Here is a 144,179-nt window from a genome sequence, read left to right as displayed (position 1 = left end):
CAGTTATTAAGAGCTCGAGAAAAAATTCATTTTGTGCCTGAAAAAGCTGAAGTTAGAAGCTATACGTTGCATATATGGAAAAAAATATTTAAAAAAATTTAAGATCATGACCACAAAAAATGTAAAAAAGTGGTGTGAAAATCGTAATTTTTAATGAATCTATCGCCAAAGCTGTCACAGTCACACGGTGTCTCTGGGAGAAAATTTTATTTTTCGAAAATTAGCATCGCTAATTTTTGCACCATTTGAAAGCTGGGACTTTCCCCTTTCATTTGAGCCCAAATTTGAAATAATCCACCGGGGGGTCTAGAACATTTTATTTTTATGAAGATTTTTTAACCTTTTTAATGGTTTTTCAAAAGCCAAAATCATATTTGTCACTGTGAAAACGCTCGTCTTACTTTTAGCGTAAATCCAAAATTATATGTCAATAACATGGTTCAATAGGAAATTTCCCTGGCTACAATTTTGTAGAAGACATCAAAGTGATACAAATTGAGAGAAAAGGGTTGTAAAGTTACAAACATAGTGATTATTATTTCATTTGAAAAATCTAATAAAACTTCTCACCATTGATTGTACTAAGACCAGAAAAGTATTCTACGAGCTTAGTTATTGGTTGTAGAGTATATAAATGTTCAAAATGGTTTATTTTCATTAGAAAATTAATCTTTTACATTAAATTGATCAGGATTATCTGAATTGATAAGCATTTGCAGGGTTTTATTCCGCCTTTCTTGAAAATTTAGTTATTTATATTTTGAGCTAAGTTAGATTGAATACTTTATGAACAAACATTTGGGACTAGGAAACAAATTAGATTTACTTCTTGCATTTAAGCTCAAAATTCAAATAATTCACCTGGATTTTAAAATCAAACATTTTTGTTGAAAATCTTTCACCCTTGTTGATGATTTCTGAAGGTTTTCAAACTTTTCACTTTTGATAGATTGTGAAACCTTAGACACGGGTATCATAAGCATGATAAAGTGTCATATATAAAATTAAATAAAAATTTCAACCTATTGTTTATCTTTGATTGCATGGATTAGTGTTTTTGAAGGCACTCGTGTATGTAAAAATGTGGTCGAATTTAAGTTTTCAAGTGAAAATTTCAGATTGTTCATTTTTCTCAAAAGTACACGAACTGAACCTAATGTCTTTCAATAATTCTTTTTTTGATAAAAAGGAAAAAGAAGATGAAAAAAAAAATACAATATCAACTTTGTTTTCAACAATGTTAAGAGGTTGAATTGATGTAATACTGTTATCTGAAAATATTCTCTCAATTCACTTTAAGTTGTCAGATCTGAAGTCATCAGATTTTTGGCGAATTTTCTATTTTGTTTTCTGAAATTTTTGTATTTGTTCAAATTGATGATTTTTTTTTTCAAATTTCCTAGATAAAATAAAAAAAAACATGTGTTTTTATCTGAAAGTACACTGCAAGCAATTGTCTGTGGATTTCTGCATTTTTGGCTTTCCCCTGGAATATTATTTTCTTACTTCTATGAAATTAAAATATTACATCGTGTCATGAACAGTATTTAAAGCACTGGCTTGAAATGCTTAAAATAATTTATCTACATAAATATATTTGCAAGATTAGGCACTTATTCAAAATGTAACATTGCTCATGGTATGACATGAGTAACAAAATGTTCAAGTCAAGCCGGAGCCATCTTTTTTTTATATGGCCGGAACAAATTTGAAATCTGTCTTTTGTCATTTGGAGTTGAAACATCACGAGAAGGGGGGGAAGGGGGGGGTTCAAAATAAAAATTAGTTTAAATTTTCAATACATTGGTAAAAAAATTCAACCAAAGCTGGCTTGCAACAAACTTGTATACAATCTACATTGCACAAAATCAAACAATCGAAAAAAATAAGATCAAACATTTGAAAAAAAATTCTAAACGACAGTTGATATTATTCCCATCTTCTACAGTTTGCCTTTCGCTCATTCAACTGTTAGAATTTTCGAAGAATGAATCAAATTTTCGTTTCAAATACCTTAAACTATATTTATTCCCTACTTTGGGGTTTTTGGAAAAATCGGAGTGACAAAAAAAAGAATTTGATATTTGTTCCGGAATAATAAAACCTCAAAAATGCTCATAACTTCAGATAATCCTGATCAACTTAATGTAAAAGATTGATTTTTAAATGTAAATAAACCGTTTTGAACATTTATATACTCTACAACCAATAACTAAGCTCGTAGAATACTTTTTCTGGTCTTAGTACAATCAATGGTGAGAAGTTTTATTAGATTTTTCAAATGAAATAATAATCACTCTGTTTGTGACATTCCAACTCATTTCTCTCAATTTGTATCACTTTGATGTCTTCTACAAAATTGTAGCCAGGGAAATTTTCTGTTGAATCATGTTATTGACATATAATGTTGAATTTACGCTAAAGGTAAGACGAGCGTTTTCACAGTGATTAGTATGATTTTGTCTTTGGAAAAACCGTTATTAAGGTTAAAAAATCTTCAAAAAAATAAAATGTTCTAGACCCCCCGGTGGATTATTTCAAATTTGGGCTCAAATGAAAGGGGAAAGTCCCAGCTTTCAAATGGTGCAAAAATTAGCGATGCTAATTTTCGATAAATAAAATCGTTCCATCAGAGACACCGTGAGTCACAGTAGAAATTTTTTGAAAAGTGAATTGGAAAGTTGACGTAATTTGTGACATTTTATCATCTTTAGATTTATAAAACACGAAACACCGAAATTTTGACGGCCATCCAAATGTAGCTGTTTTTAGACATTTTTAACAATTTGCATTTTCTAAGGATAAGTAATTAGAGTAATTATACTGGCAATACGTTGCATAACAAAAATATGATAAATCAGATAGTGAAAAAGTTTCAGAATTTTGAAAAGTCAGCACCAATTCTTGCTTGGAAGGTGGGCGCAGTGGGTGGTAATATTTCAAAGCTATTTTGCACACAAAGACGGGTGAAAGGAAACGAAAAAACAATTTACGTTTAGAAAAATATTTATCACAATTTTGTCACGCATTGCACCGCCAATATGATCACATCTCTAGAACCGGTATGAAATTTCTTTTCTAGTGCATATAGTTTTATTGCTTAAATCTTTTGTTGACATACTTAAAATCCAGTGCAAAGCCGAACTTAAGTGTAAGAATAGCCTCAGAAAAACTAAATTGATAAAAAGTCTAAAAACAGCCACATTTGAATAACTGTCAAAAATTCTATGTTTCGTGTTTTATAAATCTTAAGAAGCCAAAATGTCACAAATTACGTCAATTTTCCAATTCGCTTTTCAAAAAATTTCTACGGTGGCTGGGACAGCTTTGGCGATTGATTCATTAAAAAGTACGATTTTTACACCACTTTTTTACATTTTTTGTGGTCATGATCTTAATTTTTTTTTAATATTTTTTTCCATATATGCAACGTATAGTTTTTAACTTCAACCTTTTCAGGCACCAAGTGATTTTTTTCTCGAGCTCTTAATAACTGACCTACAGCCATTTTCCCGAAGCATGTTTTTTAGGATTTTTTTTCTTAGACTACGAATATTTTTAAAATCCATGATTGTAGCTGAATATTGTCTGGAAATTATATTTGAGTCACGTTACAAGCTTTCCAAAACTATAAAATTTGTAAAAATTGGTTGAGATACAAGAGAGTTTTAGCGAAAAAGGTGTTAGGGGTCATTTGACCCCCGGCGGTATAAATAGGTATATACAGAGTTCCGGTATGTTTAGTGTTAAGTCGTTTAAATCTTTCAAAAAAAGTTATTTTTACATGAAATTTCGGAATTTTAATGATGAAAAACTTTGATTATTAAGTCGATATTTGATTCGTATATAAATTTAAAAAAACAGTATTTTATATACATTTAGTGTTGGGTTCAGATAAAAGTTTTAGTTGAAAAATCCATCCGCTGTTTTGCACTAACAGAAGGTGTTGGTTGTTGATATCTGGAAATAATCTAATATATAAAGATGAGTTGGGCTATATATGTTTGTATATATATATGCACCTTATACAAATCCACACCGCTTAACCGATCAGCTTGAAACTTGGTACAGTGATGTAAACGGACATAAGAAAGGTCGAGGTAATAGTTTTGGACCCCTCCCGCTTAAGAAAAGGGACCCTCCCATACAACTTATGTTTTTATTCCCACGAATCAAAAGTCATGGCACCCATTTGTCAACCAATTTTCGTTTCCTTTGGCGGGATTTTTTTCACCATCACCATGGGCCAGGCATTAGAAACGACAATCCAAAGTTCACATGTACTGGAAAGCACATCAAAGCTGGCTGAGTATTAAAAATTTTAAAGGAGAAATTTTGGCGGGTGTTTTTTCCTTCTGCTGTTCAAAGCACGTGGTACCGGTGCGAGGCATTTGATTGCAATAATGAGCCTTCTTTTTTGGCAAATTTTGGCAGCTGCAACATTTTAAGCAAAACGATCAACCAAGCACGACAGCGCTTTAATCGCCCATAGAGAGGGGGAGCGGTGATTGGTTTGGGGTGATGGGCTGGGTGATGGTTTTGAATGAGTGCGAGTGGGATGCAGTTAAACAAACTTTTGACATATCTTATGGTTGCTTCGTAAGGAGATAAAGAAAAGTTTTTCCCTTACATCGCCTTTGAAATCATTGTAGGCCACGGGTAAATTTCAGAATACGAATTCACATCATTCCGTCAGTCTGAATTATAGTAAAACTGCTACCTCATTTAAACAGTGTATTTCATTGAAATATAGTGACGAAATCTCTTTTGAGCAGGTTGTACATCTTATTCCTAAAGGATCCTGCAATAGATTCAGTCACCACAGTGAGTATCACAGGAAGACAAAATTTTGAGAAACTGCTTTAAAGATCTCGGCATTGGTTTATATGAATATATTTTTATGATTTCCAGGGTTCTTCGTTCCATAAATTTGGTGCTCTTACTGTACTAGAACCACTTAAAAAAGTTTCATTTTAATCCACAACTTCCAAAAGGTAAGTCAAAAGATTTATCCCAGAAGCTGCAGTATAGACCTCGGATATACAATATTGTGAAATGATCGCATGGGTTTTTGTGAATTATTTTTTCATCATTTTCAGTTATCATCCTTTCGACACTTTTCGTGCAATACGAAAGAATTTAAATTCCTTATTCAAAGCGACAATGAACAAGGTAAATTATAACTACCTTAGTGAGGCAGCATTGCATAAAATGTTAGAATGAAAATAATGCATTTAAATTTGTATCTTTTTCAGTACCCATTTGTTCATGAAATCGTTGCTTCCACATCTACATGAGCTATCATCATTGAAACAAGTGGTGGATTTTTTATTCCATTTGAAGCATTGAAAAGGTATGTTTAAATTTCAACTCAGTTTATGTAGGATTCAATTCTGCACAATATTTCGATTGGTTTTTTAAATAATAAAGCTTTTCTGTTTTTTAATGTTTTCCTTTCCATGCAATTTAGTCAACCTTTTTTGAGCTTCTTAAGGTAAATGGTTACAATTCAAAAACAATATTTGCATTCCCAGCTATTTGGAGTTTCTCTAAAGTAAATTTTAATTATTTCAATTGGTGGTGTCATATCGAAAAAGGTGTGTATATTTCATTAATATGTTAAAAACTCTATTTAGTTGCACAAAATAAAACAATAACAAAGATAAGTTTTTAAAAGGATTTCACTTTTTTCATCAGGAGATTCATACCTCCCAAGAAAAACACTTTACTTGGGCGATTGTCCTAAAGCGCTCATAAGAGTGCAAAATCAAGAGTAAATGAAACGTCTGAAGAAAGAAAAATCAGATTGGTCAGTTTGAGAGACAGGGCAGCTATCAAGACAGCTAATGAATCGAGCGCAGACAGAGAAAGAAGATTAGTAAAACTGAGGTCTCGAACAGCTGCTATCAATAGTCGTGAATCAACTGCAGATACAGAATGTAGACTGGCAAATATGAGGACAAGAGCAGCTACCAGTAGACTAAATGAATCTACTGAAGATAGAGAGAGAAGACTGGAAAATATCAGATCAAGAACAGCTACCAGAAGGCTTCTTGAATCTACAGAAGATAGAGAAAGAAGACTGAGAAATATGAGGACAAGAATAGCTACCAATATCACCAACAAAACATCACCAGAAAGGGAAAGCAGATTGACAAATTTGAGGGCAAGAAATGCTAACAATAGGGCTTTCGAATCTTCTGCAGAGAGGGAAAACAGACTGACAGCCAAAAGGGCAAGATATGCATCACTCAGGGCAAGCGGAGCGGATCAAAATTTAAAAAATGCTGCTTTTTCTTACAATTCTAATACAAACTACCAGGAACATCATAAAGTACAACTTGGAAAAATGGACGTTGTTTGTTTGTATTGTGGTGCACTGAAATGGAAGGATGAACCTCCAGGATTATGTTGTTCCAATGGCAAGGTTAAGCTTCCTCAGCTAGAATCACCACCAGAACCTCTTCAATCTCTGATGTCAGGTACAACACCAACTTCAAAACATTTTTTGAACAACATTCGTAAGTACAACTCCTGCTTTCAACTTACTTCGTTTGGTGCTACCAGAGAGATTAATGATGAAGGCTTCATGTCAACATTTAAGGTCCAGGGACAGATATATCACCGCATCGGCTCATTACTACCGCTTGAAGGAGAGGTTCCTCAGTTTTTGCAAATATATTTCTTAGGAAATTCAGAGATAGAGGCCGAGCAAAGGTGTTCGGTTATTCCTAACACAAGGCTGGGTATTGTGAAGGACCTACAGCAATTTTTCCACTTTGTCAATTCTTACGTCAAACTTTTTAAGACTGCTCTTGAACGCATGCCAAGTGATGATTACAAAGTTGTAATCAGGGCAGACAAAACCCCATCTGGAGAGCATCAGAGGCGTTTCAATGCTCCAACATTTGATGAGGTGGCTATCGTGATAGTGGGTAACGATTTTCATAGTCGTGACATCGTGCTTCAAAAAAGAAACAACACATTACAACGAGTAGCAGAAACTCACAGATCGTATGATACACTAAAGTATCCCATCATCTTTTGGCAGGGCCAGGATGGCTATCATTTTGGAATTCCTCAAGTTGACGCTACATCCGGAAACCCTTTAGCCAAAAAAGTGTCAGCAATGAACTTCTATGCCTACTCTATTATGGTCCGAACTGGTGAAGAAAATCACATTCTTAAGTGCAAACAGCTATTTCATCAGTTTTTAGTTGACATGTATGCGAAGATTGAGAGCGAACGTCTTCTTTTCATCCGACTGAATCAAAAAAATTATGAACTGAGCAATACATTCACCTCAAAGATGCTGTGGCCACTGATGGAAATCCAAATGATCTGGGTAAAATGGTTATCCTCCCATCTACAGTGACTGGAAGTCCCAGGCAGATGCATGAGTACAGCAAAGATGGCATGACCTATGTACGGAAGTATGGAAGACCTGACCTTTTAATTACATTCACGTGTAATCCTGCTTGGGATGAAATTAAGGCTCACCTTTTGCTTGGTCAGACACCTGTGGACCGCCATGACATCATTGCCAGAGTGTTCAAAAGGAAACTCGCAAAAATGATGGACATAATAACAAAAGCTCAGATTTTCGGTGAAACTCAATGTTTCATGTACTCCGTTGAGTGGCAAAAACGAGGTCTTCCTCACGCCCACATCTTGCTCTGGTTGAAAGAAAAAATAAGACCCACTGAAATTGATAGTTTAATCAGCGCTGAATTACCAGACCCTCAACTGGACAAAAAACTACATGAAATTATCACAAAGAACATGATCCATGGCCCCTGTGGAAACTTCAACAAGAGGTCTCCATGCATGGCGGAAGGCAGATGTACCAAAAAATATCCACGAAATTTTATCCAGCAAACTCAAACAGGAGAAGATGGCTACCCAGTCTACCGAAGAAGAAAGCCAGGTGATGGTGGATTCTCATATAAGCTAAAAGTACCCAACGGATCTGTACTCCAAGAAATCGAAATCAACAACCAGTGGGTTGTTCCTTACAACCCTCTTCTCTCAAAGATGTTCCAGGCTCACATCAATGTTGAGTACTGCCAATCCGTCAAGTCTATCAAATATATCTGTAAGTACATCAACAAAGGGAGTGACCAGGCCATCTTTGAGGTTCAGAAGAAAACGCCCATTCTCGATGAAGTTGAAGCATTTCAGCTTGGTAGATATATAAGCAGTAATGAGGCAGTTTGGAGGATTTTTGGATTCAGCATCCATGAGCGCTACCCAACGGTTATGCATCTAAGTGTTCACTTAGAGAATGGCCAGAGAGTGTATTTCCATCCTGGTAACCTTCACCATCAGCTCTTAACACCACCCAGAACCACTTTGTTGGCATTTTTTGAATTATGCCAGCAAGATCCATTTGCAAAGACAATTCTCTATTGTGATGTTCCCAAATATTATACTTGGAATGCATCTAGGAAAACACTCGAAAGGCGGAAACAAGGGTTGGATATAGAAGGATACCCAGGTGTGAAAGCTACCGACGCTCTTGGGCGAGTCTACACTGTTCATCCTTCGAATTCTGAGTGTTTTTATTTACGAATGCTGCTACATATTGTGAGAGGTCCGACATCTTTTAGAGACCTAAAAACATTTGAAGGCTATGTCTGTGAAACTTTCAGAGAAGCATGTGAAAAACATGGTCTGCTTGAAAGTGATTCGCACTGGAATTTGACACTTAGCGAAGCAGCAGCCACTCAAAGTCCACAGCGATTAAGACACCTTTTTGCAATTCTTTTGACCACCTGTTGTGTTTCAAATCCTCTTCAAATTTGGCAAAATTACAAAAATGATCTCAGTGAGGACATTCTGATGAAAGTGCAAAGAGAAAACCCCCAGCAAACCATTGACTTCTCTGAAGAAATTTTCAATGAATCACTCATTCTCCTTGAAAACATGTGCATCTCCATGTCTGGAAAATACTTGAAGCAACTTGGGATGCCTGCTCCAAACAGAAGTGAAGAAGGCAACAGAATGTGCAGAGAGATTCTGAGAGAAACAAATTATAACATTCCGGAGCTTACAGAATTTGTCTCTCAGAAGGAACCACAACTGATACCAGATCAAAGAGCAGCCTACAACAACATTTTGAGTTTGATTGATTCGCAAGAAGGTGGAATTGTTTTTCTTGATGCTTCAGGGGGAACAGGAAAGACCTTCGTCATCAATTTGTTACTATCAAAAATTCGAGAACAGAAGAAAATCGTGCTTGCGGTGGCTTCCTCAGGCATTGCAGCTACACTTCTTCATGGTGGCAGGACAGCACATGCAACATTCAAGCTCCCAATCAATTTGGCCAATACTGACAGTCCTGTATGCAATGTTGCTAAAGGAACAGGCCAAGCCAAGCTGCTGCAAGCATGCTGTGCGATCATCTGGGATGAATGTACTATGTCCCACAAAAGAGCGTTGGAAGCTGTAGATAGACTATTACAAGATTTGCGAAACAACAATATGATCATGGGTGGAGTTGTCGTTGTTTTGGCAGGTGATTTTAGACAAACTCTGCCTGTTGTTCCGAGGGCAACTCCAGCTGATGAACTTAATGCGTGCCTGAAAGCATCCAGCCTTTGGAGCCAAGTGAAAAAAATGTCACTCAATACTAACATGAGGGCTCATCTAACAGGTATTTTTTAAAATTTATTTGATCCTAAACATTTTAACATATCATTTATTCATCTATCTTACAGGTGACCCTTCGTCTGAACAGTTTTCAAATCAGCTGTTAAAACTAGGAGACGGCAAAGAACCAATGGAACCAACAACTGGGGAGATAAAACTATCTAGCAACTTTTGCAATATTGTGAAATCTGTCGAAGAGCTAAAGACTAAAGTCTTTCCAAAAATAACGATAAATTTTAAAAATTCAGATTGGTTGTGCGAAAGGGCAATTCTTGCACCTAAAAATAGTTGTGTCAACACGATTAATTTCCAAATTCAAAGTCTCCTCCCTGGTGAGCCAAAAGTTTACAAATCAGTGGATACTGTTTCAGATCCGAATCAGGCAGTTTTCTATCCAGTAGAGTTTCTAAATTCCTTGGAACCACCAGGGCTTCCAGCACACGTCGTGACACTCAAAGTAGGAGCACCAATCATGTTGCTCAGAAATTTAGACCCTCCCAAGTTGAGCAATGGGACACGCCTTTTGGTCAAGAATCTGTTACCTAACATAATTGAAGCAACCATTTTAACTGGATGCGCAAAAGGCGAAGATGTTTTTATCCCTAGGATTCCGCTAATTCCATCAGACATGCCCTTTGAGTTCAGGAGACTCCAGTTCCCTGTTCGCCTGGCCTTCACTATGTCCATCAACAAAGCACAGGGACAATCGTTAAAAGTGGCTGGACTTCATCTTGAAACTAAATGTTTTTCCCACGGGCAACTATATGTGGCATGTTCTCGAGTTGGTATGCCACAGAATTTATACATTCTAGCACCTGAAGGAAAAACTAAGAATGTCGTTTATAAGAAGGCTCTTACTTAATCAAATGTGTATGTTTTGTAAAAAGCTAAATAAATGTTTTGTTTTAAAAATGTTATTGTGTTGGCTTTCCATTTTTACTTCATAATCCCGGGCAACGTCGGGTTCTCCAGCTAGTCATAAATAAAAATAAGTCCTTCTATTGATAAGAAGGCTATCTACAAAAAAAAAATTAAAGTAAAGTAAAAAGTTCGTAAAATTGTAAAAAAGCATAGTTACAGCCATTCATCAGAAAAGATTTCATGTGCTCTCTTGAAAAGATATTGTTTACGTAGTCTATTTAAATGTATTCGTTGTTGTTAATCATAAAAAATATTACAGTCATATTTAAACCACAACAGCTCAAAAATTCTGACCTTTGTTATTAACGCTGCAAAAACTATGCTACACTTTGCCTCAAATCTATCCAACATCACCTGCCACCAGTCATTAAACTAACAAACCGTTTAACAACTTTCTACTTCATTAAGCTCCAAACCCCGCAATCCGGGTCGAAGTGTTTGGTGCCTTTTTTTGGTCTCAATTCTGCCTCTCTTTTTTGTAGCTTTTGCGACCCGTTACATTTCAAAGCATCAAACCGAACCAAACCAAAACCATATTCCACCACGTCAGCACTTACTTGTTCGCGTCTTCTCTGTCGGTGAAAATGCAAACGTGCGGTATGTAAATTAATTACACCAATTTTGTCGCTCCTACAGATATTCAACGATGGCGATGCCGAGGACCGACAGCGGGTAAAAAAAATCCGATGACGTTTTTACTAATAGCTTCAAGAGTCGGGATGAATTGAATTGATTTTTAGCCTTACAAGTATTAGGTACTTTGAAACTTACCTTGAATAATGAGATTATTTTTAAATTTTAATTTTGAATTTCAATGAGAAGATGTGAAATTTATAGCATTTAAACAAAAATGGTTACGATGAGATCGCAAAGTTCCACTTGCGATTGGCAAAGAAGCACACGGAATTGTTTGATATCTTTCCCGAACACACTCGAGTAGCACTCCCACCAACTTTCGTAGTCAAGTCAAGTACAGAGCTAATTATTCTCACATTTCTTAGCTTGGACCCTCGCGAGCGCTTGTTTTCGTCAGCTTGGCGAATCGCAGCTGATGCAGGCAAAAATGCAAAAACGATTTTTGTTCGTGCTCGACACCCGAATAGAAAAAACTGCAATCGGTGTGATTCGAATGCATTTATGTAGCAGTAGGTATAATACATTGAACTTGAAGCCGATTGACCGGTCTTTCCGTTTCAGGCATTCAAAAAATTAACTAGAGCAAAAATATAAGTCTAAAAGGTTTTGTAAGCAAATCGTGAAGATGTATACGATATTTGAAAAATAATCATCAACAATAAGTGTACAAAACTACCTCTAGAAAACTGCCAGACTCTATGAAATTTCCCTCAAGATAACTACAAAACCTCTAAAAAATTCTGATAAAAACTCTTTGTTGAATTGATTTGGAGATTCCATATAAGATTTCACTAGCACTGTTCTCATGTGACTGAAATACTCTTTTGCATCCAAGCTCTTTATCCAGATTGAAATACTATAATCAAAAGTGAGATGTTTGCTTTCAAGGATTCAAGGATTATTCAAACACAGTATCCCAAACTCAAACGCAAACAATTTCTTTCTACTATAGAGTTTCCCTCTGCTCGGGTTCCCTCGCGTTTCCAAGTGAATTACGAGCAGCAAAATGAATCAAAGCATGAATATTAATTAAGTTTAAAATTAGTTTTCTCATGGCGATTCTCTTTCTCTCTCCCTCACGTGTGGCTACAAGCGCTCGCTTCCAACTGTGCGAATTCGAAATGAAATTCCCGGCTTCGGAGATGCGACCGTGTACCGAAAAGCGACAAAAAGAGGAAGGGAACAGATCCACAAACATCCCAAACCAAGAAGCGTCAGAGAAGTGGGGTAGAAAAAAACTTTCATCCCGGGACCGGTTGAATTCTCGAACCCACTACTGTGTGGCTGCAATTTGTTTAATGGGAAATTATAAAGTTTTCTTGGAATGGCGCCAAAAGTTAAGTGAGGTAGTAAAGGTGGGGTAGTAAATTGGGGTAGTAAATTGGAGTAGTAGCACGGGAGGGACGAATAACAGTCCTTTTCGAAAGGGTCGGACAGAGATCCATTTTTGCGTTCATTGTGATAAGTGATAGCTTTTGGGAAAGATTTTTTGGAATCTGATTTTGGCTCTTTGGAACTGGTTCGCAGTTTTATCGTTTTTGACTACACAGTACACACGTCCAGCAATCCAAATTTTTGCTGGAAACTAGCAAACATCCTCGTTTTGCTGATTTTTCCAGCATTCGACTTTTAGACTGGAAAACCAGCAACAAATCTGTAAAACCTGTAATTTGAATCTGTTAATTTTCCAGCAGATTTTGCAGATCCTTTCCAGAAATTTATATTGCTGAAAATTTCGCTGAAAAACCAGCGGGACAAAAACCAGCTAAATTTTGATGATTTTCAGCAATTTTAAAATGACTGTGTAAATAATTTATACCATACAGAATCAACCAGAAACCATAAAGATTAAAAAAATAAACAGACACTTTAATTGACAATGACGAATGTCTTACACAAACATTATTATTTATCAGCTTAGGGTTTAATATGTCAATAAATTATCTTAAAATCAAATTATAATGAAAGACTTTTATTTCCGCTTGCACGAAGTTTAACGTAATAAGGTACAAAAGTAGGAATATTCAAGAGTATGTAAAACCCGAACAATTTTCTAATCTTCTTTCACTCGGAGTTAAAACCTAACGAGAAAGAGAAAAAAAAATTATAAGGAGGAATTTTCCATCAGAATGTTTCCTGAAATCCGGATGCATTCGCGCAGCTACTGACAAATACGTCTTTTTATCACCGATTACTATGATCCCTCCTTAGGGGCCATCCACATACCACGTGGACAACTTAGGGGGGGGAGGGGGGTATGGAAATGTCCACGCTCGTCCACGGAGAGGGGGGTAGGGGTTTGGGTCATGTCCACGTGGACATACTTACTTTCAAAATATTTTCTAAAGGTGATGTTTAAATCAGAATCTTAAAATGGCATACCTTTCCAGTTTAAGTTTAAACAATAAGTAACTACTTGAAAGCAAGTGATAAATATAATAAGGCTGGAACAAATATCAATTCCTTCTTTTGTCACTCCCCCCTTCGAAATTTCCAAAATCCCGAAGGGGGGAATTAATAAAGTTTGAAGTATTTTAAGTTAATTTCAAATAAAAATTCAAATATTCGAAAGACTAAAAGACCATAAACCAAATTTTGGAAGATAGAAGTTAACTCACATTTTGTATTCTTGATTTAATTGAATTTTTCGATAAAAAAAAAAACTTGATTTATAGGTTTTATGCCATGATCTAGTATGCAATAAGGTTGCATACAAGCTTTCATGTAATTTATTCCAATTTATTTGTTTTTCGTATTACTTTTTATTGTCCCCCCCTCGCGATGTTCCAACTCCGAGTGACAAAAGAACAATTTGAAATTTGTTCCGGCTTAAATGAGAAAGTTAAAATTTTGATCAGGAATTTTTATTCGGTTTTACAAAATCAGCCATTTCTAGAACAAAAAGGCAAAAAGTGGTGTTTTCTAACTGTCAAATTAAGGGTAATTATAATAAAAACTTTTTCAAATGTGTCCACGTGGACATCCGGGGAGGGGGATAGGGGTTTGCCAAATGTCCACGCTTGTCCACGGAGGGGGAGGAGGGGGTCAAAAATCTAATTTTTCTGTCCACGTGGTATCTGAACGGCCCCTTAGAGCAAGTTTACTCGTGTTGTGAATAAGTGGTAGAAGTTTTGACACTTGTAGCCATTTTGAAATCTTTAACGTATAAAAATATTTCAAGATTTGCGGTTTTTAAGTTTTTTTTACAACACATGATGTGATGCAAATCTAGCTCGATTTATATTACATGTGGCTAAAATACCCAATAAACATTTTGGCTGCTTAAGAACAGCAATTCGCTGAACAAAAGCTGAGCTCAAGCGTAATTGCTGCTTCAGCTTAATGGTTGAATAAAGACAAACTATAACCATGTTTCAGCGTTTAAAAAAGTCTCAGTGCAGCCAATGAAAGGAGTTGAAGAGTTGCTTTCATAACACTATTTCAGCCTTTGTTCAACCATTCGCTACCATTGGAATTTGACAGACTGTGAACTGTGGTAAAATTGCCCTGCATGATGGCGGCTTGATTGGAATGAGAGGGGAATTTTTGTTTTCTTTATGCAATGAGATATTTTTTTATGATTTCTCATTTAGCTTAATTTTGAAATAAAGAATAAATTTTCTCACAAATTTTATTGTTGGTGCCCAAAACTGAAAAAAAAAGATAATTTCTCTCACACTTATTTAAAAAAAAAATTCGGTTGAGAGGCATGTTGGTCGCTTAAGATCGACATATTTTCAAAGCGCCGCAGACTTCATGATTGGTTCTGCGTAGAGGAGAGGCGGGCTATATGCGCATATTAAGGAAAGCACTCATTTTCTCCCATATTCCAATAGATAGAAGTCTGAAAACTATATACACATGAGCGGACATCTGTTTCATATACGTTAGAGCAATTTTTCTGTTAAAATCTCTTACAGTTTTTGTGAAAATAATTTTTATAATAAAAGAAGTCAAAATAGCCGATTTCCGAAACTGGCGGGTTAAATGCGCATATTTATATTTTAAGCTATATTTCATTAACACTTGCAATATTTTGATATTATTTAATTGAAAATGGTAGAAACGGATGTTGAGCATACGTCAAGGTTGAAATTTTGGTGATACTTTTTACATCACTAGTTTTTTTGCATGAAACATAGTTTGGTATGCCATATGGCCATATTTCATGGTAATATTTTATTCATACCGTATTTTTATCGGATCAGTATGAAGTTCTTCTTTTTTCGCTGTAAGATCGTGATTTGAGCGTAGATTTAATGTTTCAATGATAAAAAGTAAAAAATTTATAAGACTAATCTATTTTTCTTGATATAGGCATTTAACCTGCCTTGATATGGGCATTCAGAACCTGTCTCTTATTCCAATATCTTATCATTTACAACCTTGCCAAAAGCTTTAATTTGTTGAATTTCCAATTTCCAGATGAATAAGAAAGAAAAACCGTTAAAATTTTTGTTCACTGAATCTGTAGGCACGATAATTAAAGTTCAATATATTTCAACAAAACTGATAAAAATCTTGTTTGAATTTTTTATTTTTTTTGGCTTTATATAACAATCAAATTTCTTCATGCCATGTTTCAATAGCATATTACCCTCAAACTGCACTGATTAGATACGTTGAATCTCCAGCCATATCGCCAATCGGCTGTATGCGCATATTACCCAACATGCGCATTTAGGAACACTTCCCCCTACTGCGGCATGCGACCAACAAGCCGGAGATTTAAAAGTCGGGGCAGTTGCAACGAAAAAAAAAAAAGAGGGGAAAAAGTGGGTGCGAAACATCTGACAGACAGACATTTGATTTTTTTTTATTTTTTATTTTTTTGGATGATCCGTCAATTGACGTTTAATGACGTTTGCTGAATAACTTCTCCAGATCAAGATGATTAAAGGCTGAAGACCAGGGGGATGGCAAGTGGGTTCTTCTTGCGAACAAGAATCTTTTTCTTTTTTTCTATCTATCGGGAGAAACGTTTATGGTGTTTTCCTATCAAAGCAGTACGGAGTTGAAAAAGTCAAAATTTCAACCAATAAGGAATCAAAACGATTGTTGTGTTAGTGTGCAATCATTCATAATTCTCTCGGATTTGACATTTAGTCCGGGTCCTTGGCAGCAAAACGTCAGGTTTGTAATGGGCCCAGAAAATCGTGGGCCCGTAATTTTGATGGTTGTCAAATTCAATGACAAAGGATAGGCTTGCCACCCCCTTGCTGAAGACACGCGAATTAGTGAATTTTTGAGACCTTCTTTCAGCCAGATTGCTGATTAAAAATTGAACCACGATATTTTTTCAGCGTTTATTCAGCAAAAAGTGTTTGTTGGAAAATCAGTCTCATAGCAGCTTTACACGCGTGAATCTAAAATGTTTTCCGTAGATTTATAAAAGCTTAAGAGAATCTTATTTTCTGGCAATTAATCCATTTAGGATCGGAATAGTGTAAGTGCCCAAATGGTAATTTCGAGTAAACGCGCTTGAATAGCTGGACTATTTTAATTTTTTTCTCAAAAAAAATTGAATGAGATGCATATAAGTTTAAAAATTATTCTCAGGGGCGTTGAGCTAAAAAATTTAGCGAAAGGGGCGGTGAGTTGAAAAAGATTTAAAACCACTGATTTAATGTAATTCGAAGAATTTTTCAATTGTTCAACAATCGATGCTACAAGAAGAACTGTGATTCTGTGTATGTTATCATTGTGGTTACTTTACACATAAATTCTCATAATAATGAAAGGATTTAAAATGAAATTAGGATATGAAAAAACATGTGTACGTATATATAGTGTTGTTAATCATCAAACATAAATCTTGCATAAGATTTGTGCCACTTGCTGTGCTTTTGCCAATTTCCTCACTTCCAACTCTTCAGTTGTTAGATGTGATGGAGAGTCTCCCTAACCAGGTAATTTAGATTTGTTTTTCTTTCCCATCTTTCTTTCAAACAGCAGAGGTGGTATCAGCAGCATCAATAGAATAAGCACACTCTGCAAATACATGGAAGTCTATGTGTATACATAATCACCACTGCAGTGGTTCTTGAACATCTTTCAACTAACCAATCTTCCCCACTCTCTTCAACAACTTTTGCCCCAGTGATGTTGGCATCAATGTTTGGGGGAAGACCCAACCCGTTTGTTTTGCAGTAGCAAGCAAGACGAGCAAACGTTCAAGTAGCCTGAACAAGAGTGCAAATATGAACGGCAAAAGTGCAATGCTGCTACACGTCAATTAACAACAGTCTCCGTGTGTTTTGGTATGTCAGTACGTGGACTGGCACTAACTGCATGGTCTATCATTCTAGAGCGCTTCCGCTTCTTCTGTCCAGGGTTGTTTTTTTTAGAGAAAGGATGTTTAGAGAGAGGGTGTTGACGGATCTTGAAGAGGGACACACTATTAATAGCGTTCTTTTGTAAAATTTCTCAATAGACAATCAAATTAGTTTTTAAAATTTAATGAACAAACGTATTTACAAGTAAAAGAATGAAAATCATAAAACGGCCATTTTGGGATGAATAAACCTACCTGGTTTAAAATCCCTGAGAAAAAAGAAACAAAAAAAATAAAACGGCCATCGGCTAGTATTTAAATGAAGTCTTAGGGAGCATAATCAAAATCAAAACATGTAAAGTTCAGTCAGTCACCGAACTTAAAAGCTTCAAAGTTCAAAGGTTTAAATCCCACATGAACTCTACCCAGAACTGCACCATACCGCGAAAAAGGCTATCTCTGGTGCTTCAGCGTTGCATCTCGGTGCTTTTCTGGCAAAAGTGCACGTTATTTTGATTTTTAACGCCATAGCAGTGAAGCAGATTTGAGCTCTAGTAATCCGAAGCTGTTCATCCACTTAGCACATGGCTACATGTAATATGATTTATGGCATGAACGTACGCTTGTAATAACTAATCTGATGTCTGTATGAACCCTATATGGGATGCGAAGAGAAGAGTTAAGAGCTGGCCATTAGCAAACTATGCACACTGGTACAGAACATAAATCTAGACGAACTAAATTAATAGCGCTCAGGGATGGAAAGACAGACTTTTAGTTTCTTCGGGAACATTGTTCAGTTTTGTTTGAAATGAAGAACAAATGATATTTTTATACACTAAGGTTTTTTCACACGGTATGAATTACGCCGTTAACGTATAGGACTTGGAATATTTTCGCTCAAAAAACGTGTTGATTTGCGAAAGCCGTGTAGAAGAATCATATCTATGGCAAAAAAACGCGTAAAAAGAAGCCGTATTAGTAAAACTGAGCAAAATCAAACCGCGTAAAAAAAGACCTTAGTGAACAAAAACTGCATTTTATTGAAATCGCTACAAGTCCCACGGAGTTGCACGCAAATTTTAATTTGAAATGATTCCTAGAAATATCAAAATTAAATTCACATATGCTTGTGTTGCAATAATGATCGCATTGTGATGAAAATTTAGTCAAAAAGTCGTTAAAAAAATACCTGTTTACAGCGCTTCAGCTATTTCAAAACAAATCATAACGTACGATTTTAGATCTTGGCTTGTTTTAACTTTCCTACCAAGACTGCTAATCGTTTTATCGTACCAACAACGTTCCAAATTCTAAATACTGATTTTTCAAGGTATTTTTTTTAAAATTTCATCATATCTCCTTAGGATGACATAGTAGAACTTTGACGTGTCCAGCAAAATTGTGTATTTTGGTAAGATAAACAACTTTGAAGATGAAATTAAAGCCCTAATTGCTCAACAAAAATGTAAGCATTTTTTCTTTCCTATCTCTATATTTCCATCCCTGAGCGCTATTTATTTAGTTACGCTAGATTGATGTTCTGTACCACTGTGCAATAGGTTTAACTAACGAGCCTATAGTAAACAAAGAGACAAAATGTCACGATTGGAATTTTCGATTTTTTGTCAGTGTTATTCTAATCGAGCGAGTGACTTGTTAAACTAAAAATTTTGGAATTGCTAAAGTAAAGTATTGTTGTCATTTGTAGGAAAATTTTTGGGCCATTCATTTTTTTTATGTTGCAAAGTAGATTAGCAAATCATTGCTTAATTATTTCTTATCAATTTCTAACAAACTAAATGAAGCGCAGTAATGAAGCAATAGAATTTTGATCAACTTTGTCCATTTATTCTGAAACAACAGTCAAAAGAAGTTTTATTAATTGCAATTTTGGGGCAACACTTCATCATGATTGCTGATTGTATTACTTTGAAAGGGATCAGATGGCGCCTCTTTGTTTACTATAGTCTCTTTAGTACTAATGACATCTAAGATCAAAGTATCGAAACATGCTGTCCTGCCAAGGATAAAATGCCGAAAATCGTATGTTAACTGAACCGCATCGATTAAAAATCTATGCTCAATTCCATCCCATGCATAGACTATAAGATATCAAACAATCGCACAGGGAAAGAGCATATTTGGTGCCTATTATTTTTCAGATTTTTACTGTAACCTAAATTTTTGATAGTATGCCTACCATTATTGAAGTCATTCGGTGGAACCAAATTGACTTGCTACTAGTTTTGAAGATCAAATGACTAGGGGAGAGTGGGGTATCATGGGCCACTTTTTTTCTTTGTTTCATAACTCCTTTATTACAGAAGATAAAAAGAAAAAAAATAATTGTAAAGGTTTTCTACATTTTTAAGGTATCATGGAAATATTCAATCACTAGCCTGAATGTTAACGATTTTTCATCAACCTACCTTTGATTTGGAAGCATCGGCGATGCGAACGTAACCATGTGCTCGCTTGCTGGTCATCATTGGAAATCTCGAAGGAATCAACTTTTAAAAGTTGCTTATGAGCGAACAACTGCACAGGCGGGAAAACGAAAAGCATGGAGAAAATTTATTTTCTCCATGCTTTTCGTGGGCTGAATGCAATCGCACGTGATCGTCAATCAGTAAACGAATATTTTCACACTCAGTGAACGATTTTTTTTTACATTCAGTAAACGATTGCATTTGGATGGTGTTTTTTCCATGGCTAGTTTTGTGAACCTCCCGTTGCCGATGGAAAAATTTCCATTCAAATTAATTTAATTTCTATTTTATTCGTAGTTTGTAATCACTCCTTTGGCCACAAATGTTGACCGATATTGACGATATTCGACTCATTTTTTAAGTATTTTAATGTAGTTACTTAAAATGAAAAAAAAAAATGGTTTAAACGTAAAATAATTAGCCCCTGGTCGGCTACTAATGAAAATGGTTCCATGAAACAACCTCTTTTTAACCTTCCCACGCCATTCAAGCAAACTTTAAACTTTAAACTTTTAAACATTTTTGAAAAAAAAAACGGAAAAATATGAAATTTGAAACACATTATTAAAACTACGAGATACATAATCTGTAGAAAAAGCAAATTTCGGTGACCACCGGAAGTGCCCCAACTGGCATGCCGAAAAAAAACTTACACATTTGCCGTTCGGGTCAATATGGTCCGACAGTTTGCGCGCGTTCCCCTGATGATATATGTTGACCAATTTGCATGATTTTAGATTCTTTAGTTAGGAAATTTATTCTTGTTTTTGAATCTATAAAATATCAACTGATGTAACTTATCCGAACGTCTGGATTCTGCTCCGAACAAAAAAAAACCAGAAAATGATGTCTTCCCGGATTTCTCATATCTTCTAGTCGCTTTGAAATTATCTAGTCGTATTGAAATTATTTTATAAGTTTTGAAATTGTGAAAAATAAATCTGTCCAAACATATATAAAAACTTTAGAGTCGTATGGAAGTTTCGGTCGCAAGCCTGGAATCTCCGAAAAAAAAAGTTTCTTTCTTTAAACTTTTGCAGCGTATCTCATTCTTAATTTAACCGATTTCCAAATTCAAATTTCAGTTTTATTTTGATAACATGATCATCATTTTCGCTGAATACACATAGTATCTCAAATATTACTATTTTTCGTAATATGTGAATGAAAACAAAAAAAATCGTAGTTTTCGTACCCGGTTGTTATGATGCGCGCGAATTTTGGAAATCGGTTAAATTAAAAATGAGATACAACGCTGCAAAAGTTTAAAGAAAGAAGCTTTTATTCGGAGATTCCAGGCTTGCGACTGAGAGTGATGACTTATCATATCTCAGATGTGTGTTGAGATAAAAATCTCAAACCAACTGTCATCGTCGTGACTTTGCGTGAGCATATATTCCTATATGTTGTTGACTGAAATACGCATCATATGCTTCTTTTATTTATCAAGCAAAAAAAAGTTTCAAAAATTTACTTGCATAATTAAAAAAACACCCGCTAATTTCATCGATGGGGAACCTAAAGTGCATAACAAAAATATGCTCATACGCTTATGATCTTAGTTTTTCATGATCTTTCACATCGAAAATGAAATTTTTGATGAAACATCAATAAATCACACAATCGCAACCAATTTGCAAATCATAGCTTGTGGGGAATCGTGGGCCGCACATCTTGAATCACCTATATTTTTATATTTTTATACACATTCAGAACTTAAATACGTTTTTCCTATCTGTAAAGTTTTCTTATGCCAAATGAAGAGTTATGAAAAATATTTTGTCCATCCTATATAAGAAATTTTGCCAAAACGTCCGCGAGCCAGGTTTTGGAATCAATGCGATCATACACAACTCTCTTTTTTAATTCATCATCTGAAATTGCTTTTAAATAACGAAATGAAATAGGAAATCACAGTTTTAGGTCAAATCATAAACTTTGCTTGTTATTTGGTCAATTTGGATTTAATGGCCCACGATTCCCCACCATTTTTCAAAATCCAAAAAATATTGCTTTTTTTTAAACCTTCAGAATTTTGGGAAAATAACTTACTAAAAAATTTTAAAAAATATCTTATTGTACCTTGAAAATGTAGAAAACCATACCATTTTTTATTTTCATTTTATCTTTTATAATAAAGAAGTTATGGAACAACGAAAAAAAGTGGCCCATCATTCCCCACTCTCCCATACTTTATCATAATTTACAAGTTAGCTGAAGACTACGGAAATTTGAAATGCTTGGATTCCACAAAAATATTCTATGTTGAAAATATTTTTAAAGAGTGTCTTTTCAATAAATTCATTAAACTTTAAAGTATGGTTGAGTTTACTGTAGGTCCATAAGGGTTTCAAAAAGCTTTTCCTTAACCTTATTCACATCTTATTCGAAGAAAGTAAGACACCAGTAAACGGTTCTACTAACTTTATATAAAACTTTTCCTAATGAAATTTAATGATTAAAGAAATTTTAAGACTTCCGAACAAGCAAATGCAATTTTTTAATGAGATCGGAAAATTCTCTGGAGGGTTTATTCGTTTTCGTGTGAACTTCAAAGCTAGCAAAGATTGATTTTTTCCAAGTTTAGTGATGTGTAATTGATTAATAAACAATTTTAAAAATCAATCAACTATTCATATGGAATCAATTTATAGGCCTTCATTCAATCAAAGACTCAAACGTTTCAGTTTCGGAGGTAAAATGCTTAAAATAAATCAAAAACGCTCACAAAATTCTTTAAAAAAAACTTTTCTACATTATTAAAGGACGTTTATGGTATTCTTGTTTATACAAATTTTAACTCTCAGATTTGTGAGAAAGAGTTGATCACCTTTCATCATGATACCATAGTAAACTGAGTCGATTTGGGGTCATTTTTGAATTTCTCAACTCCTGGGGCTTAGAGAGCTTTGTTTTGGTTCATATCTCATTCATGATTTTTTTGCAAAATATTCAAGTAACGTTTACACGAGTAAATTTGAACTTTAAGCTTTGTATGGGAAATTGTATATTTTGAACTGAAAAATCAACATCATTTTTGTTTCTTCTGTACATGAAAAGTAGTCATGCAATATCTCGCTAGGCTACCAGAAGTGATTGAATTTATTGCTTTTCAATGCCAAAAGACACGCCTCCATTCAACACCTAATGACTTGTTCAGCGAAAAATTTCCCTAAAAGAATTTATGCATTGGCACAAAAACCATAAGCAGGCTAGTTTACACAGAAAAAAACAAGAATGGTGTTAATTTTCAAAAGTTTTCAAGTTTTCAAGTTGAAATTTACTTATGTAAACGTTACTTGGAAATTCTGCAAATAATCATGGATGAGTTTCAAACCAAAAAGATGCTTTTCAGACCTCAGAGTTTAAGAAATTAAAAAATGACCCCAAATCGATTCAGTCTAATACCACAGTAATACTAATAATTTTTTTTTCTAATTGAACAAAGTTTTGAATGGATTAAACATAAGGCTATGATCATTTAGTATCCGGGCAGTTACAAACGTGTGTATTTTAAAATTTATTCATTTGATCGAAAAACTTTCTATGGAGGAAATGAAGGTGTTAATATGACATTTAAACTAAAAATATATAAAAAAAAATTATCAATGATTTCAAGAAATACTCTAACTTTTTCATGAAATCTTTTTGCTATCTTTGCACACTTTTTCAGTCATATTTTGATTTTTTTTTTTTTACCACAAAACCAAAACCTTTGCAAAATCATGATATTTTACACAAACTCACCTGGAAAAAGCAATTGGAATGTGGTTGGAACCTTTTCATGAGTTGGTATCTCGAAGAAATTGATCTCTTAAATCCGGTTTTAACATAAATTTTTTTGTCCATCAGAACACATCTGTCATATTGCGTAAAAACCAGATGCACAGATTGCGATCTTTGGATCTGATCATTATTAGTTATTTACTTGGTGTCTACTTGTCAGGCAACACTTTTTGCCTCTGCCGGAAATGGATTTTTTGCATTATTTAGAGAGTCTTCATTCAGTTATCCCAAATAACCAGAAACTTTTTACCATATTTAAGATCAAGAGTTGCACTCCGATGGTTGATTTGAACTTCGTGTGGATCCTAGAGTGGCTCCTTATACTTAATAACTATTTGGTACGAAATAAAATCAGAAAAAATCTACAGTTCATAAGCTTTCGAGTAAACAATGAAGAATTTTCGAGGCACAAAATGCGCAAAAGGAGCAAATTTGTGCAAAATTATTTTTATCATGTATTTTTGCATAGTAAATATCTCATACACACGTAAACTTAAAAATATATCAAAAATAGGCAAGATAGTCCTTTTCATAACCAACACAACGCTACTAAAGTTTTGCATCTATTAACGCAGCTATCACTAAAATAAAGTGCCCGGATACTAAATGATCATAGCCTTATTTTCAAAAGTTAAAAATGTTTAAGATTGAAAATAGCCCAAGAAATGATTTTGCCGATATGCCTTGAAAGTAAAATTTGGTACCATTTTTTCCGGATAAAGGTGGTGCAATGCCTTTATTTGGGTATCAATTTTGGGTATCAATGGATTAATTGTGCCTAGTTCAGTTATCGATGGTATACGCCGAAATCTGCCAAAATCAATAAATCATAAAATGTTGTTCCTGTGCAATGAATCATTGCCAATGATACCTTAACGGTTCCTTATTTTGCCATGTTTGTAAAACCAACTAAAAAAGTGCGTGCACTTAACTGGTAACGACTAAATCCGTTCTTTTGTTTTCAACTCAATTTATAATTAAAGATGATTTTCAAAAAAAAAAAAATTAATGCCAAATTATGCCATCATTAGGATCTCAATTTTTTTCTTTATGAAAATAAATGAACCGTAACCATAACCATGGTAAGTTTGCCGACAGACCGTGGCCTAGAAGATAGCGCTAAAGTTTTCTAAGGCAAAGGTCATGAGATCGAGTCTCGGTTACGGCATACATAGTAACCTTTCTGTGGGTTGGTGGTGTTAGCATCAGTAAGATGCTAGCCATTATATCCTTGAAAGATGTACGCTTTAGTCTTAAGTACAATTTAGATCTCTTCAAAGAAACATGAAGTTTCACTGAGATCCTATATGTATGTGTTCGTTTTTAAGTTAGCGTAGAGAATTCGAAACCTTAGGATAGTGCTATCGAAGCTTTATTACAGTGTTGATTTGCCATCATCTTTTAATATATTAATACTTTGATAAAACCTAGTTTAGCCATCTTGAGAATTGTGACGCTCAATTATGCTATCATTTTGCTAATGATAGCTTATTTTGGTCACAGTTTGTTTTCGATTTTGGCACCAAAGTCTGCTCGAAAGTGTATATTGGAAATTTGAATTCAGCACCCTTAAGTAAGTCATAATCAGGTGAAATTTTTGGAACCGCTAAAAAATCAGATTGTTTATCGAACAGCAAACCCTGTGTAAGATGAAGTAAATGCCAAACATTTTTCATAAAATAACTTCACTGATATGGTCCATCTTCAGTGAAAGTTTTCTCTCAACTGAAAATATTGGCGTATGTATTAATGTTTGTTTTTGAGGAAAGAGTATATGCTCACATGATCGAACTAAAATGTTAAACGTTAAATATCTGAAGATTTGAATTTGAAAGCTTATCCATCCAATACCTTATTCCTGGATAGCTGATATATAATTTATCAAAGAACGTTCAGGATAAGCGTGCCAGATTGTCCGTTTTACCCAGACTTTCCCGGATATTAGAAACAAAATTTTTTAAGAGTCCGATTCATTCAGGTTGCCCGGATTTCGTTGGATCAGCCGGAATTATGCCCGGATTTAGTAACTTGATTTGCCAAATCAGAAAAAAAAAATCAAATTTTACTCTTATTTTTTTTTATTTTGGCGTCAAAACCCGGACTTTTTCGGGCAATTTTTGCAAAATAATCAACAACGAGTTTCTGGAACAAAAAAAATTAAAAAAAAAACAGATTTTTCCAAATAATTATCAGGTATCAGATAATGGTTAGGTTTCATAGTGGTCAATAATCAGCTTTACTATCCGAATAACCAGCTTTACTATCCAATGAGCCGAATATTCAGCAAACTGCAATTTTGTGATATTTCTCTTGAAGATTCAGTACAGCTTTATTCGTAACTTTTAAAAGATTGAAAAAGTATTATTTGAAATCTTCAAGGTTAATTAGGACCTGTAAGTTAAAACAAAGAACGCAAATTCGATAGCATCAATCAAAGAGGTAGTTCAAGACCACCAATGAAATTATTTTTAAATTTGAAAAGATACCGATTTTTTGCCATGCCTAGGCACGATTTGTAAATTTTCTTTAAAATATTATTTAGTATCTCGATGGTATCCTAAGGGGTCACTTTTCACGTTAAGAATAACTTACGTAATTCACCATTCAATGCATGGGGTGAATAAACCCAAGAGGCTTCAAATCTCAAATAAAATAACAACACAGCAAACAACCATTAAATGCTATTCGCAAAACAGCTTATAGTTTGTTGGCGCTCCCTTGGTCGCACATTTTCCGGTGGGAAGATATCTAGGAAAAAAACGTCATCCGACATTGGCTTAGCTTCCCTGTATCTCATTTTTCAATGTACCGGATTCCCAAACTCAAATTTTGGTTTTTTGTCGATTAAAATTTTCACAGAAGAGTCTCTAAAAATCTCAGTTCTCCAGTACATTTAAATGATTTAAATGATGATTGGATGATTCTCTTCTGGTCATATCAACCCGAATAGCTTTGAAAGGTAAACGCGTTTTCTGCGTCGAGTAAACGGGAATTCAGTGAAACAATATTTATAGCTCATGTAATGTTTGCAACTGAAATCTGATGTAAATGAACGCTCACAGCATTTCGAATTAAAGTTCATAAACAGTAGCAGTTCAGCTCCGATAAACCTAGTCTATGAATTTCGAATAACATTCAGAAAAGATTTCAAAAGCTTTTTCAGAATTATGTTCTGAAAGTTCTTTTGAAGCCTTATTGATTAGCAACCATTAAATGGATCGACGCAATACTATCATCTTTAATTTTGAAGAAAAATTGATACAACCGTACTTATCAAATTTTATCTAAAAAACAGTTGTTGAAATTTCAGGTTTTTTCAAACATGGCTGCCTCGTTAATTCCAGAATTCCAACCCGGAAGCAAATTGACTTTTCCAAAATTTTCCTTCCATTTTTTGGGCCAAGCAGATAATTTTCCTCATAACAGGTCCCGACTCGAGCGTTCATGTTTCGAAGTTGCCCTACAACGCGCTCGAAAATCTTACAAGTTTGGGACACACATACACAACGACCACTCACATCGGTCGTGAGGGTCGTAAAAAACCCTCTGTTTGGATAGAACTTTTCCCAGCACACACTTGCACAGAATAATACACATACCTACACGAATAGATTCGGAAGTACAAATTCGCCCATTACGCTTCGGAAACTTCGCTCGCCTCGCCTCAGCTCAGCTCATCATGCATCAACATCAGTCGGTGGAAAGGGGGGAGAGATTCGAAACGATTCCATTCTATTACGTTGGTAGATGTCTTATCCGTCGTCGTCGTCATCGTGGGGTTTTCGGTCGGTGGGAATGAAAAACTTTAAGCACTTGGTCGCTTTCCTCTGGTATCCCTCGTGGGTTCTTTTTTTTGCCGTTTTTGTTGGTGTCTTCCGATATGTGATTTCTGCCTTGACGGTGGAAAAGCCAGTGTTTCCAGAAAAATGGAAGGGAATTAAATTCATTGGACACATAAAAATGGCTTTGAACATGGAGACTTTGGAGAAAATAAACGTAATTTGACAATTGGCCCCCTTCTATTAAAAGTGAGATTCTTGAAACTTTTATACAAACCATCATTGATCCGAAAACTCTTCGGATACTAAATTTCAATTCATTTCGTGATGGTTTTACAAAGAAAAAGCCTCCATTTTTCATACATACAAGACTAACTATAACATGAGTTCAATACAAGCTTTATCTCAATCATTGCTTGAATATAAATATTTGACATTTTCAAATAGTTTCATTTTGGGTGCACGGATTTACTATCGGTTACACAAAAATCCAAATTTAATACAGTGCGGATCAATTAAGAGATATTTCTTTTTATTTTTTTTTATCGACGCTAGTACGCTATAAAGCTTGCTTCAGATAGAATTGGACCAAAAACAATTGCCTGTCTTTCAGTTATTTATCATTGAATTTAAGATCCTTTAATACAAATGTAAATGTATACAAATGTAGAATTCTTCTCACGGTACTATAGGCAGCACCGGATATTCTGGCCAAATCACGTGAATGTTTCCTTATACCGTTACGATGTATACGTCATACGGTATTTATAGCCAGATTCAGCTGTAAGCTAGCCTAGATGCAGACCACAATGGGTTTTCCAAATAACTGTGCATTTTTTTTTCTGTTCTTTCGACTTCCATCTTGACTGTTTACAAAGTACAGTCGATTTGCGGAATTTCAAAAATACATGCGTGAAGCTAGCAAAATTCCCGACACGTGGGCGCCAAGAACTTTCAAATCCGATCATCAGGAGCGCCATAATATGAGCAAACTTACTTACTTAATGATCCCGCGGCGATCCTCCGATGCATAGGGCCGTGGTAAAAGACCTCCACTGTTGACGATCCGGAGCCAGCGTCTTCACCTGGTCCCAGTCAAGATTCTCGTCGACAGTTCGGATTTCAGCGGCTAGGCTTCGCCGCCACGAGTTTCTGGGTCTGCCTCTTCTTCGATGACCTTCTAGATTCCAATCTAGCGCCCCTCTGCAAATCTCGTTTTCATCTCTTCGCAGCGTGTGCCCAATCCATCTCCACTTACGTTCCCGAATCTCGATTTCTAGCGCCCTTTGATGACACCAGCGATGCAGTTCCTCATTCGAGATCCAGTTGCCAGGCCACCAAGCGCGGATGATATTCCGCAGGCAGCGGTTTACAAATACTTGCAGTTTTCGCGTCGTTACCGCGTATGTGCACCAAATTTCGCACCCGTACAGCAATACGGATTTGACGTTTGAGATGAATTATCCGATTTTCGTTCGTAGAGAGATCTGGCGTGACCGCCAGATGTTTCGGAGACTCGCAAACGCAAATCGGGCCTTTCTGATCCGGGTTTCGATGTCTTTTCTGGTACCACCATCAGGCATTATCTGGCTACCAAGATACTGGAAGCACTCCACTTTCTCAACTTGTTACCCAGCTACCATGAAACTGGAGGGATTTTCTGTGTAGACCTCCATCGACTTGGTCTTTCCGACATTGACTTTGAGGCCTGCTGCCTTGGAACTTTCGGTGAGGTCGTCGAGTTTGCTCTGCATGTCCGGTTGTGTTTGGGCGAGCAAAACAATATCGTCAGCCAGGTCAAGGTCGTTCAGTTGCTCCATTGTTGAAGGATTCCACGGCAATACTCGGTTCGGTGCACAGTCAATCGATCCAATCAGAATCTCATCCATTACGATTAGAAAAAGTAGCGGTGATAGAATATATCCTTGTCTCACTCCAGCAGTTACCGGGATTGGTTTGGACAAGACACCGTCGTGCAAGACCTTGCACGAAAATGCCTCGTACTGTGCTTCGATGAGATGGACTAGTTTCTCTGGGACCCCTCGTCGCCTTAGAGCCGCCCAGATGTTTTCATGGTTAAGTCGGTCGAATGCTTTTTCGAAATCAACGAACACCAGCAGAAGAGAGTCCTGGAATTCGTTGATTTGTTCCAGTATGATGAGTTGTGATGTGGTCCATACATGATCGTCCGGATCGGAATCCAGCTTGTTGCCGTCGGAGTGTAGCGTCGATTTTCTCCTGGATCCTGTTCAGGATCACCTTGCAGAGTACTTTGAGGGTTGTACAGATCAACGTCATGCCTCGCCAGTTACCGCACTCTGTCAGATCTCCTTTCTTCGGGACCTTTACGAGGATATCCTGCATCCAGTCGGCCGGGAATGTTGCAGTATCCCAGATGTCAGCGAAAAGACGGTGCAACATTTGTGCTGACAGGGCAGGGTCGGCTTTCAGCATTTCAGCAGGGATACAATCGATCCCAGGTGCTTTGTTGAATTTCATGTTTTTGATTGCCGCTTCTATTTCAGCCAGCGATGGCGCTTCCGAGTTGACGCCATTTATGCGACTCACTGTTGGCGCTTCGAGCTGCGGATTCTGTTGGCCATCGCTATTCGTGACTCGGAAGAGTTGTTCGAAGTGCTCAGTCCATCGTTTGAGCTGATCTGTTCGATCGGTCAATAACTGACCTGCTCGGTCTTCCAGCGGCATTCTTGCATTAGTCCTTGCACCACTGAGGCGGCGAGAAATGTCATAAAGTAATCGGATATCTCCATTGGCGGCGGCTCTTTCTCCCTCTTCGGCTAGGGAGTTTGTCCAGGCTCTCTTGTCTCGTATACAAGCTCGTTTAACTGCCTTTTCCAGCTCCGCATATCGTAAGCGGGCGGCTGCTTTGGCTGACCCGGTACATGCCTGCTCAATTCCGACTTTCGCCTTTCTCCGATCATCGACCATCCTCCAAGTTTTATCCGACATCCATTCACTCCTTCTTCCACAAACTTTACCGAGAGTACCATGGCTCGTCGTGATAAAGGCATTCTTGAATCCTCACCACTGTTCTTCGACTGTTCCGTCTGTCGGCAACTCCGAGGCTCGGGATTCTAGCTGTTCAACGTATGCCTTTTTCACCTCTGGATTCTCCAACCGGCGGACGTCGTGTCGACACCCGACTTTCTCCTCGCGCCGTTGGACACGCGCAACTCTCAGTCGTATCTCGCCAAGGACGAGGTGAAGGTGAGATGCAATGTCTGCGCTTCGTTTGTTGCGGACATCAAGAAGGCTCCTTCTCCATTTTCGACTGATGCAGATGTGGTCAATTTGATTTTCTGTTCGGCCATCTCGGGATACCCAAGTGACCTAATGTGCTGGCAGTGATGGTAAATTTCGCCCGTCACGCTTGACCCGACTAGTTTTGTTTCATCAAACGACTGGCACTGTTCTCAATTGACTTAGCCTCACTACTCGCATGACGGATAAAGCACGACAACAATCAACATTTCTCTATCATCGACTGGTGAAGCTCCTACACATCGGCTGTGTTCCAATTATTGAACACGTGAACATTTGCAGGTGACATTGTAGGGGTATTTCATGTGATAGTATATCTACTTGAAGGAGCAATTCCAATTGAATTTACAAGCAGGAAACAGTTTGTTCTCATGAAAAAGAAATGTTTTACCAATTCAAATCGGATGTTTTCTAATCATTTTCAAGATTTATAAGAATAAAAATGCTTATTATGTCAAAACTTAAAAAAAAACCATCTGAATTATTAAAATTTTCTTCCAATTTCTGGCCGATTGGGACTTCTTCCGGACGCCAAGAATATGAAAAAAGTTGGGGTTTCACTTCGTTTTTTTTTATCCACATTAAAAATTTCTATTTGAATTGTATTGAAGTGTAATATTGCTAATTTGATAAATTTATGACGTTATAAAACTATTTTTGATTCAAAAAGTCTGCTACGGAGCATGCTTTGAAAATAAAGCAATTGCTAGGAGGTTGGCCAAGCAATTGCTTCAGATTTTGGCTTTATTCATACCAAACTAGCTTGATCTAAAAGTCAAAGCTTCAGACAGAGAATGTTCTAGATCATGGGTGGCCAACATTTTCAACGGTCGTGCCAAATTTTAGTAATGAGATGAGCTGGCGGGCCAAAAAAAAACCAAATTTTCTAGAGTATTCAAAGAAAACAAATAATAACAGATTTTTGAAAAGGCTATACAAAACATTTGCCTACATCACATCGAGTAAAAATTCATCTTAATGAATCATTATTCTTACTTACATATTTTTACCAAATTTGCTTCATTTGAAAAATAGTAAAACATATTACGCAATTCGATATGTATTATCCCTCCCAACTTATGCATTTATGTGCGTCAATCTTTTCAAGAGATTAAAAAACTCCTCGGTTTTTTCCATCCCAGAAATTTCAAATCACATTATTACAAAAGACATTAAGTCAATTTAATGGTCATCAAAGACCATCCATTTTCAAAAGTTTTCATGTTCACCGTTCTCCTTAGAAAAATTTGGTAGACAAATTTAAACGCAGATTGAGGCTTTTGAAAAAAAAGTATCTTTCACAAGCTTTTGAATTTTAAATGGAATTTTTTTTCACGAACTTTAGTAATAGGTACAGACCCCGTTCGTTTTTTGCAACATTCCATTTTGTTTTTTTTTTGGAACGACATCACATTCCGCTATAACAGGATCAATATAATTAAGAAAACACCATAAATACATTTTTACGTTCTTGAATGTTGATAAAATATAACAACAATAACAAAAAAAAGTTTCAAAAATTACAAAAACATAAAAATTCTAAAAAACTCAAAAACCAATACAAACAAAGACATAAAAGTGACAAAAAATATCTAAAAAAAAAAGATGCAAAATGAAAATAAATCAAATATGATAAAATAACAATCTTTCTAAATATAACATAAAAGTTCTAAATGTGTCTTAGACGTGATAAAAAATAGCAAAAAATTATCAAAACATGATAAAAAAAAATGAGTTAATAATGAGAATGGTTTATTCTTAAAAATAGATCAGAAAAATGTTGATGAAAAAACCGTTCAATTTTGGCACGGTTCGATTTTAGAAAATTTTTCAAGCGTGTTACCAAAAACGAAAGGAGCCTTCATTTCAAATAATAGGGGAGAGTGGGGATACTTGATCCCCATTTCTTATTTTCACCATATCTTTTTGGAAAAATTTAGCAACTCGCCGTCTTTGACATTTTCTGACACCTTGTAACTTCAAGTTTCTATGCTCCAAAAATTAGAACGATACTTGAACCCGTTGATGAACTAGAAGCATTTTCGTGGGAGTAAAAAAATTGCGATTTTTCTGAAGTTAGGGGAGATTTGATCCCCTATTGAAGGAGACTTTATCTTTTATTCAGGAAGCCCTAATCCTTGTATAAACATCAAACAAAACCCAAAGATAGAATGTTAATTGACTATTTTTGTCATGTTTGTTCTCGTTTCACAATTTATAGCAGACATAAGAAGAAAATTCTATAACTTTGTCTCAACGCTAATAACATTGCATACTTATAGGCGCTATTTTTTATAATTAAGAGAAAATTAATTATTTTTGCTCTTTTCTTCAGACAATTGTTTGATAAATATTAGCTTTTGGATGAATATTAGTAATTTCGTAATCAGCAATCTTAACGATCAATTCAGAAGAAGAATACGCCATTTGGAAGGGGGATCAATTGTACCCAACTCTAGGGGATCAATTGTACCCATAATCAACATTTTAGAAAACTTTTTCTGAAAAAAGTCGAGAGTCTTCCATTGCTTTGAAAATATGGCATTATGAAGTTCATTTTACGCTCGAACGATTGATACATTGGAACAAATATTTTTTTCATAATTTTCCCATGTAAGGAACATTTTAAAGTGATGAAAAAAGATCTTCAAGTTATATTTTGTGAAATTTTTCAAAAAAAGTTCAATTACTCAAACAATAATTTTGTTAAAATTTTTCAAACTACAAGCATTGTTATTTTGCTCATTTTGGCCCATTTTTCTAGAACATTTGATCTTTGTAAGACATTCCAGTTTCGAGATATAGCTAAGGAATCAAGTATCCCCAGGGATCAAGTATCCTCATTCTCCCCTACTGATTTTTCAAAGAACGGATCTCAACCTCAACTCAATCCAACTGTTTTCAATTTCTCTAGTATCTCGATTTGACAAGGGTATATTGGGAAAGCCTTCTATGAACTATATTGTGCTATATTCATTCATTGCACCTTTTTTGAAGTATAAATTTTGTAAAAAAGAATTAGTTTTTCTGAGTGATTTGTCAGTAACGGACCTGTTCTAGTTGAATTCTACTACCTAGCTGTCAATTTAAATGTATTTGGATTTGGTTTTATTTTCGTAAATAAACCCTTTTCTGTTAAAACTAAACAAAGAATAACAAATTGAAAAAAAAAAACAAACTATCGATATTTTACAAAATTTACAAAAGATAATAAATTTTGATGAATGAACGAAGCTGTTGAAATATAATTCAAGTTACAAATTGTTAAAGTTGTTGTAGAAGTAAAATTTAAATTGTCATGTTGTAATGATTTGGTGATTTATTTACGATTTTGAATTCTCTTTATACCAACGATATGTAGATACCAAAACCCATCCGGAAAACATTGAAAATGTGTTATAGAATTTACAAATAATGTGCAAAATACCATACAATTTTGATAATTTGAAAATGTAATTGTAATTGTTTTTTTCTTCAGCGACGGTAGCCTTTTTAGTAAAGTTACGTAAGGCTCTCAGTGCCAAAGGGGTATAAGTGCAGGAATGATCGATTTTGAGTAAATGATGCCAAACGATTCTCCGTGTTTCAAACTTTATTTTGCGATTTTTTCAGTTTTTTATAAATTATATTCACAAAATTTCACTTTCGGAAGAATGTCAAATTCTTAAAACATGGTTTTTCCAAAAAGAGCTTCGCGGGCCACAAAAAGTTGTTCGCGGGCCACATGTGGCCGGCGGGCCATGGTTTGGCCACCCATGTTCTAGATCAAGCAAATTACTCAGTCTTTCATAACGATTGACACGATGAATGGCTAACAATACAAAAAAGACTGCCTCCAAATGCAACCGTTTTCTCTGAAAAGCACTTCAATAGGTGTCACAATGTTTATACTCAAAAACGGTGGTGGAGTGATAAAAGTCAAATAAGATGTTTTTGTGCCGAAGGCTGAATTGGCTAAATTTGTTATAACTTAGCCCAAATCGAAATTTTGAGTTATTTTGAAGATCAAGCTTCAGGAAACAGAAAACGTAGTCAAAAATAACCTTGATTTAAAAAAAGGATGATTAATAGTATACATTATAGATGGCGCACGTGTTGAGCAGAAATTAAAGTCGAAAAATTTCTTCATTGGACGCTATCTCAAAAATCGCTTGACAAAATATCACAAAAATTTCCACATGTAAACACCACATCATCAGGTAAGTTCGCTTAAAATTTCATCAACTTCCCATGCATTCAAAAGGTATTCACAAAACACAGATTTTTTTTCGAATACACTCCTTACATAACTAAAACCGGTGTGAAATTTTCTTTCTTTTGCACATAGTTTTATGACGATAACATTGAGTTAACATACTCAAAATTCAGTGCAAAGTCTAATTAGAAAAGTTTCAGAAAATGCAGTTTGATAAAAATCGTGACAAACAGCTACCTTTTAAAAATCGTCTGTGTTTCGTGAATTTTGGCGGTTAAATTATTGAAAAGAACGGTTTAAATAATCGATTGGGGATACTCCAAATTGGGTAGATGCGACTCAATGTTACAGAATCGCAGGAGGTCGTTGATATCCTGGACGGAAATCTACGGCAAGGCAAGTTTATGTCGTAAAACTCCAGCGATGCAAGAAAACTATTGTCTGTGCCTACACTCACAAATCAGACTCTATTCCACTGATGAACTTGGAGGTAGAATTATCGGTATACGATTCTATGTCGGACCGGCATAAACAAGCTTTCTGATAGCTCTTTACACGCTGATAGGAACAATATAAGTATTTTGTTCAGAAAAGTTTAAAAGTTCAAAAATTGGCATCTTTTAATGGCAGCCATATTTAAAAAAACACAAACGTCTATTGGAAATTTTTGGGACTAAGATAGATACCTAGCAGACTTCCCTGAATTTTAATTCCTTAAGGTAGATTTTCATTCAACAGCCTTACGTCCGCACGCACCCTCAATCGGCAGCACTGCACCCAAACTATCTACGATGTGAGCAAAACCCGGAGCATTCCGTTTCAACTTTCGTTCCACTGCCTGGTTCGGCAAGCAGCTAGCAGTCAAGTTGGTACGGTTTGGTTGATGGTGTTTCGTCATCGTGGCCAAGTTCGGTTTGATGGCATCAAGTGTAAGCGAATTGAATGCAGAAGAAGTTAAAAAAAACCCCTCCATAGCACTACGGAAGATGTGTGTGAGCAGAGGAAAAGGGAGCTTTTATGGAAACATCAAATTATTCTCATTCTCTTTTTTATCGATTTTCTAAATATCGTTTTCCCTCCCTGGGTTTTCGCCTTGGTGCGCCATGGCCGGAGGAAGCGGAAGAGGGAGGAAGGGAGGGCGGTCGTGGTTTTCCGAATCTAAATTGCTTCGAGCGACCGGGCTGGGTTGGCAGCTGCTCGGTTTTGTGTTTGTTTCGGTTTAAATTTGTTGATGTTGTTCATTTATGTTAATCAATCCAATTAAGATTGTTTTTAGAGTAAGACTTAATTTTCAACTGGAAGTGCTTTGAAAAATAATTTCACTTATGAAAAGCGAACCAAAATATCAAAACTGTAAAGATATAAGAACATTTTAAACAAAAATCGTAGAAAATTCAGTGAAAATTACTCTTCCATCTAAAAAGAATAGGATTGGCAACCGGAATTCGGAACCGTGAGAGCATTTCCTATTACGTGGATACGGTTCGAGAGCTAGCCCATGCTCTGACTGGAGAAGATGATGACGACGCATGACTCGAATTGCCCGTGAAAGCTAGCTCATAGATAGGGTAGAGAGGCATATTTTCTTACTATTTTTGGGAGGGTATTTTCTAAAAGGTTTTTTCGGAAGTTTTATGTTTGGAGGTGATTTTTTTTTCATTTGATTTTTGTCTTTCTGTTTTTTTTATTCACTAAAAATCGATGATTTCACTGTAAAATTTTCCATTTTTAGTGGAATATTAAATGCATTTAATTTATGAGTTCTATCACATTTGGAACAATCCAAAACCAATTAAGATGCAGTATGCTAAAATCTTCAAGTCATCCTGAATCATGTGTAATGAATTCCAATTACTCTGATTATTCTGGACTCCAATGACTCTGGTTTTGACTGTTTATATTAAAAATAGCATTGGGTATTAGACTGAGTCGATTTGGGGTCATTTTGAATCTCTCAAACCCTGGGGTCTAAAAAGCTTCATTTTGGTTGAAAACTCATCCATGATTTTTGAAGAATTTTAAAATAACGTTTACATGAGTAAATTTGAATTTTAGGTTTGTATGGGAAAATTGAATATTTTGTACTGAAAAATCAACACAATTTTTCTTCTTCTGTAGAACCAAGGCAGCTTACGGGTTTTGGGCCAATGATTGATGAGATGAGGTTCAAATTCAATAAGAGGTAAAGCTTGGAAAACCATCTAAACAATTATCTATGAAAACTCAAAAAAAGGGGGGGAGGAAGATTTCATCAAAAGAGACGAACCCGAAAAATATTCATCGAATCTCGAATTTACTAGAAGGTGTTCTTTTCGAAAATCAATCTGCATAAAAGACGAAGCAAAGACTAAGTTGAGATTCCGGTCGACCTAGTCCAAATTGGCTAGGCTTTCGTTTGACGCCTGCCATCAGATTTTGTACAGACATCTTTTCCACTTTTTTTGCCGCAGAACGCCAGATTGCTTTGACCTGCTTCTAGCTGCTGACAGTTTTTGGGTCTTCTTAAGGGTCTGCTTAACCATCGCCCAATATTTTTTGATCAGACGAAGTTCCGGTGTTTTGAGAGAGGTTAATATCCTTGGGAACAACCTTATTTTTTATAAGTTGATCGCCCAGGTGGTAAATCCTTTTTACGGATTGCATTCCAAGGCACGGTGAGCGACCGAGTCCCCTCAGTATGCTACTCTGGGTGAATGGGTGCAATTGAACGACTCATTATACTGAGTACCCCTACACCATTAAGACCACCTGGAACCTCTGGTCATAATTCTCATCCAGACCTGCATCGAAGGCTGTACCCGAGATGGGAGACCAAGTCCGCGCTTAAGCGCTCATCGGCTAACTCAATTTCAAGTCAAAACTCCAGCATACATACCCTGCCACTTGTTACGATTCAAGACAAAGGACCTCTCCTCTGACGACTCGAGGTTCGGCCTTTACTCGTAACTCGAGGCTCGCTTGTTTTCCACGACAATCGTGCGCTCCGCCTCTGTTCGAGACCACTTCAAGAGACCAATGACCTCTCCTCTAACGACTCGAGATCTTGGCTCCCCTTGGTTTGGCTCGAGGCCCCCAGCAAACATAACATCGCATTAGAAATGTCAGTTCAACTCGTAAAAAATGTTAATGCGAATCGTAATTCCTACCAAACCAAGTAAATGATCGTAAAAATGGTTGGTTAAAGTCTACCGACTCGGATATGACAAAATTGCGCCATGTTTGCAAATTCGTCTCCCGCGTGCGGGATTCAAGTGAGAAAACAACCTTGTTGTTCTCTCTGCGATTAGCAGTGTAACCAGATTTCTAAAAATCAGAGGGTCCATTTGGTTAAACTGTCTAATGAGAGAAGCAGCAAATATTGTCGCTGGCAACGGTTTGCATGCATTGAGCGCAGAACTTGCGCTCTCTCGCATACTGTCAGGATGTACGGTAAAAGGTGTTGTATATCGTTCAATTTTTACAACACTTATCGCATAAGCCAGAAGTTAAAAATATGTATGTATATTGCCTCCACTTTAGTACGTAAATGCTGTTTTTTCGAGTTATATAAGATGATTTTATAATGTATATGAAACGTATAGCAAAGTTTGTTGAGAAATATACCTACAAAAATGTTTGCTGGGCCCTCTCCTATTTGCCTGTCCGTGTGCCGAATCGAGAGCAGCTTATCCTGGATACGCGCCTGTCACAGCACACGTCCGGGGCTTTACGAAACTACTCGGATGATTCCCGGCGAAGACGTCTTCCTACACCGACTCGAGTGACTCTCCCGCCGACGACGTGAAGTCACCCTACCCGAGAGTATTTCGCAGCTTCCGTCGTAGGGAGCGCATTCCACTCAGATACTTCGCGGCGATGGAGGTATCCTTCACAACGTTCGCGACGTACCTAACAGCTCGGCGTACGCAGAAGGTAGAGTCTTATCTTTGCATGCTCTACTGCCAGGATCGGACGCACACTACTCAGATGCTCCCCGACGAAGGTTTCTCCCTACACCATTCGCGGACTGATGCTTGTTCCAACTCTTCTGCAGGGCCGTCATGATCCGGGTGAACCCATCGCTGACCACGCGCGAAGTATTGGCATTCTCACACATCCTTCGCACGATTTTGCCGGCTGTCGTGTCTGGTCCGCAGGCGGCAAGCATGTTAGCTTGTACCCGTTCGAACCTCGAACAGATGAACACTACGTGCTCTGGTGTCTTTACTGTGTCACCACAGGTTGGGCAGAATGGCGAGGCCTCGTGTCCAAACCGATATGGTCGTACTGCATGAAGCATCTGTGACCAGTCAAGAACTGTGTCATGCAGAAATCCACCTTTCCATGACTCTGGTCCATCCAGGATCCGACGTTAGGGATTAACCGGAATCCACCGGCCACGTTCCGAGCTGTCCCACTGGTGCTGCCAGTTGGACATCGAGGCCTCTCTTGCATGTCTCCGCACATCGGGCATGGGCCTGTGCTCGTAGCAGAAGATATCTTCCTCTAGCAAGACCAAGATAGGCAAAACCTCTGCCACAACATCAGCAGCTACCGAGGTCACCGTCCGGTATGCGCTGATTACTCGTAGGTTCGTCAGCCGCTGCACACTGCAGAGCTTTTGAAGGTTACACTGCCTGCTCAAGCCTGCCTTCCAGGCTGCCGCTCTTTACCGCAAAATGGACGAGGTCACACTCGCCAGAATCCTTCTTCTGCTGCAGCGGATCACCGAGTTATTCGACATGGCTCGTGAGAGGGCTGCTGTCGCCATTGCCGCTCTTTTACAGTCGTAGTCGATGTGGGCCGTAAAGCTCAGCCGGTCGTCGATCATCATCCCCAGGTACTTGATCGCACGCTTGGATTCGATTGCGCACGCTCCAGATGCAATCATCCCTGATTGTGCTGAAATCAGGTTGGTGATCAGCACCATCTCGGTCTTGTGGTGAGCCAGACGCAAGCTCTTGGAATGCATCCAACTTTCCACCTTCTCAATAGCTTCTGTGGTGAGTAGCTGAACCTCTTCGGTTGATGGGCCCGATGCCAGGAGAATCACATCGTCGAGCGAACCGAATGCAGGTTGTCGTCGAGTGAGCCAGGAAATCGTTGTTGGGCGAAACCGGTGGAAGGTCGTCAAGCCTGGTAACCGTTTGGTAGTGCGTCGAGCCCGGAAACTGATTGGAAATTCGTTGAGCCTGAGACCGTCCGGAGGCGTCGAGCCAAAAATCCATTCCGAGGTGATATGCCTAGAATCCGATGGAAGGTGGTCGTGCCTGGAATCCGTTCGGAGGTGATCAAAACTGGAATACTTTATTTCAATACATTCTGTCCTATTTATACTATCTTCGGTACATATCTATGGTTACATTTCCTAATTGTTTATTTCTAATAACACCAGCATGCGTGTGTTGTTATTCATCTCATCGATTGCTTCGATGAGACGAATCTCAACACTCCTCCTCAACACACGCAGTTCACCGCTCAGCAAAGCCCTGTGCCGGACCACGGCCATAGCCTTCAGCTCAACGACCCTCTTCTGTTTTCGCTCGACGACAACCTTCTTGCGGATCACTCGAAGACAAACTTCCGTCTGGCCCGACACCCTTCTTGCTACCGATGCCGTTTCGACGCCCTTCGCAGCGAATCGAAGCTCTCCGCCTCGATGCTCCTCCTGAGGAGCCCATCGACCTCCTCCACTTGGCGTTCCAGTCCGACGCCCTTCCATGGCACCTATTTGACAACCTTCCGTAGTTCCCGGCTCGTAAGTCCACTAGAGGTTCCTGCTCCGAAGACCACCACCTGGCCTACAACTTGACCACCTTCCACGGCACCGGCCCGCCAACCTTCCATGGCTCCCGGCACGTCGAACCGTTAGTGATTTCAGTCCGCTCTCAATGGCTTCGGACCAACGACCCTCCAAAGCACCTGCCCGACGACCTCCTTCCCGTGTCTCCTGGCTTGCCGACCTCCAGCTGGCTTCCCGGTCCGACGACCTACCAGGCTCCTGGTCCGACAACCTCACACGGTTCTGGCTTGACGACGTTCCTTTCGATTCCCGACGCTGGCTCGTCCTCTCATTGGCTTCTTGGCTGGTTCTACTTCCACTGATGATTCCACTCCTCCTTTCCACTAGTGCTGGGCCCATAACCTGTTGTGCAGCGCTTGGGCAATGGAAAGTAGAGACTTTACTACTTGGTGGTAGAAACTGGAAGGAGCGTCAAGCCGACGGGAGGTTTTCGTCGAGCGAACCGAAGGCAGGTTGTCGTCGAGTGAGCCAGGAAATGGTTGTTGGGCGAAACCGGTGGAAGGTCGTCGAGCGAAACCTAGTCGTGCTGAAAGCGATAAGGTTCGGTGTGTGTCGAGGAGGAGTAGCCACTTCATGAGTCATTCCAGTTTTAACCACAGAACATGTTGGTTGTTTTCTCTCCTTTCCACTCCGTCCGAAAGTGCTCTCTATCTAACAATTTGGTTGATTCCAAATTATATTTCCATACAAAGCTTACAGCGGTCTCATGTCTATTTTACCCGATATGCGCATTTAGAAAAGCTTACTTTAATGCTGCCGTCTAATTACACAAAATGACGTGTGCTAATTAGATGATTTTTTATCCTATCGACTGTTTGATCCTATACTTGCCCATACACAAAACAAACACATCTCGAACAGATTCTAGAGCAAAACAGTTCATTTTTGAAAGATCTCAACAAGTCCATCAACAGATAAGCGAACTCTTCTCAACATTGAAATTAAGCTAACGTATTTCAATATTAGTAGACACACAAAAAACTGCTAGAATAAATAACAAACATTGATCGGTGATTACCAACCGAAACTGCATTTGAAACAAACATATTTTGCGCGAACAAAAACGATCACAGGCGAAAACAGCAACTTAAACACCAAAAAAACACCTCTATCCCGGCTTGGGATGAGTAAATGGCCTGAAATTTGTACAGGCAGCACCATACACCATACCTCAGAGGGTTGTTTGTACAAAAAGTTTCGATCCCTACCGATTTTAGCCAAACCGTATGCGCGCTCATCCAAGCAGTGCCATACACAATGCAAACCTTATTCACAGTGACCAAATTTCATACAATTTCATCGCATTTGTACAAAAGTGGTGTGATGTTTGGCTTGCTTAAGGTTCAAAAAGTGAACGATCGAATTCGAAAGAGGCCCTTTGAGCCAAATGGGTATAAAAAAATTTAAGATTATTTTGAGAAAACACATTTTTAAGTTGTTGTGTTTGTCCATTATCCACAAAAATTGAAAAATTTATTTTTATTAAACGTAAAAGATTGCAATTAAATTCTCAAAATGTGATAAACTTACCAAATGTAGTTTAAATACGATGAACCGTTTGGCATTATTAAATTAAAAATCGATCATTTTTGCACTTATATCCCTTTGGCTTATGAAGATCAGGATCAAAAAGATCATTATCAGATTTAGAATCAATAACAGAATGAAGCTTCAAAATACGAGACCGCTGTCAGAGTTAGAAGCTGGATCAGGATTATGGTCCAGGGACAAGATCAAGGATTTAGGATCAGGAACTAAGGTCAAGATCCAGAATCGGATAGGGATTGTTCAAGAATCGAGATTCAAACTGGTATCATTATAAGTAAAAATGAGCGGGTAGAATTTTATTAGAAGAATTATCATCTACCAAATATTTGTTTGGCACGGGTCAACTACTTTCAAGTGATACAGACCAAACCTCGGTTGTAACGAACGCGATGATAACAAACTGAGAAAGCTACACGTCGATAGATCCGTTTCTTAGTTGACGGGAGCTTATCTGAAAAATGATATACTAATTTATAGTAAAAGGACATCACTTTTCGCCGATATGGCCGATAAATTGAGTAATAAACCTAAATTACGGTGATTGATCTCTTCATTAAATTGAAAACTATGTTAGTGGTCAATTATCATTAAATCAATTACTCACTCCGAAAATCCAGTTACCCATAAAGTTTATGAACTTTAGAAAATGAAAAGGTAAATCTAAAGAATCCTTGGTGGTAACTTCATTAGAAATCAGTGCATAATAGACAACTGCCAAAACAAGCGACACGACCCTAGATTTTCCATTTTCTCCTCCCCACCCACACACCCAAGCGGCCGAATAACGGGCGCAAGGGAGCGTCGGTGTCGTTGGCCTGTTGATGGGTGGCGTCGGCGAGGGCTGCGGGACGCCGATGGCCTATAACGTGATGGTGAGCAAACTCTTCGCCCGTCTTCGACGTCGTCGTCGTTCCATGCCTATCTATCCATAGCTATAGGGACGTCGTCGATGTCGTCGTCGTCGTCGTCGGGTGGATTTCGGAACCGAGAGTAAACGCGCCCGCCACCACCCATCGACGTCGAGCCACGGCCCAGGCAGGCAGTCAGCCAGGCGTAGAGCATAGAGGAGATAGTAGCACTCGGTCGTCTCGTCGTCGTCAGACAGTCAGTCAGTAGTATTCCGGCGGCGCACACAGGCGCAACAACCCATCGGATGGACGGAAGAAAATCGCCGCTTTTGGACGGTTGAAGTAGAATCGCGAGCCGCGCGGATCGTCCGGTGTTGGATTCGGTGTGTGCTGTGAGTTTGGTGAGGAGAAAAGTGCCACACTTGTTTTTTTTCTTCTGCTGGGGTAGTGCTGTGTGCTAGGTTGCAGCGACTGTGCTGCGGCTGTTTGCTGGCAATTCAATTCGCGCATCAGGCAGGCACAAGTTTGTTTTGGTGTCGCTTCAGCCTGGGTGCTGTGAGGCAGTGGGTGGTAGAAGCTGGTGGTGTATTAGTGTGGTGTGGTGCAGTGGGCCAGCAAGTTGCTGTGTGTGTTCGTGTGCCGAGGGAAAACAAGGGCAAACGGGGCAGTGGTCGGGCGGTCATCCGCGAGTGAGCTCAGTATCACGCAAAGCGATTGTCGTCAGAGTGGCAATAAAAGGAAAATACTACGCAAGGAAAGGGCTGAAGAGGGTGTTTTATTCAGCTGTGTTTATTCATTTTTTTTTTGGAGTACAACCTACTACGAGTGTGCTACCAGTAGCTTGTTACAACGACCCGCACACGACCAATATTTACACCGCACGTTTCGATAATTGTAGCTGCAGCAACAACAAAACGGATCACGATCAAAGAAATTGAGGCTGTGTGTTGGATGCAAACCAAGAAGAAGCAAAGAGAAAGCCGGCTACGGTGAAGCGATAAAGAAAAATAAGAAGCTCTAGTGTATTAGTGATGTGTTTCGCAATTCTTTCCCTCACTCGTGTGGTAGTATAATGATGTGATATGGAATGCTTCAGGCGCTGCTGCTGTGTTTTCAACTTTCAGTCGCACGAGCGATGTTTTGATTTGCGAATGTTTTCCCCCGTTCTGGTAATGTCTCCTGTTGTTGACCATATCGATCCTCAAATCCTCTCTCCCTCTTCCCCATGAATCTTTTATTGCACATTCATTAAATTTTTATGTTTCCCGAGAATTACCACCGTTTTAATTAAGCACAATATTTACCACCGCGTGATTCCTTTCTTCCCAATACTAAATATGGATTTCTCGTCTTGTCTCTTGTTGTCTTTTGCAGAAAACACGATGCAATTAGCGGCCGACGACATTCAGTCAGCTGAGGTTGAAAAGTAAACACTCGTGTGTGAGCGCGCACATTGGCAGTGGACTTGCGCACCACTCCCTTCCTAAACACCGCTCCAGTGTTTGTGGCCAAATCCTTCGACCGACCATGCATAGCACTGGCACTGGCGGAGGATCGCTAACTTTGGTGGAATCGGCCACCAATAATACGGCGACTTCGACAACTGCTACGGATAACAGCAGAACCCACAGCAACATGGTGACGGTGTCGCAGATAAGCCGGAGCAATAGGCGCAAAGTTAAGGATTTTAATGATAGCCTAATTTGCTCCCTCTGTAATGGATATTTCATTGAGGCTACAACCATCAACGATTGTCTGCATACCTGTAAGTAACTTATGTTGTTTTTTTTTCTAATTTCCATATTTGAATATCGATTAGCAGCTTTGATTACTAAACAAATATATTAGCTACTTGAGTTGATGACATATCGAGAGAGTTGTAAATTATGCCAAAAATACTGACCTTTGAATCTGTTGAAAACGCAGGTTTCAGTGGTGGAATAGAGTTGATCTTTATTCTCATTCTTCGTCTACTCGTCATAAAGTTACTTGTATCATTAGCGATAACTTATTTGTCACTATTCACACTTGGATTCCCTGACCGGGAAAGTACTCATTTCTCAATGAGTAAATTGACACTTACACCCAGAATATCTGGCAACACTGCAGTGTACTGCTAATCACAATATGAGTTAGCATCTGGTTGCGTGTTCGATGATGATATTTGTACCGTGTACATCATCATCAACCTATTGTTCTCAGCATTCATCAATTGCGCAAATTGCCCAAAGCAAGTGTATAACCAAAACAAACATTGTTTTGGTTCTGTTGCAATCGGCAGCAATGTGGGAGCTGCTAAGGATCCGCCGAAACCGTAAATATCAACAGAATAATAATTTCACGAATGAGGATAGGTTTGCCAATGAGCATAATACAAAATAAGGGGAAAACGTAATACGTACATTAGGTACCTGTAATTTTAACAAATTAGAATCAGTATTTCATGATAGACAAAAATTTGAATTATTTTATTGAACGAGGAAAAAAATGTTCAATTTTAAGGAAAATGTTTTTAAAATCCATTTCAATGAGTTTAATTTTAAATAATAGTGATGGAGAATGACAAAAAAAAAACAAACCTCAGTTGAATAACTAGCAGCACACATCCTGATTATTTTTCCCGGTCTTTCGGTCCCTTCAGAAGCTTTTGTTATAAAAATTTAATTTAAATCGTGTGACTTCACTCTACAAGCGTCTGGTTAATGATTGTGCTCAGAACTTCTGCATTTTCGGTCGCCATCTTGATTCCGCCTTTGAGCATATTGTCAGTAGCACATCGTCTGAAGGGAAAAAGTTCATTTTTTCTTTTAAGTTCTATGTTACAATTTATTCCAATCCATGTGGTAGATGTAACTATGATGCAGCAGCTTGAACTTGTTTGTCCTGTATTCGAGAACTTTATGCAAAAGTTCATTTGGCAAGAGGGTATCGCAGGTACCGTTTTTTTTGCCGACCTCTTTCCAGTAGTTCGTAATCAAATGAAACTGTTATAATTTCTACGCGAGGGGTGAGTAAAAAGTTAATTTTTGGCACTCTGAAACGGAGTCAAGAATCTAATTTTTTATAGTAAAAAAATTTAAATTTCAATCGAAAATAGAAATCCATTTAAATCTGATTTTTTAATTAATATTAGACTTTTCAAAAAATTATCCAAATTTGGGGAGTAGAATTCTGGAAAATGATTCATCGGATTAAAATATTTTTGGGATTTGGTTTGTCTGGGGAAAAAAATTTCCCCATTCCCCATTGCATTCTGGGCAAATTTTTTTCCAGGGATTGGTTCGTCGTGGGCAAAAGTCTGGTAAATGATTGATTCTTTTTGGGAAATATTTCTGGGAAATAAAGTACTTCCGGCTGACCTACGCCGCATGGTTTTAAAACTGCATACGAAAGTGGAAACACTCTCAAGGATCGCCTAGTCTCGCTAAAAGACAGATACCCTGGTTTTTATATTGGTCAAACTAGTCGTACATTCAAAGTCCGACCCAATGAACAGAAAAATACTGTTGAGAATTAGAGGATAAATCAACCGAATGTTGCGGCCCACATAATATGATTCGCCCTTTCCTTAAAGCGGGTTGGCCGTTTATTACACCACATTTGTACAAATGCGATGAAATTCTGTCGCTGTGCATACGATATGAACCGTGTATTAAATGCTCATCTTGAATGAGCGCGCAGTCGTTTTGAGTCAAATCGGTTGGAATAACAATTATTTGTGCAGATAACCTTTGTGTGGTATAGTGTATGGTGCTGCTTGTACAAATTTCATACCATTTATTCGGCCTCAGCCGGGGTAGATTTTTTTTTTTTGTTTAAGTTGCTGTTTTCATCTGCCATGGTCAGTGTTCGCGCGAAATATGTTTGTATCGTGTGTAGGCGAGCATAGAATCAAACAGTTACCGTAGAATCATCGAATTTGCGCATAAGTTTAGTCCATTTAAAAAAGGGACAATTTCTTTCAGGGCCGTAGGAAGAACAACTCATGGGGGGGTTGACGACTGAGTTAACTTATGATTTTTTGCCCAACAATACACGATTACAAAAAAATATTAAAACAAACCAAACTATGTTTGTAACTATATTATTCTACAATTTCAAGTACTTTTACTTTAAAAGTTTTCGTATTTAATCCTAACTTTTGAAAATAGGTCCTAAACCTCAAAGGTGAGCTGAATTCGCTTTTATCGTCGGTTAAAATCTTTGAATTTGTTCCAGAATCTGATAGGTCAAACTTGAAAGATTGAAATTTTGAAAATAAGCTTTTTTTAGAAGAGCCTTCCGTTTCTTAAAAAAAACTTGTTCTATACTCAAATCAAAAAGCCCATTATTCCAAACTATTTTAAAAATTCAAAGATTTTAACCTTTGATGAAAAAAAAAATGTAAGAGATAAAAATCTTCAGATTTTCAGATCAAATTTGCTTGATGCAAAATTAATCCAAATTAATAATAAAGTTTGAAAATTGCCTCAAAATTAAATAAGCAAAATTTTGTCAATTGGTTTCTGAAATATAAATTACAGAATTTATGTGTACTTTATGTGATAATAATTATTAAATGACAAAAATATATAATTTTATGCAGACTTTTCAGGGGAAGATCAGGCACATGTTTTTTTTTAAATAACGGCAAATGTTTTTAATAAAGAATCAATTCCATAATAAAAATCTTGTGGATGAATTTTTAAAATAAAATTTGGGTTTTTCACATACAACAAAAATCTCAAATTCTACTTTTTACTTGTGATTTTCAGCGAAATTGTGTTAACAAACTATCTCTTGAACTGATCTCGTGTATTCCTCAACAATTTATGTTGCTTGTAAAATTTATTTACAAGCTCAATCTTTTTCTTATTTTGAATCTGCATTCTTAATCTGAATAAGAAACTTGAATTCAAAAATTGCGCTATGAATCTGCATCTAAATTTCCATACGATTTGTGAAATGTACAAAAAATACGATTTCCGAATTTCATTCCAGATCTAAACTTTATGAGCCAAGTTTTAGAGCCATTGTTCATGGAACTATTATTTAAATTCTTTAGTTCAGGTTTAATCTAACTCTTTTTATATGATTTATATGATAAAATATTATCTTAATCTGAGTTTTCAATTCGGGATTGCAATTTCGATAGTTTAAATGTTTGAATTTAGTGTATTTTTCATATGGGAATTCCGGCTTGCAGTCTTTTTCAAAGAAAAAACGAGTTTGTTTTAATAAATCCAACGTTTCCAACAACGATTACAAATATACAAAATTTACCTAAAAGGTTTCGTTTTCTTGTTAAGGTCAAACGACCAGCCGAGTCGACCTCAATAAGAAAACGAAACTTTTTAGGTTAAATTTTTTATATTAGTAATCGGCAAAATTCTTTATAAAAATGCATTCTCAGTTCCCGAAGAAGATCGAAACGGATCGAAACGTTGGAATAATAAAAACATAAATCGTATTTGCTTAAAAAAAAAGACTGTAAGCCGGATTTCTCATGGCAAAAACATTGCATTCAGTCGACCCCATACACCAAATGAATTTAGTGCAAGAATTAAGTTAAAGAACTTCAAATTTGAATTTGAAATAAAATTTTTCTTTTTTTTTCATATTCGGGAAACTATTAGAGCAAGTTCACTGGTGTTGGGAAAAAGTGGTAGAAATTTGGAAACTTTTAGCACATTTTGAAAATTATGCCATGCAAAAACATTTTCAAGATCTGTCGCCTTCAAGTTTATTACAACACGTGTTGTTATTTCGCATGCTGTGATGCAAAAATAGCAATATTTCTATCACATACAGCTGAAATAGAAACAGTGCTGTAAAAAAATACAACGCCCAAAGACCTTGAAAACATATTTGCATGGCAAAATTTTCAAAATGTCAAAATTTCTTCCACTTTTTCCCAACACCAGTGAACTTGCTCTTATCAAAATACAGTCCCCCCACAATCATGGGTCACACACAATTATTAGTCACCGATCATAAGAACTGCTGATATCTACCAAACTAAAAGAAATTATTGCATATTATTAATTTTAGTTAATCGAATATCATCAAAATGCATTAAAAATATTATTTGTGCGTTTGATAACAGTAAAACTGCTGTTTGAATAGTTTTTATCATAGGTGAACTGTTAGCTGTCGAACTATCGCATGAAATTCCAATGCTATAAGGTTGACATCTTAAACCGTTAAATCCCTGTTGCGGGTATTTCAAAGACTCCAACCAAATGATTTGGTTCCATATCAGCACAAAGGACGAGGTTACATTTTCCAAATTAAACTGAGAGAATAAAATGCGCGAATTCAATATTATTTGGCAAAATTAAAGTGACCCGTAATTGTTACAGAATCCACCAAGTTCCACACAATCATGGGTCACTTTTTTTCAAGCAAAACAAAACATTTCTTGGTTGCTAGCCCAACCCAATTGCCCCTTGAATGTATACCAGCGAAGAATGCCCCTGAATGTTTGCCAGAAACTTGTTGATTTTCATGCTGATATTTGGGTGTTGCCATGGGCTTCTATGTGACTAATAATTGTGGGCAATTTGACTAGTAATTGTTATAAGCTACACTATTGACCCATAATTGTGGTTTTGAAAAACGTTGATTGTTTTTGTAATTTATGTTATTTTTTAACAAAACTGAAAATAATAACATATTTGAAATCAAAGAGGAAGTATTTAATGATTGAAATTCATGCAAAACTTGATATTTGGTAAACTAACACCCGAATAAACGAACATTTTATGGTGAAAGGATACGTTAACTGACTAATGATTGTGGGGGGACTGTATTGAAAATGTATATGATCTCGAAGAACATGATAGAAATTTTATATGAAATGCAAAATCAAATTTGAACCAAAATTTCAAAGCAACTTTTCATTTCTCATTTCTTATGATTATTCGAACCCAAAATAAAAAAAAAGACTATTCAAACTGAAAATCAAGAATTCTGAACTGGATACACAATCCAAAATATGAAAATTGGAAATCAATTTTGGTTATAGAGTTATGGAATCAGAACCTCCGAAAAAAGTTGAATTCTATTTAAAATTCTATATTATGACCTGATTTACTATGAACAATTGAGAAGAGATTCCTTTTTTCTTAACTCTAAGCGTACATCTTTCGAGGATATGATGGCTAGCATCTTCCGAATGCTAAAACCACCAACCCACCGAAAGTGTACTATGTATGCCGTGACCGGGATTCGATCTCATACCCTCTGGCTTAGAAGACTTGAAGGCTATCCTCTACGCCACGGGCGGTGGCTTTCTTGAAAAAAAAATGTAGCAGAACTTTGAACTTGGAATAGGTTTTTGAGGTTTTGGCATAAGTTTTTAGTCTAGACTATCACTCTTGATTAACCTTACTCTATTATCATAATTTGGTTCTGAATTTACAATTTGAGAGTAGAGTGGAAAACCTCACTTGCATTTTGGGATCCTCATGGGGGGGGAGGAGTTTCGAAACGGCTTTCGAAACAGCTGAATCCACCAAATTGCCCTCATTTTCTTTCAAAAGAGAAGTTTTGGCCCAAAAAAAAAGCGGAAATTGAAGCAGGAGGATACAACCACCAAGAATATAGATTTGACGAAGTACAAGTAGGAAAAAATTATCAATATCATGACTGAAAGAAGTGTACGCTGGCCGATGGGAGATACCAAGATATTTTTTTATTAAAAAAATCGAAATTTTTTTTTTCATGAATTATCATAGATAGTATAACCTTCATGCCATTCATAGAAAGTATTTCGATAAAGCAAGTGGTTTTTAGATCCACGTATTTGTATCTGTCCCATTTCTTTATAATTAAAAATTCTCAACTTAGGTTTTCCGGACAGTACAAGAAATGTTTTGAACTCGTAGCTTATAAGTCATTTGAATTCCCTTCATTGCTTTAATATGCAATTCTTTCAAACCTTGATAGTTTGAACAAATTTTGTTTGTTCAATTATCACCAATCGCATAATTAATAAAGCAATAAAATGCTATTTAAAAAAAAACATTTTTGAAACCAGTGGATTTTTGATCTTTGGTTTTCTGTTACCAAATATTGATTTAAAGAATGGTCAGCTTCAATGTTATGCAACGAGAACTATACTTACAAAATAGAGCAAGTTCAAAATATGTATGTGAGTGAACTCCTTATTAAAACGCACTTCTTAGAAATTTGGATCAGTGAATCGTTGTTTTGGAGCCAGTAAAAATTTGCTCCATTAGTCTTGAAAATCCGTGGAAGTTGTTAAATGCTTCAATTAATTCCACAGATTGACCTAAAAGTTAGACATAACAAAAATGATTAATACTTTGAGCTGATATTGGATTTAAAGATTTTGAAAAGCATAGTCTGCTTTTAATATACCTTATAACACTATTTTCCGTAAATTTTAGCTGTTTGGAAGTATTATTATAAATGCAAGGTGCTGTGATGCCCAGTTAACGCCCTGAAAGCCAAGCTATTTTTGCGCTGAAAAATTTAGGGCAGCTTACACATTACAACTTTTATTCTAAGATCAACTTGAAAGATGAGGAACAAATTTTGACAAACTTATCATCAAGTGCACAGCCACAGGGGCTAAGAAACTTAACTTTCAGTATTTCTTCGATTATGGTTTTTGCACAATTCAATGAATATATCGTTATAGTTTAAAAAATATTTCGACTGACTCATAGCTTTATTTTTAAAAGATTTCTTTCTCAACTCCGCCTGCAGACGGGGTATATGTTTCGTTTTGATTCCTTACTTAGGATCTTTTTTTTTCTCAAAAAAAGCAATCTTGAATGTCAAACACTTTTTTAACATCAAAATCATTCTGCCAATAATTTTTTTAAAACGAAAAACACATGGACCGATAGTTTCTAAGGCAACAAAAATGATTATTTTTAGAAAAATAGGTCCATTTTCAGTTTTCTCATGTTTTTAAAGATATTTGATCTATTCCTTTTGACAACTGCTTGTTAAACAATTTTCATTAATTTTAGCAATTCATATTAACACATTTTTAAAAATTTTGCGCAAAAAGAAAGTTTAAATAATGATTGGGTTCGGGTTATGAGGGTTGATGAAAAATGTCATCAGGTTTCTCTGGAAAAGTTTTATAAAACATACAGAGTGTGCCATAAGGATGTATGCAAATTTTCAGCCGATTTCCAAAAATAAACAAGCTTCTGTCAGAATATTTTATGCGATTTATTTCAAACAAGATTTAGAATTCAACGTCGAATTTATGCCCATCCCCAATTGATAAGCAAAAAGCAGCTCTTTGGTGGGCATTCTACCATTGGCCAGAATTTCGGGCTTCATAGTACCTAGTTATTTCAGCACTGATTTTAGATCATATACTAGCTTGAAGTTCGTAAATGTTTTTGGTGTGCTGGTGTAAATTTTACTTTTGAAATATTTTCACAGAAAAAAAAAGTGGTACCGCTAAATTCTGAGAACGAGGAGGGCAGTTCAAATCACCATTTTTTGAGACAATGATTTTAACGGTAAGCATGCACAGTTTTCACAACTGAACGATCGAATTCAATGTAAAACACTCGAATTTCAGCGCACTTTTTAGGTCTTTATCGACTCATAGCTAAAATAGCACTGAATGACGTTTCGAAATTGCGTTTATATTTTGAAATTAACTGAAATAAGGTAGAGTTACTCGACACTCAAATCGGATGACTAGTAACAAATTCAAAGATCATCAAAGTTGAAACATAATTTTCGGAATTGCTTATTTGTTTCTAAACTATTGAATTTTTTTTAAGTAAACATAGTTCATTGAATGCTGGAAGATGTTATTAGATGATTAATTGTTAGATTTCAAAATCTGTAGAAATAACAACGATTTTCCAATAAATATGGATGTTTTTACAACTTTTCAATGTGTTTTTATAAAAAAATGACATGAACACAATTTTTTGCCCCGCAGAAAATTCTCATTTTTAAAATCTGGCCCGCTGCCTGGCTGAATATGTTGGCCACCCATGATTTAACCCTCATCCGCATCAGATTTCATTACCCTAATCAGCACTAGGAGTGTCAATTTGACACTACAAGCTAAAATCATTATAACTTTTGGCACGTTCAACCGATCTAAACAAAACTTATATCAATAGAAACTTTGTGATGTCAGTGAAATATGTTTAGAATATTTTATATAGCTAAAGCTACTAGTATTCTCGTTATTCAGCATGAAAGAAAAAAATTGAAAAAACATGCCATATTTGTCTTATGCATATGAAAGCTGAAGTTATTGTCTACATCATGAAGCCAAGAAATATTTTTTTAATTTTTTGGTTATTGAAATGGTCGCAAAAAGTTCAAAAAAGTGGTCTGAAAAAACTACTTTTCATTCGATTGCTTGTAAATACTGTTTGAGCAATGGTATAGTTTTTGAAAAGATATGACTACAAAATCTATTAAAATTCTAACATTTTGCTGTCTTTAGATTTTCCATGCAACAAAAATTGAATTTACTGGAGTTTTTCAAAGTTCACTACTTTGCGCGATTTTTTTACAAATTGAAATTTCATCTGTTTTTGTGTTCCACCGTTAGGTTGTACCCGGATTTTCAGTGCTTTTACTTTGTTTGGATCAATCAAAAGTAATGTAAAGTAATGTAGATTAATTGTGCTTTCCAATGAATACATATTCATTGGAAAGCACAATTAATCTACATTCTAGTAAGGTCCAACAATTCACGCTGTGAGATTTCACAAAAATATGAAAATAATAAACGTAAAATAATTCCTGCATTTCTAGAACCACAAGCAGCGCGTCGAGCAAAACGTGTTTGTTTGCACTCCGAGTAAGTACGAGGGGTGGTGATTTGGGCAGAGAGCCAAGCCGACAGACGAAATAATGATGCGTGTCGTGACAAGCAAACGTGAACTATCAATAGAAAATTTCCTACCAAGAAACGTACGAATCTAAAGGCAGCAAATTGTTAGAATTTTAATAGATTTTATAGTCATATTTTTTCAAAAACTCTACCATCTCTCAAACACTATTTACAAGCAATCGAATGAAAAGTAGATTTTTCAGACCACTTTTTTGAACTTTTTGCGACCATTTCGTTAAAAAAAATTGAAAAAATATTTCTTGGCTTCATGATGTAGACATTAACTTCAGTTTTCATATGCATAAGCATATGCATATAATCTACAGCAGTTTTCATGAGGCATGTTTTTTCGGATTTTTTTTATTTCATTCTGAATAACGAGAAAACTATAAGCTTTAGCTATATATAATGTTCAAAACATATTTTACTGACATTACCAGGTTTCTATTGATATAAGTTTTATATGAAATTCATAATAATTCAAACGACTTAGATAGATTTTACTTTTGGAGTGTCAAATTGACACTCTAAGTCGGAAAAGGGAGTTTTTTTGTCCAGGCTTCCAGGGTTCGTCCATAAAAAAAGTAAAGATACAATATTAAAGAACTTTTTAATTTATTTAGGGACCCCGAAGAAATTTTTGTATTTTGAAGCTTCCGAAAAAAGTTACAAGCCTTCAAACTTGCAATAGTGTCAAAATGACACTCGGATGAGGGTAAAAGCATTCTGTTCAAGATATTGATTGTATATCCCTAAAATTATAGAAACTAAAATAAGACAACAAAAACTGGCGTTTTTCTGATAATAAATGCAAATAGCTATTTGATTATTTTTGAGTTGATCAAATGAATGTTCATATACGTATAAGCTTCAGACAAGAACAACGATTACTAAACGCTTGCTCGTATTTTTGATTGAAATGATGAAGAAACTTTCGAAGTGGCTTAGTGCATGAATGGCCTAATATATATCCATCCTTGGTTTTAAGTACCTGATTTATGATTCCAGTCTAAAAATACGAAAGAGAAAAATATCAAAAAAGAATAAAGTAAAATCTAACAAATCGCACTCCTTTTAGTCAACCATCAACCCCACCCACAATCCATCGGATTGGAAGGATTGCCACCGGTTTTTTTTTTTTTGTGTTGTTTTTATTTCATCCTCTCTCTGCCTCTGTCGTGGACCCAAAACAAAAAAAAGAACGAGCGGAACGAATGGGAACGAGCCGAACGACTCCGCAGCATCCCAAATTTAGAATGGAGTCCAAGCGTGCACAAAAACACGGTCGAAAATCCAACTGAACTCGAACTGAAAAAAGCACAAAAATCCTCGGCACATTCCGCCACCACCTTCGGTGTGTCGTCGCACCTTTCGTCTATATCGTGATTTTGATGCTGGAACTGGAACACAGTGCAAACGACGGATGCTGCAGCAGCCTCTGGACCGGCATCAGTGAATGAAAAATGAGCCCCGGTTTGTTGGAGAGAAAAATACGAAAGACCATCAGCAGCCAGCCCTAGCTAGGCATCAGAAACGGGACGAAACTCCGACACGACGAGGGCGAACGAATGTGACATGACAGCAGCCGGTCGGGTTGGTCGAATCGCTTGCGTATTGCCTTTTTCTGTCGTACCTTTCTTTCGCCTTTTGGGATCCAGGCCATCATCTTGGTCGATCCGGAATGAAATATCCATTCATAATAATTGGCTCGTGTGACCTTTTCGGGGTTCTCTCGAGCGGCATTATTCGTCATTCTTTCGAAATACCTCTGGCTCGGAACATCTGTATATGCGCCACCGCACCGGTGTCATAAAGTACGGACTTTTTCGAACAAATCCCAGGTTAGGTAGGTTCCATTGGTCGGAGGAAAGCGGTGTGAAATAATGGGTAGTGAAAACAAAAATCCTCTCACACAAGTGTGATTGGATTATGCTCTTTGAAAGCAATCCGGCAGGCAGTGAAGGTTACCGAGATCCATGGGGTAATCCGAGAGACGAAAAAAAAACCTAACGAGGAAAACAAAACATTTAAAGCAGCAGTAAAATCCATAGCGAACGAGAAGTGTTAGAGTAGTGAATCTCCGATATGGTTGATCTTTTCACACGACCAAATACCCATAGCACTTTCGGCACATTAGTGAGAGCGATTCCGAAGCAAACAATCCAACTATGATGCTCAGGCAAAAGCAAAGGCAACGCACGAAGAGCCGAAGCTCCACACACATCACATCGGTGCTGCAAAGCCGAGTAGGTACGGCACTTTATGGACCATTATCTGCCAATTGATTTATGGTGTCTGTGTCTCTAGATTCCGAGAAACGATCTGCTGGCTGCTGCAAGTGAAGTATTTGTGTTGTTGGTTGCCACAAGTGCGGCTAAGTACTACAGAGAGCTTTGAATAGTTGATTCAGGAATGAAGTGGGTTGTAAAATACTTATACATAGAGTATTTTTATATACCTCTCTTCCACTCTGGTGGTAATCAAAAGGAATGACTTTATCTTTGCGATTGTCATGCTAATTATCATGTGAGGTTTATTCGAACCACGTCTCAATGATCGTAATGATCGTTAGGAAAGAAATAGGTATACCATATTTCGTTTTTTATCCCTGTTGTATTGAAGCTTTTTTCTATCAGTTCTACTCCTGAAAGAATCAATTTATGTTCATAGTATTGCGTCTCACGGCATAACTTGATGAACATAATTCCTCCAATTCACTCGGTCCATAGCAACCGTTCTTCAATTTCTCGGACAGCCCACATTCGTCAGATCACGCTGCACTTGGTCTTATCACCTCGCTCGGTACGCCCCGCTCGCTTAGTTCCTAGCGGATTGGTAGCGAACACCAGTTTTGCAGGACAGTCGTCTCCTCAGCAAACATGCAAACGTATCAGAAATGATAATTCAAGTCGTTTACAATGGTGTTGCGAATCGCAATTGTGAATAGATCGTAGAAAATGTCGTCTGAAGTCAGTTGTAATCGGATATGATAGAAAGTCCGTCATGATTGTAAATTTTGAAATGATTTTGCTCACGCGCGAGCTTCAAGTGAGAAAATCATCGTTATGTTCTCTCTGCAAACCAGCAGTGCATCCAGATGGCTGAAAACCAGATAGGAATTGAGTCATATTGACCAATAAGAGATCTGGTGTATTGTCGCTGGCAACGAATTGAAGGCTATGAGAGCATAATCTTGCGCTATTTTGCATTCTTCCGATAGGTACGAATAAGGTGTCGGATAACGCCTATTGATGTAGTTTTCGTCGCTTGAAATGAAATTCATGTATGTACATATATTGAGTACACTTTGGTAAATAAATGCTGATTTTTTAACTTTCAAAAGATCATTCTATAATGTATATTGAACGCTTATCAAAACAGCGTAAGAAAAAAGGTACAAGAATGCTTGCTGTGTTGCAACATGTCCTGCTCAGCGTACCCGTCGAGCCTTCACCACCTTCTGGATACTGGATTCACCGTAGAGTCGCGCGAGCTCGTAGTTCATCCTTCGCCTCCACACTCCGTTCTCATGCACGCCGCCAAAGATGCACGCCACTTGTCGCTTGAATACTCTGAGTGTACGCAGGTCCTTCTCGAGCAATATCCATGTATCGGGCCCGTAGATAACAACCATCGTAAGGGCCGTCATGTACAGGTTACACTTCGTGCGAGGTCTAAGTTTTCTAATGGAGTCCATAGTAGGCACGACTTCCGCTGATCATTCGCCGCTGGATCTCGCAGCTGGTTTCATTGTCTGCGCTTACCAGTGAGCCAAGATGGACATAGTCTCCGACTAACTTTAGCTCGTCGCTGTCGATCGTAACCTTGTTTCTGGACAAGCGGGTTCGGTCGGTTTCGGATCCGTAGACCAGCATATACTTCGTCTTGGAATGAAGCAGAAAGTATTGGGACAATGATTAATACGTCCAAGACGAAAAATATTTAAGTAAACTAGCCCGCATGATTGACACGTTCTTCAAAAATATATCCACATCAACACACGCAATACATTCATTCCATAAAAGTTCATACGAAGCCATGGGGTAAGAATGCATCTAAGCACATACTTAAGCAGAAACTGCGGGAAATCCATGCACGTATGTTACATACAGAAACAAATAATCGTTTAAGAATTTGCTCCGTAACCGTTATCGTGGGTTAAGTTTATGATTCATTTTCGCTTCAAAATAGCTTTTATTGCTGATTATTTATTTTATTTATTAGTAATTGTTCCTGTTCTACGGTAAAAGCTTTAATAGTTTACAAGAAATATCAAAGGGGTTATTAAATTATTGTTTTTTTTTCGTAATTCATCATCCTTAATGGTTCATAATTGCGTAGTGCATCCGAAGGAGCATGGAATGGTATCATTTCGGTAAGATTGGTACTGTCGATGTTTCCAGATAAAATATCAAAAATGAATACCTATACGCTGGAGAAGTAATACGCGAGATCCGATTGATTTGATTTTCAGGATTCCGCGTCAACCGTCGTGAGGGAGAAACTGTTGTGGTTCGCTCGCGGAAGTGCATATCGTAGGAAACGGTTCTGGACAGATTCTAGCAGCCTCTGAATAAAAGTGCAAAATTTGAATATTATACTCAAAAACAGAACCGACAAGTGAACAGTAGAGTACTTAGCGCGGCGTACGATTAATCCTAGTTCTAATTTAGCTTTACTCTTGGATTTTAACGATTTTTTTCGTCAAGTTTTGATATAAAAAAAAAACAAAATTTACCTGTTGTCCAGACGTTCTGACCTACTCTAGCATTCGCTCCTCGTCAGTGGACACTTAAATTATATTTTCTTCAAAAATTCAATCTTCATTGAAAGTTTTAGTTAAAACTTACAATTTTCTGGCCATTATCTTAACAAGGGGTGAGCAACCTTTTGAAGAATCGGACCACTTTAAATTTGAAATTCTTTCGGAAGGTAATTTTAGTAATAATAGTTTGAAGAGCTTTACGCAATGTTTAATAACGACAAATATTTGACAAAAACAAAAGTGAAAAAGGATGAATAAAACGAATTTATGTACTTGCGAAAATATTGTTTTAATTTAAGGTGATTCAAACAGCAGAAATTGTATAGGTTCACCATTATTCTTGATCATTTTTCAAAAATAGAAATGTTTTAAATGATTTGAATTGTTTAACGAATATTCTTTTTCACTCAAGGAAACATTCTTTGCTTAACTTTTATTGATTAAAAACGAAATTTTTTTTAGTCTTTCTATGGTTCGTAAAAAGATTTAAACCGTTTTCTGATAAAACCCATTTTTGTTCAAATCTATGCGATGGATTTTTCGTCATCACTTCCATTTCAAGAATTTATGGAGCTGAACCATAGCGATTTTTTCTGTGCCTATTTCACAATTTTTTTTTCTATGAACGGTGATTTTTGCGGATTTGAATTTCCGTAAGAAATTATTGCGTTGAGATGTTGAGCAAAGTTTAAAAATCATGAAAAACTCATAATATATTCAATATATTGAGAAAAAAAATCAATCTAACAAATGACAATGCATTATAAAATGCACAAAAATGAATGAAACACATGTAAAATTAATAGTTGAATCGAATGGTGTACACCGCTTAGCGGTAAGTGGACGAGAAGAGCCTCATTCACCCCAATCTCCCCTAAAAATCAGGTGATATGTACCAAAAATCGTACTCACAAATGAGAAAGCCTCATAAAATGCACAAAACTGATTGAATCGGATTTCAAACTTATTGCTTAATTGAATAATCAACACCGCTTAGCATTCAGTTCACGTATCCCCTAAATTCATTCATAAATTCATGCAGAATTATTTTAAACATCCAAATAAGAAAGCAAACGTTAAAAAAAATAAAATCAGGTGTAACACTTACTGTTTAATTTAATGATAAGCATCGTTTAGAACTCAGTTAATGAGGGCAATCCCAATTGCCCCAATTTCCCCTGCAGTCATACCATATACTTAGAAAAAACCTTTATTACAATTAAAAATGCGTCAGAAAATGCACACAACTGATTGAATCATGCATCAAATTAATTTTAAATAGGACCTAATAAACCGCTTAACGTTTTGATGACGGAGAAAGCCTGAATTGTCCCTTTTTCCTCTTAATTCATACGATATGTTCCAGAAATCATTTTTTCTAAAAGAAAAGGCAAAAGAACAGGAGGTAAAAACATGGAATCAGGTGTAAAACTTTCTGTTATAGTGTATGATGAGTGCTGTTCAGCGCTCAGTTGATGAGAAGAGCCTCTATCGACCCAATTCCCCTAAATTCATGAAATATGTTTCAAGGTATTTTGTTAATGCATTGCAAGTATTCAGGGGAAATTGAGGCAATTAGCACTGCATTCATCAACAGAAATTAAGCGGTGTCCATTATTTTATTCAACAGTTAGTTTTACACATGTTTTAATGATTTTGTAACTTTGATGAAGCTTTCTCATGATGCTGCACATTTTTACCACGAATTTTTGGTAAACATTGTATGAGTTTATGAATGAATTTAGGAAAAATTGGGGAACATAAAGCTTTCCCCGTCAATTGAGCGCTAAGCGGTGTTCTCCATTCGACTCAGCAATGAATTTTTCACCTGATTTAATGTTTTTGCATCTTTTCAATTGCATTGACGTTTGTTATAATGTTTTTTACGAAGAAATTGCAGTAATTTAGGGGAAATCAAGGTGGTTGAGGCTCTTCTCGTCCACTTAACGCCAAGCGGTGTACATCATTCAATTCAGCAATGAATTTTACACCTGTTTCAAAAATTTTTGTGCGTATTTTGATTCATTGTCATTTGTTAGAATGATTTTTTTTTTCAACATATCTCTCGATTTTAGGGGAAATCGGGGTGATTGCGGCTATGTTCGTAAGCTGAGCACAAAGCGGTATACACCATTCGATTCAACAACAAATTTTACACTGAATCCTTTGGTTTTTGCATTTGGTATGTGAATTGCTCGATTCTTACCGCGAAATTTATGCACAAATTTATACAAGCTAGGGGAAGTTGGGGATAATTGACAGTGACACGATCAGCTTAAGGATAAATAAATCTAACAAAAATGATCATTCATGATGAAAAATTGTTGGATTACACTTTGATTGAATGATTTTCTTTAGAAAAATCTTAAGTTTAGGGGAAGAAAGGCAAAATGAGCCACCTTTTCGTAGTAAAAATAAAAATTGGAGGACACTAATCGATTTGGCCAACATTCTTACATAAATAAGTATGGTTTATATTACATTTCAGTTGCAAGGCGGATTGCTACAATCGGATTTCTACCTTTACACCCAAAAAAAAAAAAAACAGGGGAAATCGAGCAAAATGAGACGTTTAGAGTCATTTTATCAGAAAGCGGTGGAGATCATTCGATCCCTTGTGTTTTTTACATAAAGAATGCTTGTTTTTTGAGCAAGACGTTCTTGCCTGATTTAATTACTTTTTTTGGCTCGAAAATCCCAACTGTTCGTTGTTTGAAAGTTGCAATGGACACATTAAAATCGAATAAGGTATAATAACGGAGGAAGTATATTTTTGCGGAACGAAGGGGGTCAAAGCGCGTAATTCGTAGTTCTAATGAGAGCCAGTCTCGATTACGAAGGGTTCGTTCTGGAGCATAAATGTTACAACGGGAAAGCAGCCAACAGCAGTCAATTTCATTTCTCAAGATCTTTGCCACGAACAGTGATCGACCAATGGAACGACGATCCGCCAACATATGGAGTCCAAGTAGAGCACATCGTTGTTTATAAGGCGGTAGATTTAACGGGTTTTCCCAAGGTAGTTCACGGGCACAAATCGCCGTTGAATTGCTTCGAAACGCGCAACCCACAAAGCCTCAAACGGCCACCATACTAGATTTGCAGATTCCAATATTGATCAAACCAAGCAGCAATATAAAGCTCGCAGGCAGACGGGATCGATGAATTCTGTACTCAGGCGTATACTGATTCCCAGCATCCTGTTGACCTTCTCAAGTAACAAAAAGTAATGGTGATTAAATGTCATATGTCTGTCCAATAAAACTCCAAGATCCTTTATCTGATCCACACGTTGCAGTGACTCACTCAGTATTCATATATGAATGGAAATTTCCTCCGACCGAATGTAATAGCACAACACTTAGCAACGCTTAAAACCAGTAAATTATCAGCTCACCAGTTCACGACCATGTTCAGGAAGCCTTGTAACTCGTAACAATCAGCAAAAATGTTTATGACCAAAAATATTGGTATGTCGTCCTCATACAGGAGAACCCCAAAGCCAATAAGAAGCAAATTAATGTAAAAACAGAACATTGTAAATAACAGAGGGCCCAAACACCAGACTTTGGAATAAAATCAGGAGATACTGCCGATCCAATTCTGACAGCTAATCGGCGATTCGTTAGATAACTTTTTATCCAAGCACATAGTCGTTCAGAACATTCCAAACGTTCCAATTTTTCAGGAGAATATCGTGATTCACTGAATCGAATGCAACTGAAATATCAGTATAAATTGCATCAATTTGTTTTCCGCCATCCATTTCTGATATGCAATATGATGTAAAAACTTTCATATTCGTAGTTACCGAACGTTTAGGGAAAAATCCGTGCTGATTTTCAGAGATCCAGTTCCATCAGGCTGAAAAAATAACATCGTTCACGATCCTTTCTAATTCCTTCGAGCAGGCAGCTAGTGATGTGACACCACGGTAATTAAGAATATTTTGCTTATCGGTTGCAGAGAGGTTGAAGAGGAGGTCGCACCAAGGGTACCGATTTTTTTAAAAACATCATCCAAAATTGTGCAAAATACTCTCACAGTATTATCAATCAATCAATCGTACAGTTGAGGAAATCGGTCCAATCGATTTAAGAAAGGACTCGATTCCTTGTGCCAAAATCTGCGCGATTGAAGTTGCGAGCCTAAATATCGAATGCCTCATCAAAAACGATAGGGTTTGGAAAAGAGATATCAAAATAAGTGGAACCAAAAGTGCCAGGCATGGATTCACTGCATCTTTTGATGAAAAGTGGCGGTAAGCCGTTTGGACCGGCTCCATTTCACTCATTGATATCAAGGAGTGCCTTCCTAATTCATTAAGAGAAATCCTGAATTGCGGAGTGCTTATGTTGAACGAGTTAACCGAATTCAAAGCTGATTGGAGTTGTTGGCAGGTTTATCCAGCGCTTATAACCAGTGTTATTGAAGTGGAAATAATAAAAAAAAATGTTTTGATTCTAGCTTTCTCTTTTTGCGCTGGAGTTTTAGAGTTAAACTTTGTAAAATTTAATTCTCGCGTGAGCTTTCATTACGTCGTATAAAACATCTTAAGAATTCAATGAAAACTACTGCAAAAGCCATCAAAACAACTTTTATAATTGTATTTTACAAATTAGATATGTTGCCCAGGCTACAAATATTCTAAGTGTAAAGAAATTTCGACTAGTTTATGTCAGTTTTTGTATTTTTTTCGTAACAAAACTCTTTGTTTACATTTTGTTTCATACGACGTAATGGAAGCTCACGCGAGAAATGTTTTAATCCGTGAGCTTATTTATTATTAATTTCTTCTTGTGAATCAACTACAACATTTTGATCAAACAATAAATAAATAGAAGCAGGAAAAATAAGAAAAACAGACATTTTCACATTCAATTGTTGTAAGGGAGATAAGGGCATAACGAGTACCCGGGGCAAAATAAACACTTCTTTGTTCTTCAACAGTACGTATTTTCTTAAATACATTTTTATGAGGATTTGTTTTGCAATGCCTAGAGTATAAATATTTCACCAAAAAAAAAATCATCTTATCATCTTTACAGAAATAATATGAAAAAAACAGCTAGGTTCTCAAGTGACGAAAATATTATGATTTTTGAGTACTACAAAATAAGCTTTTATGACATTAAAATCATCTCGATCTATAATTAACGCACTCCAACATCATGTACACATTGTTTAGCAATTTTCACCATCATTATTTTTTTTTATTTTTCACTTTAATCAATTTTAAAACGCGTTTTTACGGAAATTTGTTGACTCGGGGTGAACAGAACACTTTCAATCGGGGCACGATGAGCGTTTTCTGCCGTATGATCTTGTAGCGAATTCAACTCGATGTAGTCAACTGAATTATAGAGCTACAGCTTGACTTGTTTACATCTGACGATTTGGCCTCTGATTATCTCTCCGACACCTTCCAATTAGGCTTGGGCCTGCTAAAACGAAAATGGCTTGCTCTTTACTCTAACACAGATTTTCATAAGAATGACAGCTAATCGGAGTAAAATCGGAGTGTAGGCTATTGTTTTCTCTGTTTAACGCATGAGAAATCGTAGCGATTGCGAGCGCACTCATCGCGTCTAGGCCAAATCGTCAGGTGAAACAAGTCAAGTTGGAGCTCTATTATTCAGTTGACTTCATCGAATTGAATTCGCTACTAGATTCCCCGGCAGAAAACGCTCATCGTGCCCAAATTATTTATGCTTGTTCTGCCCCAGGGGGGTTCTCATTATGCCCCTGGTTTTCAGCTTCCGGCAAACAATTTTAAAGACATTTTTAAACTTCGTCATCTACTTTTTCAAGTTTCAGCCAATTAGGAAATAGACTGTTTTAGTGTCTGAACACAAAAGCTGTTTTCTATGGTTATATAAGCGTTTTCCTTAAAGAGGCCATTATGACCTTATCTACCCTACATATGTTTATACTGGTTTCTTTTTTAAACGACCTTTTTTTACATGGTTCTATTTGAAACGATTTTCTAAGGTTTTTTCGAAATAAGTCGATTTTTGATCATGTCAAAAATAGGTGCTAGACATTCGCGCTTTCTTTCAAGCCATTTCTGTGTGGTCAATTGACTCAAACGTAGCCTTTCGACAGAATCATGAACCAGAATGTCCTCTTGGAGACCTCACGGTATTTCCGGAACAAGCGTAGCAGATTTAAATGTCCAAAACAGACTGAGTTGGCCATTTTTTCGAAATAAGCGATGATCACAACAATCGTTTAATAAAAAGAATCCACTGTACTTATGATTTGTTATTCCAAATATGTTCAATTCCTTTTTTTATTTAATATTTTTGGTTTTAAATAGGCTTAGGTATGTATATAGAAGAAGAAAATTCTCCTTATCTTGTGTTTTGTGTTTATGTTCCAACACTTAAGTATTGTGTATGGGCACAGCTTTTGTATTTCGTATTCACTGGAAATTGTTGACAGTAAAACACTTATCTAACTCAGAGCAGCGGCAACAATGAAACAAATCAGTGCTGCGCCAGCCATAACAAACATATGTCAATTGCTCATAGTGCTGCTTGAATGACATTGACTGAGTGATATATCTGAGTCACAGGCTCCGCACGACCAGCACTCGATCGAAAGTCACGACCGAACCGACATGGGATTTACGAGCAGCCAGGCCAGAAAGTACAGACGTCAATCAACGAAGAAAATGCCATTTCAATATCCGAATGCATGTCGAATGCTTCTGTTTGATGGTGTCTTTTTTTATTTCGTTGAATTGACGTTTTTGTTGCAATGTTTTCAATTAGTTGCATTGTTTTTAGTCAATTTTATTATGGGCTACGCATTGCAAAGAAAACCTTCAAAAATACAAAACAGCATAACTTTTGTGAATTTAAATACTTTGCAAGAACGGAACTACAAAAATGCAAAAATAACAAAACAAACACTATAGAACTAGCATAAAACCAACCACAAAAAGTGAAACACATTGATCTACTGTTTTCATATTTTTTTTAAAGAATAAAGAGACTTATTATTATTGAAAATTTAAATTGCAATGAAGTACAATTTTACAAAATAAAAGTCGCACATTCAAAAAAACTATTAAAACATTATATAAAATAGGATGAAAAATTAAATTTCTAATAAACTGAGAAGGTAATTGAATAGTATTGAGTTTGCTTTTACCGAATTGTACAAACAAAATTACAAAATTATTACGTCAAATATAAAATTGAACAAGCCATTACAAACATCCACTTCCAGTAGGATTTCTACAACCGTTCTTAGAGCTTCTTAGAGAGCCCTCTTGGCAAACAAAACAAAACATCAACGAAAAACACGACTCGAGATCCGAGATCCGAAAGACAATAATATTTGGTTCCCTCTCATTGATATTCACCCCTCGCTCGTCGCACCATAACCTTGCCCAAAAAATGGTTTTTGTCCCTTTGTTCCGGTTTAGCGGACCGGTGAAGTTTTGAATCTGAACAACGAAGCGGAAGAAGACGGAAGTTGAAGAAATGGAAGAAGAATCTCTTCTCCGTAGCTCCAAGGCACTACTGTACGTTGCTGTTGTTGTTATTCTGCTGCGAGCATAGTCGTGTCGGTCGTATATGTGTGGCGGCAACAGCAGTACAGCATAAATAATGCTCTCAGGGCTAGGAAGACTCAAAGGCAAAGGCGATGGAACAAGAGCGACGACGACGAAGAGCAATTGAAACTATACACACGACCGAGGTCGCATAAAACCACCTTTTTTCGGAAGAAGGAAGACAACTCTCCTAGTCAAGCCTAGGCTAGGTTCACTGGGAAGAAAAGTGCTCTGGCTTCGTGGGTTTTCGCAGAGGGTGGTTCTGATTCGAAAATTTGATAGTTTTGAAAAGTATAAAGATCTAACTCTAGAAATTCTTATAAATGTGGCTCCAATTACAAAAATCTTATCATCTCCTAAATACAAAGGTGGTTTTCAACAATTTCAATAATCATGTCAGATAATGGTTTATCGATGCCATTTTAGTTGTCGTAAATTGTTTCTTTCAATAACATTTCACAGGAGATCAAATCAGTCACACCTCAAGCTACATTTTTACTTTAAATGTGTTTTCAAAAAGTTTCAAATTTTTAGAGGGTTTCAAAAACTATCAAACGCTTATTATTAGGATGAAACACTGTGTGAAAGGATAAAGCCGACATCGGGTCATTCATCCCAAGCGTGCACGCATTCTGTCGTTGTCGTCAGTGTGTGTGTTGTTTTTCCTGGCAGCTCGTGATCCGGGTGCTCTCCAGTGCGGCTTCCGAGCTTCAAAGCTTCGGGCTGGTCTGCACAATTGGCGACCTTGCAGGCAATTACTCGTAAACCTCGAAAAACGAGAAGTTATTTTATTTCTTTACAGACATACAAACATATTAGAGATGTACCGAATATTCGGTCGGCCGAATATTCGGCGCCGAATACCGCCGAAAAACCGTTAAGCCGAATATTCGGCTCACCGAATAGTTGAGCTAAGTATTCGGCCGAATAGGCCGAATAGGCCGAATATCTACTACAGACTTGTAAATTTTTCAAATAATTTTGGATAATTTATAAAATATCCAAAAGTAATGATTTAAAAGCTACACAATCATTAAAAACTTATGGATTCAGCAGAACATCTATGATGTATCCGCGTATCTTTCACTGTAGATCGTTCAGGAGAATTCTGAACGGTATCGCTTTATACTTTGATTATAGTGTATTCCAGATTTTCTGGATATATTCAGGTTTGCTCATAAATCCAGTAAAGAATCCAGATAAGTCAAATCTGGCCGGGATGTCCAGATATTGTTTACATCTTCCCGAGTTTTGCTTGGGTAAACTCCAAGCAGATTATTTGCTAAATCAAATAAAAAACTCGAATTCCCCTTTAAAATTATTTAGATTTTGTGTTCAATAACTATTTTTCAAAAATTTAAAAACATACATAAATTTTGAACTTTTTAATTTTTTTTTATGGTATGCTTAAGGTTAAAGATCATCTATCTTTTCAACAACTATTTTGAAAATACCTTTCTAAAATTCGACCTCCATCTAATTCAATATCAGAGAAGCAATTTCAAATAGCTTGGCACCTGTTTCGACATGTTTTACACCAGATTTCATAGGAACGCAATCTCTTTGATGATAAACGTCCTAGAAGCGACTAATCATCTGATGTCTTTTCAGTTATTGCTGACATTTTAAAAATCAGAAAGACACCTGCTGAGGGTAAAAGTTGAAGGCTTAAAACCCTCTTTAAATAAACGTACAACAACAAAACAGGCCCCTTCTTAAAAAATATCTTGTAATACATCATCCGATAACATCATCTGGTGGAGAATAATCGACTAAAAACATGAGGGGGATTAATATGGAAGAAATAGAAAGCATTGATATAATCGCATAGGTTTTTTTCATTGAAAACTCAATAGAATATTCGACCGAATATTCGACCGAATATTCGGCCGAATATTCGTTTGGCCGAATAGTTGAAAAGGTCAATATTCGGTATTCGGCCGTTCGCCGAATACCACTATTCGGTACATCTCTAAAACATATCTTAAGCTAAACAGGAGTTATGTTTGAAGACTACGAATAATGTTTCTAAATACATCTTTGGATTGATTAAAATTAAAAATGTTTGACACTTCAATGAAAACACGACGACATAGAGTTATCTAAAGCTAAATTGTGCGACTAGATGGCATCCACAAAAAGTTCTGTTCCTGGAGACGTCTCGCTGGCGCATGAATGTGGATGCCTTTTAGCAGTAGAGGACAGTCAATGTTTTTCATCAACAAATCAAAAACAAACATCCATTGGAGACTTATTAGATTGCCTCGTTTGGCATAAGGTGGCAGTCAGACGGTATCATTCCACGGCAGTCGACGGAGTGCAAATCGTAGGAACTTCTTTTGAACCCTTTTTAGTCTTTCAGTGCGTACTGTTTGATGAGACATCCAAACTACCACGCCGTATTGCAGTACGCTGAGCATCAAAGCGCAGATAGCCGCTTTAAGACAACATACATCCTCAAACTTAACAGTGTTCCTACTAATAAAGCCAAAGATAGCAAAGGCTTTTGCGGTTGTTACCGCCGCTACTTTTTTAATCCTAATCGATGAGATTCTGACTGGATCGATTGACTGTGCACCGAACCGAAGATTGCCGTGGAATCCTTCAACAATGGAGCAACTGAACGACCTTGACCTGGCTGACGATCTTGTTTTTCTCGTCCAAACACAACCGGATATGCAGAGCAAACTCGACGACCTCTCCGAAAGTTCCAAGGCAGCAGATCTCAAAGTCAATGTCGGAAAGTCCAAGTCGATGGAGATCAACACAGGAAATCCCTCCAGTTCCATGGTAGCTGGGCAACAGGTTGAGAAAGTAGAGTGTTTCCAGTATCACGGTAGCCAGATAACGCCTGATGGTGGTACCAGGAAAGACATCGAAACCCGGATCAGAACGGCCCGATTTGCGTTTGCGAGTCTCCGAAACATCTGGCTGTCACGCCAGATCTCTATAAGAACGAAATTCGAATCTTCAACTCAAATGTCAAATCCGTATTGCTTTAAAAAATAACTCCGAGATCTTCAATCGAAACTACTCGTTCCATTTCTGCTGTGTCCATTTTGTAGGCAAAACGGAGTGGAGTTCTTGCTCTGCAGAAAGTTATACATCGGCATTTACTGGCATTAGCTTCCATCTTATGAGACTTGCACCAGTCCAAAAGTGTTGATATTTCGGCTTGAAGTGCTGCATAGTCAACTAGTAATTCGATGATCTGGTAAATTTTAAGGTCATCTGCGTTCATCATTTGAGAGGATTGCAGTAAACAACTAAGATCGTTTACAAAAAACAATAAAGGTTATTGGTCCTATGTGGCTGCCCTGGGAACACAGGAAGGTACGCTAAATAGCTGAGATCTGATTTCTCGTAGATTCACAAATGCTCGTCGGTTTGTCAAGTAGGAGTAGAGCCTTTTTGTAGACCATGATGTAAAGCCATAGCGATCTATTTTCCTGATTGCGATTACATGTGGAACTTAATCAAAGTCTTTTGAAAAATCTTTGTAAATGGCATCTGGGTACTTGTTGCTTCTTGCTAATGGCAGTATGGGGTGGGGCAGAGTAGCTCATCAGATTCTAAACCATCTTTTGCATGAAACGATGCTGGTGTTCGATTATTATTGGTTAAACAGCATTGTGAAGTCACTCTTAGATTTTTGACTCTAAAACTTTTGACAAGCATCAGAGGATTGCGATAGGTCTGTAGTTATCCACGCTATGACCATTCCCCGAATCGTGTATTGGTGTTATAGCGACCGTCTTCGAAATGTTAGGGAAAATACCTTCGTTAAGTGACCGATCGAAGATGATTCGCGGAGATTCGGCAAGTGATTCCGCAATGCCCAGTATAAGACACGGCGGGATGCCATCCTGGGCCTGGTCATTACATATTCTGAAATCGATGTCGATACGATAGCAACTTTTTCTTCAAAGCAATCGAGTAGCACAGCATGTGGTCGGTGATGGCGGTCAGTTGGCAAGGTAGAGTGTGGGGGATTCACTATCTTGGCTATTTCAGTTCTGTTTGGAAAGATCATGTCAAGAACTATACCGTTTAAGTTTTCTTGAGAGCACATCTGAGAGATTTGAAACATGTGGCTAAACTTAGCGACTAACTTAAGTAAGAGTGCGTCACACGCCTCCCAGGAAATACAACCGTCACCCGAATATCGGTCCCATGGCGACGAACGTGTTAAAAAAAAGTTGTGGAGCAGTCTGGATTTGGACCTCAATAGGGTCCTGATCCAGGATTCCACAGGTCACATCGGTAAATATTATAATTAACAGCCAGCTCAGAGTTAGCGATGTCTTCTCTCGACCATGTTTCTGTTATCATTATAAAATTGTCATCAGAGGACATTAGTGCAAGAAGAAAATCATTAGTTTTGGTGCGTCTGCCGCCAGCGTTCTGATGAAAAAAAAAACGATAAATCGACGGTTTGTCTGCTATTGGTAGGAAGCACCTGATGCCAAAGCTGCGAGATTTTGTGAAACAGAAGTAGCGTGAAATATGGAACCGAGTGAAATGTTTACAGGACTGGAGAAGCGTAGAGGAGAGGGTGGATTCTTGTTGTGTGAGTATTGATTTGCCAGAGTACGATAGTGGAGCTGCTTGGCTATTCTGGGGTACAGTTAGTTGTATTTCGGGTGGAGCGAGTTGAGGGGAGAACTTTAAAAAACCCTACCAAGGTTTCGTGTCAATGAGTTTACGAAATGAATACCAGCGGACCATGTTTCAGTTGACAGTGCCTTTGGTTTCAAATCCATCGGTATGCCCACTTTTTATTACATGGATGAGCATAGAGAACGTCTGTTCCCTTCGGAATCAATTTTGCGACCATCACATCTAGAACACTCAAATGGGCACGGACCATTGCCAAAACTCGTTCTTCAGAAGCTGAGGGAAGAATACCAGAGAGATACAACCAGAACAGTGGAGAATCCTTTAGAGGGAAGACGGATAAGACGGACACCCTAAGGTAGATTCGCAATAGAAAATCAAACATTGCTTTTTTCAACGCAGTCTTAGTGCAGATGGGCAGTTAAGGATGTTTGCTATCGCGTTTGTCATTGGCATAAGTAAATCTCCTTCTTCAAGACGGTTTTATAGCAATCTAAAGCATGCTTGCGAATTACACCTTTAAAAAATGGTCGGGAAAAACGGACACCACGTAGAAAATGTCAATATTGCCAGAAAAATTACTGTACAAGTACATATTTTGGTGAGTTATGCATTTGAGAATGTTTTTAAACCAAAATGGAACCAACTGGTACGAATGCGCCAGCGGAACAACCTGCTTTACGGAATTCCTTCCTTTAAAGGCGCTTTTTTCTCCAGGATTAACTTTTTCAGTTTTTATGCCTTTTTGATATTCTGAATGCTTCTCGAATGACAATTGTTCTTGTCAAGGTCTTTTGAAGGGATATGGAGAATCAAACCGATCGATGGAAAAATCCAAACACCTGATAAACTTATGTGTCCGTTCTACCCGACCTTAAAGTGTCCGTCTTACCTGACTTAGAAACTTTATTTTTTCAAAATGTTTGTTAATCAAGCCCGTCGACCAAAATTCGCTGATTTTCGTCAAGGTTGAATTAGAAGACTAATCAACATTCCAACGTTGAAAACGGTTGAAATTTCGGAAAATGTTGCGAGTTATGGACTATTTTCTGAGTAGGCAAAATTACATCTGATAACGGATCATCAAAGTTTTTGTTTGTTTTGTTCACTATTATGATATCTCACTTTCTGTAAATCAACAAAAGATCTCGAAAGTGTTGATACACATCGGCAATCAAATTCTCATCATTCTATGTGGGCCAAATATTGTCATTTTTTGAAATATTGAGTTTTTTTTAAATTAAAAGTATTTACTTATAGCTAAAAATCGTGTTTTTACATTTACATTTTTCATCGTGTTATTCTAACTAGCCTATCCTGACTTGACTCATATCTAACTGCCATTCTTATCTTGGATCAACAAATATTTAAAAACACACCAAACTCCGTTTTGAATACATTTCTGTTATTCCATCTCACTTCCCTTAATTCTCTTTTGAAAACATACAAACTAGAATCGGCCACCCTCAAATTGTATGAAATCGCTTTCGTTACTAACCATAATGCTGCTTCAAGTTTTTTACATTTATTTGGAATAATTTTTTGCAGGATATTTTCAATGTCATTAATTTTCAATTTTAGACGATTTTTTATTATACTTTCGCACCATTTCCAAACTGCATTAGCATTTTTACCTAATTTTAAACGATGCATATTATCATCTATGAAGCCACATTTTTCACAAATTACTGATTTCAAGTTACCAACATTGTACATTTCTAGTTTTCTTTTATTTGGTATCAAGTCATCTACAAAGGAATAAACTAATGAGCGATCTTGGAAAGAAATGAGTTTATAATTCAAATTTTCCCACACATTTTTCCATTCAACTGATATTTTATTTTCTATTTCGGGTTTTATTTGCATTTTATCTAAAAAAAGTTATATAGAGCTTTGGTTGTTGGTAAGTCAAAATTTGTTGTTACATCTACACCTTCGTTTATCCACTTCCTTGCATTCCGCGATAGAAATGATTTCGATCTTGATTCAATGAGATAGTTTTCAACTGCGAAACGACCGTCCAAATCCTGATTGTAAAATATGTTTTTCAAAAATAATGCTTTAGCTTTAGACTCAGGATCTGTTAGTTTTAATCCTCTTTTATCAAAGTCTAAGTAAAGTTGATTCCTGTTAAGATTAAAAATGTAACCATTCCAAACAAACTTTCCAGAAGCGGATTTTAATTCCGCTAAATGACTGTTCAGAGGAGGAAAAATTTGCGAAACATACCATAGCTTTGACAAAATGTAAACATTTAAAACAAAACACCTCTCGTAGAGATTAAGAGCGCGAACATTGTGCTTTATCAAAGTGCCTTTTATTGAACTTATGAGCTTATTATAATTACTTGTGATCGAAGAATTCCACGTTTTTTTAAATATTGCACCCAGAATTTTCACTCTATCAACCTCTCGAATTTTTTGAGGACCAAAACCGCTTTATTCAATCTAATAAATTCGGATTTATCTTTGTTTAGCTAAATATGCGCGTAAAGGCCGTATGAATCTATGATTTCAAATAAAATATCAAAATCTTTATCATTCCTTACGAAAACTACCAGGTCATCGGCGTATGCAATTATATTAATAAACTTATCGTAAACACCATTGATTTTATTCGCGAGATGTCGAATAAGAGGTTCAATATAGCGTATGAACAGAATCATACTCATCGGACATCCTTGCCGAGTTTTGAATGCCCATATCAGGCAGGTTGAATGCCTACATCAAGAAAAAATAGATTAGTCTAATAAATGTTTCACTTTTTATCGTTGAAACATTGAATCTACGCTTAAATCACCATATAACGATGAAAAAAAATAGTTTAATGCTGATCCGATAAATGTACGATATGAACAAAATATTACCATGAAATATGGCCATATGGCATACCTAACTATATTTCATTCAAAAGAACTAGTGGTGTCTACAATTTCACCAAAATTTGTTGTTTAACCACTAACCATACTGACTGGACTCGGTTTTGTTTGTTGGATAATTTTTCCAACAGTAAGCAATGTCGATTCCAGAGTGCGCATCGATCGATTTGTAGAAATGCTATCCCAGTTAGAAAATGCCACCCAACTTTCAAAAAAAATATAGACAATTTCTACGATAAAATCGAGTTAGACAGTTTTTTTTCCTATAGAGCGTTTTTTTGTCAAATTTTGCAGGATCATGACCTACCGTCGGTTTTGCGAACCTTCAAAATTTGACAAAAAATTAAAAACAAAATAGTCGAATTTTTGTTCTTAGTGTTATGGCAGTGTGATCAGTGGTTTAACATCCGTTCCTACCTTTTTCATTTAATTAATATCAAAATATTTCAAGTGTAAATAAAATACAGCTAAAACCATAAATATGCGCATTTAGCCCGCCGGTTTCGGAAATCGGCTATTTTGGCTACTTTTATAATAAAATTATTTTCACAAAAACTGTTACAGATTTTTACAGAAAAATTGCATTAACGTATAAAAAACAAATATCCGCTAATGTCCATATTGTTTTCAGACTTCTATCTATTAGAGTCAACCCCCTGGCAACTTGACAGTTCTGGCAAGTTTCGTGTGCCTGATTCAAAATCGCAGATGTCGCATGTGTACCGCTTGTTTACATACTTTTCGTGCCATGCGTATAGAAAGGGCACATCATCATATGTTGTGCGAATCAGGCAAATTCATATCTTTCGAATGAATGAAAAAAAGATTCAAGCGAAATTATTATTTTCATTCAAAAATCTACCTATTTATATATTGAATAGGAACAGTTTTTCCATAAAACGGGAAATGTTCTGATATAATGTAAAAATTTTGCCTTTCTGGAATTGTCATATATATCGCAGTAAATGAAAATCACTTGATGACTGTTGTGGTACTGTTTTGTTTCACATTTATTGTGTACGGTTGTCCTCAATAGTTTCGGTGGAAGGGATACTTGTCCCAAAAAACTGCCGTATATCAGTGAATTATTTTGATCAGTCTAGAAGTTTTCGACCTAATAAAGGACACACAGATTTACGTCTGTGTGTCGTTTCCTTCGACTTAACTTTCGAAAACAGATTGACTTTACATATAACTGAGCTAAAAATTTTAAATTTGAATCGTTTTTCCATTTCTTGAATCAATTGAAATAAAAAATATTTCGATATGCGTCCTTCCGACATGTTAAGTCGCTTGATTTTCGCTATGACAGAACCAGAGAACCAGAAAAAACTGGCACACGCAATTTGTATGGGAAACGTTAAGTTGCCAGGGAGTTGATTAGAATATGGGAATTTAGCCTGCCTCTTCCCTACCCTCCCCTACGATGCTGTCAGTTCGATGTCTTTTACTCGTAGAGGATGGGGTCGCTAAGTAAAGGTTCTCCAGATTTTGTTTCGGTGTGCTGCAATGCTTCACAGAATTCAAGCTCGTTCTGATTTCCTGACGAATTTCCTGAAGAATGCTTTCCTTTATTTCCGTTTTGAAATAGTCGATCAGCGCTTTATTCGACGAATTTAAAGACAAAAAAATTTATTAAAAAAATGGACCTAAAAAGGTAAACAAATATGATAAACGATTCACGCTGAAATAATTTGCATCAAACTTGTAATGTTACTATTTTCCCTGAAAAATGCTTAAAATTTCATCAATGCAAGTATTGTATTTTTCCTGAGTACAGTTCTTAATACATTGCGGACCAAATACGAAATATCTCGTTTATTCGGTTGTCGAGAGAAGTGCTGCAAATTTTCTTAAAGCACGAATGATATTGACTGTGATTTTCTATCAGTGTAAAAAGCTTCAACTGAAATGAACGGAATAGAAAAGTCAACAAATATAAAAGCTTCTGATCGGCTCGGTCATCCTCGTGCTTACAGAAAGCTGTATGAGTATGTCTATCAGTCAGTAGAAAGCTCACTCGTAAACCCGAACTAACTTGTTTCACTCGACTGCCACGAAAGCGTCTTTCGCTTAGGCATTTCTGTCACTCATTGTATTCGATCAGTGACTGCAGCTTAAGCATTCAATCAGTGTCAGCGAAAGTTGCTGATAATTTCAGCAAGCATTTGTTTTTGCCATTTTTGCAAATTGTGAATTGGGGTTCGAAAAAAAAACGCGACTTGCAAATCGCTAAGACTATACGATTATTAAATGGAAGGACAGAAGGAGGGATGAATATTAATTTCTTCATATTTCAAATTATATTCGAATTTTATTCACATACTTTTATGTTCGGATGAAATATACGAATTTAAGAAAAATATATGGAAAATGGCCAAACACAACAACTCAAAAGTATGTTTTCTCGAAATAAACTTTAATGCACTTATACCCCTTTGACTCCAAGGACCTCATAAGACGAAAGTCTCAAAAAACTTGATAAATGTGGTATAAAAATGACAAAACATAATAAAAATTAGACAAATATCCGACAAATAAGACAAAAATTTGACAAATGTGATAAAATATGAAAAAAAAAACACAAAAAATAGCAGAATTTTTACAATACAATGACAAAACATGAAAACAAAACTACAAAATTATGACAAAATCTGATAGATATGACATAAATTTAACATTAAAATGACTAAAATTCGACAAACCTTTGTCAAAAATATGACTTATGTGATGTAAATAAGACAACATTATGACATAAATCATATGACAAAATTATGACATTATGACAAAATTATCACAAAAAATTGACAATAAAATGAAAAATGCGGTAAAAAATTATAACAATCTGAAAGATACCACATTTGTAATGTTTAATCACTTAGTCATATTTTGACATAGTTTTACGACATATTGGGATTTTTGTTTTTTTTATTTCAAATTTTTAAATATATAAATTTGTCTGATATTTATCACAATTTTATGTCATGATTTTTTCAACTTATTGTCATATTTTACCTCGTTTGTCATAGTTTTGATATATTTTTTTCATATTTTTGTCAATTTTGTACGACATTTGTCATTTTTTTGCCATGATTTTGTCTTTTTTGTCACAATTTTATTGTCATATTTTAATCACATTTGTCACATTTTCGACAGAGTTGTGTTAGTAAATATTTTTCCATTGTATTATAAATTTCAGTCCTATTTGTCAGATTTTTTTGTCATAATTTTGTGATATTTTACCACATTTGTCATTTTATTGCCAACTTTTTGTCATAACTTTGTCATAGTTTTGTCCCTCACATTCGTCTACACGCTCCTTCGCCAGCGTTCGTCTCGCCAACCCGAACACTCATTTCTAAACCTTCCCACCTCTTCACACCATTTGTAAAAGACGGATTTTTTTATCAGAATCCTTCAAAAATAGCGATCTCAGCAGTAATTATGAAATTTCCGCATGTCTAGCGAGTCGAACAATCTTTGTCACCATTCAGCTAAACTTAATGATAATAGAAGGAAGCTTTTTTCACTTTCAGCAATGTTCGCTTGAAACTGAAAATGAAGATTGGATAACCTCATGAACCTGCAAAGAGCCTGAATGTATACTGAGCACCGATGTTGCCGATTGGTGAATGAGTGTGCAGAGAGCTTTCAGGACTGAGCTTTCTGTTCATTCTCGTATGAATCCAGTTGGAATTGAACTGACCGATACACTGCAATAAAGTCAGCTGATAATTTCTCACTGACACTGAAAATTTGCAGCACTGGTCGAGAGTGAGCTATACTTACAACCATAGCTCAAATATTATACACAGAAATTTTTTTTGACTATTACGTGTCACTGAAAACTGCAACCTTTAAAATAATTCACCTGTAATTAACAAAACCTGTAATTTTAAATTGTTTTCCTTGAAAGTTAACGAAGATTAATTTATTATTACAGCAAATGTCCTGTAAAAAAGTTGTACACTAAAAATTAAATGTCACGTAATAATGTTTTCGATCTGTAAAATTATGGTAAATGTCCTGCTCCTTTTTGTTACAGGACATTTGCGTAATTTTACAGGAAATATTTTTTTCTGTGTAGGTGGAATAAGAAAACTATGTTCTGCAAAATTAAAAATTTACTCAAAGATTCTTAAGTAAAAATGTTGATGGAGTGTTAATGAAAATGTTTCCAAGTTCAAACTGTTCCATTTTTAATAAAATTTTTATAATAATTGGTGTATGATTTAGGGTGCTTTTTTCTTCGTTTATGCAGGCCACCCGTTTCAAATGTTGACACTGCAGTTCATTCAAAGGAGTCTTCCAGTTGCGCCATCCAATTTTATGTTTAATCAGGGTTGAGTTTCGCGATAGAGTTTAGGGTTGCCAGATTGCGTGGTTTCATCTGGGCTTGTCCGGATAGTTAATACAAAATTTGATAAAAGAATTTCATTGAAAAAACCTGGATTTTGCCCGCGTTTATTTTCATTCTCATTCTCAAATCAAACTTGAAAATAATAAACTTTGTTGTATTTTTTTTTTACTTATGCGTCTAAAACGAAATTTTTTAGCAAGTTTTATCAAAATAATAATGGAAGGATTTTGGAAGCCTATAATATGGTTTCAAATCTGCTGATGAATTTTGATGAATTTTCTTAAAGTTCTTCTCTTGATTTTTGTTCAGTAATTTCTGGATTTTGAAGAAGTTTGCCGGTATATTGCTCGAAGTTTTTGGTCGACAATTTCGAAATGAAATACCCGGATTTTACCAGGTTTTAGATAAATCAGCCCAGATTTGTCCGGCCCGGATACGAGCTGAAAAAATTTGCAGCTTTAATCAAGTTGCTTTGCATCCTTTGAAGCCTTATACATATATTTTTTTATAAATTGTAAGACCTTCCTTAATCTTGAATATCGAACCGATTGTATCGTCCCAACCAACCATACACTTATATATGCCAAGAACCACCCTAAGTGCCTAGAACCGTCCGCAAGAAATAAGGGGAAACGTCATCCGGGAAGGCGCGCGGCAGGTCTATTTCTAGCGCACGGCACGGCCACGGCGTTCCAACCCCGACCCAGGCAGCCGGCAATTCATGCAAGAGTGGTCGCCCCCATGGGTTTACTTTATTTTATTTTGCCATTATGTTTCCGTATTGGGTTGGTTCGGTCGAAACGGTTCTTGCGCGGTTTTTAGCCCCGGATTCCCTGGGATGAATGGCTGGGTTGGAGGATCGCTCGCTAATTACGTAATAATTGGTGTGATTTCGGGTTCGGAGATTGATTCTGTGATGTTGGGGTTGTGAACCGCATTTTAAGTGGGCTTGCTTTTTGAGATTGTGACCTCATACTACATGACGTCTGCTATGGTCGAACCCAAGCGGCTGTTCGTAAGCTCACGGATCAAGTCGATTTTTATGATAATTTTTCGAACTCTCAAGTCTTAAGGTTTATGCTCGACTTCCTCGCGTCGTTAATAAGTTTTATATTCAATTTAGATGTATATTGTGTAGATACAGCCGTGTTGAATTATTATGTTTCTGCTTTGTGAATGCGTAGTAAGATGTTCCCCCAAAAACATTTTCGATATTTTGATGGCCTTCGAGAACAATTTCGAGTTTTGGTAAAACAGTCAAGCTGTTTCAGTCTCAGCAGATCAGTTATGTACATACTTCCTTGTATTTTAACTGCAAAGTTAAATATTATCTCACTACTATCCAGTTTCTTTTTAAGCTATCGCGTCCTCATTAAAACGAAGTTACTGGTTCAGGCTGAACAGATTGATAAACTCTTGATCTAGTTGTGTCGCTTAAATTGACCAACCGCCTATCAGGTAAGCTGTCCAGATAAATCGTCTAGTTCCTGATGTGGCTAGCAAGTTCCCGTCTAACATGAGAGGCCGCCTTGCTCGCTGGGTCTAAGATGGGTGAGCACACTCGGTTGGTCATTCGACTAATGTTATCGCCTGTCTGCATCTGCGGAAACATTGGCCAGAAAAATCTGGTCTAGCCGCGTAATGGCCCAAGAATGGACTGCGCAGTCTCGAAACACGACACACTCTGATAATAATTGAGATTTCATGCATCAAGATAGAGGGACCTCGAAGCCGGACCTCGAAGCCGGACCTTCATAGAACCACACAAAACCAGAGCCTATAAAAAAGAATTCAGCAACGTCAACCGAAATGAAAACATACATACCCAACATCATTATGGCCATTTTCAGTCTCATTGACGACGACGACCAGGGAATGCAATGCATTGATAAGGGACCGACACCGAAGGAGAGCCGTCGAGAAACATGTTTTAAAAGCAAAATTGAAATAACGAGTCACTACCGTAGATGGGAATTGCGTGCTTGGCCCGGCCAAGTGCTTCCACCACGTAGTCATGAAAAGGGGCCTACGTACGTTGCGACGCGGTTATCGAATGGATGTTATTTGCAATATTACTTCGACTTTTAAGCTGACCCGGTGTTTCGGGATTCACTCTCGGGAACTGGAAATGGGAATCAGGTTGCAATTGATTGGAAACGAAAAAATGTATTTATTTTATGCAAAAATATTATACTGGAATGTTTTTTTGATTACCTTCGATAATGATTTCGACATATTTAAATTTCAAATCAGTAAACTATTTTTCTGTACTTGAAAAGTAACTGGATAATCTTAAATTTCTGGGAAAACTACGATGCTCTCTATTCAAATTTTGTAAACCATTTTCGACTCATTTGTTGTTATCGTTGTATATTACATTTCGGTGAAATATTCACGATAGTTTTGTGCGGTATTTCAGATTCAATAAGGTTTTTTTGCAATTAACGCCAAAACCCAGTACTTTCCAATGGAACATTCTAGAATTGCTTATGCTTATGCTTATGCTTATGATACATACACAGCCAGAACTTGTCAGCATCCCGGTGAGTAGTAAAAGTACATTTACTACCCATCTTTACTCGGCCGGGCCCACTGTGCTGTATTAGACGCAGAGACAACTGGATCACAGGGAGGAAGAACCGTGGACAACAGTACCATACGTTCCTGTGATTATGAATATACAATTAAAAATACCAACGTTGGGAGCACATATGCTAAAATTTATAGTACTCTTTGACAATGGCTGGGCCTTCTTCTGTGGCTGGGAATGATGTATTTCAGCATAAAAGTTCAAAACTATAGCAAATGGATTTATTGAATTTGAATGAAATGTTTTATGGTTTAAATTCACTTCTAAATTTTCTGCAAGTTTTGAATTTCTATGCGCCATCATTTCTGGTCAAAGACCTTGGTTATAGCGCCCTTACTCGCTCTTGAAAATAAAAATTAAAGAAAAGAGAATCCTAATTTGTAATAACAGCCACAAAAGCTTTCAAAATTTACTTTTAGAAAGATTTTGTGGTGAAAATTTAATATTTTGATTCATTATGACCAACTTACACGTTTTTAACCATTCACCCTGCCGATTAAGTAGTTTACATGTATGAATGGTTATCATAAATAAATAAATAAAATATAATTTTATAAAATACTATATATCTATGTTATGTAATCTACATTATGCAATCAGTCAAGATTTATTAAAATAAAAAACTCAAAACAAGGACTTAGCTGCATGATTTATCCGAGCCATGAACACCGGAACTTCTGTTGTTCTTCTTTAAGGAATTTCTGAAAATCGTAGCAATCATTGCAATTCTGCGGAAGGTTCCATCACCATTGCAGAGAAGCGCCCTTTTCACCGACGTTTTCACGAATATTCACCGTTAACTTGTGGCCTTAGGCCCTTAGGCCTGTGAAATTTAGGCTAAGCATCAGGGTTCAAACGTTAAACTTAGTGTGCGGTTCTATTAATTCCTCCTCATATGCCAACAAACAAAATTTGCCAAATATGGTTTCCGCAAAAGTTTTTTTTTTTCAAAAAATACTTGACCGACATACTGATGTTAATACATCGACACTTCAACCTTCCTCACTCGCGTTTATCACTTTTTTTAGCTTATTATCTCCAGATTGGGCGATTGGGAAGAATGACCGTGGTGTTAAATTCCCGAAAAAAAAAATCTCCAGATTAATTGAAATACCTACTTACTATTGAAAATTAGTAATACAAATCTATTTGCGATCAGAGGCCCCTTCCACTTACAGTTCACATCTTCACACAACAACTGATATAAATAACACTTTTCACTGCAATACCTGGTTATCTTAGAGTTAAACAACAAATTTATAACTAAAATACAATCACGTTCACTTTAGCACTCGAGCAAGGCCAACTTAGTTCCTTCCAATGGAACATTCTAGAATTGTACATAAACGACCAGAATTACTATTCGAAAAATAAAAAGATTTAACAACATTAAAAAAAATTCAAACTAGATGGAAAACATTACACAAGATAGAAAAACAAAAAAAAACAATATATTCAAGACTATTTCAGATGAAATAAGATACGCAGTGGAATTTTATCCATTCTTACTTTATTTATTGCATTTCACCTTATTTCATTTAGTTTTATGTATTCTTATCTTGTTTTAACGATTCATTAATTTTTTAACTTGTTTAGCCAATTCGCTCAAAACCCATAATGTAGTGGTTTCATGCAATTTTCAGTCATTTTAAGCTTTTAAAAGTAAAGCAGAAGCAGTCATCTTGGATTCCAGAACAAATGTGCCAACTAAGTTAGACTTCTACCCGTAAGGCTCTTTCTTTCAATAGCCATATTGTAGGAGTTGAATCTTCCGGCGAATCAAACCATTTCAAATAAAAACAGTAGTCGCAATCTTGAATTTTGACAAAGTGTCGACAGCTTAATTTAGAATGTCTTCACTAGGTCCTTGCACTTTGTATTCATTCCCTTAAAATTTCACGTCACATCAGCTCCTGACTGGTTTTCACGGTCCTGAAAAAAGAATAGTCCTTTAACGTGGTTTCCGAGACCCAAGGAACCAAAGTTCGGATTACATTCCTCTCTCAGGTTTAATCAGCTCAATTGTGTATTGTAATACACCGTCTGTCCAGCTAAATTTTCAAGTAGCTAAACAAACTTTAAAATTGACAAAAAGTTCGCGTAAATTGCTAAAAAACTTCTAACCAGCTTAAAAAGCACTTTTATAAGCAGTACAAACAATCGAATGAAATACTTTTCTGCTCACTCATATGCCTTGAGTTTCTCAAAGTCTGATAATTTGATTCAAATAAATCAAGCCTATTTGTTATCTTAGGTAAATGTTGTCGACCGCTTATGGCTTATGGCGTTTAATGTTCTATTTTTGGCTACTTTTTGAACTTGGTCAGTTTTCTTTTTGATGGTCCTCCTCAAGAGTATTGTCCAACGGTTGCTTTTGTCAGATTTCGTCAGAAAAAATGAATAAAAAACGAAATCTGACAATAACGAATGTTTAACAATATCCTTGAGGAAGAATACCAAAAATGGTCGAACATTTCAACAACAAAGCTGTTTGCTTGAAATATCTTATATATAAATATGAAGGCGTTTTCTTTGTAACAACATCACGTATGAATGGTCGGTCGGAATGAAGTGAAATTTGGTATCCGAGGGTTTTTTTGGGTCAGAGATGGTTTGTATAATAGTTTCAACAATCTCACTTTTTATGAAAGGGGGGTCCCCATACAAAGTTATCTCTTCTTCTCACTTCTTATATATAAAAATGGAGGCGTTTCCTTTGTAACACCATTACGTATAAACGGTCGGTCGGAATGAAGTAAAATTTAGTATCCGAGGGTTTTTGGGATCAGAGATGGTTTGTATAATAGTTTCAAGAGTCTCACTTTTTATGAAAGGAAGGTTCCCATACAAAATCAACTTTAAATGGGACACAAGTCGTACAATGTAATTTTGTTACGATTTTCATAAAAAGATTTCGATTCGATTCGCGAGCACGATGAAGTAAAGGACATGTAGACGAAATAAAACATTTATTACGATTTATTTATTTAAAGGTAAAACGAAGTTTACCGGGTCAGCTAGTATATCCTAAAACTAACCAACAATATTTGTTAACGCACAATTAAATAACATGTCCTTAAATCCGAGCTCACCGCTTGAACTTGCAGCTACTATATGAACATCATGAGCTCTATATGAACATCATGAGTAAGCAACGATTTTACTTAATTTGATAATTTTCTTCAAAACGACTTTCCGATTCTTAATTTCTACTTTGTTCGCACTTGCTCAAATAACTATGTGTTTGTTTATGCAAACACGGGTTACAGTTCGAAACAAGGAAAATTAAGCCTTCAAATCTTACCAATATGTGTACCAATTTACCACAATAAATCAACTACTATTCGTTATTCGTTTCATATGCTTTATAGAATCTTATAAAACTCGAAAAAAACATTTACATTTACATTACATAATTTCTAATGCGATTTTATGTTTGCTGGTTTTTGAGGTTACCACAAAGTATGAACTGAAACTTAAACTTTAAAACAGTGTTTTAAAGCTTTTTTTTAGTATTGTCTGAACTTGATGAAGCATGAAGTTCCATGGACCTCGAAATAGCATTTTGAACAGCTAAAAGTTCCACGGAACTTTTGTACAGCTGTATGTGAACTTGAGAGTTCATTCCTTAAATACTTTCGAACTTTTTGTTGCTTGGGGAAATAATGCTGGTTTTTAGTTTTGCAAGGTTCGTTTGCCCCGCTTAAAAAAAGACCTACACTGAATTGAAAAAAAGCTGCCTCAGCCTTTATTTATTTAATAAAGTCAGATTTGCTCACCTCTATCCGGAAGGTTTTTTCAGCAATCGAGGGTATGTAATCGAAAAAACGCAACACTTTCATTAGTGCACTACTTTTAAATCCCTGGATGGAAATCGATGAAATTTTCAGTTTTAACTAGTAAAATGGTAACAGTAAACTAGTATAGTGTAAACAATTTTAACATGTGCATAATAATGTGTTTGAGAGAGCGTCTAATAAATAAGTTTATTTTCCCTGCCAGATTCACTCAGCAGCAAAAAAATAAACCAAATAACGTGTCTAAAAAATAAAAAGCTATCCACCGACAAAACAAACAAAATATTGTGGTCAAATAGCGCGTAATATGGTAAACCCGATAGCGGGGTGAAACTTTTCAAAAGATAAAGAGTAAACAGTAGAGAAAACCAAACAGAACTTTTCAACTGGTACCTGGCAAATCTCCAGTCAAAAATTGTTCGTTGACAAGCCTTGCCTGGAGATTCCAGAAAAAAACGAGAATTTTTTTAAAAGTATATTATCTTGTACTTATTTTGGCTGACGATCTGTGGAAAAGGTTGCCAAATTTCAAGACCGCTCGTCGTTAACTCTATGCCAAAAATGCGCTGAAACATGCATTCTTCCAAAGATGATATGATTTCAATAGAATAACTGACATAAAGACTCGAGCTCCCGTGCAAAATGATGCATGACCACTACATTGAAGCGAAACAAGAAAAACATTTTATGGGATTTGCATCCTTGAAACAAGGAAAAAAAATAAAGTGCCGTCGGGAAGTTAAAATCGAACTCACATCATATCGTCTTGCCAATCCGACATCTTAACCAGTGTATTGTTTTTTTCATTCTCCTTTCAAATGAGTCCTTTGTTTTGTGAAGGTAATGCGAACGAGAATGGATTCCCATTCAATGGGTATTAGAAATGAGAAACTGTTTTTACAGCCGGTCATCTTGGTCGTTTTTAATGCTGTCTACACACGCACAGCATTGACCGATCTGCCGGTGTTTTCTATCCTCCTATGTCTTATGACGGTATATGAACGGACATGAAAACGGTTTTATTTTGTTTCTTTCAGGCATACCCAATGCTTTTGCGCGAAATATAGAGAACTCATGATTGAAGTAAAGGCTAAATTGTTGGTGTACATAACGATTGAACCAAACAACAGCCAAATATACGAAAAAGTATGCCTACAATCGTTTTACTTTCATAAAAATTTCAAAGGTTACACAAAGCTGATACCCTAATTTTGATGGATCTGAAATCGTGACATAGGCGTGGCCATTAACTGGGGAGTGATGAAAAGTCAACGATGTTGATTTTTGGCAGAAGGTTGACATTTTTCTTAACTTGTCATAACTTCGATAAAAATAGAAAATTTAGAGCTTTTGTATACGTCAAGCTCCTGAAAAAAAGAGAACCTAATCAAAAAAAGTTTTGATTTGGAAAAAAAACGGTCATTTATGCAGCAAATACATTGCGCATGAGTGACTCCAAAATTTTGATCAACGTACTTATTTATTCCACCCTCTCAAAAACCCCCACAAAATTATGCACATGTTAAATTACATTACTAGCATGTATCACTGAAAAATTCATCAACTTCCATCCTTGAATCGAAAAGCAATTCACAAAGGAAAGTGTTGCATTTTTATTGAATATGTAGTCCATTTTCCACAAAAATATTGTAAGGAGTTCGGCGTCTGGTTTATAGCTAATATCAGATATGCCCGTCAATCGTTAACCCTAAATTTCATGATTTTTTTCACTTAAAATTGTGTTAAACAGTTGCAAATGATGAGTACATTTGACAAAAGTTTATCACTTTTTTCGTACAAATGGGGAAAATTTAATGCCATAACGAGCATCCGGGGCAATGTGGCATCCCTCTTTTCTACGGAAGTACGTATTTTCTTAAATATATTTTCTTGAGAAACAGTTTTGTAGTTCCTATAGTTTTAATTTTTCAGTAACAAAGCGATCCCAAGCAGACTTTGATGCCTAGATCGACAACAAACATAAACCAAAATATGCTATAAATGCCAAAATAAAAGCATAATTTATTGTCGTTTTTATCCCGATGCCAAAATAAGGATTCATTACAGTAACTAATATGCTGAAATTTGTTAATTTTCTGAACATCCACTTCTTTTCTGTTGTATTTAATGGAAATTTTGTTATAATTTTGCTTGAATAATGCTGATCAGGATTGCCAACATTTTTTTACAAAATTCAGGGAGCTTGAAGATAACAATCAGGGAAAATCAGGCTAACATAAAATGGTCGAACTGAGTGCCTTTTTTGGTGTCCGTTGTAAAATATTGTGGTACTGATACATAGTTCATAATTCTTCCACTGCCACTCCAACTTTTAATTTTTTTTTATATATGTTTCCAATTAAAGGTAGACCAGCAATCTCACGTTTAACTGACGAAATATAGCGTTTTTCAATTATGTAATATGTGATTCAGTAGTTGTTTGATAATTTATCTTTTTGAGCTTGTTTTATTCAAACTGTAGTATTTGTGATACTAATCAAAGCCTTTTGCAAAAAATCTTCGTAGTAGTTCTCGCGAAGTTACGTTTCAATGCGGCAGATTTCAAAAGTTTTCGTAGCAACTGACTTTGAAACACAAATGAATCATTCATTCCGTTTTTATACTTGTCGCGTGAGCTTTCATTACGTCGAATAGAACATTTAAGGAACTAGTTGCAACTAATTCATGTTAGTTCTTGTATTTTTTTTTGTAATAAAACTGTTTTTATATTGCTCACGCGAGACTAATTATTTTGAAAATAATGAAATTGACAGATTGTAAGACGAAAACATGATATGTTTTTTCCGTAAATCGTTACAATTATGTAATTTTTTACCAGCTCTGGGTTTCGAAATTATTTTTTAAAGTAGTTAAAATTAATTTGATTTTTTCTTATATTTTTTCGGTAAAACTATAGAATAAAACATGATTTTAAAATTTTAAGATTTTACGTAAAAATCAACTTTCCCAAAGACCGCAAGTATTTTTGACATTTTTTATTTTTTCTCGTTCTGTTAAAAACGATATTCAAATGAAATTTCATACTAAAATGAATTCTAGATATGTTTAAAGCATAAGTTAAAACGCTTTGCAGACTTAAAAAAAGAAGTAAAAAATAATTAAAAGATATCAATGATTTATTTGTATTAAAACTGTGGTTTTAGACGCCTTATCAGTTAAACTTGAATCAATACATATACAAAATCTGATAAAAAATTCGGGTTCAGGACGCCAAAATTTTCTTAAACCATTTATAAAACATTGATAGAAGATTTGAATCCAACAGAGTTTAAAGTTATTGAGTTAAGGTTGGAGTAAGGAAGAGCAAGCACTAAATTTCTTTTAAGTTTTGAACGGATCTGTATTAAGCTTTGCTTACTGAAACTTTGAATTTTCTGTAAAAACCAATCATTATTTTATTCATTTTTTTACAAAGTATTCCGTCTCACGACATAACTTGACGAACATCATTTCTAAAATTCACTCGGTTCATAGCAACCGTTCTCCAATTTCTCGGGCACCCCACGTTCGCCAGATCACGCTCCACTTGGTCTAACCACCTCGCTCGTTGTGCCCCCGCTCGTCTTGTTCCTACCGGATTCGTAGCGAACACCTGTTTTGCAGGACAGTCGTCCGGCATTCTCGCAACATGTCCCGCCCAGCGTATCCGGCCAGCTTTCACCACCTTCTGGATACTGGGTTCGCCGTAGAGTCGCGCGAGCTCGTGGTTCATCCTTCGCCTCCACACTCCGTTCTCCTGTACGCCGCCAAAGATGGTTCTTAACACTCGTCGCTCGAATACTCCGAGTGTACGCAGGTCCTCCTCGAGCAATATCCATGTCTCGTGCTCGTAGAGAACAACCGGTCTAATGAGCGTCATATACAGGTTACACTTCGTGCGAGGGCTAAGTCTTCTCGACCGCAGTTGCTTGTGGAGTCCATAGTAGGCACGACTTCCGTTGATAATTCGCCTCCGGATCTCACGGCTGGTGTCATTGTCTGCGGTCACCAGTGAGCCGAGATAGACAAAGTCTTCGACTATCTCCAGCTCGTCGCCGTCGATCGTGACCTTGTTATTACTGGACAAGCGGGTTCGGTCGGTCTCGGATACGCAGGCCAGCATGTACTTCGTCTTGGACGTATTAATCATCAACCCAATCCTTCCTGCTTCGCGTTTCAGTTTGCGGTAGATCTCCTCCACCGCCGCAGATGATCTGCCGACTATATCAATGTCATCGGCAAAGCAGATAAGTTGACTGGATCTGTTGAAAATCGTGCCCCGCATTTCGCCCACCGCTCGTCGAATAACACCCTCTAGCGCCACGTTGAACATCATGCAGGATAGACCATCACCTTGTCGAAGCCCCCTGCGCGATTCGAATGAACTCGACAATTCACCCGAAATCCGCACATAGCACTGCGTTCCATCCATCGTCGCCTTGATCAGTCTGATCAGCTTCCCGGAAAAGCCGTTCTCGTCCATGATTTTCCATAGCTCGTTACGGTCGATCGTGTCGTATGCGGCTTTGAAGTCGATGAATAGATGGTGCGTAGGGACCTGGTGTTCACGGCATTTTTGGAGGATTTGCCGTAATGTGAATATCTGGTCCGTCGTTGACCGTCCCTCCATGAAGCCGGCCTGATGACTTCCCACGAATCTGTTTGCTTGTGGCGTTAGGCGGCGGAGTAGGATTCGGGACAACGCTTTGTAGGCGGCATTGAGGACAGTGATCGCTCGGTAGTTCTCACAGTCCAATTTGTCGCCCTTCTTGTAGATGGGGCATATTACCCCCTCCTTCCACTCCTCCGGTAGCTGTTCAAACAATCAGGCTAAATTAGGCTTATTTCCAAAAATCAGGGAATAAACAAGGCTTTTCAGGTTATCAGGACCTTCAAAAATCAGACAAATCCTGAAAAATCAGGTACATTGGTATCACTGATGGTGATACAATACCAAAAATTTGGGTATCGTTTTCGATTGAAAGACAGAACAGTGATATCATATGTGGGTTTTAATGGAAGCCTAATGATGCCTCGTTAGGAAATGATTAAAGTATCCATATATAAATAGGAAGACCCAAATATTGGCATTTTATTACCATTATTCGGGCAAAATTTTACATTAATTTACTTTTATGACAGGATAGTAAAACTAGGTATAATTTTGTCATAGAAGCCCTCTTGGGATCTTCTTTTACACTTTCCAGAAACATTTAATAAAAAAAACAACTTGGTTCTCAAATTATAATTTCTAAGCACCGGAAAACAAGCTCCAAAGACCGATAAATCATTTTGAGCTATTATGTACATATTGTCATAGAAAGATCGAACACATTGTTCTCAAGTTTCGTCGTCATTTCTCTCTATAATCAATTTTAAAATGCTTTTTCACTTTGACTGGATGTCTTGAGGCGAACAGAGTACCACTGATCAGGGCACTATCAGCATTTTTTGTCATAGAATCAAGCAGCGAGTTCAATTCGATGAAGTCAATTCGGAGATTTTCCAGTTTCAGCCAGATAAGAAATATACTTTATAAGTGTCGTTACAAGAAACAGTGATGAAACTCACATATTTTAGTTGTTTTTTATGGATAAATAAGCGACCTCCTTAAAGTGGCCATTATGCCTTTTTCTTCACTAGATTTAGTTAGTTATGTCAACCGTATTTGATTTTCAATTACTTTTTTTTACCAGTTTTTAAAAATCTATATTTTACTATGATTCTAACAAACAAAAAAACTAACCTTGAACACTGTGTAGTAGCCTAAAAACTGAGAGAATCACTTAAAGTTATATTTCATCTCATTACTCTAAGTTACAATAAAATACAAAATAAAAGTTGCACGATACACATTTTATAAGAGTACTATGAAGTTTTATTAGGTTATGTTACAATACTGTTCAATAACACACATGACAACGACAAACATTACATAACACTTTACTTGAACACATTTCAATACATTTCGTTACCTGAAATAAAATTATCGTTCCATGACATGGCATCATAAATACGACAATGAAAATAAGACAAACTTTAATATAATGTGATGTATATGTAATGTGAATTTAATAGATCCCCATTCTTTTAATCAACTTTCTGAATATTCGAGGAAAGATCATGACACCTCTGAGCATCTAAGCATCAAACTTTGACACGTTTGATGTTTAACAAATGGTGCAAATATTGTTTGGAATTGAAAAAAATGCGCTTAGTGAAAAGCTTCCCTCAAAATGTTTGTCATTCAATTAGAGATAATGGAAAGTGGTTTTATTCCATATTTTGAATTTACTGTGCTTCAATTCGAAAAAAAACGGAACAGATTCATTTTTAACGAATTTATTAATCATTTGAAAAGATCAACTCAAATTTTGGTAACCAGTAACCAAAATTGTTTGTTTGTTTTATCATATTCCGGATATGAACAGCTGCTTTATAGCGTTCCTATTTTTAAGGGGTGAAAATTACTGCATATTGATTGTTTTTTTTTTTGTTGAGACTCTCACGAACCGATCTATTGATGGTTGATTTATCGCTTCCATTCCATCCGATTTACACCGAAAACCACAAAATTGAACCCCTCTCTGGACAAGCAGAGCTGAAAACCGATACCGGTCGCTCCTAATCAAATCACATATTTTATTGTATCAACAAATCCTCACACACCATTTCCACCGTGTCGTCATTGTCCTCTTCCTACCAACCAATATCGCACACATCTACTTACCTAAATATTAAGATGGGTGGCTTCAATCACCGGAACGTGGCCTGCAGACGTAAAGATAGCGTCATCGTTGCCACCCACGCCGCAGAATAGCACACGCTCAGACTTCCGAACGCAGGAACCAGCACATGCAAACTCAACAAATCCCAAAAGAGGGATGAAAAGATATAGGATTGACTTTGATTTAATAAAATGGAAAAATGTGTGCGATAACGAATACACACAGAGAACTTCTCTTCGTCTTGTATGGTGGTTTCGAACCTATTTGCGCCAGCATATTTTTTCCACACTTTATTGGTTTTTGGGTAAGGTTTTTATTCTCTCAACGACGCACTGGGATTTCGGGTTTTCCTGCGGAGGGGAGTATTCTTCTGATGTTTGGTACAAAATAGAGAAATCCAGAAATCTAAGACAACTGATTGAAGCTTGGAACAAAAGATATAAAATGACTCTGCAACATGAAATATTTGTCTACTGAAAATTTCTGCTGTATTTATTTAGATCATAAGAATTTTGAAGTTCTCTTCCCACATTGAGGGTGTTCGTCTAACTTATGTAATTTGGGCCTGTAAAAGCGGTTAATTTTAGGTGATGTTGTTTTAAAAAACCATCTGTCGTTTAATCTAGTTCAAATTTTTCTGTATTGTGCTACAGGTCTTAGATGTATTGTAATGTAAGGTAATGTGGTGTAGTATAATTTAATTAAATATACAGTGAGGGGCAAAATAAAGTGTCCAAATTATTTTTTTTCAATTTCTTTTATTTTTCTGGTTAAAATTCAACGAAAACGCATCGTAATCATTTTTTAAATATTGTTTATTATGTTCTTTTCAATTGTTGTTAATGTTGCGCTGTTAAAAAAGTTCTTCTGATAGAAAAAAAACAGTTAGTATTCCAAAAAAAAAAACAGGGGCAAAATAAAGTGTCCAGATCGGTACAGCTCCAAATTGATTCAAACTGCAGGCAAACAAGAACGATTTAATAATGGGTATGGCCGTCTTCGGCCTTCAACACCTCCTACAAGTGCTTCTGTATACTTTCAACAAGGTTGTGCAAGTGTTGTGGGTCGAGTTCCTCCCACGCATGCTCCATGGCATCAAAATAAGTATTTTTAATTTGTCGCACCAGTCTTATCAATCAGAGCATAGGGAATGGCCCACAGATTTTCCATGGGGTTCAGATCAGGACTTTGTGGGGACCATACAAGGGGTTTGATGCTGCAGAAACGGGAAAATGACTTCATCAGATTGGCCGTATGCTTCGGATCGTTATTCTGCTGTAAAACGAAGCGCTCTTAGAGGCCCGTCTTGATGAGGGATACCTCGAGGTTTTCCCGCAGGATATTGGAATATGACTCAGCTGTCATGATTCCGTCAATTTTTACCGAATTGCCCACCCCACCCCAAGAAAAGCACCCCCACACCATCACGTCACCTCCTCCGAGCTTGACTGTTCCTTGGATATGGTGATCTTGGAGCTTCCACCCGACTTGCGCCACATATGATCCCGTTTCTTCCGGTTGAATAGCTCAAATTTGGATTCGTCGGCCCACAACAATGTTTTCCAGTACTCGAGCCGTTTATCGGCGTGTTCCTTGACGAACTTGAGCCGCTTAGCCTTGTTCACCTGGCTAATGAAAGGCCTTCTCACTGCGATCTTTCTATGGTACTCCTTTGCATGGATGCGGCGACGGACTATACAACGCAATACCGAAAATTGGAGCTCTTCCTGTATCTGCCGGATCGTTATTATTGCGTTTTTCTTCTCTTCAAGAATGATTTTCTTGTCCGTTCTGGCATCTGTCTTGGGCTTCAGTCCTCTTCCTGGGCGATCCATCTCCGATCCGAACGTTTTCATCTTCTTCATGATTTTTGATACCGCTGTCTTGCTGATTTCGTAGTGCTTGGCCACTTCCCGGTGCGTTTGACCGTTATTCACATCACGAACAACCAGTTTCCGGATGGACAACGGAATGGAACCAGAAATTTATGCGTTTTCCATATTCTACAACTTATTTGAATGTAGACATCTGTTTGAATACTCCAGAGCCAAGCCAGTTGTTTATGAAACGTCAAAATACACAAAACAAACAAATTCGAGGGGCCTCGCGATGGAAACTTATCGAAATTATATTGATTTTTGAGTTGGACACTTTATTTTGCCCATTTTCTTTTTGGAATATTAATTGTTTTTTTTTTCTATCAGAAAAACTTTCTTTTTTTAACAGCGCAGCTTTAACAAAAATTAAAAAGAACATAATAAACAATATTATAAAAATGATTACGATGTGTTTTCGGTGAATTTTAACCAGAAAAATAAAAGAAATGATAAAAAAATTATTTGGAAACTTTATTTTGCCCCTCACTGTAATGTAGTGTAATGTAATGTAATGTAAAGTGATGTTATGTAATGTAATGTGATGTAATGTAATGTGATGTAATGTAATGTAATGTAATGTAATGTAATGCAATGTAATGTAATGTACTGTAATGTACTGTAATATTATGTAATATAATGTAATGTAATGCGAAATTAAGAAAAAAAAGTTACTGATTAATTGCTGAGACTTCAATGTTACTAAAATGATTTCATGAAATTTCATGGAATATCTTGCGTTTTTGAATGATTTAAAAAAAAATGTCTAATGAACATTTGCTGTTAAACAACACACTCTTTTTGAAGATCAACCAACATTTTATGATGAAAAAGATATTTCTCTGATTGAGGGTTTAAATCAAATATCGCATTCTCTCTGTCCATATTAGGGAAGCAGACTGTCATTACAAATCGCCCAGATAAAGGTGAGAAAATCAAACTTTCAAATGCCGGCTCTATTAGAACAAATTAAGGCGCAGGCAGCATCAATTGAATATAAATTCGATATTTACGAGTACCATCACCAACATTTTGCCGCGGGGACTCAACAATCAACAGCTGAATTTCAAATTCCGATTCGGCTTCGGATTCGGAATACTAAATCTCGGCTGGTATCCGTCTCAGTTCTTCCAATTGATGGGCCGAGCTGCCACTATCCGCATAATTAATTAATCAAGCTACCGTATTTAAACCTAATTTATACAAATTTATGACCGGCAACACGAAAACACAAAAGGGTAGGAGGGAAGGAACAAAACTAAGAATAAAATTCAATTTGACTGGCCGGCCACTTCATTCATTGCTGAAGCGCTCAACCGAATGTAGAATTCGATAACGGAGGAAAAACACGACGATGAACTTGGCGAAAACAGATTAATAAAAAAAAACACACAACTTCATAGTTCTGAGAGATTACCGTTTACTGCTGGACCAAACACAAAGCCGAAAAGCTTCCGAGTCCAGTAAACTCAGAAGATGAAAACAAACAAATCGACAAGCGAGGAAATAAAAAATGAAGAAAGATGTTGGGGTAGAAAAGAGTAAAAGAAGAAGAAAAAAACAGGTAAAAGAGTCATCGCTTTTTTCTCACGCACTTTCCCTCGGGATCCCAACCTTCAAACGAGTAAAGTAGAAAAAAACACAAAAAAAGATACAGGTGAGAGGTTCAAGCTCCCAACATGACTTCCCCTAATTCTGCGAATTCCGACAGTTTCAATGCCCAAATACTCAGCGTGAAGGTGAACCACGCGAAAATTTAATGAGGAAGCGACTTTATCAAGTCCCCGCAGTTATGATTTGGGGAGGGCAACGTTTTTATGGTAATTTTGGCGTCCACCTTTCAACTTGCGCGAAAGATTGCTGGGTACGGTTGGAAGCAGGAAGAACGGAAAGAAACAGCAAAAAAAAAAAATGCCGGACCAATTCGGCGACCGGGAAATAAAACAACTTTAAATGGTGCTATAAAAATGTTTTCAGGTTTTTTTTTTGTTTGACGTTGAATATTGTTAGCTTGAGAAGAATGATAACGCTTTAATTCTCACCTAAATTGGGTATAAATTCTTTTTTTTTTCTATTTATTCTCTTCATTAGATTTATTCTGTTTATTCTAATTATTCTATTCATTCTATTGTTTGTATTATTTCAATAATCAAATGCAATAGCGCCAGAGCCTAATAACTCTAATAAAGCCAAAATCTGTCTATTTTGCCCTGTCCTAGAAACACAGATAAACTGGAAACGTATCATGACTTTATGACCAATCATCATGCTTTAAAATTTTGGTCACCAAAGCTTTCAAAAAGTTATGTTTAAACATGTTAGCAATTTTTGTTTTTTTTTTCGATTCTGTGAGTTCTCGGATTTTTTTTTATTTTTCCAGCAACCATGATGGTTGACGAATGATATTTGCATTATTGAGATATGATCTGGTAAAATTAATAGCCAAAACACCAATGTTTTAACCATATTATGAGCATCTTTTCTACTGCCAGTCAAGATTTTAGGCAAAATGTGTAAGAAATAGTATCTTAAAATAAATGGGCAATCATAATAGAATTGATGAAAAATAGGCCTGAAAAAATATTTTCAAATACTTGCATTGTAAATCCATTTTGTGCCCTTCGATTGCTCCGTAGCTTTTTATGGTCCGATAAATGGCTACTTAGTTTTGTAATGGTTTATGATGATCACATAAAGCTAAAATTTAACGTTTCTCTCTCAAGCTAATCGATTACACGCTTAGGGTGAGTTCCGCATATCTGTGTAGTTAATAATTAGTACAGTAAATGAGAACAGACTTTTTGAATAAAAAAGAATTGGTTGTGCTGTATATGCTTCAAATCCTCCTCAATACGGGTATTGGGTAACAGGCTAAACCAAGAGAAATCAAATTTCACTATCAGACGTCAACTTGAAATACAAGTTTCATGCGATTTTAAGTCAATTTCAACATTTTAAAGTTCAGCGGAAGCCGCCATCTTGGATTTCAAGATGGCGTCAGATAAGGAAATTCGACTTCTACCGGTTGATCTCTTTCAACTAATTGAGTGAAAGCCGCCATCTTGGAATTTAAGATGGAGACGGACAACGAAATTTAACTTCTACTCGTTCATTACTTTCACCTAATAACCGTATTGTGAAGGTTTCATGATACTTTCAGTTCTTTACAGCTTTGAAAATAAAAGCGGAAGTCGCCATCTTGGATTAATGATAGATTGTTTTTGGACCTTTTTACTCAACACTCGTATTGTATTTGTATTGTATTTGTATTGTATTTGTATTGTATTTGTATTGTATTTGTATTGTATTTGTATTGTATTTGTATTGTATTTGTATTGTATTTGTATTGTATTTGTATTGTATTTGTATTGTATTTGTATTGTATTTGTATTGTATTTGTATTGTATTTGTATTGTATTTGTATTGTATTTGTATTGTATTTGTATTGTATTTGTATTGTATTTGTATTGTATTTGTATTGTATTTGTATTGTATTTGTATTGTATTTGTATTGTATTTGTATTGTATTTGTATTGTATTTGTATTGTATTTGTATTGTATTTGTATTGTATTTGTATTGTATTTGTATTGTATTTGTATTGTATTTGTATTGTATTTGTATTGTATTTGTATTGTATTTGTATTGTATTTGTATTGTATTTGTATTGTATTTGTATTGTATTTGTATTGTATTTGTATTGTATTTGTATTGTATTTGTATTGTATTTGTATTGTATTTGTATTGTATTTGTATTGTATTTGTATTGTATTTGTATTGTATTTGTATTGTATTTGTATTGTATTTGTATTGTATTTGTATTGTATTTGTATTGTATTTGTATTGTATTTGTATTGTATTTGTATTGTATTTGTATTGTATTTGTATTGTATTTGTATTGTATTTGTATTGTATTTGTATTGTATTTGTATTGTATTTGTATTGTATTTGTATTGTATTTGTATTGTATTTGTATTGTATTTGTATTGTATTTGTATTGTATTTGTATTGTATTTGTATTGTATTTGTATTGTATTTGTATTGTATTTGTATTGTATTTGTATTGTATTTGTATTGTATTTGTATTGTATTTGTATTGTATTTGTATTGTATTTGTATTGTATTTGTATTGTATTTGTATTGTATTTGTATTGTATTTGTATTGTATTTGTATTGTATTTGTATTGTATTTGTATTGTATTTGTATTGTATTTGTATTGTATTTGTATTGTATTTGTATTGTATTTGTATTGTATTTGTATTGTATTTGTATTGTATTTGTATTGTATTTGTATTGTATTTGTATTGTATTTGTATTGTATTTGTATTGTATTTGTATTGTATTTGTATTGTATTTGTATTGTATTTGTATTGTATTTGTATTGTATTTGTATTGTATTTGTATTGTATTTGTATTGTATTTGTATTGTATTTGTATTGTATTTGTATTGTATTTGTATTGTATTTGTATTGTATTTGTATTGTATTTGTATTGTATTTGTATTGTATTTGTATTGTATTTGTATTGTATTTGTATTGTATTTGTATTGTATTTGTATTGTATTTGTATTGTATTTGTATTGTATTTGTATTGTATTTGTATTGTATTTGTATTGTATTTGTATTGTATTTGTATTGTATTTGTATTGTATTTGTATTTGTATTCCATCGGACAATATTGTCTACATGATTTTTAAACTACCTCTAAGCTGTACATTATACTAACAAAACTTTCATCAATCAAATAATCATTAAGTTAGTTAACTGACCGCTTTTCCTTATTTTTGTCTTAAACACATTAGTTGTCATACGAAATTCAAATTGGTTATAAAAATCGTTAAACACCTTGGACATGGCACGGAGTGGTTCCTGTTGGCCGTAATTAGTCCGCTGGAATCCAATTCGCAGGAATTCACTTCCTCTGAAGAGCCGGGGTCTGATGCTCAAGTTAATTTGCTGCAACAACGCTGGACAATCAATGTCGTCGATGAGTTTCTTCACGAAGACAGCTCGTCCAATTATGCGCCTTTCAGCTAGCGTTTCCATTCCAATCAGCAAGCAGCGATGTTTGCAGTCCGGAAGTGCCTCGGGATTGTTCCAAGGTAAATGTCGCAGGGCAAATTTGACGAATCTCGATTGAACTGCTTCGATACGTTTCGTCCAATATGTCGTATAAGGGCTGCAGACGACAGAAGCTGTTTCGAGGCCGGATCGCACTAAGGAATAGTACAGATATCTTAGACAGTATGTATCTCTAAAGTCCTTTGAAATTCTGGTGATGAATCCAAGATTTCTGTTGGCTTTGGCTATGATAATGCTGGTGGAAAGTGATTTTTTCATCAAGAATGACTCCAAGGTCTTTGAAGGAAAACACTCTTTCAATTGGGACACTTGCTACTTGATAAATCCACGAGATGGGACTAGGCTTTCGTGTGAACGACATAATTGCACACTTTGGAATACTGATAGTTAAATGGTTCAATTCACACCAGTTTGTAAACATGTTAATACAATCTTGTAGTATCAAACAATCAGCAACAGTCCTAATCTTGTGGAAGAGTTTGAGATCGCCCGCATAACCTAGTCGGCATTCATTCGGTAAAATCGGCAACACGTCGTTGAAGAAAAGCGCAAATAGGAGTGGCCCAAGATTGCTGCCCTGTGGTACGCCTGAGCAATCTTGTAGTCATTGTATCATTCATTATTTTTCCGGTAATTTCATTTGCAGGCATTTTGCATGACCATTAATAAACCGTCATAAAACGAGCAGCACAAAAAATGCCATATTAAAATTAAATGTAATGAAATGTTTTGAAATGTAATGAAATGTATTGAAATGTAATGAAGTGTAATAAAATGTTATAAAATGTAATGTAATATAATGAAATGAAATGAAATGTAATGAAATGCTATGAAATGTAATGAAATGTAATGTAATGAAACTAAATGTTATGAAATGTAATGAAATGTATTGATATGTAATGAAATGTAATGAAATGTAATGAAATGTAATGAAATGTAATGAAATGTAATGAAATGTAATGTAATGAAATGTAATGAAATGCATTGAAATGTTATGCAATGTAATGAAATGTAATGAATTGTAATGAAATGTAATGAAATGTTTTTTATGTTTCGATTATAGTCGTTTTACCATCTTTATGGCATTCGCGACTTTATCAACATTGCAGTTGGCGGATCGTTATTGAAGAACTTATCCGGTACAACTGTGTTCGATGTTTACTCTTGGGCTCGAACTCGCGGACATCGGCTCAGGAGACAACAGACTTGCCAACTGAGCTATATCACAAGCCCAATGAAATGTAATGAAATGTAATGAAATGTAATGAAATGTAATGAAATGTAATGAAATGTAATGAAATGTAATGAAATGTAATGAAACGTAATGAAACGTAATGAAATGTAATGAACTGAAATGTAATGGAATGTAATGAAATGTAATGAAATGTAATGAAATGTAATGAAATGTAATGAAATGAAATGTAATGAAAAGTGATGAAATGTAATGAAACGTAATGAACTGTAATGAAATGTTATGAAAATGAAATGTTATAAAATGTAATGAAATGTAATGAAATGTATTGGAATGTAATGAAATGTAAAAGAATGTAATGAAATGTAATGGAATGTAATGAAATGTAATGGAATGTAATGAAATGTTATGAAATGTAATGAAATGTTATAAAATGTAATGAAATGGAAATTAATGCAATGAAATGTTTTTAAAGGTAACAAAAAGCTATTATAGTGTTTCTGATTTTCTTTTTTATTGTGCTTTTATTTTCATTCTTTTGATATTGTAAACGACCTGAAAGCAAACGTCAGGACGTATTTGTAGGTACTGTAAAGATAGCATATCTAATGAAATTTAAAGCCATGCTCAAATTCTTCTCCTCAGGAAATATTTACCCCATTCCTTGACGTTTCGAATTATTTAAGTTCCTCTCTCAATCATCATCATCATCATCAGTGAGGTCATGTTCGTCACAACCTTTTTCAATCACACAGGGCTTTTCCCGACACCTTTCGGGAAGAATTCTCTTCGATGGAATTCCAAAATCACTACCCTCTTCCTAGGATGGATGGATGGATGAATGAATGGATGGATCGGGAATAAGTTTGCCGCGGACTGACATCGCGGTGGGTTGGTGGGTTTTTTCATACTTTTTCTTCCTCTCCCGTTGAGCGTGTTCAGTTATAATCCGAATCGAGGTTCCAAATAATGGTATGGGAGTAGATTGAAAAATGAATTTCCTACAGCCACCCAAAAGAAGTGGAAAGAGACGAACACTCTTCCTACTCATTTGCTTTTTCTTCAACAAACACGCGGAGCACACGAAATCATATCTACCAACGATGACGATGTTGATGACTACGAAGTCGACGATGTCGATGATGATGGGGGACAGAGATTAACGCGACTGATGATTATCACACGTTTCCGTTGATTAGTTTTGACAGAGCTGTTTCCGCTTTTTTCTGCTGGCTTGTTTTGGTTGGTTTACTTGCTTGCTACTGGAACGCAGTTGGTCTGGATTTGGAAGGTGGTCTATTTAAGAGTTGTCGGCTTCGTAAAATTTGAACCAGATGTACGCACCCGGGTGGAATGTGTCGTTTGCTTTTGGCTGAGAACTCATAAAAAGCCATTTTCAATGCAAAAAGACATACCTACCCTTTTTCAACAGCTAATAACTTATTTGCTTGATAGGATACGAAGTTACGGTCTTCAACAAAGTTTTTCAGAGGAAAATTTCCTTTAAAGAATGAAATTTTTTTCCTAAAAACCATAATCAGGCTCAGTTCTACAGAACAAAAAAAAACGACATTGAACAACACGCGACGCAACATAACAATCTGTTTATGACGGTCGCCATGGAAACAGAAGAATGAACATGGTTGTTCATTCGCCGATGTTTACATGGCGACCGTCATAAACAGGTTGTTATGTCGCGTCACGCGTTGTTCAATTGTTAATGTTGAAATTTATTTTTAAACACTAAAGCTTAGTTCTTTTAGAAATGGGACAGTTACGAATGCGTGTATCTCGAAAACCATTCGTTTGATCTAAATACTTTCTATGGAGGAAATGAAGGTAATCTTATGATAATTCATGAAAAAATTTGAAAAAAAATATTTATCTTTTTTTGTAAGAAAAAAATGTACTTTATTCTTGGTACCTCCCATCGGCTGGCGCACACTTTTTTCATTCATGATATTGATCAGTTTTTCAAACTTATACTTCGCCTTATCTGAATTTTAGATTGCTACAACCTTCTCCTTTAATTTCTGCTACTTTTCGGTTGAATACTTCTCTTTTAAAAGAAACTGAGGGCAATTTAGTGATAAAGCTGTTTCGAAATAAACAAAACTTGATTATTTTTAGCAACTTTAAAGCGTTTTTAATGCAAATTCCGCTGGCAAAATCTGACAATAACGAAGTGAAACCATCATTAGATTGAAGTTCAAGTATAATTGGTTAGTATAGATCGGAGGTTGTGAAGTGTACATACAAGATTACTCTTTTTAGGCTTTAAAAAACAGCGAAAAGCAAAGTTTTCGTTTTGAAAATTGTTGTTTTTTTTTTTTTTCACAGGAGCAGAATTTGGGCAAATTATTTTATTTTATACAAAACAACTAGCAAATACATTCTTTGATATGCTCGGGACCTTGCCACGAGCAGACATGGTATAGGATTCAAATGCTGGAATTTGTTGTAAATAGGGTATTTCATAAGTTTTGTCGTTAATCAAACATCATCTTTCCCATTGTCTCTGTGCTGGCTGTACAGCTTACGAGTTCTGGAAGTAGCAAAAAATTATTTTTTGAGGTTGGGTTTGATTGACTCATAACAAGGCAACACTTTCAGCTTATCGGAGAAATTTTTTTTGGACATTTCAGCGATCCACCCTTAGTTTTTCGCTTATTCCAAATTAAAAATGCTGGTATGAGACTTGACTTTCCAGATGACCCTTAATCATAGTTGTTGATCATGTTTTTCACCTCAATGCTTGATTTGAACTTTGTGGACATTTTTGACAGTGTTTGCATACTTTTCCACCACTCACACACATTAATTCTTTGAATAGTCAACGGTTTTGTCAGCCATCAATTCGATTATGATGGATTTTGAAGGAAAGTGTGCAAAATTATTTTTTCCATTTTTTCTTGCATCGTAAATATCTCAAAAACGCGTAAATTTAAAATTTTGAAAAAAATAGGTCGGATAGTACTTTTCACAGGCAGCAAAATGCTGTCAAAATTTTGAATGTCCGATTACTAGTTAACGAGCTATAAGCAAAAGAAAGTGTCCCATTTCTAAAAGAACTAAGCTTTATTTAAAGGAATGCCTAGTCAATGATTGCTTCTAGTTTCAACTTTCAAAAGAAACAAAGTTTTTGCATTGGAGGTCAACTAAAATTGCAAAACAGAATCTGGTGGCATTGTCCAAGTTTTGCCGGTAATTATTCAACAAAATTTATGGTTCCTGGGTGCAATTTTCATTCCTCGGCACTATTTGCCCGCTTCACTTTCGGCTCATGTAGGTATTGTTTTGTGTCCAAATCGGTCAACGGAGAAAACACGAGAAAAAAAAACCGACCGGAGGACCGAAAAACAAATTCCTAACCGAGCTACGTCGACGACGACACAAAACGTGACGAAATGACCAGTGCGCCAAACGACCTTCTTTCTGGCTTCCCGAAACCGACACAGATCCGGCACCTTATATTTGGTCCGATGGACGGACGAAACGAGCGACGAAACTTCAACAAATCGTTGTAGATTCCGTTTGCTAAATTTATTATTCGACCTACCTAATCCTGAATTTATGCAACTTTCTAGAGTTTGTGTATTCAGGTTCGGTGCGGGTGTCCTTGTTGGGGTATTTTTTTGAGCAAAAATAAAAATGGTTTTAGCTAGTTTGCTAATATGCCCGAACAATGGTCCCTAGTGCTTGTCTAAGTAAAAGTTTTTAAAGACTTAGCCCGTTTCAACCTCAAATATATTGTTGAAGTTGAAATTTTATTTTGTAGAATATCGGTATCTTTTTCCACTGTTTCGATTGCGATGTTTGCCGAAATTTCAGTTAATTTTATAATTTTGGATCCGAAGAATTTCTGAACAGCCATTGAATAATATGTGATATCCCATTGGCAAAGCGCTATCAATTGAACTTTAAATTTAAAAAACAGGTGTCGATAAATTAAAAATAGAATTTGAAGTTTACAAATCTCAAAAATAAAAACTTAATCCTACCTTAACACGTCCTTTTCTCACTTCAGGGGCCTGCACAAACTCTCTTCGCATCGGCCGAAAGAAGGCCGTAGTACGAGAAACGGGCGGCCGAACACACTAATGTTTATTTATGGGACGTTTCGAAGGCGATTTGGGGTGTTATTTTTCGTTATGAGGAAGATAGATGGAAAACAAACAGACAAATAAAAGAAGGACAATCTTGCCGGAGAGCGCGAAGAGTTCAGTCGGGTTTTTGTTGTTTTGTTTTGCGTTTTCTTGCTGCTAAAGAGTCGTTGTACTTTTATTTTTTCAACTTTTTTCGCTTCAAGGCAAACGAAGGTGATTAAGGAATGGGTGTCAATATAGTGGTAATATTTATTGGCTTTGGGTACCTTTTTTGCACATTTTACAACCCCACAGGTGGCCTAATGAGGCGCTCGCTAAATTGATCGCGTTATTGCTGCCGGGATCCCTCCCGTTATTGAAGGGGCGCCATCTATAACGTTGATGGACTACGTCGAGTCATTAGAGAAAGTGAAATTTCGCTACATTGATGACTTATGGAGAAGATAAACAAGTTCTCAAACTAATATATATAAAATAAAAACTTTCAACAGATTTCTCAACCTGGAAGCTACAACCTTAATGAAATTTATAAAAGTTACATTTAGATAACAATAACTTTTAAAATTGTTTTGATAAGGTAGGAGTCATATTGCTTTCTAAAAATTTGTTTATTGAACTTATAAACAGAGAATATAACCTTCAAAAGACAGCAGAAAAATTAACTAAACATCATTTAGATTTATATCGTTGCATAGTTAAGTGATGATTATTTGTTTATTTGAAAAAATCATCTGACATAATTGTCTTAATGATATACTCAACGCTCAAATGACCAACGGGCAACGGGTGTTTTAGTTAGTTTAATTTTTTTTTTGCAAACCTGGCAAAATCCGGTCATTCGATTTCAAAAATTTCAACTCAAAATCTGGTCAATATCCGGGTGAATTGGGTCAAAACCCAGGAATAACTAAACAAAAATTTAAAAAAAAATCATCAGAACTCATCAGCAGATTTTCGATCGTATTTTAAACTTCCAAAAAACCTTCCATGATTTTTTTGATTAAAAAATCAAACCGAACTGTTCTCAATTTGTGGATTAAATATCCGGGCAAACCCGGATAAAACAGGGAAACCTGGTAAGCTTGAGTTACACCATGGACCGTCGAGAAAAAAAAGTGGGAGCGCCAAATCTTGAGCTTTATATCTCAGAAATCATTGAACCATTTACACCATTGAATTGCTCAAAGTTCTAAAATTATATTCGCATGCAAAACTTTTTCGTCGGGTTCCAACATTTTGAACTAGATATCGATATGTAGTGGTAACCTTGAAAAATCAATGTAAGGTAGTTCCAGAGCTCGTAAGATCCCTAGCAGATTTATGTATGTATTTGCTGGTTGTTTTGTAAAAAAAAATAATGGTTTGCCAAGACTCTGCTCCTGTGGAAAAAACAACAATTTTCAAAACAAAAACTTTGTGTTTCGCTGTTTTTAAATAGTTGAAAAAATACTCTGGTATGTTGGCTTCGCAACCTACGAACTAGACTAATCGATTCCACTGGTTTACAAAATTTGAAAAAAAAATCGTGAGCTTTATTGACCGACCTTTATTTTTAATGTAAAATTGGGCGCTGAATCCGAAAATTAAATTCAAAAAAAATCTCAGTAGAACAGTTTTTAAGTTATCCTCCAAACATGAAATTTTGGAAAAATTAAAAAAGTACTTGAACTTAGATTTAAATATCAGCGAAAGTTTTAGACTCGATGGTAACATTTAAAAAAATCTGAATTTCTATTGGCCTTAAATATCAATTCAAAACAAAGATTTCAAGTGGTTATTTATCAAAATCGGTTGAAAATTGAAGAAGTTTTGGTTACTTTACCAGTACAGTATTACATTTTTGCAACACGTTTTGAGGTGGCACAAAACTTTTAAAGTTTTGCTGATTTTGAATCAGCTGAATCCACCAAATTGCCCTGAGTTTTTTCTAAAAGAGAAGTACAGACCCCGTTCGATTTTTGCAACACGCCCAAACATTATGTGTTACCAAAACCAAACTTTTTTCCTTTTATTTCTACAAAAACAACTATTATTATTATCAATAACATAATATTTCGTCATTTTTTGAGCACTTTTCGTCATCTACAGTCCTCCCCCCTCCCCAACCATTCCCCTAGGAGGTTTGAGGCCGAAAAACGTCAAAAACTGAACTTTATCGGATCGCTTTTTCATTTTTACTAGTTAATAACTTCATATTTGACTAAAATATTCCCAGTTTTTTAACTCATTATATTGGATACTGAACGCACCACAGACATCAGACTTTGAAAAATTGAAAAATTTATATGATGAAGAAAAAAATTTAAATCACATATATTTCTATGGAAATCATTTTTTCTTTAATTTGAAGTACACCATATGAAAGCTTATATTAAAAACTTTCATTTGAACTATTAAAAATTTATATACACTAAATTAGATTAAAATGAGTAAATAATAATTTTTTTCAAAATTCAAAAACTTTAAAGCCTTGCCAAAAAAAGCCCCGCATTGCCCCATACTCTTTTCACTATCAAGATCTAGTTTAAGGTCCTAAAATTACAATGAAAGAGATTCCAGGCACCCCAATACACCGTTTTTTGAGTTATTGTCAAATAAAGCTGAATATGTCATGCAAATGGTTAATTTTTACCCATTAGTGAGTATAAATTCTACAAAGTGATAATGATTTGTCAAAAAAATGTTTCTCTTGATTGATCAATCATTTCACACATTTTTTTCATGAGTTTCATAAAATGTCTTGATGATATTTATCATTTAATGACCAATTAGTTCAAAAACCGGTTTTCAAATAAATAAAAAGCAGGGTAAAAAATAACACCTTGCATCCTACTTCATAATTTATTTATAAAGAATATTTGTACTAATTTATTTTAAGTTAGATAAAACAGTAATTTTTAGATAAAATTTTCAAATATTACAAAAGACTCCAAAAAACCTAAAAATACTTTTTGCCGCCTCATTGTATGGAACTGCCCCATAGTGCATTCGTCATTTAACGTATCCTTTCACCACATATGTTCGTTAAGTCTGTTCATGAAGTCTGGTCGAAACGGGTCGAAACAAGTAGAAATGGATTGATAGCTGATTACCTGTCTCTTTCTAATTGACTTCGACCGATTTCTACCAGGTCGAAACGAATCTTGTTGCCGAGTTGGATTGGTTTAGACTTGTTTCAACTGACTCCATTGAACAACGACCTGACTAGTTTCGACCAAAACATTGACTCGTTGAATATCTACCAGTTGACAGAAACCAGTTGAAACCGATTTTTATCAACCATTGAACGAAGCTGTTAATTTGGGTGTTTGTTGATCAAATATCAAGCTTTGCACACGCAAAATAATCTGCACGTAGCGGCTACGTGAAAAGCTACATCATTTTTATCCAATTGATTTTCACGTAATTTGTACAAAAAAAAGGTAAACACTCTCTAATAAGAATTGATGCATTAGGAACTTCGCCTACAATTTACGTGAATTTTTTATTAGTTCAACCCGATGTGAAGACGGAAGCTCCGAGAAACCTGTTAGTATCGAAATCAAATTTGAATCGATTACACTTTTTATTTTTCCTTTCTATTATTGTTGGTTTAAACTGTAATGAAAATAAAATAAAATTTGACACATAATTAAATTTATTGTCACTATCTTTTGGCACCAACACTTTCGAAAAATGTAAATTGCCAAACACACTTCATTTTGGAAGCTCTGCAACGCAGCTTGTAAAATCCTGTTGAAATTGAAAAAAAAAAACAATTATAAATAAATTAATTATCTTAATGTTTAGAAATTTACCTGGTCCAGAGAAACGGATAAAATGTTTAATTGTCATTATCGAATCCATCCCATATGATTTTATGAATGGCATCCTGCTTAACATCTAATTCGTCCCACAAAATATAGTGCCACCAGTTCAACGGAAGGAATCTTGCTTACAGTAGGTATAATTATTTTAAAAATTTGAAACAGAAAAAAAAGTTGTGAGATATCAAAAAGATTTCCTGAATAAACTTACATTTTAAAACCACTGCTGAACAGGTACCATAAAACGGGGTAACTTTGATCACCGCTGATACTTTGACCAGCAATTAGTTTCTCCACATTATCATGAATAACTCAGTCAATTATTTGAATTTTTAAACTGTTCTCTACCTTTGAAAGCCTTTAAACTGAGTATCAAATTGGCAAAATTTGGTTTGTATTTGAAATTTATTTCTGTTAGTGAAAATGTAATTTCAAAATCTTAAAATATCTATTTTTCCAAGGATCGAAAACAATCCGCTCTTCTGATGAAACCAAAAAGTATTATTAAGAACTTTTTTCTTTGTATATGTATAGTTATAAAGCTATTTTATAGTCATTTAATAATAAATCATTGATATTTAAAAAATAAGGACATTATCCAAGAGTAAGCCCATATTGGGCAAATTGATAGGAACCATATCAAATTTTTAGCATTGAAGAAAAAGTGAAAATGGAATAATGGGAGGGCCTAGGGGAATGTGTGAAGGTACAATTTTATTCGTATTTTGAAGCTTAAACTATTAAGCAATTGTTATAATATTTGCCCCTAAATGTATGCAGCATCAATGTTTTTTTTTTTCAATTATAAATGTTTTTAAAATAAAATGTAAAAAAGCATGTAAAAATTGATGAACTAGCATTTGTGAATATTATGAAGATGTTTTGTATCCTTTATGATCAAGAAAACACGTAAAAACCATTAAAATAGAGACTGATCAATGTTACCTCAAAGCATCAAATTCTGAACAGACATGAAATCGATTTTTAAATCAAATTGAAAATAGTCTAATAAATTTCTGCAACCATATTTTACGTTCATAGGAGTCAAGTACTGGTTTTAAAAATATAATACATGGCATTTTCCCCTTAACAGAAAAAATAATCGAAAAAATGAAAAAGTGATCAATCTTCAGTTTTCCATTGGACAGGTTTGCAAATTTTACCAAACTGAGCATACCTTATCTATGAAACAATGGTTTTGTTGATTTGTTTGGTTCCGGTACGAGTTATATCTGAAACGATTACAACTCTTTCCAAAAAGTGCTCAGTTTTTTGCCGAAAAATAAAAAAATGCTGCAGCGAGTTTCTAATTGCCTGACCTAGATTCAATACTTCCTTTTTGAGTTCAATTATGTTTTTATTTTCAATTTTGTTAAAAAAAAAACATTGTTCACCGAAACAATCAACGTTTTTCCAAACCACTGTTATGAGTCAAAATGGTAGCCCGTAACAGTTGTTATTCAAATTGCTCAGGGTGCTTAATCGGAATAGCGCACGGCACCCTTTCAAATAAACGAATATCAAATCAAAATCAAATTGCTCACAATTATAGTCACATAGAAGTCCATGGCAACACCCGAATATCAACATAGAAATCAACAAGTTTCTAGCAAACATTTGGGATCATTCTTTGCTAGTATACAGTCAAGGGGCAATCGGGATGAGCTAGCAACCAAGATATGTTTCGTTTTGCTTGCAAAAATGTGACCCATGCATGATTGTGTGGAATTGGGTGGATGTTGTAACTAAAGAAACTATAGTAAACAAAGAGGCGTAATCTGATCCCTTTTGAAATATTAAGCTTGCAACCCTGCTGTAGGGCTGCCTTTCAGACTGCTTGGTTTTGCCCGATTGGAATGACACTGACAGAAAATCAAAAATTCCAATCGTGACATTTCATCTCTTTGTTTACTATAAGCTCGTTAGTTGTAACAATTACGGGTCGCTTTAATTTTTCCAAATTTTATTGAATTTTCGTATTTTAAATGGCGTCCACGATAAAATTGTCACACAAAAAATTGATTCACAAAATTCGCAATTCGCTAGTTTTCATCCGAGTGCCATCGAATTTTCGGGGATTGAAATATATGTAACTATTAAACTTCATTTTACCATTTAATTCGTATTTTATTTTCACCATGGCCTTAACCCCGGCCATAAGATTCTGCACAACCTGTGAATCAACCGTTCTTCGCATGTAAACCCATACTTTCTTCAGTTCCTCGACTGTCTTCTTTACCTTAGGTCATTTAAGAAGGTGCTGCTTCAAAATCGTCCAGTGAACATTTTCGGCACGAAATAGACCCTATTGTCCACATACCACTTCAGCTCCACGGTTGACGAAAAAAAAATTCTGTTTTGATGAAAAAAATCATTACTTTCTGTGATTTAAAAAAAATTGTGACGGTTTTCTGTGATGTTTTTTTCATTAATTTCATTCAAAAGCCATGTCAAGATGCGTCTCTTTTACAATTTACCTAAGAAAAATCAATTAACATTGCCAATTTTTTTCAATTTTTTTTCATTCAAAGATAATCACCAAAAATTTCTATTGACATAAAAAATTGAATTTTGGAAAAATCGTCCAAAATTTAAAAATTCTGTGAAATTTGTGAATATTCCTGAAATTCTGTGTTCTGTAACACAGACTCTGTGACGAAAATTGGCTAAAAATTATGTGAAATTATAGATTTTCCTTCACTTCTGGGCTTCCTATCGGTGGTCAATCGTTCCTCGAATCACTTAATCACTCGCGGCACCGTGGAATTCACGATTCCCAACGTTTTAGCGATGAAACGATGCGAGAGATCCTTGTTGTCGTGATGAATGCGCATGATTTTATCACGCACGAACTGTTCTTTCGACTCAATTACCGCGAATTTCGATCACAGGACTTTAAAACGTCGTCCACTTTTAATTAATATAAACGATGGTTTCCTAATTTTAAACTAATTTTCCGTGATTCTTAGAAGCCCAAATAAACCAGGATTATTTTGTAGCGCTGAAATTTTAGTACCGGAATGTACAAGATGCATTTTTTCCGTATGTAGGTTGATCAGATTTCATTATCAAGCTCTTTCAAGTGCGTATTACATTGTATTAATAATAAACAATAATTAATTTCGTTTAAATAAATGATAACATGACAAAAGTGATTCGAGGATAGCAACGGCTTGTTTGAAATAAAAAATGTCATGGACTGTCTACGTGCGCGTTAGTGGGAAAATGTCACTACCGTAAATTAATAATTTGCACATTTGCACATTTGCAATACATATCTCTTAAACTATTCAGATTAAAGCGTGATGTAACTTTACCCATATGTTGTTCCTTGTCCAATCAGTGCATCGGGAAATCTGTGAATAGCTCATGTTTGAATAGGGAGAAACTTAATTGCCTTTTACAACTCCATTTCCAATAACTTCCCTAACTGACACGGGGCGACAGAAAAACTTTCAGCTCACCCCCTTTTTTATCACAGGCCTGGTAGGTAGCTCCAACTCAACTCAAGTAGCTAGTCGGTACCTCCTTTTTCTGATGGTATGGCAACAAACTTTTGGTCCAACCACACCCATCGGATGACTGCGAACGACTCGGGAAAGGGGCCGTTTGCAAGAATTAACAGCAGAAAAAGAACATATGCTAATCCTGGCTCCGACGGTGGTGCCATTCATCGTCTTTCATGTATTTTGCTTTGTTTTTGCCAGCTCACACATGTTTACTAACGGATTTTCTCCCTTTCTCCATTTTCTTTCTCTCTACCCTTACAGTTTGCCGATCCTGCATAGTGCGATACTTGGAAAGCAATAAATACTGTCCCAAATGCAAATCCTACAACAACAAAACGATCACGGTGGCTAATTTAAGGTAATTGGACACACTTGGCTTTTTTTTACTTTGCTCTCTCGTCCCCTTTTTGTGAATATGTTGTGGAACAGATGAAGGTTTTACTTTTTAATGGCGTTAAATGATGTGTTGTTTTTTTCCATGCAAGTTTGTATTTTTTAGGCATGAAAAATTTCAATTTAGCTTGTGAATTCGTTATCTTACCCTGTGAAAATTGACTGCGTTTCATAATTTCCAATTATAAGTAGACAGCAGAGCAAGGCGTCTTTCTGATATGCATTATCAACTTCCGTTGAATACCTACTAGCTGTAAGGACCATTTGTTTGTACAAAATGTTAACTAATAAGGGGTGGAGAATTGCATGTTACCATCGATGACATGACAGACTTGAGTTATCCTGTCCTTTTGCTGTCTTCCTTCTGTCCTCTTTCATCCATTCCAAACCATCCCGTTCAAAAACACGAAACGCTGTCAAAGTGATGAATATTTGAGCAATGCAAAATTAATATTCCATATCTTTCCAACAAACAACCCCTCCTTGATAGCTAGAGAGCTCGAGAAAATTCCGGCTTGAGGCAATTCCGGCCGTATGTTAAATGCCACCCCACACTCTGCTAACATTTCTCATCCCATTTCTCTCTTTTCTTCATATCTCCCGTATGCTCTTTTTTGCTTCCTCACCCAACTTGTGTGCCATCTCTGCAGGCCGGATCGGATACTGAAATCTCTGGTTTACAAACTTGTTCCGGGGCTTCATCGGGCCGAAAACCAGCGGGCGGCCAAGTTTTATGCCGAACAACAGCAACAGCAGCAACATATCGGCAAAGATGACCTCGGGGGAAATCGGAAAGCGCCACTTGCTGCTCCGGACCACTGCTACCTGGACGACCAGAATTTCTTCTCACCGGAAGAGCTTATCAGGTATGTTCCTTCCTACCGTTCTGTGTTGTAGTCATCGATATTTTCGAGAAGGGAGCTAATTCTGCTTATAGCTGGGGCTATCGATTGTTTCTGATTCGTTTCTGGAATGAAGAATGCTTTGAGGGTTTTTTTAAACATTATTCAACTGAGATTCAAGGGACACAAACAAATTGTAACAAAATCAACAATCAACAAAAGCAATTCAAATGTATATTTGACAAGAATTTTACTAAACCAGAACCAGCAAAGTTTCATAAATCAATGTAAAATTGTGAGCAAGTGCAAAAGGCATGTAAATACGACCTTTTCAAAACTATGCCTTATCATATTCAGGCTGGAATTCGGCTGAAAATCGTTAGCTTGAAAGGCATTCGGCCAAATGGGTTATCAAGCAGAATCGGCCCGGCACTTGTAACAATTATTCGGCTAAACGGACATTCGGCCTAGTATCCATGTAAACCAGGGTCAAAAAACAATAAACAGCTCCAACGACCATTTTGGCCTAACTACCATTAAGTCTGCTGACCAATCAGCCTAACATCATTTCGACCAGGCGCAAATTTGGCCTGATAATCTTTTGGCCCAACATCCGTTCGTCCGAATAACCTTCTACCAAATAACCTTCGAACCTTCGACTATACACCCCATTTGGGCTTGTGATATAGTTCAGTTGGCAAGACAGTTGCCTCCTAAGCCGATGTTAGCGCGTTCGAGCCCAAAACTAAACATCGAACACAGATGAACCGGATAAGTTTTTCAATAACTGTCCAACTGCAACGTTCTCAAATCGTTCAGTTTAAATGACCTCGAAAAAAAAATGTATGGTGGACTAACCGGTTTTTTCGGAACCGGTAAAACCGACCATTTTTGGAATACCAAAATTCCGGGTTTTTAAGTGGTTGAAAACCGGTATTTCCGGTAAATTTATCTTCATCCTGAAAACAAGTCAACAGCATAACATAATTTATCATGATGTAAAAACAAGCTTCTTTTTCATATAAAACTTAAGATTATTTGTTTATCCAAGTCATTTAGACTTGATTGGACTTTAAATTCTGTTCAATATGATCGCTATTTGTTGTTGCAGGATATCTATCCATCGATTGTTTCAATTGGCTAAAGCTAAGTTATTTTGGTATTGTTATTGAAGTTTATTTCACTAAATTAGCATAGGTAGATATTTCATGTATATCTCTGAAATGATATTGTATTGTATAATTTTATAGTTTTAGTTATACGATCAATTATAACTTTGCGAGATTTATGCGAGTTTTTTATAATATGTAAATCATTTCTGTGCAAGTTTTTGTAAGAAATAGATGCTCATAGAACCATCAATTTCGCGATCGTTATCGTTAGTAAATTGAAGAGGATAATATGACAGCAGTGCTTTATAAAAATGTTTCGTTTTATCAGTCATTATTACTTTGAAAAAAAAAAAACTAAATATAATCGAATAGAAACTCAACTCATCAAAACTAACTAAAAAAAATATTTAAGATTGAATTTGAAACGCATATTTTAATAAGAGCTTTGTTTCCATTTTTTTCATGGTCCGAGATAGTGATCTTAATTTCTTTTAAAGCAAAATGTGTTAATTTTACGGCAAAACTCAGTGAGAAATAAAACTGATTTTACATTGCAAAACGTGTTGTTTTGGCCACTTTTTTGTAACAAACTTTAACTCCTAAATACCAGAGATGTACCGAATATTCAGTCAGCCAAATATTCGCCGTCGAATATCATCAAAAAACGATTGAGCCAATGATTAAGAATTTGGCCAAATAGTTCAAAAATTTATTCTTAAAATTCATACGATAACGGATGTGTCAAATTTTCCAAATGATGTTGGAAAATTAATAGAATATCTAAAAGTAATGTTGGAATAGTTACCCAATAACGAAAATTTTACGGTTCCAGTGAAACATCTTAGGTGTATACGTGGATCTTTCACTGTAGATCGTGCTGGAGAATGCTGACGAGTATCGCTTTATACTTTGATTTTCGTTTATTTAAGATTTTCTTGGATACATTCGGGTTGCCGATAAATTCAATAAAATACTACAGTTGGACCAAATCTGGCCAGGATGCCCAGATATTGTTAAAAGCTTCCCAAATTTTACCCGTGTCTAAGAACATTATTTTTTAAATTAAATAAAAAACTCCAATTCCTCTTTGAAAAATTATAGTTTTTGTGTCCAATAACCATTATTAAGAATTAATTGAAAAATTAACATCGATTGTTTTGAATTCTTAAATACAATTTGAATACTGCTCGATAAAAATATTAATTTGAAAAAATTCTATAACTTTCCTCTTGCAGGTTTTGGAATAATGTCTAAAATTTGTTCATATTTGCCCTTTTTAATTTAATTTTTTTTTCAAAAATCACCCAGAATCGTCTTTGCTAATATTATTATATGTTTAGTGTGTGCTTAGTGTCATCGTTCTTTTGATTTACTATTTTGTAGATATCTTGCCGAATTTTCTTTAATTAATGTGAAAAATACTAGTTGAATGATATGAAAACAAATGATAAATCAAAAATATGTAAATCTTTGTGAAATTGTTATAACATTTTAACAACCTTGGTAATGACCCAGGGAAAGGCGGGCCCAATTTCAGAAATGAGATATGTTTGTGGGCAAAGAAAAGAATACTTCTCTTTGTGAAAAATGTTCTACAAAATTCGTCCAGATGAACATGATGTTACTTTTCCATTCAATCCATTCAATTCCATTTGTCGTGATACGGAACACCATGTAAATAAATGAATAAACTTTGAATAATCCCTGCGAATTTTAAGTTGAATGAGGTAACATGTCACTGCCTACCAAATTACGAAAATAAGAAAAAAAAAATGGAAGAACCTCTTTAAAAAATTGCCATTTCATAAGGTGTTGAAAACTTAAGACGTTGCTCTGATTTAAAAGTATTATTGAGGCCCTTTTAGCCAAAGGGCTGCACGTGCATTAAAGTAAATTTTGAGGAAACACACTTTCAAGATGTTGAATTTGGTTATTTTCTATGTACTTTTTGTCAAATTGTATTAAATGAAATTCTGTGAAACTAAAAATCTTGAAATATAAAGGGTGTCCAACATCAAATTGCATCACTTATCAAACGCTGTAGAAAGTCAGTTATTGAGTTATACAGTATAGTTCACAAGGTGTATTTTCTGTATTTCAAAATTCGAAAAAAATAGTGTCAATCAAAGAGCAATAGATTCATTTTTTTTTTGCATTTTCGGTGATATTTTATTAATTTAATGATAAAATTTTACATAAATATAATTTTTACAGCATTAAATAGAAACCCAGAAAAAACTCATTAGAAAGAAATGCTAAATCATACATATTTCGAAAAAAGTAGAGGTTTGCAAGAGGAAATGCAAGAGTATTTACTATGAAAATATTTTGAGCAATACATCTGATTCAAAACTATGAAAAAAATAAACAGAATACTCGGAAGGTTAAGGACTAAATCCGATATTTTCTTAAGAGTTGATAACACCGTCGAGGAAAATCAACACGAAGTTTGTATTACATTTAACAATTACACTTCCAGCATCGGCAAATCTTTCGCAAACACTTTTACTAGAGACCCTGATTTCAACACTTTTTTGTATATTAACCGTGTTTCTAAATTGTTACTGCGGCCTGTTTCACATAACGAGGTCACTATTGCTAATAAATCTTTGGAAAACAAAAAAAGTAGTCCAGACAACATCTCGCCCCAGGAACTCGAAAATCACCACAAACATTTTGCCAAAATTCTCGCGGATTGCTTCAACAAAATCATAGAGGCAGGAGTTTATCCAGAGTGCCTCAAAATCGCAGGAGTAATCCCTATATTCAAGTCTGGTGATCGATTCGTTGTAAATAATTGCCAATCCATTTCAACCTTGAGCGTTTTCAGCAAAAATCTTGAGAAGCTTTTGATAAGCAGAATGCACAACTTTTTAAATGAAAACAACGTTTTTTACCATTTACAATACGATTTCAAATCAGGATCTAGCACGCTTTCAGCAATCTGCGAGCTGATGGATTCTGTAATTCAAGAAATAGAAACGAAAAAATTGTGGGCGATCTTTTTCCCGACCTTAAAAAGCTATTGACATTGTAAATAATCCACGAAGTATTGTTGAACAAACTTGAGTGCTGTGGCATAACAGTCTTAGTCAACGACTTAATACGAAGCTATTTGTCAAATTGAAAGCAATTTGTCTGCTTAAGAGAAGAAAAGAGCTCCCTAGAGAAGTTGGAAGTTGGTGTTCCGCAAGGCAGCAATATCGGACCCTTAATTTTCCTACTTTACATAAACGATCTCAGTAAGCTGCTGCTACGCGGTAAGTATCTGAGAATAACTCCAGACGGAACTTTTTCTTGGCTCTTCCACATTGATCGTTTACAAAAACGAATATCATCTTTTAGTGGAATTTTATGGAGAGTAAAAGCATTTGTTCCAAGTCACGTTTTACTGAAATTCTATTTTGCCTTCATTCACTCCCGTCTTTATTATTTGATAGCGGTTTGGGGTAAAGAGCCATTGTCTCTTCTCTCCCGTTTGCAAACCCTTCTGAATCGTTGCATTAATACAATCTATAATCTTCACCGTCTTTACCCAACAAATTTACTTTATTCCGATAGATCTCACAACATAAATTATCTCTCTCTATACTTTGAGATTTGCAAAAAAGTACATAATTTACGTATTCGATAATTTGCACTCGTCTAACCATAACCAAAATTTGATATTTAATGTGGGCCTGAGAGTTCATAATACCCGTCAATCTCACCATCTTATGCGCAGCACAACTTCTACTTGTCTTAGTAAACGTCGAATTTCCTTCATTGGTCCTAAGAAGTTCAACAGCCTTCCCGAAGATATAGAAAACAGTTCCAATAGAACCATTTTCAAGATCAAAATAATACAATACTTCTAAGTAAGCCTAAGCCAATAACCAACCACTAAATTAGCAATTTTTTATTTTGATAATTTCTTGGCAGTGAGTTTAGTCCTAATAATGTTGTTTTAGCTTTTTTTTCCAATTCTTATAAATTAATATTTAATTTGTAAATAATAAAAATGGATCTCTTCAAAAGAATGTTCTTCTACTAAGATTCATTGAGTAAAATTCTTTTTTTGCACTTCCTCGTAGGAAACAATATTTTTTACGTTCTCGCAGCATGATTAATGTATGTCCACGTTTTAGTTTTTGAAGTTGTTTTCTTGTTTGCTGCCAGACATGCTGAGAACAAGGTTGCGAAATCACAGGAAAATATGTAATTTCACAAAATTTTGAGGAAATTTTCATCCCAGATTCTGTGTCACAGAGCACAGAATTTTATAATATTCACAGATTCGACAGAATTTCTGAATTAAAAATGGAATTTCAAAATTATTTTTGAATTGGCCAACATAAAATTTAGTTTCTTACTGTGAATAAGAATAGATTTGTAAGCGTTCATTACCTGGGGGCTCAAAAGAACTTTTTTGTAAAGGGGAGTGTGGTGGGCCGCTTAGAAAAAAAATACGTACGCGTTTGAAAGTGATTTTATAAGACTTCTGGGTCGAAAACAGCATTAGCAAAAACAAAAAAAAAATAAATATGATAAATGATCCGATAATGATGTATGTTTTTCACAAAAACTTGATTTACTGTTAAAATTACTTCTAAAGCTCTCTGCAGCTGTCTTTACATTCTTTGGTCAGTTAATGATTCAAAATATGCTGTAGGAAGATTTTTTGCACCATTTCGACTTATTTTTATTCGTTCCATTATTCATAAGATGCCCTGAAGTGATTTGAAGCCAAAAAGTTTATTTTGTATACAAGAACATAATAGGAGTATAGCAGTATAGGAGAGACTGACCTATCATGAAGCAGGCGTTCAGTGAGCACCTCAAACTGGTCAATTCTGAGGAAGAAATGATGAAAAAGTGACTTTCATATGTTGCGTTTTTTTAGGTAGAGTTGATTCAAATGTACGGTTGAACGTTTTGAACTGGAATGAAGTAAATCTGAGGGCATCTATTCTCTTTTCATAAGATTGAAGCTTAAAAAAGCTCCGCAAGCCGCAAATTATTGTTCACGAGCCAAATGTGGCCCGCGGGCCACGTTTTGGCTGCCCAGATGATTGATTTAAGGAAAAGAAGTTCAGAAGACATACTTGCATCTTTCCCAGTAGAAAATATCGCTGATATATACGTCACTTTATAGACTCTTGTAACGAATACTTATGCAATTATTCGAGACATTTACATTATTCCAACATTTTGAAGGAAAAATACCGATTTTATTGGTTTTCTTATTTAAAAATACCGGAAAACCCGATTTCCAAAAAATGGTAAATCCGACCACCCTAAAATAACAAAAACTCCTATAACTAATTTTGTAGACTTCAATTGTTTCCAAAGTTCGTAGTATTCCAGAATGGGTAGTTTAATTTGAAATCAAACTATTCGTCAGAATTTTTTTTAGGAATACATAAAAACGTTTACATTTTCCAAACTTTAGACGAGCAGCCGGGATATGAACTGAAATCACAGTGTCGTTCACTCTATAGCCGGAAGCAAATGTCGAGTTTCAATGACCGGTTGAAATCTGATTGTACAATTTTATTTCATTCGTTTGTGCTTTTTTATTCTTCTTTTTTACTCCAGCCTCTCGCTCGAGTACCACTACGACTCGATTGGGGACTACGACCCGAAGGCCCAGGCCAAGCTGCCCGTCACGTACCTCTGTTGCCCGGCGGCCGTCACCGTACATCATCTGTACAAGTTCATCCTGACCAAGAACGGGCTGGCCCTCGGAAACGACCGGATCCAGGTCGACATCATCTACGAGGACGAGATCCTACCGCACGAGTTCACCCTGATGGATGTGGCGTACTGTTTCGACTACAAAAGGGTGAGTTGGGTTTTTTTTTCAATTTATAACAGTTTTGAGTAAACAATTTAAGTTCTATTGACGAATGCTTTATACCCAACAGTCAAATAGATAATTGATTGCGTGTTGAAATTCAGTGGGGGATACTAATCTTCTTCCCCATCTGAGATTCTCAAGGTTGACCACTTTTCATCGCACGCACAAGTCATCCCCATTGAGAGCCGGGTTTCAGTTACTTCACTACCCACTAGCTAACTATTCACCTTTGAGTAGAAGCACTGAAGGAATCCGAAGCTCTCGACTTTTTTTCCTCTTCTCAAGGACTTCCAGATTACACGCTCTCCTTTTGCTCGAGTCTGTATCTGTACTCTGTACCACCTACCTACACCCTGTTCTTTGCTCAGTTTCCGAGCTGTTCGGATGAAGCGTTTATCATGCTCAACCTCCTTCCCAACTCCCATCTCTCTTTCGCGAACCGTTTTCCTCACCTCACACGATTCCAGTGGGTAAAATCCCTGGAGCTCCCAGGAGGAGTATCGATGCGGAAAGAATATTCCATCACTAGTCGTTCGCTACCTTTCCCATTTGCACTCCGACAACGAACGGTGGCCTTTAGGCAAAAGTGCTTATCACGGCAATCTTTCAACGTAATTACTGGTAATTATTTTCACTCCCTGCTTGCCGGGAAACTTTCCTGTCGGTGAAAAATCTATCAAAATCAGATATGATTAGGCATCGCGGTGCTTTGGTTTACACAGTCCTTTGGGTTTTGCATCGAAGTGGAAAATTGTCAATTTCCAGGTTATTTGTTGTTTTTGAAAGTTGAACAAAAATCAAAATTGTTCAATAAAACGAGTTATTGATAATACATGTACCCGCAGAAAAATATATTTAAAAAATTATAAGATTTCGGCAAAAATAATACAAATTTTGGTTGAGAAAAGGCACAAATATATTTTTGATAACACTGTCAAAAAACATCGATTAAAAAATACACCTTTTCTAAAAATGATTCGAAATTTCTTTCGAAACAATAAAATAAATTTGGGTTTAGAATTACAAAAATTTTATTGTTGAAAAAATAAATCATTGAGGGTTTCAGAATAACAAAACTTTGTACTGAAAAAATTTTGATTTTGATTTGAAGAATGTTCGGATCTATTAATAGCCGGTAGGACATCATTCCGGCAAACATTAAATGCTATTTATGTTGATCATATGAATTCATTTAATGAACAAAAACGCATTTAATATTTACCGGAATGATGTCCTACTGTCTCGTGATGTACTTTTGTTTTGTTCCTGACGTCTTCCGGATGGACCATGTCCCTAGGATCCGGGCTTACATCCATGGCTATTGATTCAGCCTATTCCAGTAGAAGCGGACGCTGCTGAACTGCTGCTGAAAACTTTTCATCATTTTTTTTCTTTTTTCGACTAATCGTTTTTTCAATTACACGTTTATCGAATAAACCCAATATTGGTTTCGAAATAAACCAAATTGTAATTGCATGTAATAAAAAATGAGTGTGTAAAAATAATAAAAAATTTCGTTCATCTTTATTTAAAAAAATTGTGAAAGCTATACAAAAATCTGTTTTTTTAAATACAAAATAAAATAACAAAACGTTTTTTAGAAACCAACCCGCGATCTTTTTCTCCGTTTAAAATGTACGGAATCCCAACAAAGGTAATTGGTTTTTATTTGTCGTTTCAACGCTGAATTTTGGAATTCATCATTGAACGAAGCTTATTTAGGGATACCAAACGCACTATTTTAAGAGTACAGGAACTCTTTTCCGATTGAGAAATTTGAGTACTCTTCTTTTTGATCAATTTAAAGAAATTTTTTTTCTGAGAGACATTTTTAAAGAAAAATGAACTTATTTGTTTTAGTTTGTGGAGTGTGTTTTCTTGTCTTATACAGGAAAACATCTTTAAGTATGCAATAAACCCCCGAACAGTTTATTATTTTTTTTAAGGAAATAAACGCATATCAAAACTTTTTTTTAATCCAGTAGTTTAGCATGTTTTGAGTAGATTGTCAGTTTAACATCTCAAATAACAATTGTAGCTTCACAGAAAAGAATTTTGACTATTACGTGTCACTAAAACTGCAACCTTTAAAATAAATCAACCTGTAACTGTAACAAAACCTGTAATTTTAAATTGTTTTCCTTAAAAGTTAACTAAAATTCAATTATTATTACAGCAAACGTCCTGTAAAAAAGTTGCACACTAAAAATTAAATGTAACGTAATTTGTTTTTCGACCTGTAAAATTGCGGTAAATGTCCTGCTTCTTTTTGTTACAGGACATTCGCGTAATTTTACAGAAAATAATTTTTGCTGTGTTTATTATGGTCAGCACAACTTTGTTAGGACTATAGCATCAATCTTCATAAAAACTTAAAGCGCATGCTAACTATCACCAGAACTCTAATAAAGCTAATATCTGTTTATTTATAAGAATTTAAAAGATGACGCTTTTGGTACATGGCATAAAAAGATTACATTGTTATTCAAAGTAAAAAAAAAAACAAAAAATTCATACAAGATTTTGAAATGAATAAATTGAACTTAAATAATAGTGCGTAAATCTGTAAACAAAAATGCTCTTGATTTTCTTTTATAATTCACCTTAAAAATGAAAAGTTCAACAAATTGAAAATTTAATCAAAGTAATAAATGATATGATATTGGAATAAGCGACTGGTTTTGAATTCCCACATCAGGCACTAAGTTGGTTACAGCTTTACAGTGAAAATAACAAAGATTTATACCGATCTTTATGAAATGAATCAAATATTTCCATGAAATATGGCAGTACGGCTTCCCTATATTTTATGAAAAAGAACTAGTGATGTCTAAAGTTACACCAAAATTTCAGCCTTGACGTATGCTTAACATCAGTTTTACTTTTTTTTATATATTATACGTTTATATTGAAAGTGGGTCAGAAATAGAGCTAAAAACATAAATATGCGCATAAGACCGCTGCAAAAAATGCCTTTTGCTCCCATATGTTTTTTCGATGCCTTTTGGATCACCAAGCATCAGAGTAAAATTTGAGATGGTTTGGTTGATTCCTGAGTTGTCGCAACGCGTTTAAATTTTGTATGGAAAATTGTATGGAAGACGAAATTTTTGCATATTTAATCGTCCAGATAATAACTTTCCTGGGGTAATTGTGAGGTTTGAAGTTTATTTAACTGAAATGTACTGCAAGAATCAAGGAATATTTAAAATTCAAACTTAATTCAAACTTCCAGTACATCTCTGGTGGTTTTCGAATGAAAAAAATTTGTTTTTTTCATACAAATTTCCATGCAAAATTAAAACTCGTTGCGCTAATTCAGGACTGATTGAGTCACTTCCAATATTTTTATTGCTTTTTTTGGCAGTGAAAACCAATCCAAAAAAGTTATGAGAGGTGTCAAAATTTCTGCACTTGAAATTTCCCTACAAAGCTTGCCGCAGTCTAATGCGCATAAAGCCCACCCAGTTTCGGAAAACGGCTATTTTGACCACTTTTGTTAAAAAATCTTTTTCTCAAAAACTGTAAGAAGTTGTTCGTATAGTTTTCAGGCTCCAATATATTAAAATAAAGGAGAAAATAAGTATTCTCCTTAGTACGCGCATTTAGCCCGTCTCTCCCCTTTCATCTTTAAAAAAATATATCTTCTCAAGCGGAGTTGAACGGGTCAAAACTCCGATCCGAAAATCAACTGCCTAGGACTCATTTTTGTGTTTTTTTTTAACTTAGAAATACGTTAAATCAGGGCAGGGGCGGTCCTAGAGTTGGCTCTTCGGGGGGGGGGGGGGGGGGTGATTTTCCAATTTTCAAAAATCAGTCAATATAAAGGAACATTAATATCTGGTGAAAAAACAATCATTTGAGTGAGCGAAAGGAGAGGGGTAGCAGGGGGGGGGGGGATGGTCAGTTGCAAATGAGTCTACCATATAAGCTGCACACTGCTCCTCCTTCCCCCATGAATTTCACTGAACAACATGTATTTAAAAAAAGTATGAAACAAGAGATGAATAATGAAAACTTTCTCAAAGTTTCTCTAAATACTCATTTCAATATCCTTCTACACAACTTACACACATTCTTTTATAGAACAGCCAGCGAATCTATAATATCCACTGCGAAAAAATATTGATAATTTTTTTTAATTTGTAGGTAAATCTGGTATTTAAAAATTGTCACTTTAAGAGCTCTTTAAAGAATTTATTGTTATAAATGTAATTTTTTCAATGAAAATAATACACACGGTGTTGAGAGATATAAAAATGTAGAAAAAAAAATTTGAAGCTATCTTCATTTTTTTTCCTGAGCTTCTCAATATTAGCGCTCTGATATTTTTTAATTTTTTCGGAAGTATCTTACTTCTCACCGATATGGCCGATAAACTAATTAACAAACAAAACTAACGGGCATTGTATTCTTCATTGGGGTTTTTTTTATTGAATCGTGATTTGGAAACTTAGTATTATTATTTTCAAATATGAATACTCAATACATAAAATCAACACTTTAAATATAAATTTAGTATAAATACGATTATCAAAATCAGTTTCTTAATAGGAAACTTTTGGAATCTAATTTTATTTGATTTGCTCTTGAATTTAAGGTTATCCTTCAAAATTTTCAATTTTATTTGTACTACAACAAATAAATTATAAAAAAAGTAATTATTCTTTTTTATTGTTCATGTAGGTACCTACACATAATTCCTATTTTTTTATAATTTTGAATTATAATTAAAAATAATTAATTCTGATAGTTAATACTTTTCTTTAGTGAAGAGTCTCAATCATTTGCAATTGAAATAACCAAGCTTCCAGATTCAGAATACCAAACTTTAAGCTAAATTTTAACTAAAATTTTCAATATTATTCTATAGATGAGCTGATAGCAGTATCGGTGCCGGTGACATAATTTCTGTAGATCTTGAAATCCTGGAGTGTTAGTTAAAATCACTAAAAGATCTTCTGACTGTTTAGATAGATTGCCTTGTTGCCAAAAAAATAATGGAATGATAAGGGGATACTTTTAATTCACAAGGGAAAAATCAAAACCGAGGCAAACTGATTTTGGAAGATTTTTGTGTCCCAAACTTGATTTATTTGTCAGATTTTTTCTCTCCCTTCTTATTTTCTGGTATTTAATAATTTTAAAACTAAGCAGTTTAGAGTGAAATCGATCAATGATAATTGATGAAGTAACTAACCTACCTGAGCAACAAAAAATGTGTAAAATCTGATCATTATCCTTTTTTCATTCAACGATTCAGATTAGAGGGAAGAATGCCAAAATGTGATGAATTTCCGAAAAAAACAATACAGTTTTTTTGGTATTTCACAAAATGGGGAAACATACTTACTTCTATAATTTTTTCCCGTTGTTAATTACTCACAGTCTTCATGAAAATTGATCATTAAGTTGAAACATTTTTTTCTAAATCTTTTTGATATTTTACACTTTTGCTAAAAAGTGCACAAATTTTTTCAATGAACCTTGTATTTTCAAAATTTATACCAGAACAAAAGCTGATAAAAAAAAATTTACAAATTTGCATTTAAATAGTGCTCCTAAATAAGTTGAAACCAGTTTTCAAATTCTTTGCTCCTCGAAAAATGTGAATTTTGTTTCCTCGTGTTATAGTTTTAAATGCAGATTTTGGGTTCTGGAGATGAATTTGAATCTTTATCGCCAACCACCGCCTTCATATTGAAACAGCTTTTATAAATACTTTTTCTTCCTTTTTGGTTCTAAAAACTCAAAGCAAAATTCATAACACGTAATCTCTTTTTTCGATTTATTGTTGCTGAAACCTCTTGAGAAGATTTTTTTATTTTAAACTTTTACTATGAATATTTTATATTCGATTTCTGTTTGGCAGTATTTGTATTTTTTTTCATTATCATCCATAATATGAATGTTTATCACATCAAACCTTTCAAACAGAACCAAATAAAATCAGCTCTGAAATTTAAATTTTTGTTTTTGAATTTCATAATATAGGTTATTAATTTTAAGTTAACGATTCATATTTAAATGGTGGAAAATTGAGGGTGAAAAAAAAACTCGCGAAAGAGAATCTTTACTGTGATTCAGAACCTGTATTCTTATTTTGCAATAAGTCATGAATTCCTTGTAAACGCAAGTGAAAAAAGCACTACTTTAGATTTTAAAATGAGGTAAGCATTAGACGTCTGATATGCCCTTATATATTGAGAATTATAAACCAGCTGTAAACAAAAGAAAAAAAACAGAATTTCCAATTCAAATTTAGGTATATATATGATTTTTCCTGATTCTGAATTGATAATTTTCTTTTGATTCAAAAAATATTTTGAAATACAAAACAAATCCAAATGGGGAGCTTGAATAAAATGCGGCATCAACGCTTATTGTTTATAACGATTGAATTTATTTAGTGAAATATTGGTGACTAAAAGACAAAAAAAAATTAGAAAGTTAGATGGTCAATTGAAGCCATACGTTTCTTAAATGTCTACTGGAAAACCGATCCCTCGAATGGATAATTTGACTAAAATTTAAATTTTAAAGGTGTTTTTTACTTCTTTGAACAACCAAGATCTGTTAATCCATTAAACATGGTTGAAATTTCTAAAAATCAAGAAAATCTAAAATCACATGGTTCCGTACGTTTATAGTTTGACGATTTTTTTTTTATTGTTTCCTTCTAAATCTGAGCAAATCAAAAAGAAACTGCATGACGAAGGCAATAAATGTATGACGGCAGCAGAACAAATATTTCAAGTATTTCATATTCACCCTCCTATATTGCTATTTCAAATTTGTTGTTTCCATAAAACTTAAAACAAAATCAAGAATTTAGAAGCTTTGAATTTGAAGCAAATACCTATAAAATTTATTACGATTTGCTCGTGTTAATTTAGGCATATGAGGGAAATTAGTGTCAATTTTATCAAAAAGTGGTCCTACATTTCATTAATTGCAAATTCAAAATCAACACTCAACTACACACTTTTGTTGAGTTACTTATCAACAAAAGTTATTTGGTTTAATTCAGACCAAGGAATCGCAAATTACAGCTGCTTGAGTTTGGTGGACCGACTTTTTTCAATATTGAGCCTTTCAAGTGATAAATTAACTTTTTTGTCGAATAAACACCCCCACGGAGTGGAAAATTTTGAAAATTTAAAAGCATATCTACTAAGAAAAGTTCCAACTTTTTATAGAAATTCGAGCTTTTGTGGGTATTGAGATCTAAGTAAGCATCGTTTGCTTAAAGACGTGTTTGACGTCCGCTCCCGATTTTTTTTTTCAAACTTCATGAAATTTGGAAAAGTTATCGAAATAAAGGTTTGAAGAAATGAAAGGAACACGGGATCGACTGGCGACCAGAGAGGCAGCACACGCGTTTTGACGAGGGAAGTGAGATTAAGTGTTGGAATTGCGGTAATTGAAATAGGCTTCAAGTGACTGATTCAAAAGGGAAAGCACTTGGCCTTCCAGACAGACTCGGAGCTATCAACACAGAGAAGAGGAGCACTCAAAGGATCATCAGGATAAGTAAACTGTGTCTTTGTATATTGTTTAAATTTTCAATGATTTGAGAATATTTCCATAAAGGTAGATAATGTGGGATGCTTTAAAATAGTTTATGATATGTTCGTAAAAATATTGAGAGTTATATTTTTCCAAATCAAATTTAAAGTGCACATCTAAAGTGTTGCTTCGTTGTATAGGTGGGTTGTATTCATAAGGGTTCTTTCGAAAAAGATGTTGATGATTGAGTAACCAAAAAATGAACCATCTATCTTTAATTAAAAAAATGAAAATAGAATATACTTACTAATACAAAACACTAATAACTTTTGTCGCTCATCCGAAGAGTACTAATATTGTTTGTTTTCAATTATTTCGAGAACATATTTGTGTGAGATTTTCGATGATTCAGATGAAAACAGAAAACGGACCGAATGGGCAAAATGTGTGCAAGATTATTCCGTTCAAGAAGTCTCAGAATATACCTAGTTGTTTAACAAAATTCTTATGGTATAGGCGAAGATAGATAGGAGAAAATAGTTTCATTGAAATTGATTCAGTGGAATGAGTGATAAGACTTGCTCAACTATTTACATCATCATTGCAAGTATAACTTTGTTAGTAAAACAATAACATACAATTGTATTTGTAAGAAATTACCAAATTTTTCATTTTCTCGCTATTAACATATTTCCGTAGCAATACACTTAGTTATACTAGGAGATCATAAAACAGCGGTGCTAGAGACATTGAATTAAAAAAGCTATTGGTAGGTTTTTTTTTTGTTTTTAAATTAAATGTGCGTGATGTATGCAAGCGAGTGTTTTTTAACTTAAGAAGTTTTTAATTCCATAGTATTCAAAAATAATACATCCAGCAAAATAATAGATTCCTGATATTGTTCACGGTGGATGGTGTACAATTTCATTTTTACTTTGAATCTTTTTGAAGGTGAACGAATATTTAAGATCGGATGGTCACAATAATCAATCATGGTTGAAAATTATAACAGGCACATCTGAAAATACCACAGCAATGAACTTTTAGATAATTTTAGGTACTCAGAACAATTCATTCAAAACGTTCTTTATTGAGTTTACTTTTAAAATAGTTAAATGGTTTTCCTTGAATTATTGGTTTAGTTAGTGGGAACATAATGTATCAAAACTATTATTGATCACTGTATCTAGACTGGAATTTAATGAAGACTTTTTGCATAGGGAACCTGTAATGTTACTAAGAAGTTTGAAAACTATAGGAACAGTCAAATTCATGCACTTGTCAAAGGTGTTTCCAGATCATATCCCTGAACCCACATCCCAATTTTTTTTTTTGCTAGGATGCAGAGGTAACCTTGGTCCTAAGGCACAAATTTATTTCTTTCATCCTTTTCTCTATTTTTCCTAACTATCTATTGACTACTAGGACGTGGCCGGCGCCGTTATTGATGTTCAAAGAGAGAGCATCAGTTTTGTTCATTGAGAATGTTGCTAATCCCAAGTATCATTCTTTTGACCTCTGAACAAAATTGATGGCCTCGGTCAATCACGGAGTAGCAACCATTGGCGATGTGGAACTCGTTCTACTGAGCCACGCCAGCGATCGTGGAATTCGAAATGTTTTACCAAGATGAAACTCTCAAAGAATATATTTTGGATTAAAACTTAAATGAGTAAATTTTCTTCAGTTGTAAACACAGTTTAAATTATTAACATTTCTAGTTCCATGATTAAAGGTGGATGTGAGTAGTCAATCAAGCTAAGCTAAGCTAAGCTAAATTCGAGCTTTTGTGGGTATTTTATAACGGTTTATTGCCGCTTGGGGGGGGTGATCACCCCGATCACCCCCCCCATAGGACCGCGCCTGAATCAGGGCCATTGGAAGAACCAATTCATGAGGGAGGTTTTATTGTTTTTTTATTTGTTTTGCTTTATCAATGCAACAGTAAAAAAATGCTTTAAAACATATTATTTTTGTAACTATAAGGATATTATTTTTTGAGTACTTTTAAATTGAACTTATAAATCGTAACATTTGAGAATACGTCCTAAATTTTTTGAAATGGTTATCTAAATTCGTATTATGAAACCTTATGTAACAAAATATGGAATTCACTTTCATCGATTGTTAATATCTTTCATTTGTTCAAGAGTCTGTTCGGCTAGGTTTATTTTATTTGAGTTTAAAATAAGTTTTTTGAGCAACGCCATAAAATAAAAAAAACTTATCCTAAGCTAAAATAAAATAAACTCAATCATTCAAACTCTTGAGCAAATTCAAAGATCTTTACCATATCCATGAGAATAAATCAAAGACATGAACCAACATGAACCAACTTTAGGATTTAAGATTAAAATTTGGCTTTTGCAAATACTTCAATATAAATAATGTTAAACGATACATCGAAAAAAATTAAAATTTTGTGCAATGTTTTAGATGAAAAAGCTGCATGTTTCTTTATCGGCAAATATTTTTTTATTAAAAATCAATTATATGATGATAATCATGAGGAAGACATATTTTCGTATGAAGATTAGATTTTTTGCATAAAACAAACCTTTCAAACTTAAAATTAAACTTAAACTCTACTTTATAACTGTGAATTTCAGTTCAAATGTGTGTTTAAACTTACTTTGAATAATAATTTAAATTTTTTATATTCAATTAACAAACAAATTCATAAATTGGTGATTTCTTGAATTCCTCAACGAAATACAGACCCCGTTAATATGTTTTTACTAAAAGTGATGTCTTTTTAGTAGGGACATCTAGAGATTATGGATTTTTTTATAGATGTATAGAAGGTTAGATGAAATGAATGATGGTGAAAATGAACGGGTAGAATTCATTTAGAAGCTTTATAATTGATATGTGATGATAATGCTTCTAAATAAATTCTACCCGCTCATTTTCACCATCATTCATTTCATCCAACCTTCTATCCATCTATAAAAAATCCATAATCTTTAGATGTCCCTACTAAAAAGGACATCACTTTACACCTATAAGGCCGATAAGTTAAAGTACCAAACATAAATTACGGTGATTAATCTCTACATAAAATACATTTTTACATTTTTGAACGTTGATCAAATATAACAACTATAACAAAAAAAATCAAAAAACACATAAAGCACTCAAAAATGACCGAAAATATGAAAAATTCAATAAACTCAAAAACAAATATGTACAAACAAAAGAATAGAAATGCCAAAAACTATCTAAAAAAAAAATTGCAAAATGTCAAAAATAACAAACATGATAAAAACAACAAACATGCCAAACATAACAAAGAAAGTTCGGAATGTGTTGAAAACTTGATAAAAAAGATACAAAAAAAAACTAAAAATTATCAAAAAATGAGGAAACAAAAGGTTAATAATAATAACATTGGTTTATATTTATTAATACGGAAGAAAAAAGTTGATGAATAAATCCGTTGAATTTCGCGCGGTTCGATTTTGGCACGGTTCGATTTTGGCAACACAGAATTGACACTTTTATATTTTAATCTTGATTTTAAAAGTCATGTACGAGCTGAATCATATTCTGAAATTTGATCATGCATTCTGAATCTAAATTCCGCACCTGAATTCAATTTAAGAATTTTAAACTTGTTTCCAAAATTTCAAAACGATTACTGAAATGTACAAAAATTTCCGTATCTAAATTTCAGATCAGAATCTTAAAAGTCATGTTTCAGAGCCCCCATTCGTGAATCTTTAATTTAAATTCTGTCGTAGTGGGTTTATATCTGAATTCATAATTTAAATAATGTGTTTGTGTTTAATCTGAATTGTGAATCTGAATTGAAATCTGAGTTTCGAATGATCAATCTGAATCAGAGTTTAAAACTGTTCATCTCCGTTTTGAAGCTTTGTTAAATTAGGATTTTTCATAATAACTGAAATAAAACTTGAGACTGAAAGCCGAAAATCAACCCACTAAAAGAAAATTATCTTAAATCATGAATCAAACTGCAAAAACTAATTTGAATCAAGAATTCTAAACTGAGTAAAGATACCGAAATATCAAATTAAAAATACAATTTTTGTTCTAGACAATTTGAAACCTGAATTTCTGTAATGAGTTGAAAACCTGTAGCAGAACTCAAATTTTGGGATGGGTTTTTGATGTTTGGCACATGTTTTGAGTCTTGATTGATACTCTTTAATAACCTTCCTCAATCATCGAGATTTGATTACGAATTCAAAATTTTGTCTAGAGTAGATTAGCTCGCTTGCTTTTCTGAGAACCTCATGGGGGAAGGTTCCCTCATGAGGTTCTCAGAAAAGCAACCCTCCCTCTTCTACGGCCATGCGTGAAATATTGAATTTTTTTGCAATATTTTCTATCTTGTCAATATGAAATCGTTATTTTTGTAATTTTATTAATTATTTTAAAGTTCTTTGATATACATATGTTGATTGAAAATTGTTACGAGTAATCGTGTCATGGAGCATTTTTTTTGCGTTTGCACTCAAAGCACACCATCATTTAGTCCAGTTTAGCAGCCCTACCGTATAGTGAATTAAATAATCAGGATGTTGATAATTTACTTGGAAGAAAAAAAACCTGTTTGTAGTAAGTTTGGGCTAAACAAAGCCTCACACAAGCTCCGATCTAATAAATTTTCACATAACAATTTGTAGATTTATAATTTCAGGTCGGCCAATCTACGATATTGACATTTCCCTAATTCTCTTAAAAGTTTGAGTCAAGTCTTCTTTTCAAAGTAAAGGAGGTTTATCAATGCATTCAATCATTTAGTTTCGTTAAAGCATTTTCGTAGATGAAGTTTTATGAAGATCTCTTAACAATTTCATGATTTATATCGTACTATACATTGATTCTGTGTTTTGAAGTCTTGTCTAAAAATATGATAGGTTTTTCAAGGCAATAATTCATATTTTTAAATTAAATTTTATGAATACAACTTTAAAAATCGTGTTATATTTATCATATATTTTCTGATTGTACCCTTATGATTTGAATCTGGAGGGAGAGCAAATCATCTAGTCAAATGTTAATCTGCTTGTGTACATTATTTAATGATAATCTCTTGCACGTTGTTTGGTTTTCCAGCAATCATATTGGTAGTTATATTCTTATGCTGTTTTGATAAACGTTCCATGTACATTATAGAAAGATCGTATAAAAGTTGTGAGTTCGATCCCAAGAGTAAACATCGAACACAGTTGTACCGGATAAGTTTTTCAATAGCTATCCGCCAACTGTAACGTTGATAAAGTCGCGAATGCCACAAAGATGGTAAAACGACTATAATCGAAACAAAAAAAAAAGTTGAAAAGTTGAAAAAACAGCATTTACCTACCAAAGTGGTGGCAATATACATAGGGGAAAGGTTTCCTAAATGGGCCTATCGAGTTAAATGACCCTACGGCTGTTTGATGAAATGACAGACTAGACAGCTTATCTGACCAATGCATTTTGAAGGTGATACGCTTAGAACATAAGGCAAGAGAGAATTTTATGAATTTACAAACTCAAAAAAAAAAAATTAAGAAATCATACAAGGTTTTGATACGTTTTGATGTAATATTTCGACTTTTAAAATTATACGTAAAGAAGCTTAAAACAAAAGCTAGAATGGTTTATGTTTCTTATTCAAATGAACTTTAGAAATTCAACATACTTCAGCTTTTGTGGAGGTTTATTAATGATTATATAGTGGAATAATACAGTGTTTTTGTATGCCCCCATCATGTTTGTAAAATGCCTCCATCCTAAAATAACAGGTTAAATAGAATAAATAAACGATTTTTATCATTGAACCTTCAAATCTAAGCTCTGAATAACATCTTAAGAGAGAATTGAAGATCTCAAAAAAGATTTGATAAAGTTTTTCTTATGGATGAACTGCCTCCATAGTATGGCAACCCTAACTTTTGTTTTATTCCATAAAATTTTAATATACATAGATTTTTATAAAACTTCAGCATTGTCGTACGGAAATTGTTACTGTCTTGCAGTTTCAATGAAATTATACGGAAATATTGCCCAAAAAACAGAAATTCCGTTCAAAACATAGAAAGGCGCATTTAGCCCGCACAGTTTGAGGTTCGGCATTTTAGACAACACTTAGAATAAAATCATTTTCTTGGAAACAGAAGAAAATTTTAACATAAAAATTACTCCAATGTATAGAAAACAGATGCCTGCACACGTGCACATAGTTTTTGTACACATATTCGATGTGATATTTGATTAAATCAGTGTTCTGCTTAATAGGCGCATATAGCCCGCTCCTCCCCTACATGAATTTCATTTCTTTTTTAATCGACAAAAACTACACCAATTTTGCGTTAGCTGACACCTTATTTTAACTTTCGAAAGAATGCAAGAGAGTGCAAAATTTTGCTCTCATAGCCTTCAAATCGTTGCCAGCGACAATATTTTACAGTTCTCTCATAGGTTAATATTACTCATTTCCCATCTGATTTAGAGCTATCTGGATGCACTGCTGGTTGCAGAGAGAAAATGACGATCATTTTCTCACTTGAAGCCCGCGCGGGATCAAAATAATTTCCAAATTTACAAACATGGCGGACTTTCTATCATATCCGATTTAAACTGACTTCAGACGACATTTTATACGATTTTTTTACTATGCAGTTTGAATTTCGATTCGCAACACCGTTGTGAACGACATATGTTATTATTTCTGATACGATTTCATGTTTGCTTGATTGTGTCAGATATTCAAAGATCTTTCTTTGCATTGAACATCTCTTATAAGCAAAACTTGCTCGTTCATTACATTCATAATTTTTCTTCCATGGAATGGACAGTGGCGCAGTTTTCAAGATGAGCAATTTTTGGAAGTGACAAAAAATCCAATAATTAATAATTAATAAAAATTTCTATGTACAAATGCTTAAACTACCAGTAAGCATTACGTGCTCATCAAGTCTTTATTGACCTCTACCGTAGGAACTTTAGTTAAAGAGTATCAAGGATAATGTCTAAAACACACCATCGACAGAAAATGACTATCAACTTGCTAATTCAAGATCTTAAGGCTATTTTATCGGCCCTGAACCATTTTGAACCAATAGAGTTGCTAGCTGCTATATCCCCCAGTAGCCATCTAGAAAAAATTTCTTGAACCAACTCGCTAAAATATAATGAGATTAGTCAGAACGATCTAAAGCCTAGTCCATACTCGGCAACTCGAACACCGATTTCGGTTGCTGAGACTTGTTTATGAATACATTTTGAACTACACAAAGAGATGCATGTCTCAAGTCTCCCGACAAGTATGGGAGACTATCGGCTACCAAACTGTAAACATAAACAAGCCTCATCAACCGAAATCGCACCTCAAGAAGCCGTGTTTGGACTAGGCTTATTACCTTACACTGGTCTACGTACCGGACACTGCCTCTCCTCATTTTGTTGATCAGCGCATATTGGAAACAGGATTATGGATTAGAAATTTTTCAACAAAAGAATTGGTCAGTTATCGAATTCTTAAAATCAATTGGAAACCTTGAGTCAATATCCAACAAAAAAACTCAAACGAAAACAGTTTAACTGTATTATGACTCTAATTTTCCGCCGCTAGTATCATGAAATTGCTTCGTTTTATCATGTTTACGTTCGCCAGAACGTGCGTTTTCGTCTAAATGCAAAAACATTTATTTGCTCACAAAAAAAAATATTTCTCACTCTCTCTTTCTATTTCATTCTTCTCTCTCCCTCACAGAGCTCACGAATGCGACTGTTTTATCGTATCTTCATTCACCCAACCGCAAAACCGACGGGCTCGTCCACCGCATTCAACAATGTGGGAAGCGATAAAAATAGCAACGAGAGTAATAACAACAACAACAGCAACAATAATAACAGCAGTAGTAATAACAATAATAGTACCAGTAACAACAACAGCAACAATAAAAGTGGCAACAACAGAAGTGGCAGTGGTGGAACTGCCACCGGTAAGACAACCGATAATGCTGAAGGTGCAGAAGAAAGTGGTGGTGACGAACGGAGAAACGGTGCTAATAATAGTAGTAGCAGTAGCACTGGCGATGCAAATCTAAACACTGTCAGTCAGGAAAAAAATCAAGAATTATCATCTTCTCGGTCGATTGACAGTGGAAAGGTGGCCGGCAGTGGTGTTAATGGAGCTGGCGACGGTGAGGTGGAAGCTGCTGGAAAACGTGATTGTAAGAAATCGAACGCGGAGAATGTTGAAAGGCGTAGTGAAAGTAATGAGGGTGTGAATAGTTATACATACGATAGCAAATTGATTATCACCAAAAGCTGTAAAGCGGAAAAAGGCGGTGGAAGTGATAAGAAGGAGAAAGAATCGCTGAAGCTTGTTTTGGTAACCAAGAAAAGTGACAAGAACGATTCGAAGCTAGTTTATTCCAAAAGTGACGTGAAGCCGGGTAAATCTCCAAAGCAGAGCAGTCCAAGTGGGTCGGTTGGGAGTTCGGGGGATTTCAAACGTCTTCGTAGTAACGAAATTCGATACTGCGAGTATGAGACAACGTCACCGGTTTTGCCAAAAGCGACGGCTCCGTTGACAGGCAAAAGTGGAACCGTTCCGGGTGATGACTTGAGAAAATCAGAACCGCAGCAGGCTAAGAAGCACAATAAAATAAATAATGATTATAGCAGCAGCGTTGGTGATTCTAGCAACGGGAAAAAGTCGCTAGAAGACAATAGTCGAAACAAGCAAACGACCAGTGCTGAGAAAGCTGAAAATGGTGAGACAAAAAGTAAGCATGAAAAATCTAAATCTTCTCCACACCACCGGAATGAAAGCAATGGAGCAGCAGTCAATGCGAATGTAACGGCATCTAGCAGCACGGAAAAGAATGAAAAGTCATCCGAGTTAAAGTGTTATGTGAATTTGAAGAAACAAACGGTCGTTTCCCCGCTGACATCATCGGTGGAAATGATTCGCAAACCTGAAGTTCCTAAGTTGAAAATAGAGCTACCTAGTCTGAAAACTAAAATTTCGATCCCAAAAGCAGACAGTGAAAAATCACCGAGAACGGCACATTCATCGTCGACGTCTTCATCGGCGGCAACGTCTCCGGCCACCTCTTCCACTGCTTCCGGTAAGTCTCCGATTTGGAGCAGACCCGACGATAGCAGCCTGAAGCCACCGGAAGCGCCCAGAATTGATATCGAAGAATATGCCAAAACAATTGGCCTCAAACCAGTGCACAGGTCTGTCGAACAAGAGTCTCTCGCTGTCGTTAAAAAGAAAAAGAAAAATTCTAGCTCGTCTTCACCGGATCCATCGTTTTCGTCGTCCTCCCACCGGAAGCGCAAAAAGGCCAAACACTCGAAAGAGGCCGGCGGCAGCAAGCGGAGAAAATTGCACGCCGAAATTTCCTCGCAGCACGACGAGAGTTTGAAAATGAAGGTCAAACTTACCGAAAAGCCGTCAAAGCACGAACGCAAACCGAGCGAGGAAATTGTTACCACTACTAACACTTCTACGACGACTAGCACGCCTATGACGATGACGACCACATCGCAATCGCCTCGAGAGCTAAATAGGCCAATAGCGGAAGTTACCCCGTCGTCATCCTCAACTTATTCGTCGGCCCCGCGCGCGGCTAATGCGGAAGACAATCTAAAGGTGATTGACATCACGAAGGGCGATGATGATGATGATGTAAAAATTATCGAACATCCCACAACACAAGCAACGGCGGCCACAATCCATGGAACGACGCTGGCGACAAGGGTTAACGAGCTGCCAAAACTTCCATTACAATCGGGGGGATCGGGATCGACGGCGGATAGTAGTTCAACTAAGGCGAAGATTAATGAAATGAGGGCAGTTCGGCACAAGCCAATGGTATACATTCCTAATTTGGACAAGAATTTATCGGATAATTCCGCCACCATCAATAGCATTATACAAAGCGTGCAGGCAAAGGCCGGAATCGTTGAGGCAGACAATGATGTACAGATTATTTCCAGCAGTGGTCTGCCCACAAAACCACCGACCATGCCTTCGCTGGTTCCGACGACTAGGCCAACTACAACAACCACAGCTCCATCAAACAGTATGAAGCCACCGGCTATCAAAACAGTTATGGCCAATAGCGCTAGACCTCAGCAACAGAAGCCACAGCAAGTGTTTAGTCCGCGTCATACGCCAAACTATCCGCAGCTGACGTTTACGAATGTGGCAAAAAAAGTTTCCACGACACCCACCAACAACAGTTCAAATCTAGCCCAGCCGAGAAATGCAAATCCTGCCCTCAAAAGATCCATCAGCGTTGATAGTAACTCAACCTATAACATTCCCCCGAAGACGCCCCGCGTCGATTTGATGGATGCACAAAGTAGGCTTTTGAAAAAACCTTGCTACGCACCTATGTTCAACTTTGTGAAAGGTGCCAGCCTGGCGAAAAATGGTCACACAAACATGCCTACCTCGGCAAACGACGTACCTTTCAAGTCACCGATCAGTTCAGCCTACACCAAGGAAATTGGCACCAAAAAACCCCTACCCAGTCTTCTGCTACCTCCTTCTTCAATCAGTGTCACTAAAATGACGGACAGCGTTCCAGCTCCAGCACCGGTAGACAACCGTCCGGCACTGGAGATTGTCCGAATCCCATCAACGGCCCCGGTTGCTGACAAACCGAATCAGAAAGTCATGGCTACAAAGGTCACTCGGCCTCCACCTCCCACAATCCCGCTGATGCGAATAAAAAAATCAGTCTCGGTCCCAGAACAACCGACGACACCGATTTCACCTTCCGTTTTTCAAGTCACTAGCACCAGCTCTAGCAGCTCCACCAATCTCACTACAACGTCCGCCTCTCATCAGGACACCAGCGCCGGAGCTCTGGACCTAACAACCCGCACTAATGACGATCTGATTATTCTCGAAAGCAGCGACAGTTTAACGCCGAAATTAAACGGCAACGACGCGAAGCCTAGGCCTAGGGCGAAAACGGAAACGGACGCCAAGATTGAAATCGATAGCAACCGGTTGGAGTTGATCAACTCGCTGATACAAACGTCAGCTGCCTCGATGATAAAAGCGGGCTCCGGCATGATGGCCAAACTTCAGAACGCTGGCATTCCCGGCCTAAAACTCCCATCCGACATGATAGGATTTGCCATTGCCAATCCACCTAACAGCATCGGTTCAGGACCAGTCATGTCCAAGTTTAGCCCAACAACCACGACGTCGGCATCAGTGACAAAATCGATGCCACTGCCAAAGCTTACCGAAATCAATCGAAGCAATCGGGCCGCGGCCGTCGTCCGTCAACCGAACCCATCGGTGCGAAGCATTCCGAACCCATCAGCATTGGCATTTCGCAATCAAGCCGCATCGATAAGCAGCAACTCTTCGTTGTCGCCACCCGTTGTTTCGTCCACCCTTTCGCCGACGTCAGCGGCGAAAATCGCGAACGTAAACATGAAAATAAACAGTGCAAACACTACGACGACGCCGGGGCTGAAATCGAGTAACGGGCCTCTAACGATGATGGGTGGTGCGGGCAGCCGGAGCATCGCCGAAACGTTTTCGCTGCTGATGCGAACAACCAACACCGGTGCAATCGGAACGATGGGCAGCACCATTACAACGGCGACGGCGGCCAGCAGCAATTTGAATGGAAGCAACAATATTAACAACAACAATAGCATTAGCTCCATCAACAAAAACAGTGACAGCGTTAGCTCGTCGACGACGTTCGGTGGAGCTCCGGGTAAAAAGACCATTGAGAAAGTGGCGGCTGGATTGCGAGCGGCCGCTGCGACGGCTACGAATACCGGAGCGAATGTGGCGAACGGTAATCGCGTTTCGAGCAGCAGCAGCAACAACAACAATAGCAACGGTAATGGCTCCGCTACTGGTGTTGGTGCTAACGGTGGCTTGAACGTTGTTTAGAAAGAAGACAAAAAAATCGCACGTGTAACCGCGCATTATTATTGTTGATCCCGAGAGTGCTTAGCGCTCGCTCGGGTGCAGCCGAAGGCCATCCGCAATAACCAGGAGCAGCCGGATTCGGATTCGACGATTTTTGATGACACTAGAGAGCGCGTTGATGACCTGTCGAAAAAATTAACATCAAACAAATCGCGATGAGGTAAGGCAAAGTGAGTCGAAAGAAAAAAAAATCAAAACTGATCCACCACATCGGGTTAGAGCAGCAGGAGAAGTTGATTGATTGACAATGCTCACGCAACAAACAAAGCGGACCGGTGACGACGACGTGTGACAATGTCAATCCGTCCCGTCCGGCATTGGCGACAACTGAGGCCGATGACATAGTGAATACGATGCGACGCGATGCGGTGAATGCGATTCAATGCGGTGAACCACATTTGATGAAAATGTATGTGAATCGCTTAAACCTGACATAGTCAACGCGGCGAAGCAGATGTCAATTTGTTCCGCCGCTCGAGTTCGCGTAGGCTGCGTCCGTAAATTTTCCGCCAATTCGCATCGCATCGCACTCACTATGTCACCGGCCTGAGAGCGCTCGCTTGAGCATAGAGATAAGGTAACGAAGAGCAGATATAATATTGGTAAAAAAAACTCGGTTACAATCGTGTTGACAAAGTTGTAACAAGCTGAACAGAGATCGAGCGAGAAGTTTTGTGAGTGATGAACTACCGCAAAGGCTTGTATCTATTGACTTTTGTTTCTTTTTTCTTGCATTTTCTGTTAGATGTTGAACATCTTGACTGAAATTTTTTCTTTGGTTCGACAAAAAAATGACATGTTTTCCGTGAAGTGTCATAACTTAATTTTTATGAGTTCAACGTGAGAATTGAAATTCAAAAACGAGCTCAAAATTAAGATATGGATAAAAAATTCAAGTTCAGAAACCAGAACAAGAAATCCAAATTCAAAAATCAAATTAAGAACAAAGTTTATTGGAAATGAGAATATCAAGAGAAAATAAATTGTTAGAAAAGTTAAAAAATAAAATAAAAAACTTATTTGGAAAATGTAAATACTGACGCACTGTAAAAGATTTGAACAAACAATCTCAGGTTTTTGTGCCAACGCATTACCGACTAGAATACGGGAGTCAAAAGTATACCCAGTGACTTCGGGTCAGAGCATCAATCTTGCATTCAGATTCAGAATTCAGAAATCAGATTCTGAATTCAGATTCAAAATTCAGATTCAGAATTCAGAATTCAGATTCAGAATTCAGAATTCAGATTCAGATTTCAGATTCAGAATTCAGATTCAGAATTCAGATTCAGAATTCAGATTCAGAATTCAGATTCAGAATTCAGATTCAGAATTCAGATTCAGAATTCAGATTCAGAATTCAGATTCAGAATTCAGATTCAGAATTCAGATTCAGAATTCAGATTCAGAATTCAGATTCAGAATTCAGATTCAGAATACAGAATTCAGATTCAGAATTCAGATTCAGAATTCAGATTCAGAATTCAGATTCAGAATTCAGATTCAGAATTCAGATTCAGAATTCAGATTCAGAATTCAGATTCAGAATTCAGATTCAGAATTCAGATTCAGAATTCAGATTCAGAATTCAGATTCAGAATTCAGATTCAGAATTCAGATTCAGAATTCAGATTCAGAATTCAGATTCAGAATTCAGATTCAGAATTCAGATTCAGAATTCAGATTCAGAATTCAGATTCAGAATTCAGATTCAGAATTCAGATTCAGAATTCAGATTCAGAATTCAGATTCAGAATTCGGATTCTGAATTCGGATTCAGAATTCGGATTCAGAATTCGGATTCAGAATTCGGATTCAGAATTCGGATTCAGAATTCGGATTCAGAATTCGGATTCAGAATTCGGATTCAGAATTCGGATTCAGAATTCGGATTCAGAATTCGGGTTCAGAATTCGGATTCAGAATTCAGATTCAGAATTCGGATTCAGAATTCGGATTCAGAATTCGGATTCAGAATTCGGATTCAGAATTCGGATTCAGAATTCAGATACAGAATTCAGATACAGAATTCGGATTCAGAATTCAGATTCAGAATTCGGATTCAGAATTCGGATTCAGAATTCGGATTCAGAATTCGGATTCAGAATGCGGATTCAGAATTCGGATTCAGAATTCGGATTCAGAATTCGGATTCAGAATTCAGATTCAGAATTCAGATTCAGAATTCAGATTCAGAATTCAGATTCAGAATTCAGATTCAGAATTCAGATTCAGAATTCAGATTCAGAATTCAGATTCAGAATTCAGAATTAGAGTTCAGATTCAGAATTCAGAATTCCGATTCAGATTTCAGATTCAGAATTCAGATTCAGAATTCGGATTCAGAATTCGGATTCAGAATTCGGATTCAGAATTCGGATTCAGAATTCGGATTCAGAATTCGGATTCAGAATTCGGATTCAGAATGCGGATTCAGAATTCGGATTCAGAATTCGGATTCAGAATTCGGATTCAGAATTCGGATTCAGAATTCGGATTCAGAATTCAGATTCAGAATTCAGATTCAGAATTCAGATTCAGAATTCAGATTCAGAATTCAGATTCAGAATTCTGTAAATTTATTTTTCGGCATATCGGTGAAAAGTAGTTATGAAATTGATAAAGATGGATAGAGAAGTGAGAAGAAAATTAACAGATGTTGAAGAGAGCGAAAGAGCATTTTTGCGAGGAAACTTATTAACGTACACCATACTTTACCCTGCAACATTTCATTATTTAGGAGAAGTAGTACCGGGATAGAGGTGGCACTACCTTAACCTATACAATGAAATCTGGTTGGTCCGAAGTCTACATGTGGTGAACACGTATACTCCGGACGGACAGCCCGTCCGGAGTATACGTGTTCACCACATGTAGACTTCGGACCAACCAGATTTCATTGTATAGGTTAAGGTAGTGCCACCTCTATCCCGGTACTACTTCTCCTAAATAATGAAATGTTGCAGGGTAAAGTATGGTGTACGTTAATAAGTTTCCTCGCAAAAATGCTCTTTCGCTCTCTTCAACATCTGTTAATTTTCTTCTCACTTCTCTATCCATCTTTATCAATTTCATAACTAGGCTTTTCACCGATATGCCGAAAAATAAATTTACAAAATTAATTAACGGTGGTTAACTTATCTTAAAAAAGATTCAGAATTCAGATTCAGATTCAGAATTCAGATTCAGAATTCAGATTCAGAATTCAGATTTAGAATTCGGATTCAGAATTCGGATTCAAAATTCGGATTCAGAATTCGGATTCAGAAATCAGATTCAGAATTCAGATTCAGATTCAGAATTCAAAGAACTCAGATTCAGAACTCGGATATAGAATTCAGATTCAGAAATCAGATTCAGAATTCAGATTCAGATTGAATTGTCTCATGGATTCCATGCCACCAACATTTTTATTTTTTTTTTGTTTTGCATTCAGCTCAAAATTTCAGACTTTTTTTTAAATATTAGGCTCCAAAAGCAATTTGAAGAGAAAGCTTTCCAGCTCTCTTTAAATACTGAAGAAGTCGTCGAACTCGTTTGAAAAATTAAAAACAAACTTAGAAACATAACAACAGTTACAGCATCTTTCTGCATACAATTATGTTAAAACTTTGTCAACACGATACGTGACCGATTTTCATAAATTGTTTAATACTGTAAATAGGCCAATGGAAGGCTAGATGTTTCGATAGGAATTTTAATTTATTTGCAAATAGGACTTTTCAATTGGTAGATTTTCTTGTGAATAGAGTGTATCGAATCAAAAGGTAACACACCAGGATGGATATTGATTGTATAAACCAAGATCAGTGAAACTAAATTAAATTAGTAATCAAATGTATTCCTGAGTTGGAGAATGCATAACAAAAAAGTAAAAAAAAACAATTGTACCTTGATATACATTACATAGAGCAAATATATGCGACCATCTAAGGGCTGGTTAGGACAAATTTACTCGTCATGTCAACCTCCTACAGTAATAACAGTGAACGTACATGTACGTAATAAACACGCGTAAATAATAATGCGTGCGCCCTATAGAGAGAGCACAGAAACTCAAGAAAAAGGTTAAAAAAAACCCGATCCGTGTCAGCACCGCAGAATTTTATGTGTCGTTTCCCAGTTTTATCAGCATGACTACATGAAAAATAAAGAAAACTTCAACCGTAGAAGAAGCAGAACCCCATCCATCCCTATCATATAAAATAATTGTAGATGTTGTGCAATAGTAGCCGCTAAGGCAGCAGAAACGAAGAAAAAAAAACAGGCCATCAGACACAGTCTGAGGGAAGCAACAGAAAAAAAACCTGTGGTTAAATAAAACAAGCATATATACTTACCTACTTCAGTACAGTACAGTACGGTACACACCTATAGCAAACCTACCTACAACTACAGCGATAATGATAGTAATTACCCAGTGGAATAATACATATACCAACTTCATACCTACCTACATATACCGCAGACAAGTCGAAAGAAAGGAGAGGGGGGGGGGGGGGGGGGAGGGGGCAGCAAGAGAGCTTTCGGTGCCCCCGTGAAATGTTTTTGCATCGGGCAGTCCATAGAGATCGACCGAAAGACCGACTCGACTCGACCCGACCCGACTATAGAAGCCGCAGATAAACGATGAACGAATAATGGTCCTATGTTGCGGCGTAACATAAAATATAATGATGAGATAATAACAGATCAGAACCGGGAGAGAGAAAGAGAAAACGGAAAGCAGTGGGAAATTGCCAAATACCCCAGTCACTTGATGTTGATGTTGCACCCGGTGGAAAGTGTATGGAAAATGCTGTTTGGAAGTCAAATCGGCAGGTGTCGTCCTGGGTTAACGTAATTTTTGGTTAGGGAACATCATTCGATTCATTTCTTCAATGATTCATTGAAAATAACCTTGATTTTCTACGAAAACCCCTACTCAAAATAAAATGACGTCTTCTAAGGACGGCAATCCATGAGAAGAAGAGGGATTATAGTCAAAACATTAATTGAAACGACTAAATCTTTGTTGAATTGTTCCGAAATATGTGATTGAAATGTGTTAAGATAAAAAATGGGCAAACTGAATTGCGTTTAAATCGATAATCTCGATAGTATCTTTCTTTTCGAAGTTCAATATGCATAAAAGGCAGAAAAATTCTCAGTTTACACGCTCGTCGCCATGAGACCCATAATCGTGTGACGGGTGTATTTCCTGGGAGGCTCCGTCAAATCAAAAATGCGTGACGCTCTCTTACTCAAGTAAGCCGCTCAGCCAAACGTTGCAAAGCTGCTTTATTTTGTTGCTCCGAGAATTTCTCTAGACTCGGCTATTAAAACTACCCAAAATGAGTATGGCGACGAACGTATTTACACGTTCGTCGCCACGCTCATTTTGGTAGATCTACTAGCCGGGCCCAGTAAAAATTCTTGGAGCGAAAAAGAAAAGTGAGAGAACTCCAATATTTGCAATGTGTGGTTAAACTGAGCGGATAACTTGAGTAATTCCGTATTCGTTTTCACCACCCGAAAGTGTTGCACCATCCACGCTGAAAACGAGCATGAATCGAGTTTTGCACTCACCTTTGTTGGTGTGCGTGAAATCGGCAGTGTCAACAGAAAACATCAAGCTGTCAAAAATCCATTACAGCTGGTATT

General features: G+C 35.9%; 1 protein-coding gene across 1 annotated transcript; it reads left to right on the top strand.

The window, feature by feature from the left end:
• Positions 1-43,474: 43,474 nt before the first annotated feature.
• LOC129757251 (protein suppressor 2 of zeste-like) lies at positions 43,475-139,517 on the top strand. Its single transcript, XM_055754411.1, has 6 exons — positions 43,475-44,363; positions 44,569-44,959; positions 111,159-111,255; positions 111,941-112,156; positions 118,822-119,068; positions 134,322-139,517. The coding sequence occupies exons 2-6, from the start codon at positions 44,722-44,724 to the stop codon at positions 138,495-138,497; spliced, it is 4,974 nt and encodes a 1,657-aa protein (XP_055610386.1). The 5' UTR covers positions 43,475-44,363; positions 44,569-44,721; the 3' UTR covers positions 138,498-139,517.
• Positions 139,518-144,179: the final 4,662 nt, after the last annotated feature.

This window comes from Uranotaenia lowii, chromosome 3 (genome assembly GCF_029784155.1).
Source record: "Uranotaenia lowii strain MFRU-FL chromosome 3, ASM2978415v1, whole genome shotgun sequence".
NCBI classification, from domain to species: Eukaryota; Metazoa; Arthropoda; class Insecta; order Diptera; family Culicidae; genus Uranotaenia; species Uranotaenia lowii.
Note: the sequence above shows the minus strand (reverse complement) of the source record. Positions and strands in the feature narration are given on the sequence as shown.

Excerpts from the sequence above, each read along its gene's own strand:
- LOC129757251 (XM_055754411.1), top strand. The coding sequence starts at position 44,722 with ATGCATAGCACTGGCACTGGCGGAGGATCGCTAACTTTGGTGGAATCG. Across the intron at positions 44,960-111,158 it reads CAACGATTGTCTGCATACCT|TTTGCCGATCCTGCATAGTG; the intron begins GTAAGTAACTTA and ends CTACCCTTACAG. Across the intron at positions 112,157-118,821 it reads TCACCGGAAGAGCTTATCAG|CCTCTCGCTCGAGTACCACT; the intron begins GTATGTTCCTTC and ends TTTTTACTCCAG.